The sequence below is a fragment of the Staurois parvus genome, unplaced genomic scaffold, assembly GCF_062004578.1.
Source record: "Staurois parvus isolate SC_StPar_1 unplaced genomic scaffold, SC_StPar_1.0 ptg000946l, whole genome shotgun sequence".
Taxonomy (NCBI): domain Eukaryota; kingdom Metazoa; phylum Chordata; class Amphibia; order Anura; family Ranidae; genus Staurois; species Staurois parvus.
In genome coordinates this window covers 108,156-252,334 of record NW_028318742.1, presented here as the reverse complement: position 1 = coordinate 252,334, position 144,179 = coordinate 108,156, and the positions used below count along the sequence as shown (strand labels likewise).

At 43.6% G+C, this 144,179-nt stretch overlaps 1 protein-coding gene across 1 annotated transcript; it reads right to left on the bottom strand.

Annotated features, from left to right (window-relative positions):
• Positions 1 to 38,993: 38,993 nt before the first annotated feature.
• Positions 38,994 to 126,909, bottom strand: SETBP1 (SET binding protein 1). Its single transcript, XM_089656871.1, has 4 exons — positions 126,904 to 126,909; positions 120,434 to 123,911; positions 54,971 to 55,129; positions 38,994 to 48,454 (listed from the first exon to the last, which is right to left on the bottom strand). Exons 1-4 carry the CDS (start codon positions 126,907 to 126,909, stop codon positions 47,970 to 47,972), a joined length of 4,128 nt encoding a protein of 1,375 aa, XP_089512997.1. The 3' UTR covers positions 38,994 to 47,969.
• Between the last annotated feature and the right edge of the window lie 17,270 nt (positions 126,910 to 144,179).

The window sequence follows — 144,179 nt, the reverse complement described above, 5'->3', positions numbered from 1 at the left end:
AAAATGAATGAAGGTGGAGAGGAAGGGAGAGAAGAAGAAAACTAGGAAGAAAAGAAAGAAGGAAAGATGACAAAAATGAAAGAAGGGAAGGAAGAAGGGAGAGGGAAAGGAAAGGAAAAATGAATGAAGGTGGAAGGGAAGAGAAAGAAGAAGAAAACTAGGAAGAAAAGAAAGAAGGAAAGATTAAAAAAATGAAAGAAGGGAAGGAAGAAGGGAGAGGGAAAGGAAAGGAAAGGAAAGGGGGAAGGAGGAAGGTAAAAAATGAATGAAGGTGGAAAGGAAGGGAGAGAAGAAGAAAACTAAGAAGAAAGGAAAGAAGAAAGGTAAAAAAATGAATGAAGGTGGAGAGGAAGGGAGAGATGAAGAAAACTAGGAAAAAAGGAAAGAAGGAAGGAAGGTAAAAATGAATGAAGGTGGAGAGGAAGGGAGAGAAGAAGAAAACTAGGAAGAAAAGAAAGAAGGAAAGATGACAAAAATGAAAGAAGGGAAGGAAGAAGGGAGAGGGAAAGGAAAGGAAAAATGAATGAAAGTGGAAGGGAAGAGAAAGAAGAAGAAAACTAGGAAGAAAAGAAAGAAGGAAAGATTAAAAAAATGAAAGAAGGGAAGGAAGAAGGGAGATGGAAAGGAAAGGAAAGGGGGAAGGAGGAAGGTAAAACATGAATGAAGGTGGAAAGGAAGGGAGAGAAGAAGAAAACTAAGAAGAAAGGAAAGAAGGAAGGAAGGAAGGTAAAAATTGAATGAAGGTGGAGGGGAAGGGAGAGAAGAAAACTAGCAAGAAAGGAAAGAAAGAAGAAAGGTAAAAAAATTAATGAAGGAGGAGAGGAAGGGAGAGATGAAGAAAACTAGGAAAAAATTAAAGAAGGAAGGAAGGTAAAAATGAATGAAGGTTGAGAGGCAGGGGGAGAAGAAGAAAACTAGGAAGAAAAGAAAGAAGGAAAGATGACAAAAATGAAAGAAGGGAAGGAAGAAGGGAGAGGGAGAGGAAAGGAAAGGAAAAATGAATGAAGGTTGAAGGGAAGAGAAAGAAGAAGAAAACTAGGAAGAAAAGAAAGAAGGAAAGATGAAAAAAATGAAAGAAGAGAAGGAAGAAGGGAGAGGGAAAGGAAAGGAAAAGAAAGGAAAGGGGGAAGGAAGGAAGGTAAAAAGTTAATGAAGGTGGAAAGGAAGGGAGAAAAGAAGAAAACTAGGAAGAAAAGAAAGAAGGAAGGAAGGTAAAAAATGAATGAAGGTGGAGAGGAAAGGAGAGAAGAAGAAAGAAAGAAAAAGGGAGGTGAACTGGTAGATAATAAATAGCCATTTTCCAGCATGCTGGGCAGCAGAACAAAGTATGAAGTACCTACAAATACACAAATAGCAGGAATAGACATAGAGAGCTTTCTGAGGATTTTCTGTGCATTATTTACATGAACACAACAATTATCTCTCTGGTGTCATGGAAAACAAATGCTTAGAGCGCATTTAATGGAGGACGCCTTATAGAACTCATTAAGCGTGCCAGTGACAGCTTGTGGAATGATAAGAATATGAAAGGTGGGAGCGGTTGTAAGTCGATGATGATTCTCTTATACATACAAGAAAATAATGAGCCGTACATAGTCTCTGTAATAGGCAGTGTTTTGCTTTTTTCTTTTTTTTTTTTTTTGTTTCAGTTGCTTTTTTTACAGAAAACATCAGGAGAAGGATCAGTTACTAAAAGACTCCTTTATGCTTTATAAACATTTTCCACTGATGGAGCCCAGCGTGGGTTTCCCTTTGTTGAGTGCAAAAAAGCTATGGAAAAATAGAAAAAAAAGTTTAAATATTTCAGTGGTTTCCTAAACTTTCTATAGCCTGGCAGAGGTCCTTAGGCAGCACACAGAGTTCAAGAAGAGTCAAAGAAGAATGACAGGCTAAAAGCAACAGTAAGTAATAACTATGACATCAGGTAGGGAAGGGGTAAGGGGGTAAGTCTTAGTGGGTTACATAGTGTAGGGAACAAACAGCAGGTCAGCTCTTCCCACTGGTCCTCAGGACTGCAAGCCTTGTGCCAAAAACTACCAATGCCAGGCTGCCGGCACTGGAGGATGTTTCTTTTTTTCTGAGCACTGGGAAATGGGAATTCTGAAAGTCACATTTAAATAAACACCTAGAGGACATAACTTGATATTATATGTTTACTGATTGTTTTTTTAAGCTCAGTGGAAGCCCCATACAAATTTTGTCTGGAAATACTTTAAAACAGGGCTTTTTTTTTTCTGAGAAAAGGTGCAGGAAATTACCCTCCTCCCCTAAGTTATGCTTGTCTCAGCCCACAAACTGCCCCTTGTCTCCATCCCTACACACCTGCAGCAATGCAGTAAAATGTAGAAAACATTAGAAATATGCATTGATTTTAACATTCTTATCATATGTATCTTCTCTGCTTCTCTCCTTGCTTCTCACATCAGAGACATCTCCCAAACTTAGCAAAGAGACAGCCCCCATTTATCCAGCAGCAAAGAGACATCCCTCATTTATCCAGCAAAGAGTCATCCCCCATATATCCAGCAAAGAGAAATCCCCCATATATTTAGCAATGAGACATCTCCCATATATCCAGGAAAGAGAAATCCTCCATATATTTAGCAAAGAGACATCTCCCATATATTCAGCAAAGAGACAACCCCCATATATCCAGCAGCAAAGAGACAACCCCCATATATCCAGCAGCAAAGAGACAACCCCCATATATGCAGAAGCAAAGAGACATCCCCCATATATCCAGCAGCAAAGAGACATCCCCCATATTCAGCAGCAAAATGGCACCCCCTATATATCAAGCAAAGAGACATCCCCCATATATTTAGCAAAGAGAATTTCTCCATATATCTAGCAGAGACATCCCCCATATATCCAGCAAAGAGACATCCCCATATGTCTGGATCACCTTTAGAAGTGGTGAGATGGGTCCCCCCTCCCGCCACTTTCCAGTGGTTCCCAGGCTTACCTGGACAATCATAAGCCAGTGGAACCAAACTGGCAGTTGCGGCAGCTGGTCAAAGAGATGAGCAGAGGAAAGATGGCCTCCGCTCATCTCTATGGTCTAGGACAGGGGTCTGCAACCTTTAAGACATAAAGAGCCACTTGCACCCGTTTCCGAGAGGGAAAAAAAGACTGGGAGCCGCAAAACCATTGCAACATTTAAAACAAATCCGACACTGCATATATTGCAAAAAACGCTCTGGTCATGAAGGGGGTTTAAGGGCCCAGTAAGCAAAGGGTTAATCAGGGCCACAGTGTATCGTCATAATCACAATCATAGCCTTAGGTCAGTGGTGGGCAACCTTTTTTTTCGACTGAGCCAAATCTCGCCAAAACCACGATTGAAATTTATTTTGAGAGAAACATTTTTAAAACTGAAAATACATCCCCCATATAGTAATTCATCCCCCATAGTAATTCATCCCCCATAGTAATTCATCCCCCATATAGTAATTCATCCCCCATAGTAATTCATCCCCCATATAGTAATTCATCCCTCATATAGTAATTCATCCCCCCTATAGTAATTCATCCCCCATATAGTAATTCATCCCCCATAGTAATTCATCCCCCCTATAGTAATTCATCCCCCCTATAGTAATTCATTCCCCATATAGTAATTCATCCCCCATATAGTAATTCATCCCCCATATAGTAATTCATCCCCCCTATAGTAATTCATCCCCCATAGTAATTCATCCCCCATAGTAATTCATCCCCCATATAGTAATTCATCCCTCATATAGTAATTCATCCCCCATAGTAATTCATCCCCCCTATAGTAATTCATCCCCCATATAGTAATTCATCCCCCATAGTAATTCATCCCCCATAGTAATTCATCCCCCATATAGTAATTCATCCCCCATAGTAAATCATCCCCCCTATAGTAATTCATCCCCCATATAGTAATTCATCCCCCATAGTAATTCATCCCCCATAGTAATTCATCCCCCATATAGTAATTCATCCCCCATAGTAATTCATCCCCCATAGTAATTCATCCGCCATATAGTAATTCATCCCCCATAGTAATTCATCCCCCCTATAGTAATTCATCCCCCATATAGTAATTCATCCCCCATATTGTGTGAATTCACTTACCTTTGCTCTGCGCGTTCCTCTCGCTGGGTTCCCGCGCTGTTCTGGTCTTCAGGGCGGACTGTGAGAGGAGAGGAGTTCGTCACGCTGCCCCGCCTACATCCGGGCTGCCCCGCCTACATCCTGACAGCCAATGTTTGCCAGCGGGCGCCCGGCACACAGAAGATCTGCATTAAAAGAGCCGCGGCTTGCCGACCCTATTGCCTGTCACCTGGTGGGCAGTGTGCTCCGGAGCCGCAGGAAAGGTGAAAAAGAGCCGCATGCGGCTCCGGAGCCGCGGTTTGCCGACACCCGGTCTAGGAGGACCGGAGCAACATCACAACGTTACTTGCCGAATGTAAACTGCCGAATGTAAACAAGGCCATTTTTTTTTTAAGTATTGGATCAATGTTTTACTTTATTTTTTTTTCATCTAATGCTTTGCATCGTAGAGAAGAGATGTTTACATTACTTGTGATAGGAATTTGCTATTTGCTGTAACAATGTGATCATTGAATAAAGCTTTGGACCCATTCCGAAAATCCATGGTGTGCTGGTGACATTTTCTCGCTCCCCCATTAAAATCAATGGCACCGCCGCACATCTTATAAAGGGCAATGCGTTTCTGTGTGTCGGGGAAGCGTTCGATTAGGCACGCATTCCAGACATGCAAAGTGTGACCCTAGACTAGCATCATCACTCCAGATTCCCTGCAGTCACTTCCTACGTACATTCACTCCAGTGATGGCTTCATAGTATTTCTCAAGATGGGTTTCCTGATTTATTTATTTATTTCAGGTACTTATATAATGCTCTCAATTTACGCAGCACTTTACATATATATTGTACATTCACATCAGTCCCTAACCCTCAAGGGGTGTACAATCTAAGGTCCCTAACTTACATTCATACATACACATACTAGGGCCAATTTAGACAGGAGCCAATTCACCTACCAGCATGTCTTTGGAGTGTGGGAGGAAAGTGGAGTACCCGGAGGAAACCCATGCGGGCACAAACTTCAGGCAGACCGTGGTTGGGATTTGAACCAACATCCCTAGTACTGCCATTTAGCCACTGTGCTGCCCAATGGTGATGATGACAACAGTTGGCCATGCCATGCCAGCTCAGCCAATTGTCCCCATTGGACGCTCATGTGATGTGATGACAACAGTTGACCATGCCAGGTCAGCCATTGTTTCCATTGGACGCTCATGCGATGTGATGACAACAGTTGACCAGGCCATGTCAGCCATTGTCTCCATTGGACGCTCATGCGATGTGATGACAACAGTTGACCAGGCCATGTCAGCCATTGTCCCCATTGGACGCTCATGCGATGTGATGACAACAGTTGACCAGGCCATGTCAGCCATTGTCCCCATTGGACGCTCATGCGATGTGATGACAACAGTTGACCATGCCATGTCAGCCATTGTCTCCATTGGACGCTCATGTGATGTGATGACAACAGTTGACCATGCCATGTCAGCCATTGTCTCCATTGGACGCTCATGTGATGTGATGACAACAGTTGACCAGGCCATTTCAGCCACTGTCTCCATTGGACGCTCATGTGATGTGATGACAACAGTAGACCATGCCATGTCAGCCACTGTCTCCATTGGACGCTCATGTGATGTGATGACAACAGTTGACCATGCAATGTCAGCCACTGTCTCCATTGGACGCTCATGTGAAGTGATGACAACAGTTGACCAGGCCATGTCAGCCACTGTCTCCATTGGACGCTCATGTGATGTGATGACAACAGTTGACCAGGCCATGTCAGCCACTGTCTCCATTGGACGCTCATGTGATGTGATGACAACAGTTGACTATGCCATGTCAGCCATTGTCTCCATTGGACGCTCATGTGATGTCATGACAACAGTTGACCATGCCATGTCAGCCACTGTCTCCATTGGACGCTCATGTGATATGATGACAACTTAGGAACACAACTGAAAGACGGGGCAGAGCATTGCCAAGAATTCTGTTAACAAAAGATGCAGATTTAAAATGATTTAAAACAACTGTCGAATGACATTAACATGGTAAAGCTCCTAGGAGATTTTATTGATTGGGTCTGGATCTACGTACGACAAGAAAGCTTTGAATGGAGAAGTTGTAAGTGAGTGCCCCATTCAGACGTCCAGCAAACACAACACGCTGCAGATTCATATGTTGCATCTCAATAACCACAGCACAGGCTTATTCTGAATATTTCAAGTATAAGAGGGATAATATTCAAGATAAGTATTTCTAAGACTCGCAACAGAGGCGGCATTGTTCGGCGTGCTTGTTTTAATTGGCCTCCTATCACTTGAACTTAGTCTGCCTGGCCACCAGCCAAAACACAAATAAACCAGCATAGAACTTTTACAGTAATAAAAGGGTCTAACAGATTCAAATGACAGATCACAGTGAGAGCATTGTACATGAAATGCAAAACAGAGCAGCTCCGGGTCCTGGCCCAAGTCATGAACAACAGTCACAATCATATGTAAACTCCGAAAAGTCATTATAAACAGGACAAGCTTGTCAACATTAATAAGGCTGGATTAATAAACACTTACAAGGCTTCTCCATGCATGTGACCACCGAGAATAAGTGCTTAACCCCCCTGGCGGTATTCCCGAGTGTAGCTCAGGGTTAAGTTTCAGTGCCACAAGCGGTAACCCCGAGCTACACTCGGGAACAGGGGCGGACTGACCATCTGGAAACTCAGGCACTGCCCGAGGGCCCGGGGTCAGTAGGGGGCCCCATGAGATGCCCCTGGTACCTTTTTCATAGGTTTTTTTGAGTTCGGGCAAGGACACAGGGGCCCCATGATCCCCTATTGCCCGGGGGCCCCATGAGTTGTCAGTCCGCCCCTGCTCGGGAATACCCTGCAGCGTTGCTCTGGGATCCCTCCAGCACTTACCTTGTCCTGCGCTCCCGCGATGTCCCCCCTGCAGTGTCCCCGGCTATGTCCTCCGGCCAATGGCGGCATCCATCTTCCGGGTTCCGTTCCCTGCAAGCGTCGGCACATACAGGGGAGGGAACCGGCGGGGAAATTTAAAAGTATTAAAAAATGACATTCACTAAATACACTAAAATTTGATAGTATAACATTCCTGTATCAAACCATTTCACATACATTTTGTCCCGAGTGCTTTGTCCGGCGCCCTGCCTGCATTTTTACTGTTCTTTCTGCCTGGAAACTGAGAAACGTCCATGGTGTCCAAAAAGCGTCCCTTTAGGTCAAAAGCGGTGCTAGACCGGCTAGAGAACAGCGATAGTAAATCAGAACCACTTGCAGAATTGAGTGATAATGATTCGTGGGGAAATTCGTCATCAGACACTGAAAACGATTCTGCAACTTTGCACAGTGATGTGCGAACTTGGCGCTATATTTCAAATTTCAGTGTTTTTGGTTTGATTATATTATTGAATTACATTTATTATTATTATATTATTTTTTTTCTGATTATTTATTAATTATAATTTATGATTTCGTGTTTCAAATTTTACCATACCCGGGATGTTTATTAGACTCTTGTTCTAACAGATTTCAGTGAGTTATTCCTAAGAATTACAGGCCTACAATAAAAAAAATGACATATTTCCATGCAAAAAAATGTAGCGCTTTGAGCACAGAAATATAGACATAATCAGACCACTAGGGAGGTGAATGTGTATTACTGGTGTACTCCCCCCAATATGTGCTGTGCATCAAGATGTCCACCCAAATACACCACCCATCCTATCAAAGATCAGCAAAAACAGGTTTCAGGATTTTGGGTGGAGCTGACAGCATTGGATTCCCAGATTGTTTGAAGGGCTCGTTCAAACGGACAGCCGGGGGGTAGTAAAAGCAGGTAATGGAGCCACAGTTTTACTGATCCCTGATCACACACCTGAATACAAAAGTGCCACAAAGTTTTGCTTCACTACTGTAGAAAATATTTGGATGCAATGTTGCATTTGGCAGGAGGTGCCACCACTGAACGCGACCCATTCAAGTCAATTCTGAAGGAACCCCCTGCACACTGGTAAATACCCGTTCCAGCAGACTTTGCCAAAAAAAATATTTGGTTCACACATATTGCAATCCATGTTTAACCCCTTCACACCTAAGGGTAAAACAAATCTAAATGCCTAAGCACAATTTTGCAACGTTGACATGTGATAGTAAAACTGTACATATCATCACAACTAATTTGTACATCCAGGTGAATTACACCGTGGTTTTTTTTTCAGGACAAATTGGGCTTTCATTTGGTGGTAAATGGTAATGGATATCTCCGGATTTTTTTTTATTATGAAAGGTAAACTGGCTCAAAATAGTTTTAAAAAATATTTTTTTAATTTAGCAGTGTGCTTCTTGTTACTACCACAACCTACCACCAAAGAACAACCCAAAATAAATTTTCCAGCTCTTGATGATCGCAGCGATACCATATATGTGTATGTTATTTGTTGTTTGTACCCGCAGTACAGCCCAGAAACAATAGTGCGCATTTAGTTTTTTGGGGTTTTTCTTTTACCTAAAGCACACTGACACTGATACCAATTTAAAAAAAAAAATCCTGACCTTTGACCCTGACCTTTTGACCTTGACATTTGACCCTGACCTTGACCCAAACACTTACCCTGGCACTGAACTAGATCAAATATTGATCTAGGTATTTTTTCTTTTCTTTTTTAATATTTATTTATCTTTATCCCCCTCTATGCCAGGGGTTAGAGAGATACAATGTATCTCTTTCTTCCATTCATAGAGAGAGAGAGAAAAAAACCCAAGGGGGCGGGCTGTACAGTGATGATCACTGTGATATCCAATCAGAGGTCACAGCGATCATGTGACCCAGAATCAGGAGTCCCAGGTTCCGATCATTAGAACGAGACACGAGCTCTCAGTGACACCGCGGTCTTTGTGCGGTGCTCTCCCAGCAGAAAGACAGGAACACAAATATGCGGCCCCATGGGAAAATTTTTTTTTATTAAATAGAAATGTTTTATAACTATAATCATTCCTAATTAACTCCTTCTTCCCCTTCTCCACGTAATTATTTTCCTGCTGATTCCTTTCTTATTTTAGTGGAAAAAAAATGTTTTTTAAAATTAAAATGGATCCTACCCTTAAACAGCCCTAATTAACCCCTTCTTTCCATTCTCTCTTAAACTACTATTTTTCTGCTGATTTTTAATTTTTTTGCTTATTTCTATCCTATGAACTTTTCCTAACGTTTTTTAATTTTGTTAATTTTTTTCAATGTCTCATTTTTAAAAAGTGCAACATTGAAAAAAAGCTTTTATTTCATTTCCAACTACTTCAGCTCTGGAAGCCCGCTTCATGACTAGGACATTTTTTGCTTTTTAGCACTGTGTTACTTTAACTGATAAGTGCATTATATGCTACTAAAATCTCTTTGTTCCTTCTCCCTGCTTTGCAGAAACAAAGATTGTTCCCTCTGTACAAAGCTCTGTGTTGGTTGTCAACACAGAGCTCTGGGCTGTGATTGGGCACAGCCAATCAGCAGGATCCCAGCCATGAATTGTTGGCTGGGATCTGCTGACACAATCCTGTTGTCTAAGCATAGCGGGAGTCGGCAGGTTGGGGCGTGCACACACGCCCTGTACCTGCAAGAGGCCAGCAACGTACAGAATCAGTGCTTTGCTCCAAAATCAGAATTTTACTGTCATTTTAACCACTTCCAGTCCGGACACTTTCACCCCTTTCCTGTCCAGGCCAATTTTCAGCTTTCAGCGCTATCACACTTTGAATGACAATTGCGCAGTCATGCAACACTGTACCCAAATTAATTTTAGCATTTTTTTGAGACAGATAATGCTTTATTTTGGTGGTATTTATTCACCACTGGGATTTTTATTTTTTTTGCTATGTAAATGAAAATGTCCAAAAATTTTGAAAAAAGTGTTTTTCTTATAGATTTTGCAAATAAATAATATTTCATCATAAATCTTGGCCAAAATGTATTCCGTTATCTTTTTAGTAAAAAAAAAATAACCCAGAATAGTTTATAACCAAAAATTATAATTTTTAAACTTTTTTTTTACATTTTTATTTTTTTATATTATTTATGTTTTTTTTTTCTACATACTGTCACCCTAGCAGTACAGTGTTGCCATGGTGACACTGTACTACTTGTGGGGGGTGATGAAGATTTTTTTTTTTACACTGATTGCTTTTACACCCATAAAAGCTGTAAAAGCAATCATTTCTCCTTCTCTCTGGCTGCATTCTTGCAGCCACTGAGAAATACTGTGTGACCTGTGATTGGTCACAGCTTGTCACATGGTACAAGGTTGTTGTGAATATCCTTGTACCATGTGACCTTAGTGATCATTCACAGATTTCACACGTAGTAAGCAATGATGTCAGAAGTGACATCTTGCTTACTACTATTCATGTGATCACTGATTGGCCAATCACTGATCACATGATCGGGACCTCACACAGAGGTCCTCTATGACGATCGGTGTTCCACTGTGTCCGGAGGACACAGCGGGCACTGGATTGCGGTGCGGCACACTCCCAGGGAGCGCGCACAGTCCAAAATGGCGGGCACCATTTATGAACAGCTACCCGGCCCTGGACTGTCACTGTCCAGACATTTATATACAGCGGCCGGACAGGAAGTGTTTAAAAGACAATCTATAGACTAAAATGCATACCACTTGCTGACCACGTGATAGTCAAAAGCTGACTAGAGTGCGGTCATCCAGTTCTGAGAGGGCTTCCATGGACATCTTCCCAGAACCCCACCCCCTGTACTCCCCCACGCATCCGGCATGCTCTATTACCGCTGTGTCCTTTGGACAGCTGATCACAGACTGCGGTAAAGAGCCAATCACAGCAGACCTTTACCATGTGACCAGATGTGTCCAATCACATTTTATCACATGTAAACAGACTTGCCAGTTATCTGCAGTTCTTTCCTCACATGCTGTATCTGAGGATAGGAGAGTCAATAACCGGCAAGGCTGTCGGCACATTGTTTACACTGATAAGCAGAGCACATCAAAGCCATCTATCAGTGCCACCTCATCAGTGCCAAACAGTGCAGACACACCATTGCCCATCAATGCAGTCTCATAAGTGCCCATCAGTGCAGTCTACCAGCACCCATCAGTGCAGCCTACCGGTGCCCATCAGTGCAGCCTACCAGTGCCCATCAGTGCAGCCTATCATCGCCCATCAATGCAGCCTCATCAGTGCCCATCAGTGCAGCCTACCAGTGCCCATCAATGCAACCTCACCAGTGCCCATCAGTGTAACCTCATCAGTGCAGCCTACCAGCACCCATCAGTGCAGCCTACCAGCACCCATCAGTGCAGCCTACCAGCACCCATCAGTGTGAGTGCAGCCTATCAGCGCCCATCAATGCAGTCTCATCGATGCCCATCAGTGCAGACTATCAGCGCCCATCAATGCAGCCTCATCATTGCAGCCTCATCAGTGCAGCCTATAAGCGCCCATCAGTGCAGCCTACCAGCGCCTGTCAGTGCAGTCTCATCAGTGCCCATCAGTGCAGCCTATCAGCACCCATCAGCACAGCCTATCAGCATCCATCAAGCCAGTCTCATCAGTACCCATCAGTGCAGCCTATCAGCGTCCATCAATCCAGTCTCATCAGTGCCCATCAGTACAGCCTATCAGCATTCATCAATCCAGTCTCATCAGTGCCTATCAGTACAGCCTATCAGCGTTCATCAATCCAGTCTCATCAGCACCCATCAGTGCAGCCTATTAGCACCCATCAGTGCAGCCTATCAGCACCCATCAGTGCAGCCTATCAGCACCCATCAGTGCAGCCTATCAGCACCCATCAGTGCAGCCTCATTAGTGCACATCAGCGAGGAAGAAAAATTACTTGTTTGCAAAATTATCAGAAACTAAGAAAAACTTTTTTTTTAAAGTTTGCTGCCTTTTTTCATTTGTTTTGCAAGAAAATAAAAAAGCCCTGTGGTGATTAACCCCTTGGTGCCAGCACCTTCCGGTCCTTTAAGGGGTTTGCAGCGCCGGGAGGATGGGCGGGGTTTTGGGTCATATGACAGCCGTGATTGGCTGTCACATGATTGTAAGATTCCGGTAAACATTCCAGGAACGCGCAGGGCAAGCGCTCTCAGCACATGTTTGTTTAGATTGGGTATGTAAATATGTGGCCTCTCGGGGTCAAGGCCCAGTTGCCGAGAGGCCACATATTTGCGTACCATTTGCGCCAAGGAGTTAAATACCACCAAAAGAAAGCTCTAAAACACTAAAATGTCATACGGGTACAGTGTTGCATGACCGCGCAATTGTCATTCAAAGTTGAGCACTGAAAGCTGAAGATTGTCCTGGGTGGATGTCCCCGTTACTGAGCTGTAGAGGGTGTACAGGAGCCAACCCGGGGAAAGGATGTCTAAAGCCAATTAAAAAGAAATGTTTGGATAGAATGTAACTGGTAAGATCCTCTGTCAGTTCTTTGTCACCTGAGATTTCCTGAGATCAATCCCTCTAGAGGGGAAGCAGATAGAAATAAAAACCTGACAGAGGTGTTAACCCTTCCACACTCTATCCAAAAAATCTGACGCATGCCTTTATCCAAGACTGCTGCCAAATGTCCTTTAAGCAGGACAGCTGGTGGATCTTCAGCTCCCCAGCACTCTTGTTTTTTTATTATTATTATTGTACAGGATTTATATAGCGCCAACAGTTTGCTCAGCACTTACAATGTGAAGGCAAACAGTACAGGTACAATACAATTGAGTACAGGAGGAATTATAGGGCCCTGCTCATTAGAGCTTACAATCTAAAAGGGGAGGGTCAAGTGCAGGGGCGGACTGACAACTCATGGGGCCCCCGGGCAATAGGGGATCATGGGGTCCCTGTGTCCTTGCCCAAACTAAAAAAGCCTATGAAAAAGGTACCAGGGGCATCTCATGGGGCCCCCTACTGACCCCGGGCCCTTGAGAAGTGCCCGAGTTTCCAAATGGTTAGTCCGCCCCTGGTCAAGTGATACAAAAGGTAATAATGGGGGATGAGCTGATTGAGAAAATACATTAGTTAATTGGGGGCAGGATAGACTTCTCTGAAGAGAAAGGTTTTCAGGACACACCTAAAAAGTGGACAGAGTAGGAGTTAGTCGGACAGATTGAAGAAGGGGGTAAAGCTTCCCGAAACACGTTGGATGTTTGTTATGACTGTATTCCTGTTACAAACTAAAACCAATTTTAAAAATTATTGAATTTTTAGTTGCTTGGTCTGGTGCCCTCACTGGACTTTCTGTTCCTGGATTCCAAACCCTGGATCCCCTAGCTAGGGGGTAGCCTGTTTGTGTGGGGAATAGCTTTACTAGAGCCATTGCATTCCATTTGACTGTAACTGACCTCCTTCAACTATGAAATACTGACAATTCGAATCAAGCGACTTAATCATACACTCTAGCAGGGGCGGACTGACCATTTGGAAACTCGGTCACTGCCTGAGGGCCCGGGGTCAGTAGGGGGCCCGATGAGATGCCCCTGGTACCTTTTTCATAGGTTTTTTTGAGTTTGAGCAAGGACACAGGGGCCTTTTTGCCCGGGGACCCCATGAGTTGTCAGTCCACCCCTGCACTCTAGCAATGAAATCCTAGAAGTAGTCCTAACCTTTTTGCTGCCCATGTTACACCTCACATAAAATCCCTGAAGCATTATATATTTTTTTTCTGAAAGCAGAGACCCTGTGGAATAAAATGGTGGTAGTTGCATTTTTTTCTGGCACACCATATTAGCACAACCGTTTATGAAACTCATATTTTCAGTAACAAAAATGCATTCCAATTACCTAAGTAATTTTAGCACAAACACAAAATAATGCCCAATATTTGGGTAAAATATAAAAGATGACACTGTGGTGAGTAACTAGATACCAAACATGCCAAGCCTCAAAACTGGGTGTACATACCTGTATGAAAGACACCTGGTAGCCAGAAATCCTGCTGAATGATAGGGGATCAAATCCTTATTTCCCTCATGAACATGCAAATCAGTGCATACTTTGTTAGATATGAATTTCTTTTGAATTTGTTGTTGCTATTCTGTTTTTCAATGTTACAATACACCGAACATTCGATTTTTAGACCGATCATTTCTTTATGAGTGGGCAAACATTCAAAATCAGCCGGGGATCAAATATGCATTTCCTTCACTGTATGTCTAGTGCACTTTCAGTGCGGTTTTAAAAAGAGTCGTGTTCGATTGCTGAGCAGTGTGGTCCGGATCAGGTGCGGATTACAGGCTATTGACTTCTATGGGAACCATTTCTAAACCGCATATGTGTACAAGATAAGATCCGGAGCTAATTCTGTCCTGAACCTGAGGTAAACCTGACCTGAACCTGTGGACAACCATTGTATCAATTAGCTGTGAAACCTGAACTTCAGTCCACACCGCACATGTGTAAATTAGCTCTAAGCTTGAATGATGGCTCTAAAAATATTGCGCTCACAGTGGTGTGCGTGGCAATACCTAATGCATGTGGCACTATCATCTTTTTTTTTTTTACACAAACAGTATTGGTCCGGCTGTCTATACACGCACATGAACTTTAATGGCATCCCAGTTTAGTCCGTAGGGTTCAATATTGAGTTGGCCCCGCCCTTTGCTGCTATAACAGCTTCAGCTCTTCTGGGAAGGCCGTCCACAAGGTTTAGGAGGGTGTCTATGGGAAGGTTGGACCATTCTTCCAGAAGCACATTTGTCAGGTCAGGCACTGATGTCGGGGGAGGAGGCCTGGCTCACAGTCTCCACTCTAATTCATCCAAAAGGTGTTCTGTCGGGTTGAGGTCAGGACTCTGTGCAGGCCAGTCAAGTTTCTCCACCCCAAACTCGCTCATCCATGTCTGTATGGACCTTGCTTTGTGTACTGGTGGTAGGCATGTTGGAACATGAAGGGGCCATCCCCAAACTCTTCAAAGTTGGGAGCATGAAATTGTCCAAAATGTCTTGGTATGCTGATGCCTTAAGAGTTCCCTTCACTGGAATTAAGGGGCCAAGCCCAACTCCTGAAACACAACCTGTAACATAAATGTAAGGTTTGGGTAGTTGACATGTGATCAGTAGAAATATATCATAGTAGATTTAGTTTCATTCCATGTTATTAAAGATGTGTTCAGAATTCAGTCAGAGACATATGTTCACTGTCACGGTGTGGCAGATGTCCCACTCCCCCCTTGGCTCTCTCCTTGATCACCCCCCCTCCACCTCTCATCCTGCCGCGGCTCTTTGAAGCCGAGCCGCGCAGGACAAGAGGTGTGACTCCTATCACCCTCTGCCATTATCTTCTCCCCATCCGGTGAGGCCGGAGGGGAAAAGATAACCTCCTCGCAGCGAGGTTCACACCTCTCTGTGGAGAGGTGCGAACCTCCTGCGGGGATGTTCCGGACCGCGGCGTCAGGAGTTCCCGCACTTGCGGATGCCACCGGACAAAGGCCGCGCTCACGAGAGCGTGACCCGTGTCCAGGGGGGTGTGCCTCGTTGCCGAGCAATCAGGCACGCCGCCCATGGCCCATCCACCATTGCCAGGATGACCGGGAAGCGTCCTGTATGGGTTTAAGAAACCGATGCCGGGTTTTTCCCGGTCATCTATTCCGCTGCCAAGCCACAGAGGGATCCCAGCTGAGGCGGGACCCTCGTGGTTACTTTGCACAGACCCCCCAAGGACAAGGGGGAGCCTCCACAAACTGCTGCTCTGCACACATCAGAGAAGGGGGAGAACCACGCAAGCTGCCCACCGTAAACCCCTAAGCTAAAGGGGGAGAACCACGCCAGCTGCCCACCGTAAGCCCCAGAGAAGGGGGAGACCACCGCAAGCTGCCACTCTGCAAACCCCAGGAGAAGGTAGAGATACGCCAGCTGCCCTCTGCAGTCACCCAGGACTTAGGGGGAGAATTGCTACCGCTGACACTGCTAATACTCCGGGGCTGGGAGTACCGCTGACACTGCTAATACTCCAGACAGGGAGTACCGCTGACACTCTGCTAATATTTCAGGGCTGGGAGTACCACTGACACTGCTAATACTCCAGGGCTGGGAGTACCGCTGACTCTACTAATACTCCAGGGCTGGGAGTACTGCTGACACTGCTAATACTCCAGGGCTGGGAGTACCGCTGACGCTGCTAATACTCCAAGGCTGGGAGTACCGCTGACGCTGCTAATACTCCAGGGCTGGGAGTACCGCTGACACTCTGCTAATACTCCAGGGCTGGGGGTACCACTGACACTGCTAATACTCTGGGGCTGGGAGTACCGCTGACACTGCTAATACTCCAGACAGGGAGTACCGCTGACACTCTGCTAATATTTCAGGGCTGGGAGTACCGCTGACACTGCTAATACTCCAGGGCTGGGAGTACCGCTGACACTGCCAATACTCCAGGGCTGGGAGTACAGTTGACACTGCTAATACTCCAGAGCTGGGAGTACCGCTGACACTCTGCTAACACTCCAGGGCTGGGTGTACCGCTGACACTCTGCTAATACTCCAGGGCTGGGAGTACCACTGACACTCTGTTAATACCCTGAGTCAGGACTATCTGCTGTGGGCCCCACGATACTCTGCCTAATACTCTGGGGCCCGGATTACCCACTGTTGCTGTGTGCTAGAACTACCCGCTGTTGCTGTGTGCTGAGCAGGGTCGCCCCTGCTGCCGTCCGTTGTGAGCCAGGACATCCCTGCTGGAGCCGTGAGTGTATGCACCCATTTTAATCCCCCTTGACTGTTCTTGAACTCTGTTCCCCCTCTGCTCCCTATTTAGATTACAAATTGCTAGAGACTCTAACTTGCCCCTTGGGGACGGATTACAATTATTTTGAGCCCTCTCCTTGCTATTTCCCATACTGGGTACTACCACACTCACTGCATCCCCCAATTGAGTGACTGTCATTTGTTTTATTAAAGCTTTGTGTTTTTGCCATCTGCTTTGCGTGTTCTGTCCTGCCTACCCTTGGTCACATTCACCAATTAGCATATGAAAGGACAGAGCAGCTTCTAGACTGGAGGTGACACCTAGATGCCAATAAGACTTTGCCACCTATGTAGTCAGACTTTGTCACCTTCTGGAAGTTTAAAAGAGAAGCTCCAGCCATTTCGGCTTCGTGACCCAGCAGGAGATCAGGAGTGGCTCTGCCTTGTCTGCCAAGCCATGAATTAGATACCCAGATCAAAGGAAAATATTTAATCTCTCATGAAAGCTAAAATATTAGCTACACAGAGATGAAAATACTTCCTTCTGATTGGACACACTGTAGGCTACATCTGCATGTAAAACTGTATTTGTAGCCTCTGTGGAATCCCAGAGAAACGCAGAAAATGGTTGTATGGCACCTGATTGCGACAGCTGAACAGTGATTGGTACTGTCGTGATCAGACTGATGCGTGGTGTCGGAAATTCTATTCCTGACTTGGTGATTCAAACCGTTGCTGGTCCAATCGACTTTGGGCACTTCAGTACCCAGAACATCCTGTGGGCTGGTACAGGAACACCCCCCAGGGTTGATTGGCCAAGAGCTAATGTCCAGCCTACCTCTATATTTCAATAAATTGAGGACCCTGAGATATGGACGGGGTGATTCTTACGGAGCCGGTTCTATTTGACTGGCGGATCGCGGACTTTCTCTGACTTGCTCCAGTCGCAGGATAACTCTTGGTAAAAGTTTTATTTATGTTTTTATTCCCTTTTATTTTATAGTCAATAGCCAATTGTGTGTCTTTTTGCATTTTCTGTAACTCTTTAAACTTTGTACATATTTTATGCACTGCCCACTGTCAGGATATTAAATCATAAAATGAATAAGTGACTTCTGGGTACTTAAGCTCGGGCTCATATCTCCGGAGAGATTGTATTGTATTGCAGTGTCTTTATATCCTTGGTCAAGTTCATTGCCTATCTGTATGCAATTGCACTGCGGGTTGGCAAATTGCATGCAGATTGTAAGGTAACAGATCTGCCAGATGGATATCTGTGTGTGTGTGGTGGCCCAGCAGACCAGTCTGAGAATAAACTGTTGGGTGGTGGCAAGCTACCGTTTGTTGTATGTCTGGTGTGGGGGGTGTGTGGACAGTGGAAGAGTAAGTAACAGTGGGTTTCTAGCTTGTAGGATAGCTGGAGGAATCCTAGAAGGGTGTGCCAATTGCTAGACTGCTCCCCAACCCTTAGCGTGCACCAGATTGTATATAAGATTCGTATCTGCCTGTGTGTGGTCAGTCAGCTGGATTGGAGTGGAGTCTCCCTCTAGTGGTGGCCAGAGGTAGTGTGGGCTGTGAAAGTATATCACGGCCGGTCTTATATATTCAGTCTAAGTCCCCCTCATTCCCTCTTTATCCCAAGTCATGGCCAGACGTGCACTCCTCGGTTAGCTAGTCGCTGTGGGCGTGAGCGTGTGGGTGACACAACCCCACACCATAATCCCCCCTCCACCCAACTTTACACTTGGCATAATGCAGTCAGGCAAATACCATTCTCCTGGCAACCACCAAACCCAGACACGTCCATCGGATTGCCAGAGAAGTGTGATTCGTCACTGCAGAGAACACACCTCCACTATTCTAGACTCCAATGGTGGCGTGCTTTACACCACTGCATCAGATGCTTTGCATTGCACTTGGTGATGTAAGGCTTGGATGCAGCTGCGCGGCCATGGGAACCCATTCCAAGAAGTTCTCTACGGAATATTTTTGTGCTAATCTGAAGGCCACACCAAGTTTGGAGGTCGTTAGCTGACCCCACTCTGTCATTTTACATGGCCTACCAGTTGCTGTTGTTCCCAGTTGCTTCCACTTTGTTATAATCTCACTAACAGTTGACTGTGGAATATTTAGTAGCCAGGAAATGTCACGGATTGACTTATTGCACAGGTGACAACCTATCACGGGACGACGCTTGGAGTCACTGAGCTCCTGAGAGCGACCCATTCTTTCACAAATGTTTGTAGAAGCAGTCTGCATGCCTAGGTGATGATTTTATACACCTGTGGCCATGGAGGGGATTGGAACACCTGAATACAATGATTTGGCAACATAGTGTATGCATTCATTTGTGGCACTTTTATGTTTTAAAATTTTTACTAAATTTTAATTTTTAAAAACCTTTTTTCCCCCTTTTTAAACTTAAGAATGTTGCTATTACAAGCCTTTTATGTGATAGCATAGGACAGGTGACAGGTTCTCTTCAAGGGGACAACAGGGATCTATTAGACAGGTAATTACAGCTCTGAACTTAGAGCAGAGTTTGTCACACCCTGTGTCACTCTAGGTAGCGGAGATCAGCAAACAGATGTTCATTGGGCCTCCTCCTGACACCCATCATGGACGTCTTTGACACACAGTAGGGAAAAATTAGCCCAGGATACATAGTGGTGGGTCAGGCAGGGAGGGTGGCACAATACTGCACACGTGTGAGTGACTGGGCAACTTTAAATCTGCCCAACTGCCACAAGAAAAATGACAGTTGGCTGAGAAAACATGTACAACCTATCACTTCTGCCAACATCTGATGGCAGCAAAAGAGTCAAGTCTAACAAAAAATGTTTTAAAATTGTTTTTCCGCTTTGTATACACTCTTCAAAGAAAACAAAGGAGCTCTCCACACACCAAATAATTCACACAAGGTTCCGGTTTATTGAACTTGACAATCGCTACAACAGTCCCCGCCCATGGGACCTCTACTCTAACGGCTTTCACTCAATGTGCTTACTTGTAGCTTTCAAAAGTTTGAAGAGTTAAAGCAGCTGTTTAACCCTCCTTGTTTCAAGAGTTAAGCCTTGTACACACAATCAGAATATCCAACGAATGATCATCCAATTTTTTTTTTTTTGCAAGATAGTCTAATATCAAAAACAAATAGCTTAGTAGTATATGTGATAGAGGAGTGCAGCACTATAAATTCAACCAATATCATGCAAATGATAACATTACGTAAAGTGCCAAGTGCATGTGAATCAAAAAATTATATAAGATAAAGTTATGAATGCGATAGTATGCATAAAATGAACTTATGTGCGATCAAATCAAAAGGATAAATATCAGTAAACAATAAATAAATATATATATATATATAAATATATAAATAAAAAATGTTCAATATGAGTGCAAATTGTCCTTAAGTGTGGAATAAATCCTGTGCTTATAACGAGGAATTCCGTATTCCAATAAAGGTATATCTCATGTGACCAATAATTTGGTGAAGTGTGGAAGATGGTAAAAATGCACACTCACCAGATGCACATTTAAAATACACAGTGTCTAATGTATGATGAAATATTCCAGAGGTCCCCTTTAAGGTGGAATGGATGTACAGCCTGGTAAGGATATCTCTCCTCTGGATACTGGGGCAGCTTTACAGCTTGATGTCACCTCGGATTCTGTGGATTTAATTGCTTGCAGAAGTCTGAGTCAGGGTGGATTTGATTTAAATCAAACTGATTTAAATCACGATTTAAATCACTAGTCAGTAAGGCTTGATTTAAATCCTAGTTTTCTACATAGACTAATTCTTGCTGGTATAACTTTAATATGCAAGTAGATGAAGATTTTTAGAATAACTTTTCATATTAGTTTTTTTATCCCCAGTTTAATAGGTCAATCATTCATATTTGGACAACTTTTCTGTTGTACTTAGGAAGGAGAAAAATAATCATTACCTTAATAATAACAATTTAAATAGATTTATTCATCTGAAACAATAACATTCCAGCAGATGTGATTTGCTTAAACATCCATGTTTGTAACTAATTTGGCTAAACAAAATATATATATTTTAAGAAACGTAGACTGTCAGCCCCTCCCTCCTCACACTGTCAGCCCCTCCCTCCTCACACTGTCAGCCCCTCCTCCTCACACTTAGTTTCACTTTCTTCTTGTGCAGATCTATTCCACTCCAAACAATCAGAAAAATATTGTTTCTATTCTATTCACTGAACTTCTTGAAACTTAGCAGTGAAGGGGTTGATTCTGTATTCATAGGTTTGTAGAAGTTAGGATGAAGGTCTTTTTCTTAACTCTGTTCATGTTATAACATTTTTGCTGTGAAGAAGAGGCATGTGATCTCCGCTGAGTCAAATTCAGTTTTGAGAACTACAAAGTAAACCAATCATCTGTGATAATATCTTGTAGGCAGAGAAACTGCCCAATAATCTTACAAAAACCTCTGGAAGAGCATGACATTGTGAATGGATTCATGGAATTTATTTACCAAAAAAATTAAACATATTATTATTATTATTATTATTATACTGTATTTATAAAGCGCCAATAGTTCGCTCAGCGCTGTACATTACAAAGGGGGACAGAACATGTGACAGAACAATACCAATACAATGCAAAACATGAGGGGATTGAGGGCCCTGCTCTTTCGAGCTTACAATCTAGGAGGGAGGGGGTGGTGGCACAGGAGGAGATAGCTGTGGGGGATGGAGTGGTAGGAAGAGTGGAGGAGGTCGTCAAGTTAGCAGGGGGTGGGGTAGGCTTCCCTGAAGAGATGGGTTTTCAGGGTGCGCCTAAAGGAGAGGAGAGTAGGTGATAATCTGATGGGTTGGGGCAGGGAGTTCCAGAGGATGGGTGACACCCTGGAGAAGTCCTGGAGGCGGGCATGGGAGGAGGAGACCAGGGAACTAGAGAGAAGGAGGTCTTGTGAGGAGCGGAGTGTGCGTGTTGGGTGGTACTTGGATATTAGGTCAGTGATGTAGTTCGGGGCAGTATGGTGGACAGCTTTGTACGTCAGTGTTAGGATTTTGAATTTGATCCGTTGCGCAATTGGGAGCCAGTGGAGGGATTGGCAGAGGGGGGTGGCGGAGATGGAGCGGTTGGAAAGGTGAATGAGTCTGGCAGCCGTATTCAGGATGGACTGAAGTGGGGATACCCAGCGGCGAGGCAGGCCAGTGAGGAGGGAGTTGCAGTAGTCGAGTCGTGATATGATGAGGGAGTGGATGAGCATACAGCCTTATTCTACATAATTAACAAACAAATCTTTATTTCATGATGGAATAACCTTTGGATGGTAATATATTTTTCTTAAAAAGCATTTTATTTAAAAAAAATCCGATTTAAATAAAAATAAATCTGATTTAAATAAAAAAAATCCGATTTTTTAAAACATTTTTTAAAAAAAATCATTGATTTTTATCCACGCTGGTCTGAGTACCATGCTCTCTTCCTCTATTTCCTCCTGTTGCAGGAACTTCAAAGATTCTGTCAGGCAAGGAATCCCTTAGCCAATAGGCTGGAGCCTGGTGCTGGAACAAACATTCTACTACTTAGCTCTCAGACATGGCCTGGATCTGTAGGATCCCAGAACTGTGTTGAATTCATCAGATAGTCCTGTGGAATCTTTTTGTCAAAAGCAGTTGGAGCAGTCTTCTGATTCAGCAGAGCACTGGTCTTTAACCATTTCAATACCAGGCAATTTTCCCCCTTCCTGCCCAGGCCATTTTTCAGGTTTCAGCGCTCTCACACTTTGAATGAAAATTGCGCGGTCATACAACATTGTACCCAAACTAAAATTTTATCATTTTCTTCACACAACTAGAGCTTTCTTTTGGTGGTATTTAATCACCGCCGGGGTTTTTATTTTCTGCTAAATTAACAAAAAAAGACCAAAAAGTTTGAAAAACAAACACGTTTTTCTTTATTTCTGTTATAAAAGTTTACAAATAAATAATTGTTCTTCATAAATTTAGGCCGAGATGTATTCTGCTACATGTCTTTGCTGAAAATAACCCAAATTAGGATGTATTATTTAGTTTGTAGGAAATAGAGAGTTCACAAACTATGGTATAGATCTGAATATTGATCAGTCCTGAAGTACTGACGGCCAATCTAATTTCTTGAGGTCCAATAATGTCAGAATAGTACAGATATCCCCCAAATGTCAGAATAGTACAGATATCCCCCAAATGTCAGAACAGTACAGATATCCCCCAAATGTCAGGACAGTACAGATATCCCCAAATGTCAGAACAGTACAGATATCCCCCAAATGTCAGAACAGTACAGATATCCCCCAAATGACCCCTTTTTGCAGAGTAGACAGTCCGACGTACTTCATAAGAGGAATGGCGAGTTTTTAGAAGTTGTATTTTTTTGTCATAATTTTTCGGAAAATGAAAAAATTAAAAAAATTATTTTCACTATTTTTTTTTTTACATATTGTCACCAGTGCAGTACAGCGTCATCATATAACTGGCATGGCGGTGAACAGGGACACTGACTGGTGACAGTATGAAAAAAAAAAAAAATATATATATTTTTTAATTATATTTCATTTTTTATTACATTTTTTTTTTATTTTTTTTAAGATTTTTTTTCATATTTTACTATGACCAAAGTAGTACAATGTTACCATAGTAACATTGTACTACTTTGGGGAAGTGATCAGTATTTTTTTTTTTTACACAATTTGCTTATAGCAAAGAATTACTTTGCTATAAGTAAGCATTTACCTGAATGAAATCGATTCATTCAGCTTTTTTTTTTGTGCTTAGCTGTGATTTGGTCACAGCTAATCACATGACATGTGCATGTGATTAGCTGTGACCATTCACAGCTAGGCACTAGTATACAATGGATGGCATCTTGAATAAAGCCATCCATTGTATACAACTGTCATGTGACCTGCTGTGATTGGTCACAGCAGGTCACATGGTACCAGCAACGGGAGCCGGTACTCGGATCTGTCATCGGCCGTGTCCGAGGTGCACGGCCCGTGACAGATCGCACTGCTGCGCCACTCTGCATTAGCGCAAACTGCTAAGTGCAGAGACACATTTGAAGCCGCCAAACGGCCATTGGCCGGGCGGCTAATGGTTAAAACTTGTAGGAGTTTTCTTTTTGGTCTAGCAGGATGCAGAACCCCTGACCTCTGTCTGGACAGTGTGATTGGCCTTAGTTTACTAGTCTTACAAAAATTCTTGTAAGAGAGAATGCAACTTCTTGCGATGATGTAATGTATTCTTTTGTTTCTGAGTGTGCACAGTTTTGGTCAATTTTTGTTAGATGAATACTGTACTGATTAAACAAAAATAGTTTGTTCTGCTATCGTATGAGAAAACATTTTGTGCTTGTCCCTTCAGGTAATTTTACATGAACTGTCAGCTCTTGAAAGCTGCGTACTAACAATCAGATTATCTGACTGTCGCTCCAAAAGCCGTATTTTTCATCCAATTTCCTAGTTGTGTGTACTAGGCTTTAAAGTGGGTGTTTATCCCTCCTTCTGTGTTGTGGCCAGGGGTGGACTGACAACTCATGGGGCCCCCGGGCAATAAGGGATCATGGGGCCCCTGTGTCCTCACCCACACCCAAAAAAGCCTGTGAAAGGTGCTAGGGGCATCTCATGGGGCCATCTACTGACCCTGGGCCCTCGGGCAGTGCCCGAGTGCACGAATGGTCAGTCCGCCCCTGGTTGTGGCCCAGTTTGACCAGTTTCACTTTTTTAATAGAACAATACCATTAAACTTCTTCCTTTCTCTTTCAAAGTTCATGAGGTTTCCTCATTTGGGGTCATCTCTGATAACCTTCTGGCTTTGCAGAGTTTGGAAACAAAGATGATGTTGTGGGTCAAATTTACCCACATACTTTATTATTTGTAAAAACCTTCTCAAGGAGAGCATGAGTTATTTGCTTTGGCAGCTACAATAGTAGACAAGGTCAACGTGTGGGATACATATGTAGAGGTGTTGCCTCTATTGTTTTGGATCGCGCATCACAGAGGATGAATGTGACAGGAGTGACTTTTGGGTGTGGGAGGACCACTGTATTATCTTCCCAAATCATTATGTTTAAGTGACTCTGTGCCTGTTAACCACTTGCCCTCCTGAGGATTTACCCCCCTTAATGACCAGGCCTCTTTTTGCTACTCGGCGCTGCACTAATTCAACTGATAATTGCGCGGTCATGCAATGCTGCACCCAAACTAAATTTACGTCCTTTTTTTCACACAAATAGAGCTTTCTTTCGGTGGTATTTGATCACCTGTGCGCTTTTTATTTTTCACGCTATAAACAAAAAAGGCAAAAAATTTTGAAGAAAAACAATATTTTTTACTTTCAGCTATAAAAAATATATAGTAAACTCAAAGTTAGTTATAAATTTAGGCCAAAATGTATTCTGCTCCATGTTTTTGGTAAAAAAAATCCCAATAAATGTATATTGATTGCTTTGTGTGAAAGTTATAGCGTCTACAAACTATGGTATAGATACTGCAATTTATGCCATTTTTTTGCTATACAGCACTGCGCTAGTTTAACAGACAATTGCGCAGTCATGCAAAACGGTACATAAATGAAATTTACATCCTTTTTTTTCCCACAAATTGAGCTTTCTTTTGGTGGTATTTGATCGCCTGTGTGTTTTTTATTTTTTGCGCTATAAAAAAAAAGGCTGACAATTTTGAGGAAAAAAAACAATATTTTGGACTTTTTGCTATAAAACATGTCCAGTAAAAAAAAAAATTTAAAAATCAAATTGTCATAAATTTCTGCCAAAATGCATTCTACGACATGTCTTTGCTAAAAAAAACCCCAATACATGTAAATTAATTGGTTTACGTGAAAGTTATAACATTTACAAATGGCGGGAAAGATACTGGGATTTTTAGTTTTTTTTATACTAATAATGGCGGCAATCAGTGACTTATGGTGGCGATCAGCGACTTATGGTGGGATTGCGGCGGACATTCTGACATTGGGGGGTACTGACTTGGGGTCACTGACATCCCCAGTGACACCAATACAGTGATCAGTGCAAGAAAAAAACCCACTGACACTGTACTAATGGCACTGGGGAGGAAGGGGTTAAGTTTATTATTCAGGGAAAGGTCAACTGTGTGAGGGGAGTGTTTTACTAGGGGGCGGGGGGTGTTTACTGCAGGGAACACCGCTGATCGGGACAGATAAACTCTTCTGTCCCGATCAGCGTGTCAGGAGCTGTCAGGGAACTGATAGATAGCACAGCTACTGCAGCTGTGCTCTCTGTCACTGATTGCCGCTAATCACCGGGACATAGCCGGTAACGACCGGCTGTGACCCAGCGACTGACATCCGCGGCTGTGATCGGCGGAACAGGTAGGGCGGCGACGCGCCTCGCGCGCGCCAACTACCTGTTTTAAAAACACACGTTTTAAAACGTGGTTTTGCCCAGCCATACCGCCCTGCCACCGTATTCTACAGTGGCTGGGCGGCATGTGGTTAAGGGGTACAGGGTGTGTAAATGTGAATGTCTTGATATTGTGTATAGTGTGTGTTCCTTTGTCCCTGCCACATGGCTGTCCATTGTTTGTTCTATGCCATGTGCAATCCTATTGTTCTGTGTCTGGGTTGGATGGGGAGGGGTGATGAGGTGTTTCCTGCCCATACTGTAGCCCTCCACACTGATGGGGCGGGCTGATGATGAGTTTCCTGTCCCTGGTTGTCTTTGCCCGCCCTCTGTATAAAACATGCTGTTTGTGTAAAATAAAGAGTTGTTGGCTTCCTGTTTTAAGAAGAGCTGGGTGCTGTCTATTTTCCTAAGTGATTTCAAGGGTGTGGTCCGTGGATGGTGTTCGGACAGGGGAAGCTGCGGTATAACGGAATATACCCAAGAGCGGTCGGGTTCCGGTTCCGTTACAATGAACAAAAAGTGTGCACACCAATTTGCATGGGTAAAATTTCTCCCAATATCAACGCTATATGGCTGAAAGTTGAAGGACACCTGACAAACAATATTTTTATCAGCTTGTTAGACTTCCCATTCAAAAACCATGGGCGTTAATATGAGATCGCCCCCTCCTTTGTGGATTTACCATCCTCCACTCATCTGGGAAGGATTTCCACAATACTTTGTACCTAGGAGTGTGCCTATTGGAACTTGTGCTCATTTAGCTAAAAGGGCATTTGTGAGGTCAGGCACTGACGTTGAATGGGAAGCAATTGGTATTCAAATTCATCCCAAAGGTTTGTTGAGGTCAGGGCTCTGTTCAGGGCACTCAAGTTCCTCCTCACTAAACTCATCCAATCACGTCTTTATGGAGCTGGCTTTCTACAGAGGGGCACAGCCATGCTAGAACAGAAAATGGCCTTTCCAAAACTATCGCTGCCCAATAGTGGCTAAGATGTCTTTGTATTCTGGAAGCACTTGGACTGTTGGACTTTGGCATCTTTGGAAGAGGTGTCAATACACTTTTGTCCATAAAGTGATTATTATGGATTCCTCCACCACCAACTCAGGTTAATAGAAACAAGAGGCTGTCTGAATGCATGGGAGCAGATTCGGCTGCAAGGTTGGTAGCACACAGTTGTCTACAATGTCTTTGCGTGCTGTAGTATTAATGCTGGAAACACCTGAACACAATCATTTAGAGGGGTTTCCACATACTTTTGGATATATAGATAGGTGTGGTGGTTAGGCGTCGTCAAATGTTTGGTCATGAAGTTTTTTACAAATATATATGTGAAAAGTGTGGCGTGCATTTGTATTCAGCCCCCCACAGTCAATACTTTGTAGAACCACCTTTTGCTACATTTACAGTCTTTTTGTAGATGTCTCTACCAGCCTTGCACATCTAGAAAGTGAAATTTTTGCCCATTCTTCTTAGTAAAATAGCTCAAACTCTGTCAGACTGGATTGAGAGTGTCTGTGAACAGCAATTTTAAAGCCTTGCCACAGATTCTCAATTGGATTTAGGTCTGGACTTTGACTGGGCCATTCTAACACATGAATATGCTTTGATCTAAAGTTCTAAACTAGGAATGCACCGAAGTTTCGGCCAAAAACACCCCTATATGAAAATAAGCACCAATATAAGTGCCAAAAATAACCCCACTCGCTGACGCTCAGTGGTTCTCAGCCTTACTTGAGAAACCACTGAACGATCCTGGCACTGGGCATAGAGATAAGTGCAGAAAAGATAGCATCCACTCATCTCTATGCCCTTGGTGGACCAGAGCGATGTCACTTCTGGTTCCGGCGCCTTGTAAACAAGGCTTTTTTTCTTTTAAAACACTAGATCAGTGGTCGCCAGATGTGGCCCTTTGCTTGCTTCTATCCGGTCCTTGGGGACGGCATTGTTCCCCCCACTGTCAGCAACAGTGGGACATAGTTCCTGCCACGGACACTGAGGCACTATTCTTCCCACTGTCATCAACAATAGGGCACTACTCCTCCCACTGACACCAATGATTGGTCATTATTTCCCCCCAATACTAAAGATGGGGAACTATTCCTCCCATTACACAGATGGGGCACTATTCCTCCCACTGATACCAACCATGGGACACTATTCCTACCCTACTAGCAAAGAGGGGACACAATTTACTCCCACTGACACCAGGATATTTTCCACTCCCACTAGCCACATTACAGCCGTCTAAAGTTTGGGAGGGCAGTAAACTGGCCTTATGTTTATAATGTTTGGAGATCCCTGCACTAGATCAATGCTTTTTTTTGATCTAATGCTTTACATTGTAGAGGAGAGATGTGGAGTCTTATTGACCCCATAGCCCTCCATAAGGAGGACCTGTCACTACTTATTTCTATCCCAAGGGATGCATGCATTCCTTGTGATAGGAATAAAAGCGATTAAAAAACATTTCTTTAAAGGGACATTGTAAAAAAAAGTTTAAAGTGCCCCCGTCACCCTGTGCTCACGCGTAGTGGTGAACGCATATGTAGGCTATGCCCACATATGTAAACGGTGCTCAAACCGCACATGTGAGGTATCGCCACGAACATCAAAGCAAGAGCAATAATTCTAGCACTAGCCCTCCTCTGTAACTTTAAACTGGTAACCTGTATTCATTTTTAAATCATCACCCATGTAGATTTTTATGCACTCTAGTTTGACGCCATTCCACAAGCGTGCACAATTTGGGGTATAAATAGTGTTTTTTTTAATCATTAAAGTGTTTTTTTTCCCAAAAAATTGCATTTGAAAAATATATTAATTTTTTAAAAATGTCAATTTCGGTTTTCAGCCAAGTGCATCCTGAATTTTTGGTTTCAGTACCAGAATTTTCATTTTGATGGACCACTATTATAAACCATTTTTGGTTATAACATCACAAAATTTCAAGGGTTATGATGAATACTTTTTCAAGGCACTGTGTGTGTGTGTGTGTATATATATATATATATATATATATATATATATACACACACACAGACACACACTATATAGACAAAAGTATTGGGACCCCCCTCCAAATCATTGGGTTCAGTGTTCCGATCACCTCCATGGCCACAGGTGTATAAAATCAAGCCCCTAGGCATGCTGAAGCTTCTACAGACATTTGTGAAAGAATGAGTCGCTCTCAGGAGCTCAGTGACTCCAAGTGTGGTCCCGTGAGAGGCTGCCACCTGTGCAATAAGTCCATCCGTGACATTTCCTGGCTACTAAATATTCCACGGTCACCTGTTAGTGGGATTATAATAAAGTGGAAGCAACTGGGAATAACAGCAACTCAGCCACCAAGTGGTAGGCCACGTAAAATGAAAGAGCGGGGTCAGCTCATGGTGTGAAACTGTCTGCAGAGTCAATAGCTAAAAACCTCCAAACTTTGTGTGGCCTTCAGATTAACACAGTGCATAAAGCAAGGTCTATAAAGACATGAATGAATGAATTTGGGGTGGAGGAACGTGACTGTCCTGCACAGAGTCCTGACCTCAACCCCATAGAACACCTTTGGTATGAATTAGAGCGGAGACTGTGAGCCAGGCCTCCTCCCCCGACATCAGTGCCTGACCTCACAAATGTGCTTCTGCAGGGATGGTAAAACCTTCCCATAGACACCCTCCTAAACCTTGTGGACGGCCTTCCCAGAAGAGTTGAAGCTGTTATAGCTGCAAAGGGCGGGGCCAACTCAATATTGAATCCTACGGACTAAGGCTGGGAGGCCATTAAAGTTCATGTGCGTGTAAAGGCAGACCGACCAATACTTTTGGCAATATAGTGTATATACAGTACACACACACACAGGTTGTACACCTTACTTAGGCTGTTCAAATTTCACATGTTGGCAGAGTAATTCTTCCTCTATAGTAACTTTCCTTTTTCACTGCAGGTAAATAATGGATTCCCAGCAGAAGCAATGCGCTGTCATCAAGTTCTTACTGAAGGAGGGGTGCAGGCTGTCCAACATCCACAAAAGCCTACACAATGTTTACAGAGATAACACCATTAACAAGAGCCACCAGTGACAAGACATTGCTCAATGGTGTTATCTTTGTAGACATTCTGTAGCCTTCTGTCAATGTCAGACAGCTTGAACCCTTCCTTCATCAAGAACTCAGTGATGGCACATTGCTTCTGTTTGAAATCCATTATTTACCTGCAATGAAAAAGAAGTGTTACACGATTGACAAGAGACACCAATGACAAGACATTACTCTTGTCGGTGGTGTCATCTCTGTAAACATTGTGTAGCTTTCTGTGGATGTCACACAGCCTGCAACCCTCCTTTGTCAACAATTGCTTCAGTTTGAAATCCATTATTTACCTGCAAGAAGAGTTACTATAGAGCAGTGGTCTTCAAACTGCAGCCCTTTGCTTACCTTTAAACATCCCATGAGGCTTAATTCCTGCCACTGACACCAACAATGGGGCATAATTCGTACCTTTATCCGACCCATGAGGCATAATTCTTGCCACAGATACCAACCATGAGGCACTAATCCTGCCACTGAAAGTAACAATGGGGCATAATTCGTACCTTTATCCGGCCCATGAGGCACTATTCCTGCCACGGACACCAACCATGGGGCACTATTCCTGCCACTGACACTAACAATGGGGCATAATTCCTTCCACTAACAAAAATGGGGTACTATTCCTGCCACTGACGCCAACTATTTCTCGCCCTAATACCAAATAGCGGGCATTATTTACTATCACTGGGCAGTTTCCACCCCTAAAGTTTGAAAAACTGGCCCTTTCTTTAGAAAGTTTGGAGACCCCCTGCTATAGGGGAAGAGTTATGCAGGCCATAAACGGGCCATTTATTGGCAGAATTGTCAGCCGATAAACAAAAAATCGGTCTGTGCCGTTGCTGCCACCATCGTCCGCGAAAAACGGTCATTTTTCATGGATTTTGCAGCATGACCAATAAAAGTAAACGAGACAATCCAGGAAAAACAGCCAACGGCAAGTTCACTAACAGCGTAAATATCGGCTGATTTTTCGTGCGGATGAAAAATCGGCCGATAAATGACCCATCTATGGCCCGCTTTACTCTTCCAAAATGTGAAATTTGAACAACCTACTGTAAGTTAATAAAAAGGTATGCCCACTTTTGCATTGCTCCCCACACAGCCCTCATATATATATATATATATATACAGTTGCAAGAAAAAGTATGTGAACCCCTTGGGATTACGTGGAGTTTTGCATGAATTGGGCATAAAATGTGCTCTGAACGTCATCTAAGTCACAACAATAGAAGAACACAGTCTGCTGAACATAATACTACACAAACATTAGACTTTGCCATGGTGTAATTGCACATAACATGTAAACATTCACAGTGCAGGGAGGAAAAAGTATGTGAAGCCCTAGCTTAATGACTTCTCCCAGAGCTAATTGGAGCCAGGAGTGAGCCAACCTTGACTCCAATCAGTGTGATGATATTGGATGTGTTGCTGACAGCTGTCCTGCCCTTAAAAGACACACACCTGTTTTGGGTTTACTGGTTTCGAGAAGCACTGTCTGATGTGAACCATGCCTCGCAGAAAAGAGCTCTCAGAAGACCTACGATCAAGAATTGTTGACTTGCATGAAGCTGGAAAGGGTTACAAAAGTATCTCCAAAAGCCTTGATGTTCATGTGTCCACAGTAAGACAGACTGTCTACAAATGGAGAAAGTTTAGCATTGTTGCTACTCTCCCTAGGCGTGGTCGTCCTGTAAAAATGACTGCAAGAGCACAGCGCAGAATGCTGCATGAGGTAAAGAAGAATCCCAGAGTGTCAGCTAAAGACCTATAGAAATCTCTGGCACATGCTAACATTTTTGTTGACACATCTACAATAAGGAAAACATTAAACAAGAATGGAGTACATTAGAGGACACCACGGAGGAAGCCATTGCTGTCCAAAAAGAATTTTGCAGCACGTTTGAAGTTTGCAAAAGAGCACCTGGATGTTCCACAGCACTATTGGCAAAATATACTGTGGACAGATGAAACCAAGATTGAGTTGTTTGGGAAGAACACACAACACTATGTGGGGAGAAAAAAGACACAGCACACCAACATCAAAACCTCATCCCCACTGTAAAACATGGCGGAGGGAGCATCATGGTTTGGAGCTGCTTTGCTGCCTCAGGGCCTGGACGGATTGTTGTCATTGATGGGAAAATGAATTCCAGAGTTTATCAAGACATTTTGCAGGAAAACGTACGACCATCTGTCCGCCAACTGAAGCTCCGCAGAGGATGGGTGATGCAACAGGACGATGACCCAAAGCATACAATTAATTCAACAAAACAATGGCTGCAACAGCACAGAATACGCCTTCTGGAGTGGCCCAGTCAGAGTCCTGACCTCAACCCGATTGAAATGCTGTGGCATAACCTTAAGAGAGCGATTCACACCAGACATCCCAAGAATATTGCTACACTGAAACAGTTTTGTGAAGAGGAGTGGTCCAAAATTACTCCAGATCGTTGTGCAGGTCTGATCTGCAACTACAGGAAACGTTTGGTTGAGGTTATTGCTGCCAAAGGAGGGTCAACCAGTTATTAAGTCCAAAGGTTCACATACTTTTTCCTCCCTGCACTGTGAATGTTTACATGTTATGTGCAATTAAACCATGGCAACATCTAATGTTTGTGTGGTATTATGTTCAGCAGACTGTGTTCTTCTATTAACCATATAAATGCTGCGCTACATTCAAAATAAAAGTGAATGTGGAATCCGATAATATAAATCAATATAGTGACAATATTATGTAAATAAATATATAAGTGCTTAATGATAACAAAAATTATCACATCAAACACCCCAAAAATTATAAAAATACAAACTTAAATCTATACGCATGTGCATAAATTACACATACATATAGTTATATCACACGTGCAAATGTGAAGTGAAATAATGGCTTATTAAACGCACAGAAAAACAAATCTATAAATGTTGAAGGTGAAATGAAAAAATGTGAAGTGAAATAATTGCTTATTAAACGCACAGAAAGTCCAATTAAATGTTGAAGGTGAACAAAAATGATAACGGTGTTTCCAATAATACTGCAAAGTGACCACAGGTGAACCAAATCGTGCAGGTATCTGAGTGTAGATAGAGCTTGTGAATCCAACCACCTTCTGGATTAGCCTCTCACCTCATCCCTTCGACCCTTGCGGATCAAAGAGCAATAATGGATCCCTCTCACAGATCCTCCAGGCACCACAGCCTTCCAGAAACGCTTTTCAAATTTCGATAATCCCACTCAAGCTCTTCTCCAGGTATAGGTGAAACAACAATCCCTCAGAACAAAAAGAGGAATCCTCCCATAGTGTAGTATATTTATTTATTTATACCATAGGAACATAGGAACATAAACTTGTAGGTAGAAAATTCCACTTACATAGCAGCCAGTCCACATGAGACCCTCATGCTCTCAGATGAGGATAAATCTGTGTTGTTGGGTGTACAGCTGAATAACAGGTGTACCAAGATGGCCGCCACGCCGGAAATACGTCACCGCGCTTACGCCGACGCGTTACGTCACAATATCACGTGACTTCATCATGAGCCCTGATGAAGTCACGTGATATTGTGACGTAACGCGTCGGCGTAAGCGCGGTGACGTATTTCCGGCGTGGCGGCCATCTTGGTACACCTGTTATTCAGCTGTACACCCAACAACACAGATTTATCCTCATCTGAGAGCATGAGGGTCTCATGTGGACTGGCTGCTATGTAAGTGGAATTTTCTACCTACAAGTTTATGTTCCTATGTTCCTATGGTATAAATAAATAAATATACTACACTATGGGAGGATTCCTCTTTTTGTTCTGAGGGATTGTTGTTTCACCTATACCTGGAGAAGAGCTTGAGTGGGATTATCGAAATTTGAAAAGCGTTTCTGGAAGGCTGTGGTGCCTGGAGGATCTGTGAGAGGGATCCATTATTGCTCTTTGATCCGCAAGGGTCGAAGGGATGAGGTGAGAGGCTAATCCAGAAGGTGGTTGGATTCACAAGCTCTATCTACACTCAGATACCTGCACGATTTGGTTCACCTGTGGTCACTTTGCAGTATTATTGGAAACACCGTTATCATTTTTGTTCACCTTCAACATTTAATTGGACTTTCTGTGCGTTTAATAAGCAATTATTTCACTTCACATTTTTTCATTTCACCTTCAACATTTATAGATTTGTTTTTCTGTGCGTTTAATAAGCCATTATTTCACTTCACATTTGCACGTGTGATATAACTATATGTATGTGTAATTTATGCACATGCGTATAGATTTAAGTTTGTATTTTTATAATTTTTGGGGTGTTTGATGTGATAATTTTTGTTATCATTAAGCACTTATATATTTATTTACATAATATTGTCACTATATTGATTTATATTATCGGATTCCACATTCACTTTTATTTTGAATGTAGCGCAGCATTTATATGGTTTATATTCACTTGATCACTGGTATATGATTTAATGCTAGCAGCTGTTTGGGGTTCATATATTTAATTTGTATTATTTAAAACACTATATTTGGAGCGCAGGAGGGTCACACCACTATTGTGTTCTTCTATTGTTGTGACTTAGATGACATTCAGAGCACATTTTATGCCCAATTCATGCAAAACTCCACGTAATCCCAAGGGGTTCACATACTTTTTCTTGCAACTGTATATATATATATGAATACCCCACTATGCAATGCCGTGGGGTGGAAACCCTAAATACACCCAGTGATCAGGCTCAGACAGCCCGGCTAATTGTGTCATTTTCCATATATTCTGAAGAAAAATCCACTAGAGGATGTCATCGAGTCATCTACCCTCTAGGGGAGGTCTGTCTCCCGTTTCAGAAGTGCCGGCCAACGTTTTGTTACGGCTCGAGCTGCTCATTGCTCCTCAATATAAATCACCCAGGGAGCCAATAAATGATGAGTCGCTGAATTGCTGATGTCAGGCTAAACGCCAGTTCACATCAAGCAATTTTCTTTCAGCCCGCAGGATCCCATGCTGCTAAAAAAAAACCGAGGCATGCTGGAGAGAGGACATTCTAGAGTGAATTATATGCAGGTTGTTGGTAGGCACCGGATGTAGCTTATATGGAAACCCAATCACTAAAGTCTCTCAAATTTCAACCACTTGAATGCCAGGTGCCGTTTTAAAATAATAGCAACTATTTTTCCCCATCGCCATTTTAATAAGGCAGCGGAAGTCAGCAGCTCTGATGGGTCCCAGCAGGGTTTTGTGCTGAAACTGGCAGTAAAGGACGTGGTCCAGCACCAAACCTAGGAGCTACATAGATCGCTCCCTGGGCTTCTCATACAGCTGTAGGCTTCTCCATGTGAGCACTCCAAGGCTCCTTTCACATGGGTGGACCCCACCAATCGGATCCACCTGCTCAGCACGGGATCTGTCTGCTAATCTCCACTGAGCAGGCAGATGACAGATCCGTGTCCACGTGCCGAACAGACACTAACACAGCCCGCTGTTCTCTATGGGTCGGGTTGGTCCGTTTAGACCCGGCAGCCATGCGATCCAATCCCCATCCATCTGTTTTTAGTGGATAGGATTGGATGCCGGGCAGGTGTAAATGGATACGTACGCACTCCATAGAGGGCAATGGAGGGTCTGATCGGGTCCGTCTACAAAAAACTGACAGGCTGACCCGATCGTTCTGCCTGCATGAAAGGGGCCTTAGCCAAAATCAGTGGGTACTGCTCAGCCGTTCCAGATTTTCTACATATCTTCACTTTTTGAAGTATAGGTTTGTTTGAAACACAAACTTTTTTTTTTTAGCTGCCATGCTAACTCTCCAGCCAAAAATAAAAATGAATAACATTAAAAATAAAAAATCTGCTTTTTCCAGCAATATTCACCTTCACTCTTTACTGTAACCCATAGTACTTATTTTCCACCACTAGATGTCCTCAGAGTGACCACCAAATCATTCCACCCACTTCCTCTAAGCCCAAAGCCGTCATGGACCTACCCACTTCCTGTCACTCTGCTCTCTCCTATCTGTGTGTTCCTTCTTAGCAAATAATTGGCTTCTTCTTCCTCTCATACTTCAGCCCTGCTTGGTCTTTTGCTTTATGCTCAAGTTTTTGGCTGTAGCCGGTTATCAAAGAGAAGAAATTGCGCTGCTCACCAACCCAGTACATTAGTATTTAGGTGAATGTGGCCTTAGCCAGCACCGCTCCATGACATGTTTCACCCCACCACCAGGGCTTGATCAAAGAGGGTTGTAATGAGTGTTGCATATTCACTTCAGCCCAAATTTTAACAAAAGTTCAGAGTATGACAATGCATTGCTTTTAAAAACTGTTGGGTTTTTTTTTCAGTCAAAATCTAGATTATAAACATTAGGTCACCGATCACACCGCTGCGATTTGTGTGCAATTTCAGTGTGATTTCAAGTGCAATTTCTGAAGAATTTATTGCTACTTTTTTCAAAGATTTCTTGCAATTTGCAGTGCGATGTCCATTATATTCTAAGTACATGAAATCGCAAGAACACTGCAGAAAAAGTAAAACAAGAACTACTTTCGAAATCGCAGCACAGCAAATCACACGTTAAGACACTGACATTCACTACATGCAATTTCAGGTGCGATTTCAATTCCCAAATCGTACCTGAAATCACACCATTATGACCGGACACTAAAAGCTGATATGCCAGTATTGTGCTATCCCAAATAATAGTGACCCTCTAAAGCAGACCTTCACTCAATCAATGCATTAGGTATCATTGCACACCTCTGCAATTGTTTTACGTTTTTTTGTTTTTTTTTTAAGTCTGCTCCACCCTCTGGCAGCCATTCTCACATAGGTCAGAACTTCTCTTTTCTGAATCTGTTTTTTTTTTTTTTTAAACCTCCTATTTACCTCTTGTGGGTTTTCCTTGATTCACATACCTGCCTAGTGAATCCAGTGTTGTCCTGATGCCATCATCGGGAGCCAGCTGCTGGTTTTCGGGTTTAAGTAGACTGCCCACATTGACTCGTCCGCTCCACTCATTGGCCAATGTGGGCAGTCTACTTAAACCCAAAAACCAGCAGCTGGCTCCCAATGATGGCAGCAGGACAACACTGGATTCACTAGTCAGGTATGTGAATCAAGGAAAACCCACTATAAGAGGTAAATTGTTTTGTTTTTTTTTTTAAAAAAACCTGCTGTTTTACCTCTTGTGGGTTTTCCTTGATTCACATACCTGCCTAGTGAATCCAGTGTTGTCCTGCTGCCATCATCGGGAGCCAGCTGCTGGTTTTCGGGTTTAAGTAGACTGCCCACATTGGCCAATGAGTGGAGCGGACGAGTCAATGTGGGCAGTCTACTTAAACCTGAAAACCAGCAGCTGGCTCCTGATGATGGCAGCAGGACAACACTGGATTCACTAGGCAGGTATGTGAATCAAGGAAAACCCACCAAAAGAGGTAAACAGGAGGTTTAAAAAAAAAAAAAAACCCAATTTACCTCTTATGGTGGGTTTTCCTTGATTCACATACCTGCCTAGTGAATCCAGTGTTGTCCTGATGCCATCATCAGGAGCCAGCTGCTGGTTTTCCGGTTTAAGTAGACTGCCCACATTGACTCGTCCGCTCCACTCATTGGCCAATGTGTGTCCCTGCTTTTGCAGCCTCCTGGGATATGTGACCAGGTTATTCCAGGAGGCTGAAAAAGCAGGGACACATATTGGCCAATGAGTGGAGCGGACGAGTCAATGTGGGCAGTCTACTTAAACCCGAAAACCAGCAGCTGGCTCCCGATGATGGCAGCAGGACAACACTGGATTCACTAGGCAGGTATGTGAATCAAGGAAAACTGACCATAAGAGGTAAAGAGAAGGGAGTTTAAAAAAAAAAACAGGTGGGGGGAGTGAATGACTGTATGTATGACTATCATACAAGGTGTGACAATTTAATTCCCAGTGTAGCCCCATGGTGGCGAGTCACACAGCCCTTCACACTCAAGCGTGTTCTGACATGTTCTAACTTGTCACACTCAAGCGTGTTCTGACATGTTCTAACTTGTCACACTCAAGCGTGATCTGACATGTTCTAAGGGAGCTAAAGTGAAACTTTAGCTCCCTTACAACAGGCCATTACAACATGCCATGAAGAACTCAAGTGTTTTTGAATGGCATAGGCAGTTTAAGGAGAGGTGGGAAGATGTCCACAATGACGCAAGAAGTGGGCAGCCAAAAACATCAAGGATGGATGCAAAAGTGGAAAATGAAAAGGTTACGGGAATCTGTTCGGAGAAAAAGACCAGAAGTTTGGCCTGACAAGTGGATTCTCCACCATGGCAATACTCGTGTACATGATGCGTTAAGTGTTTTCAAGTTCCTGGGCAAGAAACCCATTCCAAAGCTTCACCAACCACCCTCTTCCTGACCTAGCACCCTGCAACTTTTGACTGTTTCCAAAATTTTAAAAAAATGCCTTAAAAGGGCACAAATTGGATGACATTCTGGACAACCAGGGCACTGCGACAAAATACTGTGCAGCATTCCAGAATCAGAATTCCAGGAATGTTTCCAGCAGTGGCACAGTCATCTAGATAAGGGCATCACTTCACAACAGGACTGCTTTGAATGTGACAACAGAACAGAAGGTAAGCAAAAAATGTTTTTTATGTTGTCCATTCCGGGAATTAAATTGTCACACCTTGTACTTGCTAAATAAATTCCTCTACATAAAAGGCTTAAAAGAATACACAACTTAAATCATTCTGAATTGAATTCATTTAATTTCACACAATGAATAACATATGAATAGGATTATTTTTTTGTAATTTTTTTTGTTGTATTTTTTTTTTGTTTTTTTTCTTATTTTTTAGTTAAGTGCTCTATACTGCTAACCTGATTTGGTAGCGGAAAAAAAAAACTGAGCTTTCTCTTAGAAAAAAAAAATGTTTAAAAACCAACATCTAGAATCATGACATAGCATGACATTAAAGCATGCTAGATGTACCTATGCATCATATAACAGCAATTCCATAATTCCATTTTTTTTTCAATGTACAAAAATGCTCCATGAATAAAAACTGTTACAAAAAGAACATTTCAAACAATGTACAATTTTTTTTTTCTTGCCTCTATATTCAATAAAATACAAATACATTTTTTTTTTTTGCTCTAAAATATGTTTACATACAATCAAAGTAGGACATGCAAGTACACTTTTAAAAAAGGCTTTTAAAAACCACTTATGAATACAAACTAAAAATTAGCCAGCACGACTTGAAAAACAATTTTGTGCCCCATTCTTTTTTCTTAAATATATACATATATAACATTTTCATGTGCATTACTTAATAGAAATAGCTTAGAAAATGAAGCAATACGGGAATGGGCTATATCCGCTCCCGTATCGTTGGATTGGCAGCTCATACATGTGTCCTTTGAGCGTCTTCCTTTCCTTGTAGTGTAGATATAAACAGATCTGGGAATTCAATTTTGGGGTGAGGTGTGCTTCTAATCGAACTGGGACTGCGTTTTAGTTCACACTGGGAAAAAAAAAAAAATGACATCGATAGTCCGCTCGTCACCAGCTAGTAAATTACTGGCGTAACCAAGAGGTCATTTTTTTTTTTTAATGTTATATTTAAATTAAAAAAAGATGTTTTTGGGGACATGCAACATAAACTGGACTGTATACATGTGCATACGGTAACAGCAAAACTCAAAAAGCCCGTAAAAAGTGACGTGTATGGAAATTGCTGTTCACTTTTATCTGACAAGGCGGATATACAGTCTTAGTTGATTGTACCTTCAAAATACTTGTATTTGTTCCTACAAAGCAAAACCCTAAAATGCAGTAACACTGTTTGAATCTAATGTTCTTAAACCATCAGCATGCTTATTTACAGACAATGAAAATGTTCTTTTTTTTTTTTTACTCTCCATCATGGGTTAGAGTGTAGCTTGTACTCAGAGAAAGAAATAATAAAAAGGGTTAGATTTCCATGCTTACTCAATCCAAGAAGAAAAATAAATTCAGACATATCATTAAAGAAAGTGGCTTAAGTGAAGACGTTAACGGCAGAGTGACTATAATCACCGTATTGGTCCTGATGAAAATCAATGAGAACTTCGATAGCTTGTAAGAATTTATTGGACGTAAAATGGTCATAGATCATGCACTCTAGATGAATAGGCCATGTGTTTCACTTTGCAAGGCCTTTATATAGAACTATAAATCAAGACATGGATTCTTTTTAAAATATTAGCCGTGACCATGAGGGTGCTTCTGAAAACTCATCTAGGTCTTTCGCGATGGCCCAAGAAATATTACTGCCCATGTGGTACTAAAGAGAGGCTACTCCAACACTGATGCTGCACAAAACAAAATACATATGGGTTGAACCAACCTACGTGCCCATTTTCAACCCATCCAGATAGATTTTCTTTTGAAAAAGTTGCCCGCCTGATTATGGCTTCCAAGGGTAGGTGAAATTGTCCTCGACTTTAATTGGCTGTATCAGCTCTCAGATGAGCCAGCCAATAAAAAAACCACCAGTTTATTTTATCCATGGAAAAGAACTTCCATAAGCAGATGGAAAACTATTTTTCCTCTTTAGCACCATGAAGTGCTAAAGAGAGCCTGCTCCAAGTTAACATTGATGTTGCAACAACAAAATACATATGGGTTGAACAACCCACGTGCCCATTTTCAACCCTTCCAGCTAGATTTTCTTTTGAAAAAGTTGCCCACCTGATTATGGTTTCCAAAGGTAGGTGAGATTGTCCTCGTCTTCAATTGGCTGTATCAGCTCTCAGATGAGCCAGCCAATAAAAAAAACCCACTAGTTTATTTTGTCCATGGAAAAGAACTTCCATAAGCAGCCGGAAAACTATTTTTCCTCTTTAGCACCATGAGGTGCTAAAGACAGCCTACTCCAAGGCTACTCCAAGTTAACATTGATGCTCCAACAACAACAAAATACATTGGGATTGAACAACCAAAGTGCCTATTTTCAACCCTTCCAATTAGGGTCCTTTCACACGGAGTGGATCAGTTTAGCAGATCCGTTAGATCAGCGGGGATCTCACTGCTGATCCCCACTGAGCAAGACAGTAGGCTGTCTTTAGCACCATGAGGTGCTAAAGACAGCCTACTCCGAGGCTACTCCAAGTTAACATTGATGCTCCAACAACAAAATACATTGGGATTCAACAACCAAAGTGCCTATTTTCAACCCTTCCAATTAGGGTCCTTTCACACAGAGTGGATCAGTTTGGCGGATCCGTTTGCTCAGCTCACACTGCTGATCCCCACTGAGCAAGCGGATGACAGCCGTGTCCATTCCACTGCTGCAGAGCAGACACAGAGCCGCTTGCTCTCCTCAATGGGCGGTCGGATGAAATCGGTCCGCCTGTCCGTTTTCAACCGACCCGATCCGATGGACGGAAGGGGAACAGGATCCCCATCCGTCCATTTTTGGCAGATCGGCTCAGATGTTGGCAGGTGTAAAGGCACACATGTCCATTTATATCTGCCGCTTCATAGAGGAGAATGGTGGTTCCGTTTGGTTCCTCCTGAAAAACGGGCAGGCGGACCCTATCGGAACGTCCGTGTGAAAAAGCCTGTAGGTTTTCTTTTGAAAAAAGTTGCCCATCTGAGTCTGGTTTCAAGGGTAGGCGAAATTGTCCATGTCTCTCGGAGGAGCCAGGCAATAAAAAACCAAACATATTTGTTTTATCCATGGAAAAGATCTTCCATAAGCAGCCAGCAAACTATTTTTCATTTCCCCGGTACTTGGGAGTTCTTCCAAATTTGTGCCAATACACAGATATCATAAATGCCTTCAATAAAGATGCCAGTCAGTCATTTGAATTCTGACTGTTAAAAGAAAATATATTCATATTGCCAAAAACCTGGTGACCTGGATGTAAAATAAAAAGACTAAAAGTTTAGATACCGCCATCAGCGACATATTTTAATGCCATATTGCCAAAATTAACTGGTAGTATTTTTGCTTGAAAGAAAAAAAAAAAAAGAAAACAAAAAGCAATTGATGAGGCTGATTTACTCAAGGAGATGAGAAAAATTGTGTGAAGATTCACTTCAAATTATTCAGTCAAGGAAAAAGCGAATCCCTGGTAATTTTTTTTATCCTGCGCATACTCCGATAACTGAAGTGAATATTCACACCATTTATTGAGTGAACATAATCAACTCCATTAGTAAACAAGCCTCATCATCTCCTAGAAAATGGTACACATTTAAAAAAGTGAATTCAATCAGTAGGTCTCTCAGTTCTATAGAATGACAAGAACCCTTGGTTTTAAGAGCTTACAGCTTTATATGTACATATATGTAATATTTAAATGTTCTATCTGGACAAAAATTAAAAGAAAATAAATAAACGAAGTAATAAGTGCGAGTATATACGGTGCTATTTGTACATGAGGCAGGATCATGGCAATTCTTGACCGCATTTTAAATTATATTTGCAAAAATTGAGCCAATTATTTAATAAACTCACCTATAAAACAATGATGTACAGCTACCATTTCACAATATGACCTGTTTTTTTTTTTTTTTTAAGGATCTAGTACTCTATAAATCGATAGCAAGTGAACAGTGTCTTTTCTTGAATTTTAGTGATAATAGGTTGCCAAATTTTCAATTTCCAGCTAATTCAGTTTAATAAATTTATACATTTTAAATTACGGTTTATTTCCTTAGGCCTTAAGGAAACCAAACCATTCTAAACGTAGGGTTCCTCCAGAAGTTGCCAGGGGTTCCTTGAGCTGTGGCTGATTTACCTCCCATCTGATGGTGCCTGCATAATTCTGGGTCCAATGCCACTTGGTAAATAATTTTAGCTATCTATAAGGGCGGCATTCTGACCTTCACTATACAGGGGGCATTCTTTCCACCGTTCACCAATGCAAAAGGCATGCTTCCCAGAACTTTCGATAAAGTCATTTTAGACTTGAACTGCTTGAGGTGATTGTAGCCGTGTTAGTGCATTTGCGACAGAAACAATTGAGTACTGACCGTGATACTTTTTTTATTTGCACTAACATACAATTTTGAGGACAAGCTTTCGGGGTATGTCTTTCGGGGGCTTTCGGGGTATGTCCCCTTCTTCCTTTGGAAGAAGGGGACATACCCCGAAAGCTTGTCCTCAAAATTGTATGTTAGTGCAAATAAAAAAAGTATCACGGACAGTACTCAATTGTTTCTGTAGACTTGAACTGAAAATTTTTTCAAGGGTTCCTCTACGTTGGGAAAGGCTGCCTCAAGGTGAACCTGTAAAATGTAGAAAAGCTGACCCAGGAACTGAAAAGAGAACACCAAGCTGCGGTGGACAGCAGAAACTCTGTCTCGAGCTCTGTATACAAAATATTTCCTAAAAACAGACCTGAATAAATCAGAGGAAGAACGCACCACCCTGCTAGACTTTAATAATCAATTAGTTTACTAAGGTTCTCTGTAAGCATTCAAGCAGTGCTGGGCTTTCTTTTTGAAAAGTAAAGCATGGGAAGCAAACGGTCACTGTTGCAGCCTAAAATAAATTAATACTTAGCATGAAGATGTAGGAAGAGGAGGGGCCAGAGTGCTAACTTTGGAACTGGGAGCTGGCGGCTGCAATTTTAGTGCCCATGAGGATGTAGGAAGAGGAGGGGCCAGACTGCTAACTTTGGAAATGGAAGCTGACGGTTGCAATTTTAGTGCCCATGAAGATGTAGGAAGAGGAGGGACCAGAGTGCTAACTTTGGAACTGGGAGCTGGCGGTTGCAAGTTTAGTGCCCATGAAGATGTAGGAAGAGGAGGGACCAGAGTGCTAATTTTGGAAATGGAAGCTGACGGTTGCAATTTTAGTGCCCATGAAGATGTAGGAAGAGGAGGGGCCAGAGTGCTAACTTTGGAACTGGGAGCTGGCGGTTGCAAGTTTAGTGCCCGTGAAGATGTAGGAAGAGGAGGGGCCAGAGTGCTAACTTTGGAAATGGAAGCTGACGGTTGCAATTTTAGTGCCCATGAAGATGTCGGAAGAGGAGGGGCCAGAGTGCTAACGTTGGAACTGGGAGCTGGCGGTTGCAAGTTTAGTGCCTGTGAAGATGTAGGAAGAGGAGGGGCCAGAGTGCTAACTTTGGAAATGGAAGCTGACGGTTGCAATTTTAGTGCCCATGAAGATGTCGGAAGAGGAGGGGCCAGAGTGCTAACGTTGGAACTGGGAGCTGGCGGTTGCAAGTTTAGTGCCCATGAAGATGTAGGAAGAGGAGGGGCCAGAGTGCTAACTTTGGAACTGGAAGCTGATGGTTGCAAGCTTAGTGCCCATGAAGATGTAGGAAGTGTCTACTATTCAATAGATAGTTCAACATGACCAATTTATGAGCTACAGCACAGGGTCAAACTGGCGGCCCTCCAGCTGTTGCCAAACTACAAGTCCCATGAGGCATTGCAAGATTGACAGTTACAAGCATGACTCCCAAAGGCAGAGAACGAAAGGATCTACAGCTGCCTACTTATTTAGCTATGCTTTAAGTTGTCTGCTGGAGAGGCAGAAATCACCACAGTTGCTGTCTTGGTAACTGCCTGATCTCATGCTGTCCAACAGCTCCTGAGTGTGCATAACGACTTCAAACAACAGAGTTAGCCCTGTAGTTGTAGATATTCCCCTTAACCACAAAGCATCTCTGTTCTCTACTGTTATATACAAATCAGCAGTTTGGAGACGGCATATGCTATACTGCATGAGACTAGGCAGTAGATACTGTCGGAACTGAAGATAACTCTTAGACTTGCAAGGTTGAGAGTCGTACTCATATTAGAATTTGTCTAATACTGGATATTCTTGCATCAGCTTAACTATATCTGATTTTCCATAGAGTTACTGTGTGTCCCACAAAAGGGGTCTTTGGTCTCCTCTATCCACCAGAATGCTGGACCATTCTGATCAGGCAAAGCTTTGCCACTTTGTGTCAAAACTTGCCCATCCTTTCCCTCAGATTCCTATTAATAAGACAGCTCATTAGGTTATAAGCTACTAGTAACATGGGGGGGGGGGGGGCAGGAGGGAAATTTTTGACAGTATCAGGAAGTGTCAGAGCTTTGCCGGATCTGAACAGCCTAGATATCAGGCAAGGCAGGGCACTGAAACTTGCTGCACTTTATGCCTTGTTTTATTAAAGTGAAAGAGTCACTCTAAGGATAACCGGCTGAAGAAGGTAAATCCAATGTACTGTAAAAACACTTAATATACTGTGCTTAACATTATGTAGTTTATCGTTGAACTATTATTTCCAACAACGGAATTATCACTTTGAACAAACTTCCTCAAAATATGTCATTTGATTGAGGCTCTAATTACTTTTTATTCCCAGAACCCTGGCAACTGTGGTGGGCCACTTGGTCTATTATTGGTTTTTGATGGTGGTCGTGGTTGTGGTATTGGTTACGTTTCTGTTGACATCAACCACTGGAAATCTTGTGGCTATTTCCACTTTTTGTATTTCTACTTTTGCAGCCAAATTGAGATAATGCTTAGTTTACATTTGTTAAATATCTCCAGTCACATTGCATAACTTAAAAAAAAAAAAATTGCAGCTTATTTGTTTTTAGATGGCAATTTCTGGAAACTCCAGAGAGGTAAAATTCTACTTAGTTCTCTTTGTTTATGAGGGGGCTGGGGATCTTTGCCATAATTAACCCTGTCTCAAAATGTCAGAAGATAAGGCGTGGCCTCAGCCTACATGCCTCTACTAAGCCATGCCCCTAATACATTTTACCCCGCCTACCCTGTGACTAAGCCTCGTTGGGCTGGGTGAAATGCATCAGAGGGCATGGCTTAGCTGAGACATGTAGGCTGAGGCTGCACCTTATCTTCTGACTTCACGGGCGAGTTGGAGTGGCAATCCGCTTGCACATGCATGGTTTAATTTTTGGATTAGTAAATGGATATGTCACCACTCCCTTTCTTGTGGATCCTTTCCTGTTTTGAGGGGCACCGTAAACATTGTTAATTCTGTCTCATCTGTGCTGGCAGACCTTATCTCATCAGTTTTAAATTAGACTTGAAGCCCATCCTGTTTTAAGGCTATCTACTAGAGCAGATCACACTGAACTTGCCCAGAAATGCTTGAAGTCAGCCATGAAACCTTCTCCTAAGAAACATCTAAACAGGTAATCAGCGGTGGACTGACCATTTGGAACTCGGGCACTGCCCGAGGGCCTCGGGTCAGTATGGGGCCCCATGAGATGCCCCTGGTACCTTCTTTGAGTTTGGGCAAGGACACAGGGGCCCCCTGATCCCCTATTGCCCGGGGGCCCCGTGAGTTGTCAGTCCGCCCCTGCAGGTAATAAACGTTTTTTCTTTAGGTATGCTGTGTGAATAGGAACACAAACATATACTGGGGTTTCCTCAAGATTTGACTCCAATGCACTTAAATTGTGATTTGGTGTAAAAAACAATCTAGCCATTACACAATCGCTCATAAAAGCCAACATGACGTCTAAAAGCCATGTGTAAAGTTGGGCTTGGTGTAAAATAACCCCCAAAAAACAACCTAGCCATCAAACAATTGCTCCTAAAGGTCAACACCAACTCTAAAAGTCACACGTAAAGTTGGGTTTAGTGTCATACGTGAAGGATGTAAAGTTAGTTTTTTTTAAGATTATAGCACTTTGTGGAAATTCACAACAGACACATCTAGAGACTGTTAGAAGCAGACTAAAAATTTCAACCCAGCCAAAATACTTTTTTTGCCTGAAGATAATTTTCTACCGTTATGTACGCTATCCAGATATCAAGAGAAGGCATCGAAGTATGGAAAAAGATAAATGTCTAAGCACGGCAAACAGAAGAAAAACCTTCACGGTTACATACTTGATATAACATTCAGATAAAATTTTTTTCTAATGATATACTTGAATGAAGGCATCTCCTAGATTTTAGCTTATTTAAAATCTTATATTAAAGAAACAAAAAAAAATAAAAAATTAAATAAAGTAAAAGGCCTATGCCAATACTTCATGATGGGACACATGGTCCAGCGCATTAAAGCCGAGACCACTTAGTGTCGATATTCCATGCAAAGTATCATATTAAAAAGATACACATAAGTTATTACCAATAAAATTTCATACGTATCGATGTCTACATGTTGTTTGAGGTACATGTAAATCTGTGTCATTATTCTAAAAAATTAGAAGGGGGAGTTATAAACAGTGTGTGTCCTAATATGGATACCCAGTTTAAAGTGAACCTTATCTATATGACCATCTGACTGAGAAGACATAGGTAAAGGTTATAATATAAATAAGGTCCTCCTTATCTACAGATAGCTTTTTTTTTTTTTTTTCTTTTCTCCATTGTCACTGGCCATTAGAAAACCTTTTTTTTTTTCTATGAGTGAAATGAAGGGCTTGCAACTTTCCAATAGAGATTGATCTTCCACCAGAACTCAGAAGCCTACTTCAGTATCCTGGAATGAAAAGCCACATCCAAAACAAGTTGCCATTTTTTTCTACTGACAACATAACATATGACATAGCAATGAAAATACAGGTTTGAAGTCTAGAGTCCAAAGCCGTACAAAACCCACTGTAAAAAGCTGTCATTTTGTAACGTTAATAAAAAAAAAAAAAAGGAAAAAGAACAAAAAGATTGGGTGTTGCAGCCTCAATTAGAGGTTCTTCTACCCCTTTACAGTCTATGGTCAGCCTGATTATCAACCCAAAGATGACGCTTATTAGTGAGAAATGTCCGATTCGCCTCGTCTCTTTCGATGCCGCTTTGTCTTTACTACCTCCTCTTCGACGAGTCTCCGCTTCCCCTTTCTCTGCCCGCGAGAGTTTTGAGTTTCTCTGGCCATATGTATGACGGCTTCAATAGCGTCCATGACCGAATCCTTACAGTTCCCTTCCAACTCGTGGGTGTTGAATTTTTGACCTCGTTTGTTGGGAAGGTCCACGCATTTTTCCAGGATGGGCATTTGGTCTCTTGAGTCGTCATCGAACAAGACTGGCTGCTTCCTGGGGCGGCCTCGCTTCTTCTTCACAAAGTTATTGCCGGTCTTGGATTGTCTCTGTAACCTCTTGGCCTTTAGGATTTTGTTCACGTGATCCATGTTCTTTTTGGTGGATAGGATTTTATTGTAGTTGCACATTTTCCTCACCTCAGACTGGATGGCTTCAATCTCACAGCGTTTGAAGCGGTTTCGAAGAGAGCCATTGGCTGGTAAAAATAAACAAAAAAAAAATATGTTAACAAGTAGACATATACACAGCGATGGTTTAACCCTTCCAAATGTCAAGCCTTAAAATTGTTCAAGTTTGTGAAAAGGCAATAAACTATGGTACCGAAAATTACCCGAGTACCCGGTACTGGAGATCAGTGCTCGCTGTAAATGCTCTCAGCATTGAGTTTGCATGTGTTCCATACTTTCTGTGGAATTGGAGGTTGGGTTATTTCCCTACAAAAATATTGTAAGTCGGTAATTGCCTTCCATTCCTCTATAGAAGGCTATAGAATGTTATAGAACAGGGGTCTCCAAACTTTCTAAACAAAGGGCTGGTCTACTGTCCTTCAGACATTAGGGGGGCTGGTGGAAGAAGAAAATGTCCCAGCATAAGTGGGGGCACAGTGGCTTAGTGGTTAGCACTTCTGCCTTGCAGTAATTGGGTCATGGGTTCGATTCCAACCCATGGCACCTCCTGCATGGAGCTTGCATGTTCTCCCTGTGTTCGTGTGGGTTTCCTCTGGGTACTCCCGTTTCCTCCCACACTCCAAAGACATGCTGGAAGGTGAATTGGCTCCTGTCTAAATTGTCCCTAGTTTAATCCCTGGCCATGCGGGATCTCCTGCATGGTAGGGGTTGGGAAAAGACCTGGCAACCTACCCTGTAAAATAATTAATATTTAATAAGAGAATTCATGGAAGAAGTCGCTTACAAGTGACGGTCCATACAATCACCAAGGGTCGGATACAACTGAATGGATAGATAGAGTGGGAGGGGAAGCAAGGTTAGAGTTAGGTTGGATTTCCACTTTAAGCTCATGAATTATAAGTAAGGTGTAATATGTACAGACGCTCATTACCGGCCACAGTGACCACACTACTTCCACCCCCCAAACCCGCCACAACCCCCCCCCCCCCATACAATTCAGAAACAGACATTTTTGTTCAGGCATTATCCAAGGTCACATCTACCTTCTGGACTGAGATGTCAACTTCAGGTACAATCACAACACGTGTGGTGGGACTGCATCGGATGACTATTCCAGCACAGTCCCACCACACCCCCATAGCAAGACCAGGCACAATGCCTTGTCTCCAGTGTGGCCGGTTTGTTGTGGTGGTATTCAGGCAGTGTGCGCAAAAAAAAGTACCATCGATCTATGCATCAGCATTGCCTGCACCACAACGCACACCAGCCGCTGTGTCGTAATGTAGTGGCTGGTGCAAATTGACCCTTGGAAATGACACAATCATGTAGTGCTTGATGCCTGGACAGTTCTTGGCTGTGTTTACAAATATCTTACACTTATCACTTTGTGACTCACTACAAAGTTACAATGTACAGTTCGATCATGGGTGGAAAAGGAGACTGAAGAAATGCTTCTTCCTGCCTGCAACAGATTGAGGACATCAGCTCAGCCTAAGCAAAGTCACTGGACTGGCTGTTCAGTGATAAAACTTACAGTTTTTGTTAAAATTTTACTGTCCCTCTACATTGTAACATTTGAAAAAAGTCGACTTTAACCACTTACCGTCCGAACGCTGTATATAAACGTCCAGACGGTGGCAGTCCAGGGGCGGGTTGGTGTTCATAAATGGCGCCCGCCATTTTGGACTGTGCGCCCTCCCTGGGAGCGCGCAGCACTATGATCCGGTGCCCGCTGTGTCCTCCGGACACAGTGGAACACTGATTGTCATACGGGACCTCTGTGTGAGGTCCCGATCATGTGATCACTGATTGGCCAATCAGTGATCACATGAATAGTAGTAAGCAAGATGTCACTTCTGATAATATTGCTTACTACATGTGAAATCTGTGAATGATCACAGAGATCACATGTTACAAGGCTAATCACAACAGCCTTGTACCATGTGACAAGCTGTGACCAATCACAGATCACACAGTATTTCTCAATGGCTGCAAGAATGCAGCCAGGGAGAAGGAGAAATGATTGCTTTTATAACCTTTATGGGTGTAAAAGCAATCAGTGTAAAAAAAAAAAAAATCTTCACCCCTCTACAAGTGGCATGGTGACACTGTACTGATAGGGTGACAGTATGTTAAAAAAAAAAAACAAATAATAATATAAAAAAATAAAATAAAAATGTAAATAAAAAAAAATAAAAAATTATAATTTTTAGTTATAAACTAATTTGGGTTATTTTTTTTTTTTACTAAAAAGATAACTGAATAAATTTTGGCCAAGATTTATGATGAAATATTTATTTGCAAAATTTTATAAGAAAAACACTTTTTTTCAAAATGTTTGGACTTTTTCATTTATATAGCAAAAAAATAAAAATCCCAGTGGTGAATAAATACCACCAAAATAAAGCTTTACCTGTCTCAAAAAAATGCTACAAATTCATATGGGTACAGTGTTGCATGACCGCGCAATTGTCAAAGAGTGATGGCTCTGAAAGCTGAAAATTGGCCTGGACAGGAAAGGGTGAAAGTGTCCGGACTGGAAGTGGTTAAAGCCCGACTTCGGGGAAATGTAAAAATGATCCCTTGCGGTGGGGCTATTCTCGCACTGCAAGGGTTATTTTCTCCATTTGGGTTAGGGGGGCATTGGGAAAGTAGATTCACTTACCCAATCCACCATGCTGCTAGACCGGTCCCTGCAGTGCCTCCTCCCCCAGGCTCCAGTGGTCTAGGGTCCTGATGTCCCCAAGACCGACACAGGATGCATAGTCCTGCATTGGATGTGATGATTTTGAGGGACAGTCCACAGCCAGAGCATGGGGGAGCAAAGGATCTGGTAAGTTAGGTACTTCTTCTCCTCTCTATACTACACAAGCAGTAAACCCCTGCAGTGTAGGCCCCTTCAGTGACACCACTGTAAGGGATCATTTTTAAAATTCCTGGAGTTGGACTTTAAAGCTGATATTAAAAAAAATGAATGCAGCTCTGTAATTGTAACTACGCTACTTTTTGTTTTCAAATGTAAGCAGTGCAAGTACATGAAATCAACCTAGAATCAGCCTTTTTCAACCCCTGTACAGCCCGGACAGTGAGAGGAAGAAGCGGTATAAGGAGGCAATCAGTTCATGTGCTGACAAGTAGCATGCTGACAAGAGGAGAGGGCAGAGTGACAGTGAGATGAGCTATCCTTTCACTGTCACAGGCTGGGAGTAGGTCCAGGATGACCTGGACTCAGAGGAGGTGGATTGAGTGAAACAGGCCATTGAATTGAAGACATCTAGTGGTAGAAAAAAGTAATTTAGGGGAAATTTTTGGATTAAAGGTAAAGTTTTTTTTTAATTTTCTCTTTTAAGAAGTTATGCCAGGGGTCTCCCAACTTACTAAACACAGGGCCTGTTTACTGTCCTTTACACCTTAGGGGGGCAGGATTGTGGCTAGTGAGTCAAAAATGCCTCATCTGTGGTATTATTGGAAGGAATAGTGTCCCATCATTGGTGTCAGAGGGAGTAATAGGGCCCCATTGGTGGTGTCAGTGGAAATAATAACATCCCATCATCTTTATCAGTGGAAGGAATAGTCCTTTATTCTTGGTATCAGTGGGGGGAAATAGTGCCCCATCATTGGTGTCAGAGGGAGGAATAGTGCCCCATCATTGGTGTCAGTGGGAGGAATAGTGCCCCGTCATTGGTATCAGTGGGAGGAATAGTGCCCCGTCATTGGTGTCAGTGGGAGGAATAGTGCCCCATCATTGGTGTTAGTCAGAGGAATAGTGCCCCATCATTGGTGTTAGTCAGAGGAATAGTGCCCCATCATTGGTATCAGTGGGAGGAATAGTGCCCCATCATTGGTATCAGTGGGAGGAATAGTGCCCCATCATTGGTATCAGTGGGAGGAATAGTGCCCCATCATTGGTGTCAGTGGGAGGAATAGTGCCCCATCATTGGTGTCAGTGGGAGGAATAGTGCCCCATCATTGGTGTCAGTGGGAGGAATAGTGCCCCATCATTGGTGTCAGTGGGAGGAATAGTGCCCCATCATTGGTGTTAGTGGGAGGAATAGTCCCCCATCATTGGTGTCAGTGGGAGGAATAGTCCCCTATCATTTGTGTCAGTGGGAGGAATAGTGCCCCATCATTGGTGTCAGTAGGAGGAATAGTCTCCTATCATTGGTGTCAGTGGGAGGAATAGTCCCCCATCATTGGTGTCAGTGGGAGGAATAGTGCCCCATCATTGGTGTCAGTGGGAGGAATAGTGCCCCATCATTGGTGTCAGTGGGAGGAATAGTCCCCTATCATTGGTGTCAGTGGAAGGAATAGTCCCCTATCATTGGTGTCAGTGGGAGGAATAGTGCCCCAACATTGCTGTCAGTGAGAGGAATAGTCCCCTATCATTGGTGTCAGTGGGAGGAATAGTCCCCTATCATTGGTGTCAGTGGAAGGAATAGTCCCCTATCATTGGTGTCAGTGGGAGGAATAGTGTCCTATCATTGGTGTCAGTGGGAAGAATAGTCCCCTATTATTGGTGTCAGTGGGAGGAATAGTCTCCTATCATCGGTGTCAGTGGAATAGTCTCCTATCATTGGTGTCAGTGGGAGGAATAGTGTCCCATCATTCCTATCAGTAGGAGGAAAAGTTACCCCTTCGTTGGTGTCAGTGGGAAGAATACCATTCCATCCACTTACTGTTTTTTGGAGTAAGTGGATGGAATGGTACCCCAGCAAAAGGGCCGTATCCGGCCCCCGGGCCACGGTTTGCACTTTAATCTAATTTCTGCCAGCAGTTTAAAGGGAACCTGTCATTACAGAAATCTGAACACCACCAGATGATACAATCTATTAGGTTCATCCAGGAAATTGTTTGACATTTGACTTTTCCAAGCACCATCTCCTGCCTCTGGGCATGTTTAGCTGCATTCTTTCTTCCTATGCTGAGATTATACAAAGTGCATCATAACAGCGCAGATCTGTCCTGTGTAAACACACAATGCATTCAACAGACCTTTTCATCGCTTAAAATGCGCCTTATATTTTCCATATGTTGGCTCCTCGTGCACTGCCGTTCATACGGCGAGGAGAGCAGATAGACCGGCGTGCGTGTTTAAATATTAAAGCCCGGTCTTAATTACTGAAAACTCATTATGCAGTTTATCGGTTTAGTTTTGCCTCGGGGCGACTGAAAAAAAGATTTGATTTTTTTTCAGACAACATCTGGGCCCCCATCTTAGCCTTCTTCCCAGAGAAGACGTTTTCAAAGAGCTGCTCGTTAATTACAGGAAACGCACGGTGCAGACCAATTTTCCCATTAACAGTTTCTTTTTTTCCCCTCCATATCACTCCAAATGATCTCCACATCTGGACGGCAGATATTCCGTTATTTCGAGGGCGCTTCATAAAGGGACATTTCTGCAGACTGCAGCTAAGGCAGGCTTTCCAAAAAAAAAAAAAAAGTTCAACAATTGCAGGGGCATTCTTTATCTTTTCAGTGATATTTGTTCTTTTAACCACTTCCCGTCCAGGTGTTGTATATAAACGGCCTCCCCGCCCCCTGCTTGTGTGCACTACCTGGGAGTGCGCAGCACCGCGATCTGGTGCCCGCTGTGTCTGGAGGACACAGAACAGTGCAGGGAAAATCACATATCTTTTTGCTCTTCCCAACCGGAGGTCCTTACCAAGTACTTGGAGGACCAGCTTTGGCAGGTCTCTAAGGAGCAGGCTTTGGCCCAGGTAGACCATACAGTGCCTGAGGAAGTCACGTAAGGAGCGTGATGCTACGCGTAGATGCGTGGTGACGTGTTTCCGTTGGTACACCAGATTTCATACAGAGTACACCCATAGCATGTGGTGTGACTGCCTGTTTATGCTGTCTCAAATGTGAGTTTTTACTGGAGGTCACAGTGGAACACCAATCGCTGCACGGGACCTCTGTTTGGACTGTGCGCCCTCCCTGGGAGTGCGCAGCACCATGATCCGGTGCCCGCTGTGTCCTCCGGACACAGTGGAACACCGATCGTCATACGGGACCTCTGTGTGAGGTCCCGATCATGTGATCACTGATTGGCCAATCAGTGATCACATGAAGAGTAGTAAGCAAGATGTCACTTGTGACATCATTGCTTACTACGTGTGAAATCTGTGAATGATCACAGAGGTCACATGGTACAAGGCTATTCACAACAGCCTTGTACCATGTGACAAGCTGTAACCAATCACAGCTCACACAGTAGTTCTCAATGGCTGCAAGAAGGCAGCCAGAGAGAAGGAGAAATTATTGCTTTTACAGCCTTTATGGGTGTAAGTGCAATCAGTGTAAAAAAAAAAATCGTCATCACCCCCACAAGTAGTACAGTGTCACTATGGTGTAAAAATGTAAAAAAACTTCCCCCAACGGTTAGAAATTGGCACACAATTGTCTAAAAATGTACTTGTATGTTGTAGTAATTCCAGCACCCTTTACTGAAAGCACCTGAACTCCATTTGGAGAGGTGTCCACTGAATTTTGGCCACACAGTATTTATTAAGGACTTCCCCACCACCAACCCAGATAAAACAAACAGGAAATGCAAGCGTTGTTCTACTACATGAAGTACTAACCTGATTTGTTGGATGATGAGAAGAAGGAGAGGAGAGGGTTTGGAGGCACGGAGGCAGATTCGGCTGCTGGCTTCCTTTTGGTCAAGTTGTTGGAAGATATAGTTTCATTTTTGTTATGCTGAGACATTTGATCAGCTTTCTGATGAGCACTTGATAAACCTGCACAAGAAGAAAAAGAACATTTAGAGCATATTTATACTCACAAACTTTGAAAAGATCCATCAAAAATTTATTATACTTTCTTGCAAGCAACTAGAATTTTGGTTATGATTCGAACAGATTTATAAACAGCCTCTTAGCTTTGTCAGAACACCATACTTAAAAGAAGACCTTTCACCTTTTTCCCTTCCATCTTATGTAATCACATTTTATTTTTTAGTTTAGTAAATATCACATTTCGCCCTTCTCCTGCCACTTCCTTATTTCTTGCCTAGGCCAAAGCAACATTTCCTCAGCCGTCAGCAGCCTCCAGGGATATCCACATCACACAGCCCAGAAGGCTGCTGGTCAATAATGTCTGAATGATTGGGAGATTGCCAACGTAATGCAAGATTTTGTTAGCATAAACATTGCATAGTGGAACATTACCAGGGGGACAGGTGTCAAAGTCAAGAAGTGACATTCAGAACCCCCAAGGATCTAGGATCCAGGAGCGGTGGGGTGCAGAAGAAGAGATGCATAGGTGAAACTTTAGCTACAGGACGGTTGCAACTGATCACTGGGATCAGTGTATTTTGACAGCAGTAGGTGCACTTGTTTTGTACAGAGCAGCCCCGATCCTCCTCTTCTGGGGTCCCCCGGTGGCTTTCCTGGGTCCTCCTCTTTGGTGAGTGTCCCCATAGCAAGCCGCTTGCTATGGAAGCACTCATGGGTGCTCGCTCCCGAGCTGCCCTATCGGCGTCTATTGACACAGACCAGGCAGCTCAGCCCCACCCTTTTCTCCCTCATCACAGCATTCGATTGACGGCAGTGGGAGCCAATGGCTTCTGCTGCTATCAATCTGCCCAATGAGGAGGGAGGCAGATGTGGGAGTTGCTTCCCTTGTGCACATTGCTGGATCAGAATCAGGCTTGGGTAAGTACAAAGGGGGTCTGGGGGGATCCTGCAGTACAGAAAGTTTTTTTTTTTTTACCGTACTGCATTGAAGAAAAAAAAAATGGATTTTCTCCCTGTTCACCCACTGTTTTGTGAACCTGCCTTGAACAAAACCCAGGTAAGTTCAGTTCATCACTATCCCAGACCACTTAAGAGGCTGAAAATCAATAACTCTCTGTACCTGTCGCTGAAGCCAGCATTCTATTAGGCACATAGAATTTCCTCTACACCAATAGACCTGAAGCAGCATTGCAGCCCAAAACCATACAATCTCCACCACCATGCTTCACAGTTGTGATGAGATTTTTCTCCTGAAATACTATCTTTGGTGTGCAGCAAAAGCAATCTAAATCCCACTCCTTTTGCAGTAAACGTCTTTTAATTATTCAAGTTGCCCTGCACTACCAATATTCTTGGTTAGGTTACCTGAAAGCCTCCTGAGATGCTCACGTCTCGCATCTCAGGAGGATTTGAAGTCAATTCAGAGCACATGCTCCAGCGTGCCATGAGGGGTTGAATGAAAGAACCATGAAGAGCCAGCTGGCTCCAACGACCTAAACAAAGAGGATGGCTGTGCAGGACCCAGTGTAGGAAGGCACAGCGACATACAACTGGGCGTGTATGTGTGTTGAGGCTTATCCAGAGAAAAAGGAAAGAGGGTATTGAAAAAATATAATAATAATGGGGGCTTCGGTTCCACTTTAGAGCGAATTTAAAGGTAAAGGTGTGTAAAATAACAAACATGTCTATGCTTACTTGCTGTGTGCAGTGGTTTTGCACAGAGCAGCCTGGATCCTCCTCTTCTCGGGTCCCCCGCAGGCTCTCCTGGCTCCTCCTGTTGGGTGCACACAGCTTGTTATGGGGGCACCTGCTGCTCCGTGTATCCATTCACACATGGAGCTGCAGCTTGGCCCCACCCCCTCTCTCCTAATTGGCTGTGATTGGCAGCAGCGGGAGCCAATGGCTCTCGCTTGCTATCTCAGCTAATAAGGAGGAAGAGACCCGGGACAGTTGAGGCGGTCTTTCACATCGCTGGATTGTGATAAGGCTCTGGTAAGTATTGAGGGGGCTGGGGGTGCTGCTGCACACAGTTTTTTTACCTTCATGCATAGAATCATATTATATATAGAAATTTATTTTTTTTTTCTTTTTTAAAGGGGAACAGTGCGGTGAAGTGCAGTGCACTTGAAGCGCGTTTGCAGTGCGTTCACCTGTATTTGCTGTGCAGAAAAATGCAACATGCTCTTTTTTTTCTTTCATTTTAACTGCGCTGCACTGCAATGATGTGAATACCTATAGGATCAAATTGATTATAACTGTCTATGCGGTTGGAGTGCAGTCCAAAATGCAGGCAACTTCGTTGGGTGCGAAAGGTCCTTTAATATAAATACACTGCTCAACAAAAATTAAAGGAACACTTTTTAATCCGACTCTAGCATCAAGTCAATGAAACTCCTGGGATATTGATCTGGTCAGGTAAGTAGCAGAGGGGGTTGTTAATCAGTTTCAGCTGCTTTGGTGTTAATGAAATTAACAACAGGTGCACTAGATGGGCAACAATGACATGACCCCCAAAACAGGAATGGTTTTACAGGTGGAGGCCACTGACATTTCTTTCCCTACTCATCTTTTCTACATTTTCCCTAGTTTTGCATTTGGCTAGGGTCAGTGTCACTACTGGTAGCATGAGGCCATACCTGGACCCTACAGAGGTTGCACAGGCAGTCCAACTCCTCCAGGATGACACATCAATACGTGTCATTGCCAGAAGGTTTTCTGTGTCTCCCAGCACAGACTCAAGAGCATGGAGGAGATTCCTGGAGACAGGCAGTTACTCTAGGAGAGCTGGACAGGGCCGTAGAAGGTCCTTAACCCATCAGTAGGACCGGTATCTGCTCCTTTGTGCAAGGAGGAACAGGATGAGCACTGCCAGAGCCCTACAAAATGACCTCCTGCAGGCCACTGGTGTGAATGCCTCTGACCAATCAGAAACAGACTTCATGAGGGTGGCATAAGGGCCCAACATCCTCTAGTGGGTCCTGTGCTCACTGCCTGGCACCATAGACCTCAATTGGCATTTGCCATTGAACACCAGAATTGGCAGGTCCACCACTGGTGCCCTGTACTTTTCACAGATGAGAGCAGGTTCACCCTGAACATGTGACAGATGTGAAAGGGTCTGGAGAAGCCGTGGAGAACGTTCTGCTGCCTGTAACATCATTCCACATGACCGTTTTGGTGGTGGGTCAGTGATTGTCTGGGGAGGCATATCCATGGAGGGACACACAGACCTCTACAGGCTAGAAAATGGCAACCTGACTGCCATTAGGTATCGGGGTGAAATCCTTGGACCCATTGTCACCACGCTGGTGCAGTGAGTCCTGGATTCCTCCTAGTGCACAGCAATGCCCAGCCTCATGTGGCGAGAGTATGCAGGCAGTTCCTGGAGGATGAAGGAATTGATACCATTGAATGGCCCCCACGCTTCCCTGTCCTAAATCCAATAGAACACTTCTGGGATATCATGTTTCGGTCCATCCAACACCTCCGGGTTGCACCTCAGACTGTCCAGGAGCTCAGTGATGCCCTGCTCCAGATCTGGGAGGAATATACCCCAGGAAATACCTCAGGAGTTGCTGCAATTAAATTTCAGTAAAATGGACTCGCCTGCTGCATAATGTTTTCACTTTTTCACATAATTTTTATTTTTTCAAATGATGGGGCATCCTTACGTTTCTAACAAATTACCCCGTCCATATCAGTATAGATCTCCAGCATCATTTTCCCCGTTGAGATCTGATATGTTTTCAAAGTGTTCCTTTAATTTTTTTGAGCAGTGTATATTTATATTAAAAATATAAAATTGTATCTTTTTATTATACATAAATATAATATTTTTAATCTTTTTTTTTGTAGTGCACCAAAGAGAGGGGAGAGGAGGCAGAGGGCATTAAAATTAAATGCGCAAAAGAAAACCCTATAACGACCTTTCAATGATTATTCACAATAAAAACGCACCCGCTTCCTTCTAAAAGTTTTTAATAAACACCATATTATGCATTAAATTGCCGATCAGATAATAACGATCCCCCCGGTGTAATGTCTACAGATACTTATGTCTTATAGAAGGCATCTGAAATGTTTAACCAACCGGCATGCCGCCACGAGTTGTAGTAAAAATCGATGTTTGTGTTTTAACCCATTAAACAAAACCTCTTCTGAGACTCTTCAGCTGGGAAATATCGTCCAGAGACCTGGCGGGTGGATAGGAAGGGGCTGCCTCTTGTTACCACGGAGACCGGGTTCAAGGTTAAACTACTACCAAATCAGATTTGGTGACAGGCCGCAGCGTCTAACAGCTGTGCCTCTTACTAGAAAAGACGCTGCAGGTCAGAGAGCAAACGGATTTTTGGCCCCTTGAGAAAGGGAGGATGTTGTTGTTTCATAAGAAAGCTCATTTCAGATCTCGGAGAAAGCCCTACATGTGGGGGCGAAGGTGCAAAATGGCTCCCTTGTAGTAAAACGCAGGGACGGCAGGGAGAATCACTCATCTTGGAGGTCACCAACCTACCCGTAATCTACCACAGCTGACCGACATGAACATAACCCACTCATTGGGGTTGAGATTTCCTGCACCTCTCCAGGCTGGCTTTGGATATATAAACCTGTTTCTTCTTGTGGGTGCAGGCCAACTACAGGGTCCATCTCATCCACCTTCTCTTTAGGTTATACACGGCACAACACCTCTATGCCAAAAACTGCTCAACACCCCCCATGGCAAAAACAGCGCAACACCCCTATACCAAAAGCAGCGCAACACCCCAATGCCAAAAACGACAACACCCCCATGCCAAAAATGGCGCAACGCCCCCATGCCAAAAACGGCGCAACGCCCCCATGCCAAAAATGGCGCAACGCCCCAATGCCAAAAACGACGCAACGCCCCAATGCCAAAAACGACGCAAAGCCCCAATGCCAAAAACGACGCAACGCCCCAATGCCAAAACTGCTCAATGCCCCCATGCCAAAAGCTGCTCAACACCCCCATGCCAAAAACTGCTCAACGCCTCCATGCCAAAAACGACGCAACGCCCCCATTCCAAAAACGGCGCAACGCCCCCATGCCAAAAACGGCGCAACGCCTCCATGCTAAAAACGGCGCAACGCCTCCATGCTAAAAACGGCGCAACGCCTCCATGCAAAAAATGGCGCAACACCCTCATGCCAAAAATAGTGCAATAGAAGCTAGATAATCGTCCAGTGTCATAAGAAGCAAAATACTCCAGTGACACAAGCTGCCCAATAACCAAACACCATTAGTTGCAATATATTCCATTGCCATAAATGGTATAATAACCTAATGCCACAGTCTGGCACAACCCTCCAGTGCCGCGAGCCGCACGACCCACCAGTTCCGCGAGCAGCAACACCCTCCAGTGCCGCGAGCCGCAGCACCCTCCAGTGCCGCGAGCCGCAGCACCCTCCAGTGCCGCGAGCCGCAGCACCCTCCAGTGCCGCGAGCCGCAGCACCCTCCAGTGCCGCGAGCCGCAGCACCCTCCAGTGCCGCGAGCCGCAACACCCTCCAGTGCCGCGAGCCGCAACACCCTCCAGTGCCGCGAGCCGCAACACCCTCCAGTGCCGCGAGCCGCAACACCCTCCAGTGCCGCGGGCCGCCACACCCTCCAGTGCCGTGGGCCGCCACACCCTCCAGTGCCGCGAGCCGGTACACCCTCCAGTGTACACCCTCCAGTGCCGCGAGCGGCAACACCCTCCAGTGCCGTGAGCCGCAACACCCTCCAGTGCTGCGGGCTGCCACACCCTCCAGTGCCGCGAGCCGGTACACCCTCCAGTGCCACAACACCCTAAAGTGCCGCGAGCCGCAACACCCTCCAGTGCCATGAGCCGCAGAGAACCCCACTATTGAGCTTGCTTTCACTGTTCTGACTTACATCATCCAATGATTAAACAGGCTGCTTGTAAGAGTTCATAGAGAGAAGGCCAGGAGCTCAGTATTCTGTACCTTATGGAGAGGGTCATGTTGAAGGATCTGCAATAAACCCTTGCTGCATATGTACAGCTGGTTAAACTCAAATAGACATATAGAAATGATTTACTGAACTTGACACCTTCTGTAATTTGTGGAGTATATCTGAATAAGAAACCAGTGGATAGGATAATAAAGGTTACTTTACAAGCACAGTTCGACTCCAGACCTCGCGCCCGAGAAAGGCAAACTTATCTTTCAAAATGGCAAGATTATGGAAGAGGCAGAAGGTCTCGATAATTCCTTTAATATTCATTAATCTTTCTGAACTCGGATGACGGATTCCTGTAATAAGGCAATAAAGATGTGCTTTTATTGTCACAGGGCTGCCAGCACAGCGGTGGGAAGCTGATTCCTCCCCAAAATGAAATATGTTCCCCCATATCTTTCATTTCGAATTTCCTAATATTCCCTCCACAGTAAGGATACCTAGTCATTATAAATAATACGGCCTGTGTTTCTTCAGTGTTCAGCAGTGTCTCTGTCTCTCTCTCTCTCTCTATATATATATATTCACATATACTCACTGCTGAAAAAAAATGAAAGGAACACTTTGATAACCCATCATATCTTAATGGGGAAGAATCTCCTGCTGGATGTCTATACTGATATGGACGGGGTAATGTGTTAGGAATGTAAGGATGTCCCATCGTTTGATGGAAATAAAAATTATCCACCTACAGAGGACTGAATTCAAAGACACCCCAAAAATCAAAGTGAAAAATTGATGCAGCAGGCTGACCCACCACCAAAACGGTCATGCTGAACGATGTTACAGGCAGCAGAACGTTCTCCATGGCTTCTCCAGACCCTTTCACGTCTGTCACGTGGGCTGAGGGTGAACCTGCTCTCATCTGTGAAAAGAACAGGGTGCCAGTGGTGGACCTGCCAATTCTGGTGTTCAATGGCAAATGCCAATCAAGCTCTATGGTGCCGGGCAGTGAGCACAGGGCCCACTAGAGGATGTCGGGCCCTCAGGCCGCCCTCATGAAGTCTGTTTCTGATTGTTTGGTCAGAGACATTCACACCTGCTGGAGGTCATTTTGTAGGGCTCTGGCAGGGCTCATCCTGTTCCTCCTTACACAAAGGAGCAGATACCGGTCCTGCTGATGGGTTAAGGACCTTCTACAGCCCTGTCCAGCTCTCCTAGAGTAACTGCCTGTCTCCTGGAATCTCCTCCATGCTCTTGAGACTGTGCTGGGAGACACAGCAAACCTTCTGGCAATGGTACGTATTGATGTGTCATCCTGGAGGAGTTGGACTGCCTGTGCGACCTCTGTAGGGTCCAGGTATGGCCTCATGCTACCAGTATGGACACTGACCCTAGCCAAATGCAAAACTAGTGAAAAACAGAAAAGATGAGTAGGGAAAGAAATGTCATTAAAAGGTGTTCCTGTAATTTTTTTTGAGCAGTGTGTGTGTGTGTATGTATATTATATATATACACACACACACATGCATACATACACACATACAGTACATACTCTCAGTACTGCTCATTCCCCCAATGTTTTCTCCTTTTAAAGCCACTGCATATAGGGAATGTAACCTCTACCAAAGAGCGTGTTGCTTCCTGTAGTCTGATGACAACATAGCCTCTGCTGCACTGAATTCTCAAGAAGTGTAGTCAGTCATGCTGCATTTCTCCTAGTTGAACTACAGAGCACCTCCAATCTCCATTACCTTAGGGGGGTATCCTGTAGTCCAGTCAACAATACTGTTTGGGATTTCACAGCAGCACAGGCAACATTATCTGCTCACTGGATTTCTGCAGCTTTCTTTACAGCGACCAATAATGGGGAAATGTACCTTTATTGAAGAGATGTATTGATTTTTTTTTTCATTTTTCCAGACATATATTTTAACCTCTTGCTGCCCATGGAACACATATGTGTGCTGGTTAAGAGGGTGGACTTTAATGTCTACATGCTGAATATATGTGCGAGGGGCAGCAGAGCTTTCTGTACTCAGAGCGCATTGTGAACCCGGTGTCCGAGCTGTCAAAGATAATGACTGGTAGCCGGAAGGACCAGCTTTGCAATCATGAGACCACTGTGACAGCCAAACATAGTGGTCATGTGATTGGCTGATCCTATCCGACCTCCAGTGTAAAAACCTTTTTAAAAGGGACGCCATAGTTGAGCAGGAAGGGATTAAGGATGAATCAATGTGTGTATCACTATAATTGGTTTAACCACTTGCCGCCCACAGGATGTTTACTTGTAAGTTGCTTCTTGGCTACTTCGTAAAGGTGATCTGGGCAGCTGTAGAGTCACACAATCACCTTCACTGTAACATGAAGCGACTGTGCCATGCATGTGACATATTGCTGCAAGAGAAATAATTCTAAGGACATCATTAACTTGTAAAGCATCACCTATGAGTACTGTAGTTTTTTTTCACCAGTGTGCACAATTTTAAGGTTTGACATGTTTGTTATCTATTTACTCTCTTATATTTTACCAAAAAATTGGGTTTCATAATGTGTTTAAGTGCACTAAAATTCATTTTAGTGCAATTTTTCAACTGTTTGAGAAACAGTTGTGCAACATTAAAAATTGCAACTGCTAACATTTTATTTTACAGAGCCTTTGATTTCAGAGAACATAACATTGGGGGGTCTTATGTAATTTATAGGAAACAAAACTAGATTTTATGTTTGTGCAAAGAGATAAAAAAAAAAGCTCTGGATGCAAAATGAACCTGTGCTTTGCCTGTTAACCTCCCTGGCGGTATTCCCGAGTGTAGTTCGGGGTAAAATGTCAGTACCAAAAGCGGTAACCCCTGAGCTACACTCGGGCTTACCATGCGGCGCTGCATAGGGAGTCCCTGCAGAGCTTACCTTGTCCTTCGCTCCCGCGATGTGTCCCCTGCAGCGTCCCCGGCCATCTCCTCCGGCCGATGCCGGCATCCGGCTTCTGTGTTCCGGTCCCTGTGATGTCGGGACGTACGGGTGCCGGCGGCGGCAGGAAATTTGAAAATTTTTAAAAATTTCATTTTTTTCTAAACAACTTTTACATAGTAAAACATTCCTGTTTCAACCCATTTCACATACATTTTGTCCTGTCCCCTGCCTGCATTTTTATTGTTCTTTCTGCCTGGAAACTGAGAAACGTCCATGGCGTCCAAAAAGCGTCCCTTTAGGTCAAAAGCGGTTTTAGACCGGCTAGAGAACAGCGATAGTAAATCAGAACCACTTGCAGAATTGAGTGATAATGATTCGTGGGGGAAATTCCTCATCAGACACTGAAAACGATTCTGCGACTTTGCTCAGCGATGTGCGAACTTGGCGCTATATTTCAAATTTCAGTGTTTTCGGTTTGATTATATTATTGAATTATATGTATTATTATATTATTATTATTTTTTATGATTATTTATTAAATTATAATTTATGATTTCGTGTTTCAAATTTTATTATACCCGGGATGTTTACTAGACTCTTGTTCGGACAGATTTCAGTGAGTTATTCCTAAAAATTACAGCCTACAATAAAAAACGACATATTTCCATGCAAAATAATGGTACCAATTTCAGCACCAAAAATCTGAAATAATCATACCGCTAGGGAGGTTAAGGTGCTCTTTCACCTTATCGGATGCTGGTATTTACTTTGCTTGCTCTCTCCTGCTGTCCTATTCATGCATTGGAGCCAAGTAAAAAGCCCATGTGACATCACTTTAGCTTCTGATTAGCAGCTTCGAGACCCAAGGCTGTATTGTGGGAGAAAGGAAAGAAAGCCCCATTCGCCATCCATAACCCTAAAGTAAAAGGTAATTTCATTTGGTCTGGTGGGCCAACCAGACAGTGGTGCAGTACTGGCAGTCCTCCTCCCATGCCCGCCTCCAGGACTTCTCCAGGGCATCACCCATCCTCTGGAGCTCCCTACCCCAATCCATCAGACTATCACTCACTCTCCTCTCCTTTAGCGCACCCTAAAAACCCACCTCTTCAGGGAAGCCTACCCCACCCTCTTCTAACTGCCGATCTCCTCCACTCTTCCTACCACTCCATCCCCCACAGCTTTTCCTCCCGTACCACTATCCCCTCCCTCCTAGATTGTAAGCTCCAAGGAGCAGGGCCCTCGAACCCCTCGTGTATCGCATTGCATTGTTATTGTACTGTCTCATGTATTGTCTCCCATTGTAATGTACAGCGCTGAGCGAACTGTTGGCGCTTTATAAATCCTGTATAATAATAATAATAATACTGGCAATCTAGTATCAGCAACAGAAAAAGTGGACTATTGATCCAAAGTGCAGGTTCACTTTAATAGAATTTGGGTCTTTAGCAGACTGAATTGAGAAGGGTCCCTTTGCTGGAGAGCTCTCCACACGACCCATTCTAGTTAAACTACAAACCGGTTCAAGCAGCAATTACATTAATCTTTAAATGTATCAATTTACTGTTGGAAGTGGAATTTTCCTTTAATGGACCCCAACGTGGGCCCCTCCCTTTGGACCAATACTGAAGTGTGAACAGATGGCAGCACTTTTACCACAAGTGTTGGTTGTTTTCGGAAGCACCCAGGCATCGTATGTACTAAGCCATACGCTGGAAAATCTCTAAGACTCATTACTGAGCTGGAATCCCCTTCTCTCCCCCCCACCCCCCACCTCCTTTATCTGGAGTCACTCACTTAGAAGAACTAAAGGGCTGATGATAGCTCTGAAAGCTCCCAGGAATTAGATCAGCTGAGTGATAGTGATAAACTCCCAGTTAATAAACCCACTGAGCTCCTTCCACCAGAATGATCAATTTCAGCATGTCCAGAGGCACACCGCTCTGCACCGCCTAATACCGAGAAAATTCAGCTTCAGCATCCGATCACGCCACAGAGCACTCCCCAATAGACCACTAGACACAATGCACCATTTTCACAGGTGCCCAGCTCCCAATCGTCCCTCCTCTGTAGGGACAGTGCTGCTTCATAACCAAGATCTGGCTCCTCTTTATCCACAGCCGTCCTGCTATTGATTTATTCAAATCAATATATTAAACGGCTCAGTAACAAAAAGATTAAACTGTGCGACTGACAACAGACATAAAATAAGCGCAGTTTCCAATGTGTACGGATGGCCGGTTTAAAGAGGCCATGGCATCACATATAATTTTTCATGTTAAAAAAAAAATTCAATACATTTTTGCAATAGATTCACTTTTTCTACAAGACTGTGAAGGTTCTCCGTTATCTAGGTCATGATATATTTAGTAGTAGTTGGTCACATTCAACTGAACTGGTTCAGTAATGTTCAAGAGGTTTTGTAGCTTCCCCAAGCCATTTCATCAGTTCTAATGAGACAACTTAACATTGAAGATGAAGAAGTGGCTTGGAGAAGCTACGAAACATCTTCAACATTATAAAGCAAGTCCAGTTGAATGTGACCGACTACTAATAGCTATACCCTGATGTCTGGTAGTAGCTGGTCACATTCAACTGGACTGGTTCAGTATTGTTGAAGAGGTTTCGTAGCTTCTCCAAACCATTTCTTCACATCTTCATGCTAAATGTTAGTTGTCTCATTAGAACTGAAGAAGCGGCTTGGAGAAGCTACAAAACATCTTCAACATTATAGAGCAAGTCCAGTTGAATGTGACCGACTACTAATAGCTATACCCTGATGTCTAGTAGTAGCTGGTCACATTCAACTGGACTGGTTCAGTAATGCTGAAAAGGTTTTGTAGCTTCTCCAAACCATTTCTTCAGGTCTTCATCCTAAATGTTAGTTGCCTCATTAGAACTGAAGAAGTGGCTTGGAGAAGCTATGAAACATCTTTAAGATTACTGAAACAGTCCAGTTGAATGTGACCATCTACTACTAGATATCAGGGTATAGTTATTAGTAGTTGGCCAAATTCAACTGGACTCGCTCTATAATGTTAAAGACAACATTGAAGCGGTAGTAAACCGCTAAAAACAAAATTGGCAAAAAATGTCCCCAGCAAAATAATAGAATAATGTGCTAGTATGCATCGCATACTAGCACATTATGAAAGACTTACCTTAGAACAAAGCCCTCCAGCGGCGCGCTGTCACTGCTGATAGGGCTTCTATTTTCACCCGGCCTTTCTTCCGGGTTTGGGGCTTCAGCTATTTGATTGGCCGACGTCACGGGCGCAGCATGGCTCTCTCGATTAGACAGCACACCGTCCATTGAGAGCGCAGTGCGCTGGTGACGTCACCAGCTGCTTCACATGTAAATATCTCCTAAATGGTGCACCTTTAGGAGATATTTACTGTGCCTACAAGCATGGCTTACCTGTAGGTACAAATACACAAGGTAGGTATACTACCACTTTAACCGAAAGAACCGAAGAGGTGGTTTGGAGAGGCTAAGAAACATCTTCAGCATTACAAAGCAACTTTATTTTTTTTTTATTCCTACTTATCAGTCAGGATATTGATAGTAGGAGTTGGTCACATTCAGCTGGACATGCTCTATAATGTTGAAGAGATTTCATAATTATTCCAAGCCACTTCTTTAGCTTCAATGAGAGACAGTAGAGCGGAAAAAGTGGCTTGGAGAGGCTACAAAATGTATCCAACATTACAAAACAAGTCCAGTTGAATGTGACCAATAATCTCTATATATTAGATTTTTAGATTTCCAATGACTTTCTGTCTCATACAAAGATCACCAGGACTAACAGAGAAGCAGAATGTCCCCTGTAGGGACACAGACAACACCCTGACTGAAATTTTATCTATGCAAAAAAAAAAAAAAAACAGGCTGAAGTTCCACTTTAAAGCATCTCCAGGCAAAAATAACAAGATAAAAATGAATACCCCAAACGATAAAATAAAACCAGCTTTCACTGCAATGTTCAGCTTCAATCTAGAGAGTTCCCTCCACAGTAATTTTTTTGTGACACTAGATATACTTAGTCTAACGACGAGCATCATCCAACCCCACTTCCTTTGTGCTCAAGTTGTCTTGTACCCGCCCCAGCCTGGGAATGGACAGGGAAAGGAAAAGCACTGTGAATGTCTATGGAAGCACACAGCTCAGCTCAGGAGTGAGCCCACACATCTACCCCAATAGCAAGTGCTTGCTATGGGGTAGACGCAGAAGAAGAGGAGAGGAGAGTGCCGGAGGGGGGCCCTAGAGGAGGCAGCTCTGGGCACTATCATTTCACAGAACTGTTAAGTATAACATGTTTGTTACTTAAAAAAAAAGATCCTTTACAACATTTTAATTCCAAATAGATAGCAAACCAGAAGTTAATTTTTTATATGATTTTATTGATCAGCAGCCCTAATACGTACAAAAGGAAGAAAACAAGTATTTAAAAAAAGCCAATGGTTAATGACACAAGGTGCTTTAGCAAACTATGGGTTGATTTACTAAAACTGGAGAGTGCAAAATCTGGTAGAGCTGTGCATGGTAGCCAATCAGCCTTTTACTTCAGCTTCTTGTTCAATAAAGCTTTGACAAAAAACCCCCCAAATAACTGGAAGCTGATTGGTTTCTATGCAGAACTGCACCAGATTGTCCACCATGCAGGGCTTACATCTACTTTAATTTTAGGAAAAAAAGAAAAAAATGTAATATGTAGAGTGAGGGCCTACCAGGACAATCCATTCATATTTTAGCCAATCAGCTGTGCCCTCACATTACGCTATTCTCAATACATTTTTTTTCATCTGATAAATCACATCTGAAACAAAACAGGATTCCAGCAAGAGAGTTCAATTATCTCTCTGCCAGAGTTGTCTTGCTGCTACTTAAAGGGACCAGCCTGGCCTTGAGGGAGAGCGTACCGCTAAGCAGCGATCACTTAGAAATAAGCTTTTACTTAACCACTTCATATTGTCAAATGGAAGAAGAGATTACTGCCATGGTAAGACTAATGCAGCAGATAATGTGGGCGAAGATAAATGATGTTTAGGACATCAGCTGATCGGCGCTGGGTAAAATGAACCTAATTCCCAGACACAAAGGAAGGAGGGCCATTTGTGGATTGCAACAAGATTTACCAGTTCAACGTTAGCTGGAAACTCAGGGAATGAAGGCGCAACACAGGCTCACCACAGACCAAACCGGTGGGAGACTTATCATAGTTGGTCAATCAGGTCCCGCCACAACTCCTATGTATGACATTTGTAGGACCCGCCACAACACTTATGTAATACTTCTTTGGTTGGTCTGCCAGGACACACCACAACACCTATGCCTACATCTTTAGTTGGTCTGCAATGACATCTATGTATGACATTTTTACTTTGTCCACCAGGACCTACCACAGTACCTATACGAGCATAGTGAAAGGCAGGCTGTCCATTTGTGTAGACAGGTCCCGCCAACACAACACCTATGTCTGACATTTATAGTAGCTCTGCCAGGACTTGCCACAACACCTATGTATGTCATCTTTGGTTGGTCTGCCAAAACAAGCCACGACACAACACCTACGTCTGACATCTTTAGTTGGTCCACCGCAACATCTATGTATGACATTTTCAGTTGGGTCCACCAGGACCCACCACAATACCTATACGAGCACAGTGACAGGCATGTTGTCCATTTGTGTAGACAGGTCCCGCCACAACACCTATGTCTGACATTTGTAGTTGCTCTGCCAGGACTTGCCACAACACCTATGTATGCCAGCTTTGGTTGGTCTGCCAAAACAAGCCACAACACAACACCTACGTCTAACATCTTTAGTTGGTCCACCACAACATCTCTGTATGACATTTTCAGTTGGTCCACCAGGACCCACCACAATACCTATATGAGCTCAGTGAAAGGCATGTTGTCCATTTGTGTAGATAGGTCCCGCCACAACACCTATGTCTGACATTTATAGTTGCTCTGCCAGGACCCACCACAACACCTATGCATGTCATCTTTGGTTGGTCTGCCAAAACACTCCACAACACAACACCTACGTTTGACATCTTTAGTTGGTCCACCACAACATCTATGTATGACATTTTTACTTTGTCCACCAGGACCTATCACAGTACCTATACGAGCATAGTGAAAGGCAGGCTGTCCATTTGTGTAGACAGGTCCCGCCAACACAACACCTATGTCTGACATTTATAGTAGCTCTGCCAGGACTTGCCACAACACCTATGTATGTCATCTTTGGTTGGTCTGCCAAAACAAGCCACAACACAACACCTACGTCTGACATCTTTAGTTGGTCCACCGCAACATCTATGTATGACATTTTCAGTTGGGTCCACCAGGACCCACCACAATACCTATACGAGCACAGTGACAGGCATGTTGTCCATTTGTGTAGACAGGTCCCGCCACAACACCTATGTCTGACATTTGTAGTTGCTCTGCCAGGACTTGCCACAACACCTATGTATGTCAGCTTTGGTTGGTCTGCCAAAACAAGCCACAACACAACACCTACGTCTAACATCTTTAGTTGGTCCACCACAACATCTCTGTATGACATTTTCAGTTGGTCCACCAGGACCCACCACAATACCTATATGAGCTCAGTGAAAGGCATGTTGTCCATTTGTGTAGATAGGTCCTGCCACAACACCTATGTCTGACATTTATAGTTGCTCTGCCAGGACCCACCACAACACCTATGCATGTCATCTTTGGTTGGTCTGCCAAAACACTCCACAACACAACACCTACGTTTGACATCTTTAGTTGGTCCACCACAACATCTATGTATGACATTTTCAGTTGGTCCACCAGGACCCACCACAATACCTATACGGGCACAGTGAAAGGCATGTTGTCCATTTCTGTAGACAGGTCCCACCACAACACCTATGTCCGACATTTGTAGTTGCTCTGCCAGGACCCACCACAACACCTATGTCTGACATTTATAGTTGCTCTGCCAGGACTTGCCACAACACCTATGTATGTCATCTTTGGTTGGTCTGCCAAAACAAGCCACAACACAACACCTACGTCTGACATCTTTAGTTGGTCCACCGCAACATCTATGTATGACATTTTCAGTTGGGTCAACCAGGACCCACCACAATACCTATACGAGCACAGTGAAAGGCATGTTGTCCATTTCTGTAGATGGGAAAACAACTGCTAATTGATCAGAAATTGAAGAAAAGTTGTAAATTGCAAACATTTTGGTAACTGCTTACAAATTTTGGCTGCATTTACTTGCCTTTCATTACTCTGCTGCCAGGAGCTGAAGGAAATAACCAGGATTTCCAGGGCAGTGCGGGGCCAATCACAGGGTGGGTCCACAGTCATGTTTAAGCTACTACACCAGTGACTTGTAGGTACATACGGAACCTTTCTCCCAACTGTTCACTGAATGTAGCAGCAAAAAGAAGAGTAGCATATGTATCTGTGGGGAGCCACATTAAAGTGACCATTAGCAACTTCTTTTTTCTTTCTTTTTTTTTTTTTGGAGAGTGTTGGGTGAAGTGCCAGAAATCCCATCCTGATGCTGTTTAGGGCCCTGACAGTTTCCTCCACCCTCAACATACAGCCAAACGACCACCACCACCGGCTAGAGCACCTTATATATTCCTATAAAGAAGCCACTAGAGGGAGTGTGATATGGTATTCCCTTGGCCTGTGTATGCTAAAGAGACCCTGTCAACTTTGAAAATTGCAATTACAGGCACAGATAAATCAAGAATCTTACATGCTTACTTGCAGCATTTTTTCTGTTCTAAAAAGTATTTTTTATTAACTTGCAATGGATAGCAAATTTGACTACTCCAGGAAGAGTCAATTCCCTAGTACAGCCCTCTCTCCCCTTGCATGTCATAACCTCTCTCCTTCTGGGTGTCCAACTACGGTCTGTGCTGGTCAAGCTCCCCCTCCCAAACTACAAAACCATTATGTAGCTGCTGGGCGATGGATGAAGGGGGATACTATAAAGCAGGGGTGTCAAACTGGCAGCCCTCAAACTGTTGCAAAACTACAAGTCCCATCATGCCTCTACCTTTGGGAGTCATGCTTGTAACTGTCAATCTTGCAATGCCTCACGGGAGCTGTTTGGCAACAGCTGGAGGGCCGCCAGTTTGACACTCGTGCTATAGAGTGTCAGCTCTGAGACTTGACATCCAAAAAAGGTGGCACCAAGCAATTTCTGGATTTGAGGACTTGTCTACACAAGGTAGGCTTTTAAAGGTTGATGAGCTGCTTAAAAAAAACATTAAATGCATATCATGTTATGGGAAAATTGATGTTATAATGAGTTGTCTGGAGACAGATACTCTTTAAAAAAAAAAAAAAAAGAAAAAAAAAGAAAAAGGTAACTGGGCTAAAAAGTCAACCTTAGTCGAAACGAAGAAATAAGGACTGCTTGCTGGATTCCTAGGCAGCAAGAAGATCCAGTGCAACTTGGCTCAACTCAGCCTAGGGCACATAATTAAAGTGATAGTAAACCGTCTACCTTGATTTTTACCCACAGGTAAGCTTGCCTGTAGGTAAAATGAGTATCTCCTAAACATACGCCGTTTAGGAGATATTCCAGCTAGCAGCAACTGGTGGCGTCACCTGCCTATGCATTCTGAAGGAACGGCATACCCATACCATTCCTTCAGAGCTCTGTACCATGCTCGGTGCTTCCTGCGCGGGAATGATGTCATTGTGGCTCGGTCAGTAAAATGGTAGGAGCCCGCAAACCCAGAAGGAAGACTGGATGAAAGTAAAAGCCCTGTGAGCTGTAACAGCGCGCAGCTGGAGAGCTTCGTTTTAAGGTATTCCATATTGTGCTTGTAACGGAAACGGACCCAGACTGCACTTGGGTATTTCCGTTATACTCCCGCTTCCCTGTCCGAACACGGACACCACCGCTGACCAAACAGGAAATAGACAGCACCAGGCTTGTATGAAGACAGGAAGGGAACTGCTTTATTTTAACACAAACACAAAATATATACACAGGGTGGGGAAATACAACCAGTAACAGGAAACACATCAGCAGGCCGTCCCATCAGGGGGAAGGGCTTCCGGAAACACCCCCCACCAAACCAAGACACACAAAAGAACAATGGGATACACCATGTAGCAGTAGACAATACAGGAACACATACATCCCATAATTGTTTGCTGGCAAGCAAGACACATTAGAACAATGGAACAACCACATGGCAGTAAACAATGAACAACCCCCACACCCAACCTATACATGTCTACACAATATCAGGACAGATCACCCTGTACCCCTAACAGGCACAGGGTGACTTACACATAATAGGGATATGGGGAGCTGAGACAGGGGTCTCCCCACCTCTCCAAAGGGAGCTATGTTCCATGTTCCCTCCACCTAAAGTCAATCCCGTCACAGTGCTAGTATGTGATACATACTAGAACATGATATTACCTTGCAGGGTAGAAGGTTTACTACCGCTTTAAAAATAACACCTGGTGATCCTGCCAAAGAGGTCCTTGCTCGAGCACTTCCTGTTGTAGGGTGACAACGCTCTGTTCCTGTCTTCCTGCTGTTTTCCTGAGTTGTCATCCTGACACACAGCCTTGCAATGAAAACTATATAAGGCTGTTCAACACAGAATAGGCATGCATAGTCTACTGCTGTCAACATCAAGAAGCCATTGATAGAAATTCCACATAGCTGGTGCATATAGACATGAAGTTGATGCAAACAGGCTGCAGTAGATCAGCAGCACTGAGATTCAACAATGAATTGAAAAAAGTGATAATAAATTAGAAGACTAAAGTCATTCAGCTAGGGTCTATACCAGGGGTGGGCAAACCTTTTGACTTGAGGGCCGCAACGGGTTCATATATTGGACCCGGGGGCCGGACCAAGAGTAGATGAATGATGTGTATGTGTCATCCATAGTAAGTATAGTAATATTCCCCCATAGTAAGCATAGTAATTAATCCCCCATATAGTAATTCATCCCCCATAGTAATTCATCCCCCATATAGTAATTCATCCCCCATATAGTAATTCATCCCCATATAGTAATTCATCCCCCATATAGTAATTCATCCCCCATAGTAATTCATCCCCCATAGTAATTCATCCCCATATAGTAATTCATCCCCCATATAGTAATTCATCCCCCATAGTAATTCATCCCCCATATAGTAATTCATCCCCCATAGTAATTCATCCCCCATATAGTAATTCATCCCCCATATAGTAATTCATCCCCCATAGTAATTCATCCCCCATATAGTAATTCATCCCCCCTACAGTAATTCATTCCCCATATTAATTCATCCCCCATAGTACTATTCCCCCCCAAGTAGTAAGCCAAGTCCCCCCTGTGTCAATTCACTTACCTTTGCTCCGCGCGTTCCTCTCGCCGTGTTCCCACGCCGTTCCAGTCTTCAGGGCGGACTGTGAGAGGAGCCTAGCTCCCCTCACGTTCGTCACGCTGCCCCGCCTACACACATCCTGACAGCCAATGTATCACGCTCCGCGGGCCGGATTAAAAGGTCCGCCGGGCCGTAGTTTGCCCATTGCTGGTCTATACCTTCTCTAACGCTACAAAAGCATTGCTGCCCAAATCAGACCAATGCACAAATTTTAGTGGCCAGCCATCCGAAGATTGCTTGCAAGATGTTTACCTGCATACCAAGAAATTTGCTAGTCTTGCTATACGTGATGTATTAATTAGATGGGTGTCTGTAGGTTGTGCTATTCTGACAGTTTCCAGGGTGTACGCAATTATCTTGACTGCCTGGAGAACATCTTGTCCTATATGCCAAGTGTTAAACAACCTGCCACACCGGAACAAGCAGCAATAGCGTACTATTAATATTGCAGATTACATAATACACAGCTGTATACAGCACATTACTGGGAATGTACTGCGCACCTCGCACACTGCAGAGCAGAGAGTACAGTCTGTGCAGAAAAACAAAGCAAGACAACCGCAGGTAGCCTAGAAACAGGGAGCGATGGAAAAACAAAGAACTTGAAGAAAAACGGCAGGCGATATCCATAATCCCAGGATTTCATTTACCGGTATATTCCTCACATAAAAAGGATTTCAGTTATATGCTCCACATATATGCCTAGGACCAGATGTCCAACTTCAGAGCATGTAGGCCAACCATTCTCAATCAGGGTTCCATTGACCGCTAGGGGTCCTCAAGAGGTTGCTCGGGGGTTCCTTGAGATATGGCTGAGTGACCTCCCATCTGATGATGCCTGCATAGTTCCAGGCCAAACGCCACATGGCAGAGCCCGCGGCATGACATCCAAGTTGTCTATAAGGGTGGCATTCTGATCACTACTGTATCAGACGTCTGATGAATTGATTTAAGTAGGCATTCCTTGAGACCTAAAAATAATTTCAAGGGTTCTTCTGGGGTAAAAAGGTTGAGAGGCTGCAGTAGGTATCTCAACTGGGGGGTCCAAAGAAACAACCCTCTGTGCAGATCACCAGAACTAAAATAGACTGGCCTTGACTTGGTCCGGAGCACAAGTGTCAAACAAAAGGCCTATGGGCCAAATCTTGTCCTATGAGGCCATTTCATTTTACCCTCGCACCTCTCCTGCAGCTTCGGCAACCCCTGCCCCTAAATTGTCACAGCAGTCAGCAGCAGAGAGGAGGACAGAACTCCTCTGCCAGATCCCACACTTCTCTGTGCAGCCATGGAGAGGCTTGTCTCAACCCTTCTCCCACCTCTGCATTCGGCAGCAGAGAGGAGGACAGAACTCCCCTTACAGATCCTGCGCCTCTCTGTGCAGCAGCAGTACCCCCTCATCTCCACTTCCCCTGGCTTCAACATTCAGCAGACTCCGGCAGCTGACTCCAGCCCTCCTACAGACCCTACACTTTCAGCTTCCCAGCTCTGCCTCTTCTTCTTGGCAGCAATATGATATAAGGAAGGATGGGGAACTCTTGACATCTGATGGAGGGGGGGGGGTGCTCTTGACATCTTATGTAAGGGAGGGTGGGGAACTCTTGACGTTTGATGGTGGGGGGGCTCTTGACATCTTATGTAAGGGAGGGTGGGGAACTCTTGATGTCTGATGATGGGGGGGGGGTCTCAACATCTAATGTAAGGGAGGGTGGGAAACTCTTGATGTCTGATGGTGGGGGGACTCGACATCTAATGTAAGGAAGGGTGGGGAACTCTTGACATCTGATGGAGGGGGGGGGGTGCCCTTGACATCTTATGTAAGGGAGGGTGGGGAACTCTTGACGTTTGATGGTGGGGGTCTCTTGACATCTTATGTAAGGGAGGGTGGGGAACTCTTGACGTCTGATGATGGGGGGGTCTCAACATCTAATGTAAGGGAGGGTGGGAAACTCTTGATGTCTGATGGTGGGGGGACTCGACATCTAATTTAAGGAAGGGTGGGGAACTCTTGACGTTTGATGGTGGGGGTGCTCTTGACATCTTATGTAAGGAAGGGTGGGGAACTCTTGACGTTTGATGGTGGGGGTGCTCTTGACATCTTATGTAAGGGAGGGTGGGGAACTCCCTTTCAGCACTGTCTAGCGGGGTGCAGGAGAAATCAAGCTTCCTAGATACATTCACCAATACAAAGAGGTCAACTGCATTTCATTCCTGCTAGAAATTCTGTTTATAGCCCTACAGAGCAGACAGTGCACAGTCCACATTTACTTTTCTGCTCCACTGCAACAAGGAAAAGTTATTCAGAAAAAACAGTGTACCATCGATTCAGATACAAACCTATAAGCCCAGCCATCTACTGGTTGAAAAATAAATCTCTACTGAACGCGGATGTGGTTGTTGCACAAAATACAGCCGCATCCATGATTCTGGTATGTTTTTTTTTTTTTTCCAGAGTCAGTGATGGTCTTTAATGTAAAAGTGAACCAAGTGGCTATACAGCAGCCCTGTCACTTCTACAGGTGATGAAAGGCGGTCCCGCCCCCCTCACACTGCCACCTTCTCAGACTCTCCCGTTCCACCGGGGAGCCCAAGACTGAAGTGGGTGGTCAGGTTGGCACACCATAGAGAAGTAGGAGGAACTTCCGTCCCTCAATCATCTTTATGGGGTATGAAACCGGCAGCGAGGAGGATTTTACTTCTGGTTTAGGTTTGTTGTTTACAATCCGTTACCCGCTTGTAAAACATCTGTTCAAGCTGATCTTTGTTTGATCAGACACTAATGGGGCAGAGGAGAGATCTAGGGTTGAACAGACCCCAGATCTTTCATTAGAGTACCTGTCACTGCCCATGCTATCACAATGGATGTTTTTAATCTCTTGTGAAAACATACAAATTGATGCAACGAAAGAAAAAAAAAATTAAAGATGGTGTAATAAAAAAATGCAAACAGAATAAATAACAAAATAGAAAAAATTAAAGTGCCGTCCCTCCCGTGCTCTTGTGCAATTGCATACGTAGGTCCTGTATATATATATATATATATATATATATATATATATATATATATAGATATAGATATATAGATATATATATACTGTGAGGTATCGCTGCGAAAGTCAGAGCAAGAGCAATAACTCAAGCACCAGGGCTCCTGGTTACCTCTAAACTAGTAATCTGTGAAAGCTCATAAAGTGTCACCTATGAATTTTTTTTTTTTTAGGTCCCACAGTTTGTCGCTATGGGTATGCGCAACTTTAAAGTGTGACATGTTAGGTATCTTTTTATTTGGCATAACATCTTTTATATTTTATCAATCAGGTATTTTTTTTTGTGCAATAAAATTAATTAAAAAGTGTACTGAGAAAAGGATCCTGTTCCATGTTGCGAAATTTTGGTTGGTGGACCACACCAAGAAAAGTGGACCTTGCTTGGAGTGCAAGGTCCTCTGTAAGGCTCCATGCACACTAGCATTTGTTTTTAAACTAAAAAAAAAAAACAAAAACGCTGGTAATAGCAGTTTTAGTAGTATTTTTACAGTACATGGGGGGGGGGGGGGAACAAAAAAAACTAGAAAAAAAGCTGTTAGGAGTGTTTTAGTAGCAGTTTTTTGTTTCTCTTGAAAAAACGCTCCAAAAAAGCTCTACAAAGCAATTTTTTTTCTGTTATTAGATGCTGAAGCTCAAAAAATGCTAAAAGCATAAAGTAGTGTGTATGACACATAGGAGAACACTGTTTAGTATCTAGGAGCAGAAAAAAAATATGCTGACAATAGCTTCAAGGAGCTTACAAATATTCTAGCCTTAGGCTCCATGTACACTGCAGCTGAAACTCACATTTTGGAGCTTTTCTGCATTTTTTCAGCAGCCCCTGAACGCCACCTAATGTTCTCCTATGTGTCCATGTACACATCGTCGTTTACAGGCAGTTGAGTTTACAGTCGTTTTTTTTGAACGCACCAAACGGTGCGGTCAGGAGTAGATTTTATCAACCTCTCGAACGCTTGTAAAGGCGGCTAACCGCGTTTATAAGCGTTGGGAATTTTTTTTTAACTCTTCCATTTCCAGATGCTGTCTAGAGCCTTTTTTCATCATGAATGCAAACGTCTTCCTGGTACTCAAATGTACCCGGTACACCATACTTTGAGGTTTATGTTAGACACTGCTGCAATCATTTCTGCACAGAAATGAGCTGGAACACATCCAAACGCCACAAAAAAAAAAAAAAAAAGCTAATCTTCTGCTTCTGCTCTCTCTATTTCACTCAAAATGTCTGAAATAGTAAATTTTTTACTATTTTTCAGTGCATTCGAGAAGAAAACGCTCCTGACAGGTCATCACTTCTGGTTTACTGTATTACAGAGCCAAACAAAGCCGATACAGTAAACGCGTGAAAGCGCGGTTAACCACGTTTAGAAGCGTTTTTTTTAACTGTTCCAGGTCCAGATGCTGTCCAGAGCCTCTTTTCATAATCAGAAATGCATGCGAAACGTCTTCCTGGTACTCAAATGGACCCGGTACACCAGCGCAGTCAGTTCCAGGTTTCGCGTGAAGGTGCAAATGGTAGAACGTGCCGCATTATGCTCATGATGGGATCCATAGTGACTACAACCAGAAAAGACAGGTCATCTCAACACATACTGCTCTCTCTGCTTCTGCTCTCTCTATTTCACTCAAAATGTCTGAAATAGTTAATGTTTTACTAGTTTTCCGTGCATTCTGGGCATTTGGGAAGAAAATGCTTCTGACAGGTCATCGCTTCTGGTTTACTGTATTACAGAGCCGAACAAAGCCGATACAGTAAATGCAGTTAACCGCATTTAGAAGCGTTTTTTAACTGTTCCATGTCCAGATGCTGTCCAGAGCCTTTTTCCATCACCAGAAATGCATGCACAGCATTCTCCATGTGTTCAAATGGACCCGGTACACCAGCGCAGTCAGTTCCAGGTTTCGCGTGAAGGAAAAAATGGTAGAACGTGCCGCATTATGCTCATGATGGGATCCATAGTGAATACAACCAGAAAAGACAGGTCATCTCAACACATACTGCTCTCTCTGCTTCTGCTCGATTTCTCTCAAAATGTCTGAAATAGTAAATTTTTTTACTGTTTTTCAGTGCATTCTGGGCATTTTGGAAGGTCTCCTGAGGTTATCTTTAAAAAAACGTTTCTAAACGCAAACGCTCATAAACGCGGTATGCAAACGTGGATAAAAAGATGTTTTTTAACCTACGTTTTCCAGCAGTCAGTTTCCATCATTCAGAAATGGGCAGCACAGTGGCTAAATGGTTAGCACTTCCGCCTGGCAGTACTCGGGTCATTGGTTCGAATCCCAACCACGGCACCACCTGCCTGGAGTTTGCATGTTCTCCCGGTGCCTGCGTGGGTTTTCTCCGGTTTCCTCCCACTCTCCAAAGACATGCTGGTAGGTTAATTGGATCCTGTCTAATTTGGCCCTTGTATATGAATGTAAGTTAGGGACCTTAGATTGTACACCCCTTGAGGGTTAGGGACTGATGTGAATGTACAATATATATATAAAGTGCTGCGTAAATTGACGGCGATATATAAGTACCTTAAATAAATAAATAAATAAGTGTCCCGTGTACATGCCGGCCAAAGACGGTTTGAAAACCGGCAGATTTTTTGGCCGAAAAAAAATCGTCCGATTTTCGCACTGTTAGTGGGTTAATTGATCGGCCGTTTTTCGGGTTTTTTGCACTTTGAGATTATCGGTCATGTGGAAAATTTGCGGCCGATTTGGACGATCGGCCGATTTTCCTGGCAATGCTGGCCAAATCGGCCAATCGTTGAGCCGTGACCTGCAAGGGACAGAAGTTATGGGGTGAACTTTATGATTTAGTCGGCCGATTTTTTTTTATCGTTGGTGGTAACGTTGGCCAAACAACCGATTTTTTCATTTATCGTTTGAACAACAGGCCGATGTTCGACCCGTCTAGGGCCTGCTTTATGGCTGTTTGGTTGCTAAAAGAGAATTTACATCCATTACGCCTTACAAAGCCAGGGTGCTGCTCGCTGCAATTTTATCGGCACTGTTCTAGATGTGGAGAATAAAATCTCAACTGTTTACAGGTCAGGGTTATTGGTGGTTGAAAAAGAAAAAAACCCAAAAAACATGACTGTTGGACTTGCAGAATACTGAGGCTAAAACTTGCCCCTAATCCATAAAAACCACCATCACCCTTCAAACCTTCCCCACCAAAATGACCACACGGCTCACTTTCTGGTGTAAAACCAGCCATAGCAGCCATTTATTTAACATAACTCTAACATAACACTTCTTAAATGATAACTGACAGTAATGATCCCAACCGGGTCCAAGGTCTTCGAAGGCACCCGTTACTCCCATTACAAACTCGGCTGTATCTGACACCCAATGAAAGGCCCCCAGCCGCTACTACACCGCCTCAGGGACAATACTACAGTTACGTAGTCCCAGATACAGCCAATGAACTCCCACATTACCAACATGACCTTATAATTGGGAAGGGACACCCATACCTACGATGGGCCCAACCCATAATCCACCAAATGGTCGCTCCAACACTGCCTTCAAAGACCCATCGACCCCTGCCGGCTGCCATGACAAAACAAACACCTGGGGATACAAACAGCTGTCCTGAACAACGAACAAACACAATGAACCCACACAAAACAAACACCACGAACAAACCAAACCAAACCAAACAGCAAAACCAACACCAGGACAAACCATAACCAACACAGCAAAACAAAAATACGAAAACAGCTCCAGGGAGGGAGGGCGGGAAAAACCACCCCCGAGCTGGCACAAGCTCCGACTGAAGACCGACAAGACCCAACCCACCTTCAAATCCTGGCAAGACCACCCCTCAATGTTGCGTACTCCAATCAAGTGAGTAACCCCCCCCCCCTTACCTCCTGCATAAACTCCCACCCAAAATACACGCTCCGCCTTGTCTGCACGCCCCAGTCATGCTGGCCCTCCCTTTTAGCGTCCCTCAGTCCAGGCCTTGAGTAAAAAACATGGGTCAGCTAATTACGGGCCTAGCCGCCAACTGCCTGCATGGATGAAGCTGAGGCCTACTCGGATGAGACAGAAAAAGAGGCCTTCTCCTGCTTTAGATATAACAAGGTTCTTCCTAATTCCAACCAGAGCCAAGTCTGAAAAATAAACCGCGCTGGTGTGTGACTCATACAGTCCATGGGGAGCGAAGAGCGAGCGAGCCAAGGAAGGCGGGTGGAGGGGGAAGAGAGAGCGAGAGTATGTGTATAATCTAACAGAGCCTAGAGCTTTGGAGATCCTAGACCACTTCAATAGCACAGGCCGGATTCATTAAAAATCCTGGCAGCGCTCCAGCGGGGAAAATTGAAGCTGTATATTTATTGCGTTTTGCTCAAATAAATCTGCAAACGTGTGAATCATATTCCTCGGAGAGATGGGGGGAACAGCAATAAACAATGTCTGACTAATACGTACAAGTGGAACGAGATAGAGAATAAATACGTGCCGGGGTCAGCACTAAGGATTGTATTTTATAGCCGCAAAGACTAATTAAAGGGAAACTCGACAGATAAGGTTTTTATGGAGTGGATGGAATTAAACGTAATGGAAGAGCGGGGGATGGAGTTCACAATTTCAGTTTAATATTCATCGTTCTATTACGGCCACAGTTGACAACATTTTAAAATAATTTCCAGGGACATGTTACCGTCAAGGCCATAAATTCCAGCCGCATGCTGCGAAATGGTCTTATAACCCCCCCCCCCCCCAAAAAAAAATGCTATATTTCCCATTGCCAAGCCTTTCAAAGAGTTTCTAAAGCACACTTCAATTATTCAAAGTAGGCAGATATAAACGACGCGAATAAATGTAGCAATGTATTTATTAACCTCTTCACGCTGGCGCCTCCCGGCCCTTTAACCACTTCCATTCCGGTCACTTATACCCCCTTCCTGCCCAGGCCAATGTTCATGTCATGCAACACTGTACCCATTTTTTTGAGACAGATAAAACTTTATTTTGGTGGTGTTTATTCACCGCTGGGATTTGTATTTTTTTTGCTATATAAATGAAAGTCCAAAAATTTTGAAAAAAAGTGTTTTACTTATAAAATGTAATCTTTCTTCATAAGTCTTGGCCAAAATGTATTCAGTTATCTTTTTAGTAAAAAAAAAAATAACCCAAATTAGTTTATAACCAAAAATTATAAATTAAAATTTTTTTTTTTTCACATTTTTATTTTTTTTATATTATTATTTATGTTTTTATTTCTACATACCATCACCCCAGCAGTACAGTGTCACCATGGCAGAGGCGGACTGACCATTTGGGTACTCGGCCACTGCCCGAGGGCCCAGGGTCAGTAGGGGGCCCCATGAGATGCCCCTGGTACCATTCATAGGCTTTTTTGGGTGTGGTTTGAGTGTGGGTGAGGACACAGGGGCCACATGATCCCCTATTGCCCGGGGGCCCCATAACTTGTCAGTCCACCCCTGCACCATGGTGACACTGTACTACTTGTGAGGGGTGATGAAGATTTTTTTTTGTATTACACTGATTGCTTTTACACCCATAAAGTCTGAATGAACAGCCTTGTACCATGTGACCTCTGTGATCATTCACAGATTTCACACGTAGTAAGGAATGATGTCAGAAGTGACATCTTGCTTACTATTCTGCATGTGATCACTGATTGGCCAATCAGTGATCACATGATCGGGAACTCGCACAGAGGTCCCATACGATGATCAGTGTTCCACTGTGTCCAGAAGACACAGTCCATAATGGCGGGTGCCGTTTATGAACGGCAACCCGCCCCTTGACTGCCACCGTCCGGTCGTTTATATATAGCGGGCGGACGGCAAGTGGTTAAGGGGTTCCAGGCGCCGGGGTTTTAGGGTCATGTGACCGCCGTGATTCGCTATCACATGATCGGAAAAGGTCCCGATCGCAAGGAGAGATCGGGACCTTTCCGTGAGACACCAACATATGTGCTGGGAGCGCACAGCTCATATGTGGTTTCAAATGGTACGCAAATATGCGGCCGCTTGCCAGGGAGGCGTACAGTATTTGCGTACGGTCGGCATTAAGGGGTTAAAATCACTTCCAGACCAGGCCTTTTCTGGCACTTTGTTTACATGTAACAATCAGTATTTTTTGCTAGAAAATTATTTAGAAACCCCAAACATTATGTTTTCTAATGCAGAGGCCCTAGTAATTACATTGGTGGGTTTTGCATTTCTTTTTTATACGTCGCATATTTTTTTTTATGTCATATGCGCAGCAGGTTCTCAAATGCAATTTGTTTGGGGGGAAAAACTCACTTTTTTAATGCAAAAAAAAAAAAAACACAATACATAACCAAATTTTTGGTAAAATATAAAAAAAGTATGTTATGCTGAGTAAATAGATACCAAACATGTCATGCTTTAAAATTGCTCCCGCCTGTGCAACCACGATAAAGTAAATTTAACTATCCACGCTTTAAAAGCTTTTACAGGTTGCTACTTTTGATTTACAGAGGAGATCAAGTGCTAGAATGATTGCCCATGATCTGACGATTGCAACGACCCCTCATATGTGTGGGACGATTGTTGTTTGCCTGCGTGCGGGACTGACGTGTGCGTGCACCTTTGCACGAAAGCATGAGGGTACAGGGGGACTTTATTTTTTTTTAATGATTTGTTTTTACACTCTCGCTTTAATTTTTTATCACTTTTATTGCTGTCACAAAGAATGAAAACATCCCCTGTGACAGCAATAGACATGTGACAGGTACTCTTTATGGAGAGTCAATGAGACCCCAAATCCCATTTCTGCCCTTAAAAGCATTCAGTAAATCCAAGATCAGTGTGACTGAATGCTTTTGTCCCCCTTTCCCTTCCCGCCGGCGCCTCCCGGCCCTTTAAGAGTTTCCGAAGCCGGGAGGCGGGACAGGGTTTAGGGATCATGTGACCGCCGTGACGCGTCGTCACGGCGGTCACATGATCGGGAAAGGTCACGATCGAAAGAGCAGACCGGGACCTTTCCGTGAGTACCGGACAGGTTGCTGGGAGCGCGCAGGGTGCGCGGTCTCAGCACATATGTTTTTTGTTAATTGCACGCAAATGTGCGGCTGCTCGGCGTCTAGGCCCAGACACCAGGAGGCCGCACATTGGCGTGAAGAGGTTAAAAATGGCGCTGTTTACTTCCGAGTAAACCAGAAGGGATGACAGGTCATCGCTTCTGCTTTACAATATTACAGAGCCGAACAAAGCCGATACAGTCTTCGTTGGGCTCTATGATGAGCCGGCAGCATTGCTAGCTGGTCAATCGGCACTCCCGTTCAGATGGAAGCTGCGGAAGGTGGTGGGAGGGGGGACGTCCCCTACTGCTGCTTGTAATAATAATCGAGAGGCTAGTTGGCCGTTCGGATTGCTGTTACAAGAGAGACGATCATCGGCTGTAAAGGAAAAAACGGTGCCGGGATGATGCTTACAGCTGCAGGCACCATAGTTTACAGTCATTTTTTGGAAAGCACCAAACTTGCGTTCAGGAGTAGATTTTACCAGCGTTTCAAACGCCAAACGCAGTTAACAGCGGTTTTTTTTAACTGTTCCATATCCAGATTATGTCCAGAGCCTTTTCATCATCAGAAATGCATGCAAAGTGTTTTCCATGTATTCAAATGAGCCCGGTACACCAGCGCAGTCAGTTCCAGGTTTGGCGTGAAGGAAAAAATGGTAGAACGTGCCGCATTATGCTCATGATGGGATCCAAAGTGACTACAACCAGAAAAGACAGGTCATCTCAACACATACTGCTCTCTCTGCTTCTGCTCTCTCTATTTCTCTCACAATGTCTGAAATAGTTATTTTTTTTACTATTTTTCATGTGGTACTCAAATAGACCTGTTACACTATACTTTGAGGAAAATATACTGGACACTGCTGCAATAATTTCTGCACAGAAATGAGCCGCAACACATCTAAACACCACAAAAAAAAAAAAAAAAAAAAGAAAAGGCTAATCTCTACAAATACTGCTCTCTCTGCTTCTGCTCTCTCTATTCCTCTCAAAATGTCTGAAATTGTAAATTTCTTTACTATTTTTCAGTGCATTCTGGGCATTTGGGAAGGTCTTCTGAGGTTATCTTTTAAAAAACGCTTCTAAAAGGTAAACGTTCATAAACGCGGCTAAACTGACATTTTTTAACCTACGTTTTCCAGCAGTCAGTTTCCATCGTTCAGAAGAGTTTTCCAAACGCCCCGTGTACATGAGCCCTTAGCTTACAATCTTTGTACAGCAGAGCTCAGGCTGGAAAAGGGTGAAGCAGCAAAAAGAGCCAATCAGTTATGCTGCATGCTGACAAGGAGCATGCTGATAGAAGGAGAGAGCAGAGTGACCAAGCAATGAGCTCATCAGTCTGCTGCTGGGGCTGAAGGGAGGAAACCCATTAAATCCACTAACTGGTGTCTGGCTGTGTTGTATAAATCTCAGCATTAGAAGAACAAATATACAGATTCTCTGGAAAGTAACACAGCGCACTCATATGTATTTCATTTGATTTCACCGTTTGCCTTCAGCTCTGCTTTAAAAATCTAGTAAAAGGACAATCTAGTAAAAGACTGCTGCTAAACCTTCCATAAAACGGCATCAATAAAAATGTTAAATACTCTCAAAAGTGAGTAGGAAAAACAGCATAAAATACAGAATCCGCCCAGGTACGGATGGCCATAAGCCTCCACATAGAGATGACCAATCATAGGACCTTTCACTGTCCCGATTGTGTAAAGTATGACAAGTTTCGAGGACTATCCTTCTTCCTCAGAGCTCAGATTTTAATTGTATATAAAAAAGGACATTTTTATGGGCTAATAAAGTGTATGTAGAGTAGAAGGCTACAACCCTTGCTTTCTATGCGGTCTGTGTATTGTTGGGGAAATATACCTTCACTTGTATATTCCAGAGACGCGACAGGAAGTTAGAGGTAATTTATGTATTTCAGGTAAATAAATTAGCGCCATCCATTTACACAGCGCTTTACATAGATATTATACATTCACATCAGTCCCTAACCCTCAAGGGGTGTACAATCTAAGGTCCCTAACTCACATTCATATTCAAGGGCCAATTTAGACAGGAGCCAATTAACCTGCCAGCATGTCTTTGGAGAGTGGGAGGAAACCGGAGAACCCGGAGGAAACCCATGCAGGCACAGGGAGAACATGCAAACTCCAAGCATGAGGTGCAGTGGCTGGGATTTGAACCAACGACCCTAGTACTGCCAGGTGGAAGTGCTAACCATTTAGCCACTGTGCTACCCACAGGTAATAACCCAAAGTGAGGGCAATTCTACTCCTGAAGTGGCTGTAAACCCTCACATATACCCAGTGAAGTGACTGGCCTCAGGTGATACACAGAGATGAAATAAATCCTACATAAGTTGTACCTATTTATCTACAGTCTTCTCTATATCAATTCAATGTTCTGAATTTAGAAAGCTTGTAGAGCTGTAAAAAAAAAAAAAAAAACAAAAAAAAAAAAAGCGGAGACCTGAAAAAAAAAATAATAAATAAATAAAAGTCAGCAGCTACACACACTGTAGCTGCTGACTTTTAAAATACAGATACTTACCTGTCCCTCGGTCCAGCTGCCACCGCTGGTTTCACCGGCCGTCTTCTCTCCCTGACACTGACATCTTCACCCGGCTGAGATAGTTTGCGGCTTCACAGCTGGGTGCCCACTGCGCATGCCTGAGAAGCGCTGCGCTTTGTGAATGGCCCCGTAGTCTTCTGGGACCTGTCACCTGTCCTAGAAGACTACGGGGGGAAAGGACAATTTTCGCTTCCGATCGCCCATGTGATCGCAGCGGAAGTGGGAGCGGCTACCTGTCAAATTCGGGTACCCGCTCCCCCCCAAAGTTGCCAATCCTTAATGGGGAGCGGCGGACAAAGGCTTAAAGCGGAACTTCCACTTTTGGGTGGAGCTCCGCTTTAAAGTACACTCTGCAGAGCTTGGTGAGGAGAGCTCTGAGAGCCGATTGGAGGGAAGAGACAAACAGCTCACAGGAACAGATCTGAGGCTGTCAATCTGTTAGAGGTCCCTCCCCCATCACAATTTTTCTCTTGGTGCTAAGAAAACTTGTCAGAAGCGATTCATGCTAATAGAGGAACAAAGCAGTAGAGAGAAAGTCATAAATGACACCTAGTGCTCTTAACTGAGACAAGTACACACTATAGAGTGATATGCTTTGTTCATATTTCATGTCTGAGGTTTACAACCACTTTAATCTGGCCATAGATGGGCCAAAATTCACCCGGTTCAATAGGAAGCTTCTGGATTTCAATCCATGTGTGGCCATCCCTGTTCAACAGAAGCCGATCATTAGATTGACTTCTTTCAAGTGGGAATGTTGGAAAACACTTGTTGATCAGCGTCAGCGGCTGCTGATCAGTGTATTCTGATCAGTGTATTCTGACAGCACAGAGTCCGAAGAGGCTTGGTGACTATTCCAATGATGCTTACCCCCATTTAGATTTTTCTAAAATGTAGAAATCATTCTTGGGTAAAAGGCAAAAAACAAAACAAAAAGAAAACTGAAAATGGTGAGCATGAACCCCTCATATACTGGGAAACCAACTGGCGACTGGGGGAACAAAATCTAATATTTAACTCCCCCTTTCCCCCCACCCTAATACACAGGGGGGTTTACGGATGTCTGTCCAGGACAGCATTCTAAAGAATAAAGGTTCCTCCTTAGCAAAAGCACAAGACAACCATTCTATAAGAGTAGAAAGGAAAAACTGAAGATAGGAAAGAGAATGAATACACGCTGTACTAGAAGGTTCCATGTCAAGGATTTACTGGCAATGCTCACTCTGAATCTCGTTGGTCATTTTCCAGGAAGACTAGCAATGCAATTTATGGTTGGATCACTTCCTGCAACTCTATCCTGGTAAAGGACAACTGCCCTTTAATGTCTGATGAGTACTCTGCAGATTTGTTCTAGAGAGGTATTGGCCTACTCTGCTTTATGAGCATAAATACATCAGAACAAGCTCTGATAACAGAAGGCACCCAAATGTTGAGTCTTGAAGGTGTGGCCTAAGGGATCCCCGCTGAAATAAAGAGTCTAGGTGGCTTATTAAGATCTTGAGAAGATCTAAGGAACAGATTCTCTTTGTCCACCCAAGCACAACATGGATCAACTTTCTTCTTTCCTCATATACTGTATCTATTCAATTCCATGCCTGTTTGACAGGATCATTTCCTCCTGAGGTAGCCCAATGCAGAGTTAAAAGAGCCCTTCCAGCAGACAGCTGAATATCAACTCTTGTCTTGGCCTGCCATCATGTTTCATCTTCTGCTGAAAGCATTGGAGGGTCAAGGCCAGATCATTATCTAGGGTTGCCAAAGATTTCCATGATCACCTTTGGTTATCATCTAAAATATTAGCAGGTACCAGGACTAACAATGAGAGAATATCAAAAACTTTACAGTAGAGTTGTGACTTGACAAGAGGTGAGAGCAAATCTACCATTGGAGACAAAGGTTCCAGTGACAACTGTCCAAGATGAGAATTCCCCTCACCTTTGGAAAATTTCCTTCTGTTTTCTGTTGTCTTCAGGACAGGAAGTAAAGGAAAATTTCTCCAGTGGCACACTGACAGCAAGACTCTGCATTCGCCCTACACTATACTTACTGACGTCCTGAGAAAGACAAGTTTGGGCCGTCAAAGTAAACTTTAGGCCTTGTCAGCCCACGTTTATTAAACAAATAAACTCATCCACCTTACTAACCGCTCCGTATCCGCCACCCCCCTCTGCCAATCCCTCCACTGGCTTCCGATTGCCCAACGCATATAATTCAAAATGCTAACATTGACGTACAAAGCTGTTTATAATACTGCCCCAAACTACTTCACCGATCTGGTATCCAAATACCACCCAAAACGTACTCTCCGCTCCTCACAAGACCTCCTACTCTCTAGTTCCCTGGTCTCCTCCTCCCATGCCTGTCTCCAGGACTTCTCCAGGGCTTCCCCCATCCTCTGGAACTGCCTACCCCAATCCATCAGACTATCACCCACTCTCCTCTCCTTTAGGCGCTCCCTGAAAACCTATCTCTTCAGGGAAGCCTACCCCGCCCTCAGCTAACAGCCGATCTCCTCCACTCCTCCTACCACTCCATCCCCCACAGCTATTTCCTCCTGTACCACTATCCCCTCCCTCCTAGATTGTAAGCTCCAAAGAGCAGGGCCCTCGAACCCCTCGTGTATTGAATTGTATTGTTACTGTACTGTCTCGTGTACTGTCTCCCATTGTAAGGTACAGCGCTGAGCGAACTGTTGGCGCTATATAAATCCTGTATAATAATAAAAAATAAATAAATAAAAGTAAAGTCCACAAAACAATTCCCCATGCAGGGGATTTTCACCAGCAACAACAGATAACAGAAAAACGCAGAGCCACATCGCTCTCTCTTCAGCAGCACCACTGCTCTTTGCCTGGTCCTTCAGACCATCTCACCCAGCTCTCCTGGCTTACTGGGACAAAGAACTGAAGGCTTTGTCCCACCCAAGATTCTCCGAAGCCTTCGGACTCCAAAGCCTCATACTTTGCATTATTGTGAACGCTGTGTTGCTTTTTCCTATAGTCACATTGGGGTTTATTTACTAAAGCTGGAGAGTCCAAAATCAGACTCCCTTCTGCATAGAAACCAATCAGCTTCTAACCTCAGCTTGTTCAATAAAGCTTTGGCAATGAAACCTGGAAGCTGATTGGTTTCTATGCAGAAGGGAGTCTGATTTTGGACTCTCCAGCTTTAGTAAATAAACCCCATAGTGTCTGAGCCTAGTGAAAAAAAATAATATACACACATATATTTTAGAGCTCTCAGGCCAGAAAGAAAAATACAGGGAGAGAAACAAAGATCAACTGCCATTTTGTTGAATAAAAACATATGATAGACAGCTCTGGTTCAAGGCCGTGCAAAAATATTAAACTGTAGAAGATTTATTTTGCCTCTGGGAAGCTACTGGCCAAGAAGGGGAAGAATGGCATTCTGTGTGACAGAGAAAACATTGTGCGGCGCTCTGTAACCCGATGTCACACAAGGCCACTTCTATCTGGCATCAACTGTGAAGAGGCTTCAGACGTTCCAGTATTTACTGAAGAGGTTAAAGATGTCTGAATCTGGTATGTGAGAGACCCGAGAAGATTCATTGGTCATTGTGATCAATATGTTGGAAAGAATAATGAGTCTAAGGCTCTTCTTTCACATACTGTGCAGTTCTTGGCTGTGTTCACACGTCGGACACAGATTAGCCCCTGCTGCAAGATCACACCTTGTTATTTGTTACACTGTCACTATCTCAAGTTAGGAGCAATAAAAAAGCAAAAAATGTTGAAGATATGATCCTAGGAGTGGGGAGATCAGCATGTCTTTGGAGTGTGGGAGGAAACCGGAGTACCCAGAGGAAACCCGAGTACCCGGAGGAAACCCATGCAGGCACAGGGAGAACATGCAATCTCCAGGCAGGTGGTGCCGTGGCTGGGATTCGAACCCATGACCCCAGTGCTACCAGGTGGAAGTGCTAACCATTTAGCCACTGTGCTGCCCAAGGCTGCACTGATTTTTTTTTTTTTCTCAAATACTCAAATCTAATACAAGTTTTGGGTATACACTGTCACTATCTCAAGTTAGGAGCAATAAAAAAGCAAAAAATGTTGAAGATATGATCCTAGGATTGGGGAGATCTGCATGTCTTTGGAGTGTGGGAGGAAACCGGAGTACCCAGAGGAAACCCGAGTACCCGGAGGAAACCCATGCAGGCACAGGGAGAACATGCAAACTCCAGGCAGGTGGTGCCGTGGCTGGGATTCGAACCCATGACCCCAGTGCTACCAGGTGGAAGTGCTAACCATTTAGCCATTGTGCTGCCCAAGGCTGCACTGATTTTTTTTTTTTCTCAAATACTCAAATCTAATACAAGTTTTGGGTATACACTGTCACTATCTCAAGTTAGGAGCAATAAAAAATCAAAAAATGTTGAAGATATGATCCTAGGAGTGGGGAGATCCTTTGATTGCCATGGGTTGTGTGCCTGCAAGCTCTGGTGGTGGAAATCTGGCTCTGTTGTCAGCCAGCTGCGATTAAAGTAGATTTTTCAGAAACTTTTCAAGTTCACATAGATAAATAGGAGATCTGTTGCAATGTTCATTCATGAAGCGCAGCGCTACTCGCACATGTGCAGTGGGTACCCGGCTGTGTTCACACGTCAGACACAGATTAGCCCCTGCTGCAAAATCACACCTTGTTACTTGCTACAAAGTTACAATACTGCAATGTTATCAGTCAGAGGAGACTGAGGAAATGCTTCCTCCTCCTGTCTGCAGCAGAGTAAGGACATCATCTCATCTTAGAAAAAGTCACAGGACCATTGCCCATATATTAGTGATAACAGGTAGAATTTTTACATTTTGAGCAAGTATTCTGTTGCTGTACATTGCAACCGGTCTCCTATTTATCTATGTGAACTTGTAAAGTTTCTGAAAAATCTACTTTAATCGCAGCTGGCTGACAACAGCGCCAGATTTCCACCACCAGAGCTTACAGGCACACAACCCATGGCAATCAAAGGATCTCCCCACTCCTAGGATCATATCTTCAACATTTTTTGCTTTTTTATTGCTCCTAACTTGCGATAGTGACAGTGTATACGCAAAACTTGTATTAGATTTGAGTATTTGAGAAAAAAAAAATCCCAACCACGGCACCACCTGCCTGGAGTTTGCATGTTCTCCCTGTGCCTGCATGGGTTTCCTCCGAGTACTCCGGTTCCCATCCCACACTCCAAAGACATGCTGATAGGTGAATTGGCTCCTGTCTAAATTGTCCCTAGTATGTGTATGTATGAATGTGAGTTAGGGACCTTAAATTGTACGCCCCTTGAGGGTTAGGGACTGATGTGAATGTACAATATATTTGTAAAGCGCTGCGTAAATTGACGGCGATATATAAGTATCTGTAATAAATAAATAATAAATAAATATAACAGGAAAAAACTGCCTCTGTCTCTCAAGTGGGCCTTACAGTTCATTCAGCCCTGGCCAGTGGCATCTGCCTGCGCCACAGATTCAAGATTATACTCCAATCCAACCATTGCGTTGAAGGTCATCACATGTCCATGGGTCAAACTTTAGAGCCTTGGGTTGCCCATGAACAAGCCATCCTATTCCTATATAATGCCTTGGCTGTTGAGGACTGAGAAAAGCTCTGCCTTGTACTGTATGTTACTGATCCACCTCAATAACCCAAGAATGCCTGCTTATTGCACATGGCTGAAGAACAAAAAGCCATCTCGTTACCATGACCAAGCTTGCCCAATAAAAAAAAATCTCATCTCCATATGATGCCTTGGCTGTTTAGCACCATGTAGAATTATGCATCGTAGGTTACCGATCCACCACAATGACCCACAGATGTTTGCTTACTTCAGGAAGGATGCAAAACATGCCATTGCATTGAAGATTATCTTGTGCCCATAGCAAAGCTTTGGAGCCTTGGTTTGCCTTCTCTTCTCCATCTACACCTCTTCCCTTGGCCAACTCATACACTCTCACGGCTTCAACTACCACCTCTATGCCGACGACACACAAATCTATCTCTCAACCCCCCACCTCACCCCCTCGGTCTCCGCCCGAATCACACACCTACTGAGCGACATATCAGATTGGATGTCGCTGCACTTCCTTAAACTGAACCTCTCCAAAACCGAGTTTCTTGTCTTACCCCCAGTCCGGACACCACCCCCCACTGACTTCTCCATCACATCCAACAACGCCTATATCAAACCCACCCTGCAGGCCAGAGTACTTGGTGTCATTCTGGACTCCAACCTATCCTTCCAGCCCCAAGTCCAATTTTTAACAAACTCGTGCAGACTCCACCTCCGCAACATCGCCAAAATCCGCACGTTCCTAACCCCAGAAACCACTAAACAGCTCATCCACTCCCTCATCATATCACGACTCGACTACTGCAACTCCCTCCTCACTGGCCTGCCTCACCGCTGGCTATCCCCGCTTCAATCGATCCTGAATACGGCTGCCAGACTCATTCACCTTTCCAACCGCTCCATCTCCGCCACCCCCCTCTGCCAATCCCTCCACTGGCTTCCGATTGCGCAACGGATCAAATTCAAAATCCTAACACTGAAGTACAAAGCTGTCCATCATACTGCCCCGAACTACATCACTGACCTAATATCCAAGTACCACCCAACACGCACACACCGCTCCTCACAAGACCTCCTTCTCTCTAGTTCCCTGGTCTCCTCCTCCCATGCCCGCCTCCAGGACTTCTCCAGGGTGTCACCCATCCTCTGGAACTCCCTGCCCCAACCCATCAGATTATCATCCACTCTCCTCTCCTTTAGGCGCACCCTGAAAACCCATCTCTTCAAGGAAGCCTACCCCACCCCCTGCTAACTTGACCGACCTCCTCCACTCTTCCCACCACTCCATCCCCCACAGTTATCTCCTCCTGTGCCACCATCCCCTCCCTCCTAGATTGTAAGCTCCAAGGAGCAGGGCCCTCGATCCCCTCATGTTTTGCATTGTATTGGTATTGTTCTGTCACATGTTCTGTACAGCGCTGAGCGAACTATTGGCGCTTTATAAATACTGTATAATAATAATAATAATTGCATCTCCATATGATGCCTTGGCTGTTTAGCACCAAGTAGAATTATACATCGTAGGTTACCGATCCACCACAATGACCCACAGATGTTTGCTTACTTCATGAAGGTTGCAAAACATGCCATTGCATTGAAGATTATCTTGTGCCCATAGCAAAGCTTTGGAGCCTTGGTTTGCCCAATAACAATGCCATCCCAACCCCTATATGATGACTTGGCTGTTTATTATTATTATACAGTATTTATAAAGCGCCAATAGTTCGCTCAGCGCTGTACATTACAAAGGGGGACAGAACATGTGACAGAACAATACCAATACAATGCAAAACATGAGGGGATCGAGGGCCCTGCTCTTTCGAGCTTACAATTTTAGCACCAAGTACCACATGAATGCTTGCGTATTGCACAGGACTGCAGAACTTGCTGGTACTTTACAAAGATCAACCATAATGAATCTCTAGGGATCGTCTAAACTCCTTCCCAGACAATTCCCAAACAAAGAAGTGACGTTAAACAAACATTCTACAATTGGTATGGTTTTGGCACCGATGATTCTCCGGCATGCTGGGAGATGGCAGGGTGCCCGTGAAACTGACATTCGGACCCTGCATGGAAAATTACCAGGAGCAAAATACCTTTCTACCACAAAAAGTACTTTCTAGCTGAAATCCGGAAAACATTATTATCGCGTTCTAGGAATTCAACCAAAATAAACACAAGGAAAAATCACAGAGATTGCAAAACACAACTCTTTGACAGTCCCAACAACGGACCAGACACTGGAGTAATAGGAAAAGGTCTTCAATGTTGCCAGACGACTCAAGAGAGGAATAAGAGCCGTGGCCCCTAATGACTCTGACCTCTTTTTCACCTGCAATGAGGACTTGGCACAACTTACCTTGCGCTGAGAAAAGTAACCTGTCCTGGCAACAAATGAAAGTCCTCTTTGAGTTGACGTTCATGCCAAGAGCCGGAAGGGAAAACTTCTGCAACTCACTAAAAGCCTCTTGGAGGGCAGATATGACATACCACTTAAACAAGCGTATCCGTTCACTAATAGAGAGATGGAACAAGACTTCAAACTCCAGCCACTCGCTGCATTTGACAGTCTGTAACCAGTTTGTAAATTTCATTTGTAAATAACTTCAAAAGATGATCTAAACCAACTCACTAAAATCTCATAGAAGCTTTATCAAGTTATTCTTCTTTTCAAATACTTCAGCCTACAGGATAAAATAATAATTTGTGATCTGCCATGAAAGTCCTACCTCATGTACTAACACACACACTAGGACCAATTTAGACCTGAGCCAATTAACCTTTCGGCAAGTTTAAAAAAAAAAAAAAAAAAAGATCTAAAAAGGTAAATAAATGTAAACAATGTCAAAACAATTCAAACATGCAACTTAGCTGTAAATACATAAAGTTGTCATTAAAGTGGAGTTGCACTCAACCTATCAAAAAATAAAAGCTACAGTTTTTGTAGCTGCTGACTTTTAAAAAAAACAGCCACTTACCTGTCCCTTGGTCCCGTGGTGTGTCCCCCTGCAGCCCGTTTCACTGGATGTCCTGTATTCCAGGAGGCCGGCATCTTCAGCGTGGGCACCCAGCTTTGATAGCTTGCGGCGTCACAGCCGGGTACCCACTGCACATGTGCGAGTAGCGCTGCGCTTCATGAATGGTCCTGTAGTCTTCTGGGACCTGTCATGTGTCCCAAAAGACTACAGGGAGGGAGGGAGGGAGGACACCTTCCGTTTCTGATCGCCTAGGTGATCGGACCAGAAGTGGGAGTGGGTACCTGTCAAATTCGGGTACCTGCTCCTCTCCCGCTCCCCAAAGGTGCCAATCCTTACTGGGAAGAGGGGGAGCAGTCCTTAAAGCGGAACTTCCCCTTTTGGGTGGAGCTCCGCTTTAAGCAGATGAGTGCTGGAGATAATGTAAGCGATTTTATTACCATACCTGACACTTTTGCAGCCCAAGCCGCACAGTCTCATCACAAGCAGGCGCGGACTGACCATTTGGAAACTCGGGCACTGCCCGAGGACCCGGGGACAGTAGGGGGCCCCATGAGATGCCCCTGGCACCTTTTCATAGGCTTTTTTGAGTTTGGGCAAGGACACAGGGGCCCCATGATCCCCTATTGCCCGGGGGCCCCATGAGTTGTCAGTCCGCCCCGATCACAAGTTATGGTGTAGGTGGCCGTCTGCACCTTGGTTCCAATGACCCTGTGCAGCCTGGCTGCCAGCTTCCTAGCAACCAATGAGGCGCTGTGTTACCTGGCTGCCTACAACCTAGCAACCAATGACACTGTGAGGCCAAGCTACCTACATCCTAGCAAGCCTGGCTGCCAGCTTCCTAGCAGCCAATGATGCTGTGCAGCTTGGCCGCCAGTGTCTTGTCAACCAACGACAGGGGTCTAGGGAAGAGCAGCAAAAATGGGCGCCTCTGGGGGCAGCCACCTCTTCCCCGACACGGCCCTGTGTATATTTCTAATGGCTGAGCTCTCAAGTGCAAGAATTTTTGGAGGTGGATTGCAGAATTTTGGGAGAGCTGTAGGAGGCCAGACCGGCCCTTTTTTTTTCTGGACGCACTGACACAAAAAGGTAAAGTTTTTTTTAATTTCAAAATTGCACCAAAATCAAGTTGTTTTGTGCCTGGATTAGGTGTGAGTAGCGTTTGCTTTAGCCTATCTTTACATTAAGTCCTTTATGAATCATGGCAAGTGAAGGTTTGTTGATATTTTCTTGGTTGCCCCCTCATAATCCTTTCCTGAAAATGCTGAAGAAAACAATGATACCAGCATAAACCTTAGATAAAAATGTGAATGAGAGGCGAAAAGGGTGACATTTATACCTTTCCAGGAAGAAAATAAGAACAGCCTGTACGAGAGAAACTGGTCATTACTTCACTGGAAGCGGCGGCACATTCCACAGGACAGACATCACCAAATCCTTTCCACTGACACACAGTAAAGGCCGACGTTTCTGGAGCAGAATGTTTCCATTGTTATGGGACAGATTTGTTTTAAAAGATAAGCTGACATTGCTGCAGAATGGTTGTAAAAAAACTGAAAAGGGTCAGTCCTCTTAAAACTGTTATTTTTGTCTTTTGTAAACTCTGGAGTCGGGGCCCCGTCACACTGGAGTCGGGGCCCCGTCACACTGGAGTCGGGGCCCCGTCACACTGGAGTCGGGGCCCCGTCACACTAATACTCAATGAAGCATCACTTGAGTATTAAATAGTTTTTAACAGTATTACGCTATTTTGGTATTTTTTCTTTTGCATTTTTCTCATCCATCCATCCATGAGAATGCATTCGGGGTAAATTAAGGAGGAACCATGAGCGAAGGCTTGAGAATAACTAGCTGGTCATAAAGTACCCCTATCCATCCATCCATCCATCCATCCAGGAGTGAGAGCTTGGAGGAAGATAAGGGTGGATTACCATCTGTGATGTGATCTGAAAATTGGGGCTTAATTACTTTATGTGAGTGTAAGGAAGGTGTTTTTTTTTATTATTATACAGGATTTATGGCGCCAACAGTTTGCTCAGCGCTTTACAATATAAGGGAGACAATACAGCAACAATACAGTTCAATACAAGAGGGTTAGGAGGGCCCTGATCCTGGGAACTTACAATCTAAGAGGGAGGGGCTAGTGGTACAAAAGGTAGTAACTGTGGGGGATGGACTGGTAGGAAGAGTAGAAGATTCCAGTATTAGCTGAGGGCAGGATAGGCTTCCCTGAAGAGATAGGTTTTCAGAGATCGCCTAAAAGTGAGCAGAGTAGGCGATAGTCTGATAAATTGGGGTAGAGAGTTCCAGAAAATGGGGGAAGCTCTGGAGAAGTCCTGGAGATGAGCATGGGAGGTGGAGACAAGGGAGCAGGAGGTTGTGCGTGGAGCGGAGAGTACGGTTTGGGTGATACTTGGAGACAAGATCGGTGATGTAATTTGGGGCAGAGTTATAAATGGCTTTATATGTTATTGTTTTGAATTTTATCCGTTGGGCAATGGGAAGCCAGTGGAGGCATTGTGTATATATATATACACACACACATATATATATACACACACACACACACACACACACACATATATACACACATACACACACACATATATATACACATACACACACACATATATATACACATACACACACACATATATATACACACACACACACACACACACATATGTTTTTTACATACATCTTGCCCTTAATCTATCATCTTATGAAGTTTAGACAAAGGAGTGTTTGGCATTTTAGAGCATTTTCAACGAATCTCTGCAAGTGATAACAAGACTTTCAACACACGAATGAGAGAGATACTGATGTGAATGCCCGAAGGCCCAATATAGAGTAGTGAAAAGTAATGCCGTTGCATTGCTTGGACCATGCATGGTCTACAGATGAACATATACGCTATATTGCCAAGTGCTTATGGACACCAGACCATCACACCTATACACCCCTTTCCGAAACCATGGTCATGAATACACAGTTGCCCCACTTTATAGCTAAAATGGCCTCCATTCTTCTAGGAAGGGTCTCTGCAAGATTTTGGAGTGTATCTGCCGGTAAATTTGTGGCTATTCAGCCATAAGAGCAAACGTGAGGTTGGATGAGAAGACCTAGATGGCACCCAGTGTTTTGGTTCATCCCGAAGGTTTTCAACGATGTTGAAGGTCAATTGGCTGGGTGCAGGCCACTTGAGTTCCTCCACACCAACCCATCAAACCATGCTTGCTGCATGGTAATTTATTTGACACTAGGGTTCCTAGAACTGGCACTGCCTAGCTGCTGTCTGCACAGATGTATATATTCCCTCTGGGTTTGAGTGGTTTCCTTCCAAGTGCCTTGGTTTCCTCCCAAAATTCAAAAACCACAATGATAGGTTAGGCATAAAAAAAAATCAGTACATCTCTGCAATACTTGCCCATTTCCCAATGATTTGTCTCTTATATCTGTCCCTTTAGCTGCATGTATAACATGGCATGGGCGCGATGTTTCGCAGCCATGGTGGGAATTATACCCCCTGTCAACACCCGCTAAGGATAAACCATCCAAATGAATGGAGCTGCTATCCAAGTGCCCCGCAGCCGTGTGCAATGCACGTGGTTGCAGTACACTAGTACTGGGTTCAGGGGGTTAACCTCCCTAGCGGTATGATTCTTTCGATTTTTTGTGCTGAAAGCGGTACCATTTTTTTGCATGGAAATATGTAGTTTTTTATTGTAGGCTGTAATTTTTAGGAATAACTCACTGAAATCTGTCCGAACAAGAGTCTAGTAAACATCCCGGGGATGATAAAACTTGAAACACGAAATCATAAATTATAATTTAATAAATAATCATAAAAAATAATAATATAATAATAATACATTTAATTCAATAATATAATCAAACCAAAAACACTGAAATTTGAAATATAGCGCCAAGTTCGCACATCGCTGAGCAAAGTCGCAGAATCGTTTTCAGTGTCTGATGAGGAATTTCCCCCACAAATCATTATCACTCAATTCTGCAAGTGGTTCTGATTTACTATCGCTGTTCTCTAGCCGGTCTAAAACCGCTTTTGACGTAAAGGGACGCTTTTTGGATGCCATGGACGTTTCTCAGTTTCCAGGCAGAAAGAACAGTAAAAATGCAGGCAGGGCGCCGGACAAAGCACTCGGGACAAAATGTATGTGAAATGCATTGAAACAGCAATGACAGCAAAAATGACATTTTTTTAAAATTTCAAATTTGCCGCCGGTTCCGGCGTCCCGACGTCACAGGGACCAGAACACAGAAGCCGGATGCCGGCATCGGCCGGAGGAGATGGCCGGGGATGCTGCAGGGGACACATCGCGGGAGCGAATGACAAGGTAAGTGCTGCAGGGACTCCCTGAGCAACGCCGCATGGTAAGTCCGAGTGTAGCTCGGGGTTACCGCTCTTGGTACTCAAATTTACCCCGAGCTACACTCGGGAATACCGCCAGGGGGGTTAAAGCAGGAGGTGAGGAGGCAATACAACGGCTCCTTGACGCCTGTCAAATGCTCTCTGAAGAGCAATCTGAACGTGGATCGCTCTGAAGAGACCAAAGCAAAGTGAATGAGCCCCTAAAAACACTACAAGTGCAGACAAAAATACTTGTTTATCTGTCTATAGTGACAATGTTGGCAGCCCTGCCCAGTTTTCCTACATGGACAACAGAACACATGCTTATGTAATGCAGGAAAGGAGAAGGGAAGGTGTTCTGCGGTCCAAATTGGGAGGTGCTGTTACTGGGAGTATCCCTAGGTAAAAACGAAGGGAAAAAAGCCTGAGAAAGAGACAAATGCAGTCACCACTTCTAATAACTGGTAAGCTGCAGTATATTATATTTTTGTAATTTAAAAACTCGCAGGGACATCAGCAAAGACCCAGTTGGATGTAAATGTATTATTATTATATTATTGACAAGGCAAGTCTTGCCAGTCCTTAACCACTTCCAGTCCTTAGACACTTCAAGTCACTTTCACCCCCTTCCTGTCCAGGCCAATTTTCAGCTTTCAGTGCTATCACACTTTGAATGACAATTGCGCGGTCATGCAACGCTGTACCCATATGAATTTTTTAGCATTTTTTTGAGACAGATAAAACTTTATTTTGGTGGTATTTATTCACCACTGGGATTAATTTTTTTTGCTATATAAATGAAAAAGTCCAAATATTTTGAAAAGAAAAAAAAAAGTGTTTTTCTTATAAAATATGCAAATAAATCTTTCTTCATAAATCTTGGCCAAAATTTATAAATCTATCTTTTTAGTAAAAAAATAAAATAACCCAAAATAGTTCATAACCAAAAATTATAATTGACATTTTTATTTTATTTTTATATATTATTTATGGGTTCTTCTTGTTGATTTTTTTTTTTTTAGCATACTGTCACCCTAGCAGTACAGTGTCACCATGGGGAGTGATGAAGATTTTTTTTACACTGATTGTTTTTACACCCATAAAGGCTGTAAAAGCAATCATGTCCTGCATGGAGCTTGCATGTTCTCCCTGTGCTTGCGTGGGTTTCCTCCGAGTGCTCCGGTTTCCTCCCAAACAGACATCCCCAGTGACACCAATACAGTGATCAGTGCTAATAAAAAGCACTGACACTGTACTAATGGCACTGGGCAGGAATGGGGTTAACATGTCGATCAAAGGGTTAACTGTGTGCAGGGAGTGTTTTACTAGGGGGCGATATGTTGGTGCTTCACACTAAGTGTGTTAGTAAACAAAACCTGTGCCTGCGTGGGTTTCCTCCGGGTACTCCAGTTTCCTCCCACACTCCAAAGACATGCTGGTAGGTGAATTGGATCCTGTCTAAATTGGCCCTAGTATGTGTATGTATGAATGTAAGTTAGGGACCTTAGATTGTACACCCCTTGAGGGTTAGGGACTGAATGTACAATATACATATTTGTGTAAAGCACTGCGTAAATTGACAGCGCTATATAAGTACCTGAAATAAATAAATAATACATTTCTCCTTCTCTCTGGCTGCATTCTTGCAGCCATTGAGAACTACTGTGTGAGCTGTGATTGGTCACAGCTTGTCACATGGTACAAGGCTGTTGTGAATAGCCCTGTACCATGTGACCTCTGTGATCATTCACAGATTTCACTAGTAGTAAGCAATGATGTCACAAGTGACATCTTGCTTACTACTATTCATGTGATCACTGATTGGCCAATCAGTGATCACATGATCGGGACTTCACACAGAGGTCCCATACAGCGATCGGTGTTCCGCTGTGTCCGGACCAGATCGGGGTGCCGCGAGTTCCCAGGGAGTGCACAGGCTGGGAAGCAGGGAGGATGTTTATAAACGGCCACCCGCTCCTGCAATGCTCCCGTCCGGCCCGTGTATAAATGTGCTGTTCTTGAACCTTTTATTTTATAAGGAGAATATATTCCTGACAGTTAGCAATATAATGCACCGGTGGCTGTATACCACCCCTGGAGGCCCTGCTGCCCTAGGCCACCCTCCTATGATGGTTATGCAGAAATCAGGCTCTATTTGCAACCTGTTCTGGGGTAAGAATGGGGATAAATACTAATGCTTGCTCTGAAAATAATGCAGAATAGGTGGGCACTTATAAAAATAAACCAAACACAATGAATCCCTGTCTTTTGAAATCACATAGAATGGAAAGGCAACGATACCTGACATGCTAAATTTAGAGTTGACTTAACAAAAACCCCCCATTACCACATGAGCTTTCCGGGAAAACTGCCATGGAGTCGCACCTGCCTGCTGTCAGAAAAGAAATACATTTATATGATATAAAAATGTGTTAATCGCATCAGCTGGAATTTGTAGCTGTCATGGTGTTCTATTTATACACAGCAATAATTGGGGGGGGGGGGCTGCCACTGGAGAAAGCATGGCAATAATATTTTAGTAGCAAATTTTGGATCAGTAAAACTAGGTAGCAGCAGATGGTGTTTGATGTTGGAAGACGTCGAGTGATAATGGATGCTGAAAGATGATGGATGGTTATCATAATAACCTATAGAAGGTAGTATAAGCGCCTTAGTCAGGATCAACAAGCTGCTATGCACAGAAAAGGTACCAATGACCTATGGAAAAGACAATATATATGGAGAGTGCAGCGCTTATAAACAATTGGTGAACAAAAGAGAATAACGAGTCCTTAGTAAACCAAATAATAGGTGTAGACAATTTTAAAATTAAACAACTTTAAAATTGAAGGATATGGGATAGTCCAGCAAATATATTGGTGAATAAGAGGAAATAAGGCGACTTCAATATCCGTGTGGTAGTGGTAATGAAATGCGAACTCACCGGATGCGCATGTCAAATGCGCCTTATATATAATAATCCTGATGTAAGGTAATGGGTGGTCCTCCCTCTGTGAGGTCCGAGGTAAGTGGTCCTCTTCCTTTAAGGCAGTGGTTCTCAACCTGTGGGTCGTGACCCCTTTGGGGGTCGAAGGACCCTTTCACAGGGGTCCCCTAAGACCATCAGAAAACACATATTTCCGATGTGTAAAGAGCAGCTACTGTGTAGAAAGCAGCTGCTGTGTTGAAAGCAGCTACTGTGCTGAAAGCAGCTACTGTGCTGAAAGCAGCAGTATTGGAGGTAAAACGACACTCATGAATTATAATTACTGGGTAAATAATTTTATGGTTGGGGGTCACCACAACATGAGGAACTGTATTACAGGGTCACGGCATTAGGAAGGTTGAGAACCACTGCTTTAAGGGGTCCCCCTGTATAATCCTGGTGGGTGTTATCCCTCCTGATGGCCTGGGTAGTATTCCGTCCTTGGAGCAGGTCTGCGGGTTAGAGCACTCCCCCAGGGGGCAACAAGAACACTCCCATAGTGTAGTATTGTTATAGAGATTTTATTAAGGTGCAGCCAGTAATAAAAAATTATATAATTATATAATATACAAATAGAGGGCGAAAAAATATCATATCCCAAATTGATATTTATTTTTTCCCGTAGGATTAAGATCAATGCGCATGAATCGTCTATTTAGTTGAACGGCGGACGTCGCGGCGTGATTGGCAACCCCCCTGTGAAGACGTGTTGGAAACGATACGCGTTAGGAGGAGCCACACCACGCCGTGACGTCATGCCGCCGGAGCAACGTGGAGCTCCGGCGGCCATCTTAACATTCCAGCTGGTCAGTTCCTTTTTTCAGACTACTGTCTGCAACGTTTTATGCTTGTCTTTTACCCTGATGCGCCTTAATAAAAACCCATTACCATACATCAGGATTATTATATATAAGGCGCATTTGACATGCGCGTCCGGTGAGTGCGCATTTCATTACCACTACCACACGGATATTCAAGTCACCTTATTTTCTCTTATTCACCAATATATTTGCTGGACTATCCCATATCCTTCGATTTTAAAGTTGTTTAATTTTAAAATTGTCTACACCTATTATTTGGTTTACTAAGGACTCGTTATTCTCTTTTGTTCACCAATTGTTTATAAGCGCTGCACTCTCCATATATATTATCATAATAACCTGCTTCTTTAAAAAAAAAATACACGTCAGTGACACCTTAACTATTCTTTTGAGCAAGTTGGCCACTGCCAAGAAACTATGCCCTTGGCTCAACACTGTACATTCTAGCTGGAGTTGATCCCAAATTTTGGATGGCTTCAGTTTAGGACAGAATTTTACAGATGTGGATGGAGGAAGGGACCAAAGGCTGCTCCATATATCCGCACCCTCAGCTTGACTGGCAGGTTTCACTCATCCATCCTAATATCCCTGGTAGAACTTGGCCTCCATCATCGGTAGATTGGGCTGTCTAGAGCTGTTCACACAATTTTGCTGCTCTGTAATACAAACTTTTTTGAAGCCTGGTTTGGATTTGACTGCCATTTCAGAGGTTCACAAATTTCTAAAAAAAGGCTTGGCCCAACCACAACTGATAAAACTTTTCAGTAGTTTGCCCATCCCAAGTTATAGTATTTCTTCTAGTTCAAAGGACTCCTGCTATGGCTGCAACAGGCTTAAGCCTGGTACACGCACTAAGTTTTTTTTTATTGAATATGAAGAGGATGGGAGATGGAGAGAAAATAGAACTCTACCTAACCTTGTATATTGGTTTTACTGGTACCTCACCCCTAAGGAAAAGAGTTGAAAAAACCCAAACCAGAGAAGCTAATGGGGCTTTAAAGGTACCACACCATAACAAAAGAAGTTTAGAAGAAACGTATAGACAAAATTGAACACCTTTTATTAGGTTAAAAAAACACCTATAGGTGGAAAAAGTTGATAAGGCATAAACATGGAAAAACATAAAATCACAATCAACAAAAAAGAAACGGTCGCAGTAAGCTGTGGCTGACGTCCTAGACACAATGGTGTCACGGGTGTCAGCTGCAACGAACAGCAGCCACTACATGAGAGAGAAAAAACAAAACTATAGAAACACACTGGTCAGTGCATTGGATGAGAACGCTGATCGGATGCTGGTTTGGTCGGCGCTCGCAGCCGTTGGCTGAGAACGCTGATCGGATGCTGGTTTGGTCGGCGCTCGCAGCCGTTGGCTGAGAACGCTGATCGGATGCTGGTTTGGTCGGCGCTCGCAGACGTTGGCTGAGAACGCTGATCGGATGCTGGTTTGGTCAGCGCTCGCAGCCGTTGGCTGAGAACGCTGATCGGACGCTGGTTTGGTCGGCGCCCGCAGCCGTTGGCTGAGAACTCTGATCGGATGCTGGTTTGGTCAGCCCTCTCAGCCATTGGCTGAGAACGCTGATCGAATGCTGGTTTGGTCAGCGCTCGCAGCCGTTGGCGGAAAACGCTGATCGGATCCTGGTTTGGTCAGCGTTCACAGCCGTTGGCGGAGAACGCTGATCGGATCCTGGTTTGGTCAACGCTCGCAGCCGTTGGCTGAGAACGCTGATCGGATGCTGGTTTGGTCAGCGCTCGCAGCCATTGGCTGAGAACGCTGATCGGATGCTGGTTTAGTCAGCGCTCGCAGCCATTGGCTTAGAACGCTGATCGGATGCTGGTTTGGTCAGCGCTCGCAGCCATTGCTTTTCCAGCATGCTCATTTGACAGAAGCAAGTCGTGAAATCACGATGATAGGCAGCACAGTGGCTAAATGGTTAGCACTTCTGCCTGGCAGTACTAGGGTCGTTGGTTCGAATCCCAGCCACGGCACCACCTGCTTGAGGTTTGCATGTTCTCCCTGTGCCTGCGTGGGTTTCCTCCAGGTACTCCAGTTTCCTCCCACACTCCAAAGACATGCTGGTAGGTTAATTGGCTCCTGTCTAAATTGGCCCTAGTATGTGTATGTATGAATGTGAGTTAGGGACCTTAGATTGTACATCCCTTGAGGGTTAGGAACTGATGTGAATGTATAACATATATGTAAAGTGCGGCGTAAATTGACGGCGCTATATAAGTGCCTGAAATAAATAAATAGGCGGATAGAGACTTGTTGGAGCAGTGAGCATTGCAAGAGCTCAGTCTGAGCCCTCATGCACATGGGACGTTTTTACAGCGGCTGTTTTTGGCTTTTGACATTTTTTTTCTACAGCCAGTAAACCCCCCCGGCATGTTATCCTATGTGTCCATCCCCAGCATGTTATCCTATGTGTCCATCCCCAGCGTGTTATCCTATGTGTCCATCCCCGGCGTGTTATCCTATGTGTCCATCCCCGGCGTGTTATCCTATGTGTCCATCCCCGGCGTGTTATCCTATGCGTCCATCCCCGGCGTGTTATCCTATGCGTCCATCCCCGGCATGTTATCCTATGCGTCCATCCCCGGCATGTTATCCTATGTGTCCATCCCCGGCATCTTCTCCTATGTGTCCATCCCCGGCATGTTCTCCTATGTGTCCATCCCCGGCATGTTCTCCTGTGTGTCCATCCCCGGCATGTTCTCCTGTGTGTCCATCCCCGGCATGTTCTCCTATGTGTCCATCCCCGGCATGTTCTCCTATGTGTCCATCCCCGGCATGTTATCCTATGTGTCCATCCCCGGCATGTTATCCTATGTGTCCATCCCCGGCATGTTATCCTATGTGTCCATCCCCGGCATGTTCTCCTATGTGTCCATCCCCGGCATGTTCTCCTATGTGTCCATCCCCGGCATGTTCTCCTATGTGTCCATCCCCGGCATGTTATCCTATGTGTCCATCCCCGGCATGTTATCCTATGTGTCCATCCCCGGCATGTTATCCTATGTGTCCATCCCCAGCATGTTATCCTATGTGTCCATGCACACAGAGACTGGAATCAACGTTTTTGGGCTGGAAAAAATCCCAGGACTAGTGGGTTTCTAGACGAGTTTTTTAGCTGTAAAAATGCTCTAATGATGAAAAACACGGCAAAACGCAGTAAATGGCAGCAAACCAGCGTTTTTGGACTTGGTAATAAAAACCTCTAAAAAACGCAACTAAATGCTAATAAAAAAATGCTAAAAGACACTGAAAAACTCAAAATTTTAACGTGACTTTACACAGCTAACGTTACCAAGGTTCTTAAACCACCCCGTGTGCATGGAGCCTCACGCTGCCAGAACATGTACATTTTTAGAGAGTCATTAGAATGTAAACTTCACTATGTGAGAGATAATGAAGGTGGGTGCTTCAGAGTCCCAACAACACTGTTGCAGAAGTCATTGTACTGGGGCTGTACAGCGTTGTCGGAATGGAAGTGAAAATACAGCGGGTCACTTGGACCTCATAACTAAGGAACAACAGAAAACGCATACTTTATTTGAAAATTGCTCGGGTTAACCTTGCAAATCTGAATTTTTTATTTTTGCCTGGAGGAGCACTGTAATTTCCCCAGGGAATTAAAAAAAAAAGAAATAAAAAAATAGAAGGCAAATATTTTTAATATCCAGCACCAAATGCTGAAGAAGTTCCATTGAATTTGTCATTTTAGAAATCATCCCTTGTATACAGTATGTCATTAAGAACAGCTATACATAATGCAAAAGACTGCAGTCATTCCAGACCCAAATCTGTGCCATTATCACTTCAGATATGGAGGTGTCTGAAGCTAATTTCTTTTTAAATTTGGATAATGTGGGGATGGGCTGGAACCCCTATATATATATATATATATATAAAATAAAATGTAGCTGCCAACCCTGGCTAGGTGGTGGACTTGAAGGTAGAGGATCATTGAACCCAATATTGATAATTTAGTGCTAGGTTTTTGCCAGGTGAGGCATCATTTCCCTGGATATATATATATATATATGTATATATATATACACACACACACACATAGCCAGGGAAATGCCTCACCTGACAAAAACCTAGCACTAAATTATCAATATTGGGTTCAATGATCCTCTACCTTCAAGTCCACCACCTAGCCAGGGTTGGCAGCTAAATTATCAACACTGGGAGGACCAGCCCATTTAAAAAGAAGCTACAAATTCTCTCCTGATGATCCCAAGTAGATTAACCAACTTTTTAACCCCGTGTGTTATTGGGCCCTCAAGGCTGTGCCAAAATCAGCAGCACAATGACACTCAGTTCAATGATTCTCTACCGTTCATCACCTAGCCAGGGTAAGGAACTAAATTATCAATGTTGGGTGGACCAGCCCATTAAAAAGGCTACAAAGTCCCTTCTGGTGATCCTAAGTAGATTAACAAACATTTTAGCCCATGTATAAGTAGGTAATAGAGCGCTGGGAGTACATAAGTGAAGCAGCTAGCATAAAAGGTAACCTTGGGACCCAGATAGAAACATGAAAAAATAAATATGCAGCGCTTTTGAAATTAAATATGAACAAGCATAAAAAACAGAACATGAACAGCATAACTGCATGACAAATTCAGTCCATATTGCATGGTGCGATAAAGTGATAGGTGCAATTGTCCCAATAATTCATGTTCAGAGAAATTCGTGACTCTTGTGATCTCGTGATTTGTACAAATAATGCACTAACCAGATAGCGCAACCAATGCGCATGGAGCAATTAAGACCCGCTCCTGGTGCTCTGGACTTGTAGTATTAGGAGGATGTCATCTGCAGGTTTGGCCACCAGATGTCATCAATCCAGGTATATGGGTAAGTCATCCACCAGAGAGATCATCAGCGGGGGAGGGGGTGATCATGCATCATTCCCAAATGGACGTAACCTTCAAAAGCGGGCTCCCATAACATAGATGAGACCCAGAGAAGCCTCTGATAGTGTAGTATGTTTATTAAGTAAAAACTTACACCAGATACAATTGGAGAAAAAACTTACATCAAAGCAAGGTCAGGCCACCAGGGTGTCAATCAGGATGGCTTAGTGGTATGCATACACAGGTCAAGGGCACCTCCCTAACGCGTTTCGTGTGCAAAACACTTCCTCAGAGGGGCCCTCTGAGGAAGTGTTTTGCACACGAAACGCGTTAGGGAGGTGCCCTTGACCTGTGTATGCATACCACTAAGCCATCCTGATTGACACCCTGGTGGCCTGACCTTGCTTTGATGTAAGTTTTTTCTCCAATTGTATCTGGTGTAAGTTTTTACTTAATAAACATACTACACTATCAGAGGCTTCTCTGGGTCTCATCTATGTTATGGGAGCCCGCTTTTGAAGGTTACGTCCATTTGGGAATGATGCATGATCACCCCCTCCCCCGCTGATGATCTCTCTGGTGGATGACTTACCCATATACCTGGATTGATGACATCTGGTGGCCAAACCTGCAGATGACATCCTCCTAATACTACAAGTCCAGAGCACCAGGAGCGGGTCTTAATTGCTCCATGCGCATTGGTTGCGCTATCTGGTTAGTGCATTATTTGTACAAATCACGAGATCACAAGAGTCACGAATTTCTCTGAACATGAATTATTGGGACAATTGCACCTATCACTTTATCGCACCATGCAATATGGACTGAATTTGTCATGCAGTTATGCTGTTCATGTTCTGTTTTTTATGCTTGTTCATATTTAATTTCAAAAGCGCTGCATATTTATTTTTTCATGTTTCTATCTGGGTCCCAAGGTTACCTTTTATGCTAGCTGCTTCACTTATGTACTCCCAGCGCTCTATTACCTACTTATACATGGGCTAAAATGTTTGTTAATCTACTTAGGATCACCAGAAGGGACTTTGTAGCCTTTTTAATGGGCTGGTCCACCCAACATTGATAATTTAGTTCCTTATCCTGGCTAGGTGATGAACGGTAGAGAATCATTGAACTGAGTGTCATTGTGCTGCTGATTTTGGCACAACCTTCAGTTCAATGATTCTCTACCGTTCATCACCTAGCCAGGATATGGAACTAAATTATCAATGTTGGGTGGACCAGCCCACTAAAAAGGCTACAAAGTCCCTTCTGGTGATCCTAAGTAGATTAACAAACATTTTAGCCCCCTGGTGTCATTGGACCCCCAAGGATGTGCCAAAATCAACAGCATAACAACTCTCAGTTCAATGATTCTCCACCTTCAAGTCCACCACCTAACCAGGGTAAGTAAATGAACAATGTACACTAGAAGTAAAGCTGAACTCTGGACACAAATACTTCCATTGAAATATATTCCTCAATGGCCACAATTCACCAAATGCCGTTGCCAATCTAGATATTACAGAAATTGTCTACGCAGCGGTGAAGCTGCACACAAATCTGGAAGAAATACACAAAGCACACCAAGATTCAGGTAGGAACACATCTATTTTATTTAGAAAATATTTGCTAATGTTGAGTTTCAGTCACTCTTGTTAATCCAACCCACACAAACATTCTGAGAAGTCACTTTGACAGAAGCAGAATGACAGTGGCTGCTCCTCTTATTGGTGGCCATGGCCACTGACGAGGTCCATTGCTGCAACCTTTACACAAAAAAGCCCCGTTTGGCTAAAGAAGCCCAAAATGCTGCTGAATTTGACTGCAATGGGGCATAACCCGAAGCAGTCAGGATTATCAATGGTGATGAAAAAAGAGAGTTTGTCCATAAAGTTAAACAGGACATCTTCACCTGTGTGTTAATGCTTGCTTGTGGTCAGAGAATGAGAACACTGAGGTTTCCGAGGTTGTTGTCAAAGTGAAAAACAGGAAGTGTGAACACACTGAACAAGGAGAAGTAATGTTCTGTACCAGGGCTTCTTTTAGCATCTTGTACAAACAAACATGAAAATCTCTTCAATTAATGATTCAAAAATGACCACAAAAGGAGGAAGAACCAAAAAGCTTGAACTTCTTGTTGAGGTTCTCTTGTATATTATGGGGCAAACTCAATGTGTAAAATGTCTCTGGCGTTCATTGTCCCAGCATAGCAGTCTATTAAGGCACCCAAAAAGGCCGTGGCCTGATCCAACCAAATTTGGCTAGATTGGACGATTGTTATGGCTATAGGTACATTCAGATCTGACCTCACGTGTCCGGAAGCTGTCCTTCACGGCAAAATCTGACCAAAATTTCCAGTGTGGAATACTATTTAAAGATAAGGAAAATGGGAAGGGTGTCTGCTACAAGCACATACATGACATTTTTGGGTTTACGAACAAAAACGGTCCGGAAGTTAGAATTTATGCAAAATTCATCCAACAATGTATGGTCTATAGCAGGGCTTGAAATTTCCACTCGCCTGCTCGCCAATAGCGAGTGGAATTATGGTGGGGGCGAGTGTCCCCCAGGGCCGTCTTGCTTAGCAGGCTCGGGAGCTCAGGCCGGATCTGTCATTGGTACTGGGAGCCGTCAGACTGCTCAATAGCTGAGCGCTGTGAAAGCAAAGCAAGGAGTGTGTGCTGTGCTCTTTGCCCCCCCCTAGAGTGCAGTACCCGGCTCTGTGAGTGAACAATGAAGTACTGCAACTTTTTATGGGGGGGGGGTGTGAGTGTACGTGTACATGTGTGTGGCTTTGTGTGTGTCTGTGTATGTATGTGCAATTGTACATGTGTCTGTGTGTATGTACATGTGTGTGTATGTACGTACATGTGTCTGTGTGTACATGTGTCGGTGTATGTATGTACATGTGTCTGTGCGTATGTACATGTCTGTGCGTATGTACATATGTCTGTGCGTGTGTATTCCTCTGTATGTACATGTATCTGTGTGTATGCGTGTCTGTATGTGCCTGTGTGTGTGTACATGTGTCTCTGTGCGTGCGTGCGTGTGCATGTTTCTGTGTATGTGTGTATGTACATGTCTGTGCGTGTGTGTGTGTGTGTGTATGTACATGTCTGTGTGTGTACATGTCTGTGTGTGTACATGTCTGTGTGTGTACATGTCTGTGTGTGTACATGTTTCTGTGTGTGTGTGTATGTACATGTCTGTGTGTGTGTACATGTTTCTGTGTGTGTGTGTGTACATGTTTCTGTGTGTGTGTGTGTGTACATGTCTGTGCGTGTGTGTATGTACATGTTTCTGTGTGTGTGTATGTACATGTCTGTGTGTGTGTGTATGTACATGTCTGTGTGTGTGTGTATGTACATGTCTGTGTGTGTACATGTTTCTGTGTGTGTATGTACATGTCTGTGTGTGTACATGTTTCTGTGTGTGTATGTACATGTCTGTGTGTGTGTATAGGAGTCTCTGTTTGTGTGTTTGTTGGTGGCGAGTAACTCTAAGGCTTGGCTAGTAGCTCAGGACTTGAAATTTTAAGCTCTCTTTAGCTAACTTTACAAATGAAAACTTTAAAATGAACCTGCACTTTGCCCACAAGACAAAACAACAGATTCTCATAATTGCCCTCCTCCGATGTTGAATAGACTCCATTTTCTTGGACACCCCTTACTTTCTGATAAAGAGGCTATTAAGTCTTTTTGGGGGAAAAAAAATTAATAAAAGTCAGCAGCAGCATACATCCTGTAGCTGTTGACTTTTAATAAAAGGACACATACCTGTCCAGGGATCCAGCGCAAACCTCATCCGGGCCGGTTGTTAGCTGGTCTGTGGGTCTCTGGTGCCTCCATGTTTAGTGTGGGAGGCCGGCTGTGACTCCTTGCGGCTTCGCGGCCATCTCTTCACTGTGCATGCACGAGCCGTGCTGCCTGCTGGGACCTGTAACGTGTCCAGTGGAATTGCCTAGGCAATGCGAACGATTACCCGCTACTCCCCCAAAAAATATAAAGTCCAAAAGTGTTAGAGGAGGGTAGGAGGAAAACAAAGTGGAACTTCCCTTTTAGGGCGAACTTCCGCTTTAAGCTGCCCAGAATGAAGAAGAAAGCTAGTCAACACGGCTTACACAGGGTGAGAGAGTGAACGGAAAATAAGTGCTGCCATGGTGGGGGCATTAAAGTGAAACCCTGAAAAAGCAAACCACAAACTTCATATCAGCAAATGTTTAGCCACCATTTCCATAGATTTTAATATTTGAAATATCTTGCAAGTTTTTCCTATTGACAGGCAATGTGTTCAGAATCCCCCACGTGTATAAGTGTGGTCAACGGAACACCCCAACCTCGTGTCAACAGCAACATGTAGTATGAGTTACTGAGTAGGTGGAGCAATTTTCCTAAATCCCCTAGACTTGTGCCTGTATCACCATTCTTAAAGCAGAGCTCCACCCAAAAGGGGAAGTTCTGCTTTAAGGACTTGTTTTTGTAGCTGCTAACTTTTATTTTTTGACATCGTGAGTGGAACTCCGCTTTAAAATGAAACTGAAACCAGTCAACCAGGTAAAGAACTAAGTAGGCCTCAGAAGCAGCGATTTTCTTTCCTACAACCCCAACCACAGTTTGCATGAAAGAAAATCACTCGACTCCGTCATCAACACACTCAGTGCTGATGGGGGTATCCCTCCTGCAGAGGTATTGTGTTCTCCCGTCTGGGGGAGCCGTCCTGCTGGGAGAACACAGTGATTCTCTTATGAGGGCCATAGATGGGATGAAAAACGTCCAAAAAAAATTGGCCGATTTTCTGATCGTTAGTGTGGTAATCGGTCGGCCGTTTTTAGTGATTTTTGCCCTTTTCGATTATCGGTCCTGCTGGAAAATAATCGGTCAAATTTGTCATTCTGCCGATTTTCGCAGCAACGATTGACAAATCTGCCGAACTTTTTCCGATTTTAAAAAATGCGCATGAGCAGTGACATGAAAGAAGAAGGAAAAGAAGAAAAGGAAAAAAATAGAATATGAATGAGAAGAAGAAATAGAATATAAAGAAGAAGAAAAATTGAATATGAAGAAGAGGAAAAAGCAGAAATAGAATATAAAGAAGAAGAAATAGAATATGAAGAAGAAAAGAAGAAATAGAATATGAATAAGAAAAGAAAAAAAAAAAGAATGTCAGTCCGATATTATATTTGACATTTAAAAGTATAGCAACATTGTATCTATTTGTATCCAAATAGAAACATCTGTATCCGAAATGGATACAAATAGATACAATGTTGCAACTTTTTCTTCTTCTTATACATATTCTATTTCTTCTTCTTCTGCATATTCTATATAATTGCTGGCCGTAGACGGGACGAAAATTAGCCGACTTTTTTTTTTACCAATGGTGGTAACGTCGACTGATTGAACGACTGATTTTTTGTTTTTCTAAAAAAAAACGGACGGTTTTCTCCCCATCTATGGCCTGCATAAGACTGTAAGCTCTAACGAGCAGGGCCCTCTGAATCCTCCTGTATAATTTTGTGATGCGCAAACTGTTGGCACTATATAAATCCTGCATAATAATAATTACTGGAATACATATAATAGCCGCTTAGCAATAATCGCATGTAAAATCTGACAGGCTGGTTGTACCCAAGTTGATCAATCTATCAACTTGGGTACATCCAGCCTGTCCATACATGGTTCGAATCTCAACCAGTCCTTGATGAACCAGCTGAAATTCAAACCATCCATGGCTGGCTTTAACCACCTCAAGTCCAGACACTTTCACCCCCTTCCTGTCCAGGACAATTTTCAGCTTTTCAGCGCTGTCACACTTTGAATGACAATTGCGCGGTCATGCAACACTGTGCCCATATGCATTTTTTAGCATTTTTTTTAGACAGATAAAACTTTATTTGGTGGTATTTATTCACCACTTGGATTTTTTTTTTTTTTTTGCTAAACGAAAAAGTCCAAAAATGTTGAAAAAAAGTGTTTTTCTTGCAAAATTTTGCAAATAGATAATCTTTCTTCATAAATCTTGGCCAAAATTTATGCAGTTATCTTTTTAGTAAAAAAAATAACCCAAATTAGTTTATAACCAAAAATTATAATTTTTCAAAAAAAAGTTTTACCTTTTAATTTTTTTTTGTATTATTATTTTTTTTTTTTTTTAAATTTTTTTAACATACTGACACCCTAGCAATACAGCATCACCATGGTGACACTATACTACTTGTGGGGGGTGATGAAGATTTTTTTTTTTACACGGATTGCTTTTACACCCATAAAGGTCGTAAAAACAATTTCTCCTCTCTGTGTGAGCTGTGATTGGTCACAGCTTGTCACATGGTACAAGGCTGTTGTGAATAGCCCTGTACCATGTGACCTCTGTGATCATTCACAGATTTCACACGTAGTAAGCAATGATGTCAGAAGTGACATCTTGCTTACACCTATTCATGTGATCACTGATTGGCCAATCAGTGATCACATGATTAGGACCTCACACAGAGGTCCTGTACAGCGATCAGGGCACCGGATCGCGGTGCTGCGCGCTCCCAGGGAGAGCGCACAGTCCAAAATGGCGGACAAGGTTTATGAACGGCAACCCGCCCCTGCACTGCCACCGTCTTCAATATTACAAAACAAGTCTAGTTGAATGTGACTAACAACGTCCGCTTATTAACCACCTCCTGTCCGGCCGCTGTATATAAACGGATGGGAGATGGTTAATAACCGGGAGTAGTTAGTCACGTTCAACTAGACTTGTTTTATAATATTGAAGACGTTTCCTAGCTTCTCCAAGCCACGGCTTTAGTTCTAATGGGTGTCAGGAGAATACCCCATCATTTAAATCCACACCGGTAGTACCGACACCTTAATCCAATCTCCATGGAAAGGCGGATGTCATTGACCAATGCCAGAATGGGAGGTCTTTTCCCCAAAGTGGCTTGGGGGCAACAAAAAGTCTTCAACATTACAGAACAAGTCCAGTTAAATGTGACTAACTACTATTAGATATACCATGTCCTGGATAAATCAGAACCTACTTCGACATAAAGCATGAATATGGTGACAACATTTTCAGAAAAGCGGAAGTTTTGCTACCATACCTAGCGGTTTGTAAATGGCTAGAGCATTAGGCAGATTTTCGCAAGCAGCAATGGAATAAATACACTTCCAAGATTTTTTTTTCTTTCTTTTGCTAAAAGATATGAAGCGTATGGAGCAAACACTGGCATCACCCAACTCTGGCTATGCACAGCGTAAGGACGTCATTCTATAGACTCCAAGCCACTGGCCTTCCTCCTGTCTGTTCTGTGAACTACTGGAGATTATCACCACTCCGGTGATCTGAACCCCGAGCTTCCGCGTTCTGGCAGGTAATTACACCATCTGAACCCGACACTTATTTCAGGATGTTTGAAGGAATACATAAGAGAACCGAAAGCCTTTTACGCTTGCTTCAAGCTGTTTTTTTTAAACCCGGATTCCGGGCAGATGAAAGAAACATCATTTAACGCAATTCTGAGTTCAATAAAATCATTATGGGCCCATTCACACTACTGTCTCTCTCTACGTTGTGTTGAGCATGCCCATTTACTTTCAAGGAGTCCTCAACAGCGAACCGCAGGGTCATGTATAGTGACAACGCACCACGTCGTGTTCTGTTGTACTACGCTTTAACCCCTTGACGTTGACGTCGCACAAATATGCGGCCTCACAGAACTGGGCTTTTTTCTGTGGGGCCGTATACTGCGTATCAGTCTTTTTGCTGGGAGAGCGTCGCACGGCGTGCTCCCAGCACAAAGACCGCGGTGTCACTGAGAGCACCGGGTCCCGTTCTAACGATCGGGACCCGGGACCCCCGTTCTAACGATCGGGACCCGGGACCCCCGTTCTAACGATCGGGACCCGGGACCCCCGTTCTAACGATCGGGACCCGGGACCCCCGTTCTAACGATCGGGACCCGGGACCCCCGTTCTAACGATCGGGACCCGGGACCCCCGTTCTAACGATCGGGACCCGGGACCCCCGTTCTAACGATCGGGACCCGGGACCCCCGTTCTAACGATCGGGACCCGAGACTCCCGTTCTAACGATCGGGACCCGAGACTCCCGATTCCAGGTCACGTGATTGCTGTGATAGCCTCTGATTGGCTATCACAGTGTTCAGTCACTGTACAGCCTGGCCCCCTTGTTTTATTTCTCTCTATGAATGGAGGAGAGAGATACATTGTAAATTTCGTGCACTACTACATGAAACAATTCCTCCTACATCGGTTGTACTTCTTTATCTACAGCCGCCTGTCCCCCACATCCATTCAAAGTGTAGAATTTTTCTAGGATATCTCAGCTCTGAAAAGCAGGGGGTGGGGAGCTGAAGTTACATCAGTGAAGAGAGCTCTGAAAGCTGATTGGACAGAAGGGACACACCCAGGGGCGGACTGACAACTCATGGGGCCCCGGGCAATAGGGGATCATGGGACCCTCCGTGTCCTCACCCACACTCATATCACACCCAAAAAAGCCTATGAAAGGTAGCAGGGGCATCTCATGGGGCGCCATACTGACCCCGGGCACTGCCCGAGTTCCCAAATGGTCAGTCCGCCCCTGGACACACCCTCTTCACACAGCACCTAGGAACAGAACTGAATCTGTCAACCACAGACTGTGCCCTCCCATGCCACCATTTTTCTCTTGGTGTCAGGAAATCTTGCTAAAAGAGATTCATTCTGATAGCAGAGGAACTAAACAGCGGACAGAAATGACACTTAGTGGACTGAGACAAGTACACACTATAGAGGGATGTGCTTTGTTCATATTTCATGAGCTTTAAAACCACTTTAAATGTGTATCTAGCCATTTGTAGCCTGCGAACCTTGAGCTGCACTGCAAAGGAACATGCAACTCGCCAACATGATGCCCACCATAAAAAATACAGCCAACTCTTAATCGAGTTAAGAGGCATAAATTTTATGGGCAGTCAGAAAAGCCTGAAGAAATAACATGGCCTCCAGCGTCCAATATTTCTACAAGCAAAAATGCTTTTTCCAACAATCAATACAGACGCTTTTCAAGAAATATTTTCAACTCATCTTAATATATTTCAAGAACAAAGCAGAAACGCTAAAAATGCCTTTGGAAATACCTTTGAAATAGATTAACTCTTTTATCTTCGGGAATGAGAAGTGGAGAATGCGGGCGAGGAGAGGAGGATTCAAATCCCCAGCTCGCTGTTGAATACTGAAGTCCATTTAATTACTGTTTCATTTTCACTGTAGTTTTTAATTAAGAGAACAATTTTTTTTTCTCCTATGGAAGCCGGGTAATAACTTCTGCAAGCAGCAATCACGCAACTCGCAATCAGAAAGCCAATGAACATTTTAATTGAGCTGACTTTTTTTTTTTTTTTTTTTTCCCTGAAAACATTGAAACGACTTAAATGTAACATGCCCCCTATTCTAATTACACTGAAAATATAATTATGCCCCAGCAGAAAATGTAAATATTCTTTAAAGTAACCCTTACCAGGAAACTACTCGTAAAGCGTATGATTCCTAATGAACGTTAAATAATACATGATCTCTTAAAGCTTAATGCTCTCTGAGATTTTCCATGAAATTTTAAATTTTAAAGGGTTACAATTGGGTTTATCTAATATGAATCCATTTTCGTAAAAGGTGTAAAAAAAAACAAAAAAAAACAAAAAAAACAAAAGTAGATCACTGCTATACATGAAGTACACAAATTTACCTGTCAGTCGGCCAGAAATCCAGTGAACTCCTAACTTCCTGTAGTGAGCCGACAACACAGTGCCTCTGCTGCACTGAAACCCCAAGCAGTGTTGTCAGCCCCGCCTGCTGAACTACAGAACTCCACCTATTCCTGCCCTTCTATACATGCATATATTGGTAATATTTTCTCTTTGGGATTAATAGAGTATTCTGATTTCTCCCCCAGCAAAACAATGCTGCTGATTTGACTCCTAGGAACCTGTGCACGTACTCTGCATAAGGAAAGGGCTCTTAGGAGATATAGTTTTGGGGGAATGTTTAGGTCAATAGGAACTGAGCTCATAGAAGTTGCCTCTGCAAGCCTGGTGATGACTTCACAGAAATTTCCAAAAATGTGTTTCTTGTTTTAGGAACAAGGTAAAAGAAAACAAAAATGGGGGGATATGCACTAAGGTTTGGGGTAAATTTGGGTCATTTCTGCTCTTTTACTTTAACCTCTTGCCCTCCTGAGGCTTTCCCCCCCTTCCTGACCAGGCCATTTTTTGCGTTACGGCGCTGTGTTACTTTAACTGACAATTGCGTGATCATACAACGCTGCACCCAAATTAAATTTACGTCTTTTTTCCCCACAAATAGAGCTTTCTTTTTGTGGTATTTGATCGCTTGTGCGGTTTTTATTTTTTGTGCTATTAAAAAAACAAAAAAAAAAAAACGACAATATTATATATTTAAATATTTTTTTACTTTTTGCTATTAAACATGTGCAGTAAAAAAAAAATGTAAAAAAAATCTAATTTCGGCATCAATTTAGGCCAAAATGTATTCTGCTACGTCTTCTAATTAATTGGTTTCTGTGAAATTTATAGCGTTTCCAAATGGCGGTATGTATACTGGAATTCTTTATTTTATGTTCACTAGTAATAGCGTCGATCAGCGACTTATAGCGGGACTGCGACGGGCATTCTGACACTAGGTGGGAACTGACTTGGTGTCAATGACAACCCCAGTGGCACCAATACAGTGATCAGTGCTAAAAAAAAGCATGGACACTGTACTAATGGCACTGGGCAGGAAGGGGTTAACAATGTGGGATGATCAAAGGGTTAACTGTGCTGTGTGGGTTTTACTGTGGGGCTGTGTGTTTGTGCTTCACTGCTTTGTACGGCTGTGCACAGTCATGCAAAGCAGTGTGCAGGGGATGACAGGGGAGAGATCTGTGTTGCTTACATACAGTTCTCACCTCCTGATGGACAGTCCCGCTCTCTGCTCAAAGCGACTGTGAGGTCTCAGCGATCCGTGGTCAGGGGACCGCTGAGTTCTCACACTTTGAGCCGGCGGGGGACAGATGCAGCATCCACTTGGGTAAGTACTGGGCAAAAGAACCCAAACCCTTACTTTTTTAAATAGGGGTCTCCAAACTTTCTAAACAAAATGGCCAGTTTACTGTCCTTCAGGTTTTGGGGGGGGGGGGGGGCGGGGAATAGCGGGCAGACATTTAACAACCAAGTATACCTTCATGATAAAAATGAATAGTTATGTTGCTTCTCATACTTTGACAAATGCCCAAGCAGCCTGTGACCCTAAAATTGTAATTTGCAAAAAAATCTGTGAAATATGTAGGCTGCCATTTAAAATCATTTTCTCAAAATGCTATCTGCCTGGCTATGACTCAGACCCTCTGGTTACAATGCTTTATGAGTCAATGGCCTGGAAAAGTGTACAAGTTTTACATCCATTATTGTATACTTGTTTTCGGTCACTAGTTCAACGTGTCAAAAATGGAAAGCCAGGCAACTAGAATTTTCTGAAGAACAGTGGAAGCAGTAATTTTGTGGAAACAAATATTGAGAAAAAACCCCATAAATAGACACAGCTAGTAAAACTTGGTCACATTTAATCTATACTTGTTCTGTAACACTTTTCGATGCTCACCAAGTAGCTTCCTCAGCTATAACAACATTCCAGTCTGAATGTGACTACCTACTACTTGATATGTCATGACCTGGATTAAGGAGAACTTTTATAATGATGAGATGGGGTTTCCAAAATATCATTGTCATAAAAAACAAAAAAAATCAACTAAAGTTATAACAAAACAGGTCTTACTTGATCCAGAAGAATCAAACACATTCCTGTCCTTCTTGTTCATTCGAAATGACTGAAGGTCCTTTTCTCTGTAGGAACCAAAGCCTTCAAAGGTCCGTCTTTTATTCCCACTTAGGTCACCGTCTCTCCTATCATTGGATGAATTAATCTCCCCAAACAGGTCAGAAGAGTCCATTCGGCCACTGCAGTCATTTCCAGAATACCTTTTTAAACAGCTATCAACAGCTTCACTGCTCAAGTCATTTTTGTCCTTTGACTGAGTCCAGTGCTGACCATCTGAAAGTGACAAGGAGGAAAGTGTGTCCACCTCAAAAGTAGACTTGGGACCCCTCTGTCCAGTTTCACAATGCTGGTGCTTCTGTCGTTCTTTGTATTTGCTTTTCTCGTTTATGGAGGAAAGATCCTTATTGGAAGGACTGAGCTTGTCATTTGTGGTATGACCTGAAAAGCTTGTGGATTTGGCAGAAAAAAACCCACCAAAATCACCATGTCCTCCAAGGATGCGATCATCCTTATGCTTGTGCTTATGTTTGTGTTTCCTTTTGTGGAGCCGGCTGCTTGAAAGTCCAACTGTTCCTGTTTTAGGAGTCATGTCACCTAAGCCCATACCTACTGATGACTGGAGGTGTACTCCATGTTTTGCCTTATGCTTGGCGACTGTAGACATCTTCATGTGGGAAGATGTATGAAACTGGGGTGGTGGAACAGAGGGCCTCATGAACGGAGAAGTTGCTCCAAGTGTATGAGACAGATACAAAGGAGCTGGATACTGACCATAATAACCAAGGTTCATCATAGGCATTGACGTGTAAGGCATTCCATATGGTGCATAGTAACTTCCACTGGGAATAGGGTATCCAAACCCTTGCAAAAAAGGCACCTTTGTCATGGTGTCATTGGTTTTGGCAGGTCTACCACGCTTTTTCTTTGATTTCATGTCAGAGGTTCGTCGAAGGTAGAGCAAGGGGTCGTACTGAATATATGGCACAGGGTAATAGTGATCAAAATTAATCCTGAAGATACTGGGATAAGGATTTTCATGGTAAAATGTGTAACTTCGGTGGGAAATTCTAAAGACTTGAAACTTGTTTATCAGGTCTTCAAGGTCTGCAAGAAACTGCAAATTGTCCCTGTTTTGCAAACCCTTCCTCTTTCTCTTGTGCTTTGGCTTTTTAACATTTTCATGGACAAGAAAGTTGTCAACAATGAGATGTTTCTGCCTGTGGCCATGTTTGCTCTTTGTGCTGGTTTCAGATGGTGTAACCTCTGGGTTATCCAGGGTACAAAAATCAAAGGAGTACCTTCTACGGGATTCTGAACTCTTCTCGGCTTGGTCAGAAGTGCTATTGTTGTCTGTACCAATGCCGCTGTCACTTGGGATGGTTTCCTCACTGTGTGACTCACTCACGGGGGACAGTGTGACTTCCTTTAAGGATCCTAACTCACATAGGTGAGAAGGAGAGTGAGCCATTAACCTGGGTGGAGACAACTTCCAAGAGCTGCCATGGATTCCTTTCTGGGTTTTTGTTGGAAGAGCACTGATTGGCTGAAGATTTGGCATGGTTTTTAAATCCGAAAACATTGTATCAGTGCTGGCAGGGCTAAGATTGCCATTAGAACCTACTAGCTGGGTTGTAAAATTGTGAATAGCTGCTGGTGAAGATGCCACAAATGACTGCAAGTTAGAAGGCACTGCTGGGATTTCTGGCTGGCTAGAAACAGGCCTGGTTGGTTTACTGGCTGTTTTTTGTTCATTTTGTTGGGGAACCTGCTCTGCTCTTGGCTTTCTCCCCCTTTTCTTTCCTATGTAGATTGTTCCCCTCTTACTGACATTAATCTGCTTGCCTAACCTAGCGTCAAGAGTTGTGGTAACGGTTGCTACTGCGTTGGACTGCGGCTGAGATTTAGATTTCAAGGCGATGCTGCTTGAGCAAGACAGAATTTGGTTTAGAATATTTTTTCTTTTGAGTGTTTTCATCTTGTTGATTGTTCTTATGGTTTTCTTATCTAACATTTCAAGCTTTCCAACCTTTTTGTGAAAATCTAACTCCCCAATGTTCTTTTCCGATGCAGATGGCATTTGGACCAGCTCAGCGAGGGAATGCCTCCCCTTTCTTTTCTTGATCCCAGGGAACTCTCTATTAATGGGGCTTACTGGACTTGTAGACGTTCCTTCGTGGATCGTCTCAACAGTAAGCAAAGGCTGTTTCTTTGGTCTACCCCTTTTTTTCTTCACTGGTGTAATTACTGTAAGGCTATCTGTATTTGTATAGAGCGGACTAGAGGGAGTTATTGGGTAAGCAGAGGGTGGATCCACCACAATTTTTTCAGAGTGCGAAACAGAATTTTCATGAGTAGCATTTATCTTAGGCTTTCCACATGCCCATCTTTTCTTGGCAGCAAATTTGGGATGCTGCAAAACAGGCAATTTCGATCTGAAGCTCTCAGAAATGGCTTTTGAGACAGGAGGAGGCGGCGGAGGAGGAGCAGCAGCAGCAGCGGCGGCGGCGGCGGCGGCAGCAGCAGCAGACCTCTGCAGACGGGTCATGCCGTTTACAAACGTTTTCCCTACACTTCCAGTCATCTCAGGCAACTTTGATGGCAACTCATTACTCATAACTTTACCCTGTTTAACCACTCTGTTATCCTTCTTGGCTGGTTGTGGCTGAGAAACTGTTTGACTGCTCACTTCATTAACTAATGGTCTACCGGAATGCTGGTCTTCATCAGGCAACTTTTTATCCAAAGCTGGTTTTAAAGACTGTTTTTTCCTCCTCCTATTAGAGGGTGGATCCACTGGGGTAGAATTTATAGGAAGTGTGATCCTCACATGGCTTGAATCACCATTCTTACCACAGGTTGCAGGAGTTGTATCTTGCTGCCGCTGTTGCACAGCTGCTGAACAATCAGCATCCTTCTTACCGTCTACAGCTTCATAACTTTTATGGTCACTTACTTTTGGATTGTTTTTCCCTCGTTCCTGTTCTACTGCCTGTGCAGTATGACTCAGCTCCTTTTTGCCACCTTTCTTTTTTGCAGTACACAAAGGCTGCTCCTTCGAGTCCCCAGCTTTTTGGTCTTCTAATTTTGAAAGACCATTACTAGGCTCGGAAATATTAGCTACCGATAAAATGCTGTTGCTGCTTGGTGATGGAGCGGCACTGGAAGCTGAATTATCCTTTGCATTTGAAATCTGGCTCCAAGGAGTTCCCACATTTGTTTTCTTTGACTGAGACTTGAGAAATGGAGAAGCCATTTCTGGCCTTGGACTCTTGGTAGCATTAGGCGTTTCCTTGCCAGTTTCAGCATCCAGGAAACTGCTCTGTGCTGAGGCTCCAGGTTCTGAGCTCGGTAACCAGTCAAGATGATGCTGGTTACTTTTCTGCTGGTGCTTTGGTTTTAAGGTGTCACTGGTGATGTCTGGAGGAACTCCAGAGTCGTAATGCAGTCCAGAATGCTTCTGTAGCTTTTCATGCACCTAAAATGAAAAGAAAAAAAATGTAAATTAATTATCTGAAAACCAAAATGCATAATATTTCAAATATGTAAATGATGGGAAAACATATCATCACATCTAATGATATATCATCATAAACATGCAACATTGTATTTTTACATCTAGGTAATTCACATTTAAAAAAACCAAGATACCAACACACAACTTATTCACGTGGCCATAAAAGGCTCAAGCTCTCCGTCAAGTCTAGTGGCAATAACATGGTCTTCCAGTTATTAAAAGCACTCTATCATTCACAGTGACTTGTTATAAGATCTCTGGAAGACCTGGACACTCTTCTCCATGTGAAAAGGGAAGAAGGACATTAGCCACACCTGTGTAGATTGTTTTTCGAATCATGAAGATATGGTGGTGGGTACCCAGAAGTTGTCTATGGTTGGCTTAACATTGCTGTTTGTGCCAACCGTGAAATCCACTTAATGAACAGATAAATGCCCACTTTATTGTTCTTGTGCATTTCTTAAGCAAAGCTGTAGAAGGTCTAGCTTGGCTAACATGTTTGATATCTCATGCCCAAAATGTCATTTTTAGATTTCAAAAATTGTAGCCTACCCCTCGACACAAGAACAAAGACACTTTCCAGTGCCAGAAGCTGGCACAACATCTTGTCCAGTACTCCAAGCTCTCTGTACAATACTGGGCGTGCACCAAGCCGAGGAGAGGTTTGGCCTTATGTTATAAAGGGCAATCTGCCCATTCCTGGTTTTCAGCCACTAGCTACAGGCTAGAGAATGTAAATTCTACACTGCCCTCTAGCAGGGGAAAAAGTAATTTCAACAAAGCAATGGTAGTTTTCACTTTTAAGCAGCAAGGTTTTGTGATGACATTCTGGATAAGAAGCCAAGCTACAGTCAAAAGTTCCAGAACCAGTTATACTCCTCTCCAGTCATGGTTTAACAACAATTGTAGGGGAAATCTCATCAATGAGGTCACAGACCACACCATCAACCTGAAAGATGATCTAACTATATCTAAAACAAACAAACAAAAACACAAAAAGATAGAGTGGTAGTTCAACTCTTGATTTGAGAGGAAAGGGAAATAGAAGTATTTTAAATTTTCCATGGTGAAGGGTGTTTTGGAATTGTATGACTTCCCCTTTAAATCCTAGAAACATGAGTAAGCAATGTCCATAAGAGTCCATTGCATGACTCAAGCAAAATATCAAGGTGATGGCAAAAGGTGAGGAACTGGGTGGGGAATGGAGGTAGTTGGAAAATATTGGCTAGTTTCTACTTTTCAGTTCAGCCAGAAGAAGGTACTACACTGTGCTGGAGATGGAAGTTAATGAACACAACACCCAACATGCACCTCACCAATCAAGAAATGGAAGCATTGAATTGTGGATGACCAGTGACCCCCCACCTTGCCCCTTGTACCATTAGCCTACAGCCAGCCATAAATTAAGCTTTCTGTTTTGCAACCCATAGTTGCAGGAAAGAAATTCGCTTGATTCTCCCATCAACACTGACTGTGAAACAATTGTGCTCTCCCGGAGAGGGGAGCCGTCCCCACCAGGAGAACACAGTGATTACTGCTAGTGGCTATAATAGCTGTTCGCACTAAACGCACGTAAAATCCAACAGGCTAATTGACCGATCAACTTGGGTTCAATCACCCTGCCCATAGATGGCTAAAATCTCGGCCGCTCCCAGCTGAACCGGCTGAGGTTCGAACCATCTATGGCCAGCCTAAAAGTGAGAATGAAGTCTACAGAAGAAAATAATATATAGGCTAAGAAATTTGGGTGCCAAATAGATATATTGCTCATTACAAGTTCTAGTCCTGCAGTTGAAGATGTATGAGGATGTTTTCTTCTACCCCACATTTAATTGTGCCTTTAATTTTACTGTCGACTTCCATTAAAAAAAAAAAAAAAAAGCCCTCCTTAGGAGAAATAAATTCCTTGCAGAACATGGGTTGCCTGCACACGTTACATGTCACTCGAGACATCCAGGTTCTTCCAGTTCTAACGCTATTTAGAGATTTATTGGCGCTCTTGAAAAAGTAATTATGGCTGTCTAATTAAGGAGGACGAGTATTAATCACACTGATTTAACCTATTATATGCTGCTACCATTAATCTCCAAAGGAGCCTCTTACACAGATTTTTAATACCTTCTCATATTTTGCGCTCATAAAACGTACAAGGCTTTTGAGGATCAGTTAATTTGCTCCAGTTATGAAGCCTGGAAGCACATCAGGGTTAAAGATTTATGAACGCAGCAGAGAGTTGACTTGAAAAGAGGAAGTATAGCCTTTTAACGTGTTTCCTATTTGTCACCTCATCTACATGCGAAGGTGACTAGCTTAAAATGATTTGGCGCAGCCTCATTTTTTTTCTAAGGTAACCTGCAAGCATCAGTTAGTGTATATAAAACCTTTTTCTTAGTCACCAGGTGGGAAAATCCAAAATTCGAAGATGTTACCAGAACAGGAATGGAGGGAAATTGTCCGATGCGGACATTTTTTTGGAGGACAGTCTAAGAGGGGATCTCCTCTAAAGTTGGGTTTACACACACTGATGAATATTGTTTAACCAGCGGGCTAGGTGTAAATCAAAAAGATTTACCCGTCCATGTCATGGTAGAATCTCTCGCCTTGGTCATTATATCCTGATTGGACGCAGCTGCTGTTTGGCCGACAAAGTTCCACCTGTCTCCTTTGATTTCATAATTAAAGGCTGTCAGGCGGAAGGTGGCCAACAGGACTACCCACATAGCAAGTTTTGAATTAATTCGAATAGTGCGTACCTAGCTTTTTTTTTTTTTTCCAGTTGAATCAAAAAGAGAAGTTCAGGGAAATGTCCACAATGGGACACAGATAGCAAATTAATATGTGCCAGGGTTTTAACCATTTCCTACTCCATCTAAAATACAAAAAATAAAGTTTTGGTGTTACATATGTTTTAAAAGGAGAAGTTTAGGGTTGTTAAAGAAACATACATACTCACCTCCATGCTGCAGCATTGGACTGATGCTGCAGCTGTCCCCTCTAAGACCGAGAACTGAGTGGTCACATGAACGCTGATCACTCAGTTCTCGGTTAACTGTAAGCAGTGATTATACTTTCAGCTATAGCGAGGTCGGCAAGTGGTTAAAATGGATCTCTGGGTTACCTCACTGTCTGTGTGACCTAGACACTTCTTATTGGTTGTCTAATGGCTGGGTCCTCGAAGGATTCAAAAGAGTCTGAAACAGAATGAAGGGACTGTCCAGCAGAGGTTAGCGGTCCCCTGCTGCTGGAAGATGGAAAACTTCAAAGAGTAAAACTTTCTTCAAAAGGTAAGAAAAAAAAAAAGTATTGGGCTAAAAATGGATGGGAGAGGGGTTTATATTTGCTTAAAACAAACCAACTATTGTCTAAATCAGCCTCTCTCAACCACCCCCTGGGGTGCCTTGAGGTCTAAATCAGCCTCTCTCAACCACACCCTGGGGTGCCTTGAGGTCTAAATCAGCCTCTCTCAACCACACCCTGGGGTGTCTTGAGGTCTAAATCAGCCTCTCTCAACCACACCCTGGGGTGTCTTGTGGTCTAAATGAGCCTCTCTCAACCACACCCTGGGGTGCCTTGAGGTCTAAATCAGCCTCTCTCAACCACCCCCTGGGGTGCCTTGAGATTCCTTCAGGGCTGCCTTGTAAAAATGTCTAAAAAGTGCCCAAAACTTGTATACAAGCCAGCGGGTGGAACAAGCCTGCCTTTTAGTTACACAAAGCCACAGGTTTTCATTGTGCGCCATTACGTCCTTCTACCTGCCAGCATCCTGACAACCAATGACATCATCAGTTGATAAGGAGGTGGTCAGCTGCCTGCACAACATCCTAGTTTGACCCTCTCCCACCCCTCTCCATCAGTGCTGGGGTCATATTAGCTCAGTGATGGAGAAAAACTGAGGGAGAAGAGAAACATTGGAATACTAGTCAGTACCAGTGTGCAAAAGTGTATTTGCTTTGGAAGAATAAATCACCTCTAATGTTGGGTGTCCTACATGTGTGGATGCTGCTGTATTATGTACAACTATTAGGATAGTTTATCACATTTTAGACTGGGGTGTCTCAAGACTGTCTATAATTTTAAAGGGTGCCTGGACTGAAAAAAGGTTGAGAAACACTGGTCTAAATACAAGAGTCATGTGTATTTTTACTTGAATCTTGGCGTGATTTGTGCATTTCTTCCAGATGTGTAGTAATCCAGTGTGAAATTTTACCTGTTCAGGAGCTTCCTGTAATAAAGACCGCTCACTGCTGCTCTTTCTCCTTGTGCAGGGTGACTGGTCAGGTCTCCGCCCCTTCCTGTAGTTCTTTGCAGGCAGCCTGTAGTGGGTAGGGCCTGCTGGGTCCCACCCACAGCTCTGCTCTTTGTATAGGCTATGTGCAGTACAGTGATGATGTCACTGTCATGTTTATATGAGAAACACTGGGTTTGGGAACTGGTGCACTCAAAGTGGATTTACAACCTTTTTTGGTATTGAAGAATTTATTTAATTTTTTTTTTTGCCTGGAGTTTAGCTTCAAAAGATCCATGAACACTAGTGCTGGCCATAGACGGTTCAAAAAATCGGCCAATTTTTCATCCAAAAGATTAATCGCCTTGATTTTCGCACTGTTAGTGGCTTAATTCGTCGCCTGGTTTTCGCGTTTTTTCCACTTTTGGATTATCGGTCATGTTGGAAAATTTGTGGAAAACGACCGATTTTCGCGTCAATGATGGCCAAATTGTACGATCGTTTTTACAGAAAAAAAAAAAATACACGCATGAGCCGTGACCTGGAAGGAACAGAAGTTTTGCCTGTTATATGGGGTGAACTTTATGACTTTCGTAATCGTTGGTGGTAACGTCGGTTTAACAAACGACCGATTTTTCAATTATCGTTCGAAAAAACGCACAGTATAGCCTGCCTTAGACTTCAAAAAACGCATGCTAACAATCTAAGAAAAACATGCATATGCAAATAGCCCAAAGAGTTTTTTGTAAAGGGGGAAAAAAAAAAAAAAGCTAAGAGGGAAAAAAAAAATATACAGGAAAAAAAAAGTCACAAACGAAAGCTGCACCTCCCCTCTTTAAATCATTTGCAGATCCATCTGTGTAATGGCTCAGCAAGAGTAATTCCCTATTAAGAGGCTTTATCTAGAGAGATAAGCAGCTGCTTCTCATGTCACTAATTGCTGTCTGCTGTGATTTTAAAACATCTGCACCATTGAGGCCCTTCATTTTCATATTCCAATCATGGTAAAAGTTGAAAAATGGTGCATCATTGATGGCTTCTGGGTGTTAATTACTGCACGCGTCTCTGCGTAGAGGCAATTTAAAAAGACGGGCAGAAACTCAATCAGCAAGTTGGTTAAAAAAAATAAAAATAAATAGAAATAATGATGCTGGTGGTAGCTGTAGAGAAGCATTTGTCACCGCAACGGGGATGTCAGTGCACCTTGTCCTTGATGAGTAAGACTTGTCTTCAGAATAATTAGGCTTATTGAAGGAGGCAAAACGGAAAAGTCCTGGATCCTAAAACATATCACAGTGCATCGTCTTTCCACCCGACATCTGTACACTGAACTTTTATTGGTTGCCATTTCCAGTACTAATTGATTTCAGGTACTTATATAGCGCCATCAATTTACGCAGCGCTTTACATATATCGCTGACAAATTCATGTAGACTCCACCTCCATAACATCTCCAAAATACACCCGTTCCTAACCCCGGAAATCACTAAACAACTCGTTCACTCCCTTATTATATCACGACTTGACTACTGCAACTCCCTCCTCGCCGGCCTACCCCAACACAGGCTATCCCCGCTTCAGTCTATCCTGAATTCTGTGGCCAGACTCATCCAGCTCACCAACCGCTCCATATCCGCCTCCTCCCTCTGCCAATCCACTGGCCTCCACTCAGTGTCCTCCACCCCTCTCTGCCAATCCCTCCATTGGTCTCCACTCAGTGTCCTCCATCCCTCTCTGCCAATCCCTCCACTGGCCTCCACTGAGTGTCCTCCACCCCTCTCTGCCAATCCCTTCACTGGCCTCCACTCAGTGTCCTCCACCCCTCTCTGCCAATCCCTCCACTGACCTCCACTCAGTGTCCTCCACCCCTTTCTGCCAATCCCTCCACTGGCTTCCGATTGCCCAACGCATAAAATTCAAAATGCTAACATTGACGTACAAAACCGTTTATAATACTACCCCAAACTACTTCACCGATCTGGTATCCATCTACCACCCAAAACGTACTCGCCGCTCCTCACAAGACCTCCTACTCTCTAGTTCCCTGGTCTCCTCCTCCCATGCCTGTCTCCAGGACTTCCCCCATCCCCTGGAACTCCCTACCCCAATCCATCAGACTATCACCCACTCTCCTCTCCTTTCCTTTAGGCGCACTCTGAAAACCCATCTCTTCAGTGAAGCCTACCCCGCCCTCAGCTAATTGCCGATCTCCTCTACTCTGCCTACCACTCCATCCCCCACAGCTATTTCCTCCTGTACCACTACACCCCTGCCTCCTAGATTGTAAGCTCCAAGGAACAGGGCCCTCAAACCCCTCGTGTATTGAATTGTATTGTTACTGTACTGTCTCGTGTACTGTCTCCCATTGTAATGTACAGCGCTGAGCAAACTCAGTGTCCTCCACCCCTCCCTGCCAATCCCTCCACTGGCTTCCAAATGCCCAAAGCATAAAATTCAAAATATTAACATTGACGTACAAAGCTGTTCATAACACTGCCCCAAACTACATCACCGACCTGATATCCATCTACCATCCAACACGCACTCTCCGCTCCTCACAAGACCTCCTACTCTCCAGTTCCCTGGTCTCCTCCTCCCATGCCTGTCTCCAGGACTTCTCCAGGGCTTCCCCCATTCTCTGGAACTCATTACCGCAATCCATCAGACTGTCACCTACCCTCCTCACCTTTAGGCGCACCCTGAAAACCCATCTCTTCAGAGAAGCCCACCCAGCCCTCACCTAATTGATGATCTCCTCCGCTCTTCCTACCACTCCATCCCCCACAGCTTTTCCTCCTGTACCACCATCCCCTCCCTCCTAGATTGTAAGCTCCAAGGAGCAGGGCCCTCAAACCCCTCGTGTACTGTATTGTTACTGTGCTGTCTCCCACTATAATGTACAGCGCTGAGCAAACTATTGGCGCTATATAAATACTGTATAATAATAATATATATTGTACATTCACATCAGTCCCTAACCCTCAAGGGGTGTACAATCTAAGGTCCCAAACTCACATTCATACATACACATACTAGGGCCAATTTAGAAAGGAGCCAATTCACCTACCAGCATGTCTTTGGAGTGTGGGAGGAAACCGGAGTACCCGGAGGAAACCCACACAGGCACAGGGAGAACATGCAAACTCCAGGCAGGTGGTGCAGTGGTTGGGATTCAAATCAATTACCCTAGTACTACCGGGCAGAACTGCTAACCACTTAGCCACTGAGCTGGCCAATTGCAAATATCCTAAGGAAGACTTGTAGTGTGGAGGAAGATAGGAGGGGTGTCTATTGGGCCTATTGGCTTACAGAGGATATTAGGCATGGTGGTCGGCCTCATGTGCTTATTGTAATACAAAGACATATTTAGACACACTGCACAGCCAATAAGAGGAGGAAAAAAGAAGCTAGTATTCCAATGTTTGAATTAATTTCTATAAATGAGACTCTAGTTGGGATTTACAGGAATTTATCAATTTCAAATGAGTTTTTTTCAATGCCAACCCTGACAAACAGCCTAGATAATTTAACATTTATGCTGTTTATACACTTTCTTTGGGATATCAGTTTTGATTGGATGTACATTAGGTCCATTAGTACTTTTTCTATCATCTTTGTGCATTTGATCTAATCCCGGAAGTGTAAGGCAGACAATGAAAATGCATAATAGATGGATAAAGTTATCCTTGTTCAGCAACAACATAGTTTGTTCCTTCTGTCCCCAGGGGACACAGTACATGTAGCACATTGTCCCATTCCACTACGTGCTGTGGATGCTGAGCTAGCGTGGTCAGCATTGCGCCTCCCCTCCACCCACCGCTGTTCAACCACGAAATCAAATTTCGTCATAAAGTTAGGCCAAAATGTATTCTGCTCCATGTCCCTATTAAAAAAACCCCAATATGTGTAAATTAATTGGTTTATGTTAAAGTTATAGCGTTTACAAATGGTGGTATAGATACTGGGATTGTTAAATTTTCTTTTTACTAGTAATGGCGGCAATCAGCAACTTCTAGCGGGACTGCAGAGAGCATTCTGACACTGGGGGGAACAGACTTGGTGTCACCGACATCCCCAGTGACACCAATACAGTGATCAGTGCTAATAAAAAGCACTGACACTATCCTAATGGCACTGGGCAGGAAGGGGTTAACATCCTAGATTGTAAGCTCCCAGGATCAGGGCCCTCCTATCCCTCTTGTATTGAACTGTATTGTCTCCTGTTATTATTATTATACAGTATTTATAAAGCGCCAATAGTTCGCTCAGCGCTGTACATTAAAAAGGGGGACAGAACATGTGACAGAACAATACCAATACAATGCAAAACATGAGGGGATCGAGGGCCCTGCTCTTTGGAGCTTACAATCTAGGAGATATTGTAAAGCGCTGAGCAAACTGTTGGCGCTATATAAATCCTGTATAATAATAATAAAAAGAACTGACACTATACTAATGCCATTGGGCAGGAAGGGGTTAACATCTGGGGCCATCAAAGGGTTAACTGTGTGCTGCGTGATGTTTTACTGTAAGCTGTGTGTGCTTTACTGTAAGCACACTGCTTTGCATGCCTCTGCTATACAGAGCCATGCAAAGCAAAGTGCAGGAGCTGACAGTGGAGAGAACTGTATTGTTTACTTACAGTTCCCTCCCTCTGTCGGTATTGCTCCATGATCACCGGGTGCCAGCGAGTAATCACCGTCTGGGACACGGTGATTGACAGCTGAGGCTGTGAATAGCGGCACGGGTAGGCTGCGCACTCCCTACCCGGAAATGCAAAATCACAAATATGTATCTGATTTTGCGCACCCCTGCCGCCCTGTAGCAGATATACGTGTGAAAGCGGTTAATTGTGTAGGGGGAAAAAAAAAATCAGACATGCCTCAAAACCATTTTCATTTAACATTCCAACCTTCTGGCTTTCAGAAACAATTAAAAAATAAAAAGAAAGAAAACTAGTCCACTGCAACTGTTTTTGCAAATCAAGAAGAGGAAAAAAAATGATGGAATTACTCAGTTCTGAGGAAAATATCATGGAATCCCCATGTACTTTGCAGTTCTAAAACAAACATCTGCATCAGATTCCATCCAGTCTGCAGGTAAAAAAAAAGGTGCTTGCACACATTGGTGAGCTATTGCACCAAGCTGATGGACATGAATCATGGATCCAACACAAGAGATGTCAGTTGAAGCAAAGGAGAGGAATATAAAACATCTTCAAGAAGGTAAATCATCACGGAATGCTGCAAAAGATGTTGGTTGTTCCCAGTCAGCTGTGTCTAAAATCTGGACCAAGTACAAATCAAATGGGAAGGTTGTAAAAGGGGAAGCGTACTGGTAGACCAAGGAAGACATCAAAGCGTCAAGATAGGAAACTTAAAGCAATATGCCTTGAAAACAGAAAATGCTCAACAAAACAAATGAGGAACAAATGGGCAGAAACTGGAGTCAATGTCTGTGACCGAACTGTAAGACATCGCTTAAAGGAAATGGAAAAGAAATTTACATACAGAGAAGCCAAACGAAAACCATCATTAAACATCTAAAACCGAACAAAACAAGGTTACAGTGGGCTAGAGAAAAGCAATCATGGACTGTGGATGACTGGATGGAAGTGATATTCAGGGATGAAATCACGAATCTGCATTGGGCAGGGTGATGATGCTGGAACTTTTGTTTGGTGTCGTTCCAATGAAATGTATAAAGGCGAAAACATGCCAATTTCCACAATCAATATGGGGTTAAATGTCAGATAAATATACGGGGGAGATGAAAGTCATTAAATCTTCAATAAATGCACAAGTAAATGTTGAGATTTTGGACACTTTTGTTGTTCCATCAATAGGTGATGCTGACATTTTTCAGGATTTATTTATTTATTTCAGGTACTTATATAGCGCCATCAATTTCCGCAGCACTTTACATATATATTGTACATTCACATCAGTCCCTAACCCTCAAGGGGTGTACAATCTAAGGTCCCTAACTTACATTCATACACATATTAGGGCCAATTTAGACAGGATCCAATTAACCGACCAGCATGTCTTTGGAGTGTGGGAGGAAACCGGAGTACCCGGAGGAAACCCACACAGGCACAGGGAGAACATGCAAACTCCAGGCAGGTGGTGCCGTGGTTGGGATGCGAACCAACGACCCTAGTACTGCCAGGCGGGAGTGCTAACCATTTAGCCACTGTGCTGCCCCTATATATAGGATGATAATGCTTCTTGCCATAGGGCAAAAGCCATGAAAACTTTTCTTCGAGAAAGACATAAAATGTCAATGGCATGGCCTGCAAATATTCCGGACTCAATCCAATTGAAAATCTATGGTGGAAATCAAACAAAACGGTCCATGACAAGGCTCCAACCTGTAAAGCTGATCTGGCAACGGCAAGAAGAGAAAGTTGGAGCCGGATTGATGATAGTTAAATCCATGCCTCTGGGAATTCAAGTGGTTATAAAAACCAGAGAAGAGAAGCCAACGAAGTACTAGTGGTGTACTGTAGTGGGGTTTTTTTTTTCATGATTCCATAATATTTTCCTCAGAATTGAGTGATTCCATATTTTTTTCCTCTGCTTGATCAGGAAAAACAGTTGCAACTGACTAGAGTTTTCTTTTTTTCTTTTCTTCTTTTTTTTTTTAAATGTTTCTTAAAGCCAGAAGGTTGGAATGTTAAAAGAAAAAGGTCTGAGGCATGTCTGTGTTTCGTTTTTTTTCTACACAAACAATTGAATGAACATTTTCCAAGAGTGGTGATTCCATACTTTTTGCCCGGGGTTGTAATAGAGGGAACAGTACACAGACAGTAGCTTGACTTGAGCTCCGCACAAGGAACAGCAAATAGGAAGGTTTAAGCAATTTAGCAAAAGAAAACCTGGCAGGGCTGACACCATTCAACTCCCCCAAAAAATGCCGTGTGCTGTCAGCCCACAGCAGAAGCACATCTAACAGATCAATGTGCATTTTTCTGTACTTGCAAGGCCTTTAAAGAGATCAAACATGGGTAAATCTGCATGTATCGCAGAGAAGTACTCTATATCGGCCTTTTTTAACGTGGAGGAGCCCTTGAAATTACTTTCCGGTCTCAAGGAACCCCTGCTAATAATTACTATATCTACAGTTCACTGAATATTAGCATGGTGTCAGTAGGAAGAATGCTTCTTACAGGAGGTCAGTGGGAAGAATCTCTCCTTACAGATAGCTAAAAATAAATTCACTGGTGTCAGTGGTTGCTTATCTGAGAAGTAGAAGCTGCTCACTGCTCAAGGAACTGTTAAAACCTTAGGGATCCACAGAAGTCTGGATGAGAATGGCTGACATATAAAGTGTGGCTTGGAGTCCAGAGCTGGCATTTGATGGTTTATGAGTCATTAACCAGGGACTAGAATGCAGCAAGTGAATGGAGAACTCCTACTTGGTATATTTGTTCTACGTTGCAACAGATGCCACTGGACAAGGAATAACAGTCAACTAGCGCTTTCAGATTATCCAACTATCATACATCCAGCAGAAGAAGCACCTATAGTTCTTTTAGTAGTATAAGCGCTCACGAGCAGGGTCCTTCTAACTTTCCAATGGTGGTCACCAAACTCAAACGAGAGCAAAGCCTGATCCGGGTGCACCAAGGGGATCCAAGGAAACCTGGATGAGAATGGCTGATATATACAGAGATGTCAGGAGGCTGGAGTGGGGCTTTGATAGGTTATGAGTCATTGACCAGACATAAGGATGCAGTAAATGAATTCAAAACTCCTAATTGGGATGTTTGTTCTAGGTTGGTACAGAAGCCATTGGATCAGGAGAAAAGGACAAGGAATAATGGTCAACTAGCATTTTCAGATTATCCAACTGTCATACATCCAGCAGAAGAAGCCCCTATAGTAGTGTAAGCACTCACGAGCAGGGCCCTTCTAACTTTCCAATGGTGGTCACCAAACTCAAACAAGAGCAAAGAACAAAGGTGTCAGGAGGCTGGAGTTGGGCTTTGATAGGTTATGAGTCATTGACCAGAGACAAGGATGCAGTAAATGAATTCAAAACTCCTAATTGGCATGTTTGTTCTAGGTTGGTACAAAAGCCATTGGATCAGGAGAACAGGACAAGGAATAATGGTCAACTAGCGCTTTCAGATTATCCAACTGTCATACATCCAGCAGAAGAAGCCCCTATAGTAGTGTAAGCACTCACGAGCAGGGCCCTTCTAACTTTCCAATGGTGGTCACCAAACTCAAACGAGAGCAAAGACTGATCCAGGTGCACCAAGGGGATCCAAGGAAACTTGGATGAGAATGGCTGATATATACAGAGATGTCAGGAGGCTGGAGTGGGGCTTTGATAGGTTATGAGTCATTGACCAGAGACAAGGATGCAGTAAATGAATTCAAAACTCCTAATTGGGATGTTTGTTCTAGGTTGGTACAGAAGCCACTGGATCAGGAGAACAGGACAAAGAATAATGGTCAACTAGCGTTTTCAGATTATCCAACTATCATACATCCAGCAGAAGAAGCACCTATAGTTCTTTTAGTAGTATAAGCGCTCACGAGCAGGGTCCTTCTAACTTTCCAATAGTGGTCACCAAACTCAAACAAGAGCAAAGACTGATCCAGGTGCACCAAGGGGATCCAAGGAAACCTGGATGAGAATGGCTGATATATACAGAGATGTCAGGAGGCTGGAGTGGGGCTTTGATAGGTTATGAGTCATTGACCAGAGACAAGGATGCAGTAAATGAATTCAAAACTCCTTGGCATGTTTGTTCTGGGTTGGTACAGAAGCCATTGGATTAGGAGAACAGTCAACTAGTCATTTCAGATTATACAACCATCATATGTCCAGCAAAAAGGCAAAAAAACAAACAAAACAAAAATACACCTGTAGTTCGAAAGTGTAAGCTCTCACGAGCTGGTCCTCCTATCTCTACAATGGACAATGGTGCAAAGACTGTGCGTGTGCATATATATATACATACACACATACTGTATATATGTCATGTATATGTGAGAGACTTAACAGAGGAGTTTCCACATGCCTGGAGCTCTATAATTCAACCAAACATTTACATATTTCATTTCAGGAGCCAGTGGAGCTCAGCATAGGAGTGAATGGAGGAAGAGAGATAACTGAGCCTGAATAAGGATTTCATGACACCAGGCAAGGGATCCTTAACTCCAAGTAATCATCTATCTTGGCCATGCACGCGGCTGAAGCCACACAGATTCGCAGCTGAGAACGTCTGTTTGTTTTGTGGTTTGTAAGTGTTGATATCGCATCAAAGCTGCTGGCCCCTTATCTCCACTGCTCACAGTTCATAACAGTTAATAGATAAACCAATCTGGTTGTATTTGTCGACATCCCGATGACAGGGTTGCAAGGTGAATCAATGTGAAAATATTTAGCGGCCTTCTCAATGTTGAAAGGGAAAAGTGAGTATGTTTTAAGCACATGTACATTTTATTCCGCTATCGTTGCTTTGGCCCAACCACCAGAAGTGGCTTCCAATGCTCACCACTGCATTATCCTAAACATCAGCTAATTTAAATACTCGAATCTTCTCAGGTAAGGTAACGGAATATAACCTGCCACCAAGGTCAAAAAACAAATAGCTGCTCTTTCCAGTTTAGGGGCTCATTCACACAGACACAAACTATGCTGCTTTTTTATGGATCTGATGAACTGGAGCCACCTGCAACCTAGGGCATTGGATTGTAGGCCACTTCTGTCCTAGCAACAGAGGATGCTAGGCTGCAGGAGTCACCTGTGACCTAGGAACCAAGGTCACTAGGTGGCAGGAGTCGGATGCATTCTAACAAATGATGATGCTAGGGTCAGGAGATGCCTGGGTCCTAGCAACTGAGGATGCCTGGTGGTAGACCACCTGTGTCCTGTCAGCTGAGAATTCTCAGTGGCAGGAGCCACCTGTAACCTAGAAACTGAGGTAACTAGGCAGTAAGAGTTACATGCATCCTAGCAACCAAGGATACTAGGGTCAGTGGCTTCCTACGTCCTAGCAATTGAGGAAACTAGGACACTAAGCATCAGCTGCCACTTCGAAACCAAGGTTGCTAGCCCACATGTCTCATGTACATCCTAGCAACTGAGGAAGCTAGGTGGTAAGCCCCCTGTACCCTATCTACCGAGGACACTAAGCATCAGCTGCCACTTCGGAACCAAGGTTGCTAGCCCACATGTGTCATGTGCATCCTAGCAACTGAGGAAACTAGGTGGTAAGCCCCCTGTACCCTATCTACCGAGGACACTAAGCATCAGCTGCCACTTCGGTACCAAGGTTGCAAGTTCACGTCTCATGTGCATCCTAGCAACTGAGGAAGCTAGGTGGTAAGCCCCCTGTATCCTATCTACCGAGGACACTAAGCATCAGCTGCCACTTAGGAACCAAGGTTGCTAGCCCACGTGTCATGTGCATCCTAGCAACTAAGGAGGCTATGTGCAAAGTCTGTCTGCGTCCTAGCAACCGAAAATGCTAATAGGATAGGAACGCCTTTGGTCCTTGCAAATAGGGTACATTTGCACTCTAGCAAGATAACAATAGTAATACATAAAATATGACAGACAAGATTTTACACAGAATCTTGCTACCAGCAAGATCCTATATAAAGTTGTACACCTGTGTGCATGAGCCCTTTAAGAGAAGCTGAGTAGAGGTACTGGTCTCTCAACGAGGTGGAGTCAGAGCTAGGGCTCTCAAACCAGTATGAGTTGACTCTTCACGGGACATGTTGGACTTCTGCAAAGCAACCCCTGCTTCTGCACAGAGAGCAAGGGTCCTTCTCTACAGCATGCTGGCAAATGGCAGGCTTTTCTACTCTGGATGTGGCTGTTTTCTAAAAAAAAAGAAAAAAAAAAGCAAACTGACTTAGAACAGCTTTATTTTTTTGATGAATGTAGAATGCATTTAGACCATTTAAACTGAAAGTTCAACAAAGCTTTTAAAAATAGATTTTCTAATGAAAACTAAAACTGACTTTTTTTATATATAGATTATAAATAGACACATGTGAAAATCCCTTTTGTGTCATTCAGTAAGGTCATATTTACTGTTCAAAGCCCAGCACCTTCTGAGGCACCTCCTTATCTACGAGATAACACACCACAATATAAAGATCATTTCCTGGCACATCTAAAAACTGCTCTGTACTGGCTAGAAATGCTCTTTACTGGTGCGGCTTGGAAAATCCCCTCTTACACAATTTACTGTACTTGAATAATAGCTTTGTTAAGCCAGCTTTGCCGGAACACGTTTACAGTATTTATCTGTCTTTACAACATTAGTGCTTTGTTTTGACAACTCAACGAAACTTTCAATTACAGGTTATGGGGGAGTGGGGTCTGTTCTTTATTAGACTTTGATATGGGAATCACAGCGCACACCCAACAAGCCCTTATTTACATTTGGAGGGGACAAAAAGGTTCACTGCCAAGTGACTTCCATTCCTGATTACAATGTTTCCTATTAATGAATGATCTGCACAGTTCTGGGGGTTTTGGGCTTGGATTTTTTACTTTATTTTGAAGAACCCTGACCCAAGAGAAATACATAGCCAGGTGGAAAGCCTTTTCAGAAGGTCAGTCGTAGTCTACCACCTTTGGCTTCAATACTCTGCAATGAGATTAATAACACTGTACAGAACTACTAGACAGAAAGCAGAGAATGCATACGTAATGAGCGTAAATGGATACCACCGCATGTCTAGATTACGTTACCAAGGGGAGCAAGAATGAGTAGGCAAATGCCAACACTACCAAGTGAGCAAGAGGGAGTAGGCAAAAGTGGACACTGCAAGGGGAACAAAAGGAAGTAGCAAAATGTCGATACTACCAGGGGAACAAGAGGGAGTAGGCAAATATTGACACTACAGGGGGTACAAGAGAGGGTAGGTCGATGCTGACTCTCCCAGTGGAATGGGAGAGAGTAGGCAAATGCCAACACTACCAGGGGAGGGGATAAAGGGTAGACAAATGCCAACGCTACACGGAGAGGGATAGAGGGTAGACAATGCCAACACTACCAGGAGAGGGATAGAGGGTAGACAAATGCCAACACTACCAGGAGAGGGATAGAGGGTAGACAAATGCCAACACTACCAGGGGAGGGGATAAAGGGTAGACAAATGCCAACACTACCAGGAGAGGGATAGAGGGTAGACAAATGCCAACACTACCAGGAGAGGGATAGAGGGTAGACAAATGCCAACGCTACCAGGAGAGGGATAGAGGGTAGACAAATGCCAACGCTACCAGGAGAGGGATAGAGGGTAGACAAATGCCAACTCTACCAGGGAAGCAAGGGGAAAATAGGCAAATGTTGATACTACAAGGGGAGCAAGAGGGAGTAGGCAAATGTTGACACTACAGGGGGAACAAGAGAGGGTAGGTCGATGCTGACACCACCAGTGGAATGAGAGAGAAAAGGCAAATGCCAACACTACCAGGGGAGGGATAGAGGGTAGACAAATGCCAACGCTACCAGGGAAGCAAGGGGAAAATAGGCAAATGTCGATACTACCAGGGGAGCAAGAGGGAGTACGCAAATGTTGACACTACAGGGAGAACAAAGAGAGGGTAGGTCGATGCTGACACTACCAGTGGAATGAGAGAGAGTAGGCAAATGCCAACACTACCACGGGAGGGATAGAGGGTAGACAACTTTGCCTATTCAGAACAGTCTGGTATTTGGGTGTAGAACAGTGGTCACCGAATTCCTCCCACTGTCACCAATGATGGGGCACTATTCTTCTCATCAACATCAACAAATGACAACACCGATGGGTCATTATTCCTCCCACTGACACTAATGATGGGGAACTATTTTTTCCACAGACGCCAACAGTGGGGATATATTCCTCCCACTGAACAACATTCGTCAAGTCATCAAAGAATTTTCATAGGAATGTTCATACAGATATCCATTTGAAAACCTACTAGTGCAGTGGTCTCTTCAATATTGCGCCATGCAGGCCGGATGTGGGATATTGATTGCCTTTATCCAGCCCTTGGCACAGTATTCCTCCCACTAATACCAACGATGGGGCACTATTCCTTGCACTGACACCAACGATGGGGCACTATTCCTCCCACTGTCACCAACGATGGGGCATTATTCCTCCCACTGTCACCAACGATGGGGCACTATTCCTCCCACTGACACCAACGATGGGGCACTATTTCGCCCTGCCTGCATTTTTACTGTTCTTTCTGCCTGGAAACTGAGAAACGTCCATGACGTCCAAAAAGCATCCCTTTAGGTCAAAAGCGGTTTTAGACCGGCTAGAGAACAGCGATAGTAAATCAGAACCACTTGCAAAATTGAGTGATAATGATTCGTGGGGAAATTCCTCATCAGACACTGAAAACGATTTTGTGACTTTGCTCAGTGATGTGCGAACTTGGCGCTCTATTTCAAATTTCAGTGTTTTTGGTTTGATTATATTATTGAATTAAATGTATTATTATATTATTTTTTATGATTATTTATTAAATTATAATTTATGATTTCGTGTTTCAAGTTTTATCATACCCGGGATGTTTACTAGACTCTTGTTCGGACAGATTTCAGTGAGTTATTCCTAAGAATTACAGGCCTACAATATAAAACGCCAAATGTCCATGCAAAATAATGGTACCTCTTTCAGCACCAAAAATCTGAAATAATCAGACCGCCGAGGCGGTTAAAAATATAGGAATCCTCAAAATCGACTGACCAACATACGTCGCTTTACCAAACAAGTATTGTATGCAATGCCGCACTAAAGTCAGCAGCAGAGAAAATGTTTTGACACCTTCCAGAGCTAAGCTGGCAATACTGATTATGCCATTAGAAAGTCCTTTTTATCCCGTAAAACCTGCTTTAATAAGTAACAAAGCCACACAAGTCACAGGGCTCACGATCCTTCTTAGCGGGAAAAGTTGCTGCAATCCGTTGTTTGTATTGGGCTATCACAGTTATTTTCATTGCTACCGGGGAACTGTCGATAAGGGAAGTGTAAATCAATAGGCCCGGCTTGTTTCACGAAAGTAATCTACTTTGTAGAGGGGCCGGCCTGCATACAAGTCACGTCTCTGGCTAAACACTAAATGATTAATGCAGAGTGCGGATACACTGCCAGGGAAAGTGATGCGTATAGAATGAGATACACAATACGCACGTCTCCGCTTACTATATAAGGCAGGGACACTTTTGCTAAGCATCCCTCTGATTTCTCTTTAAATGACAAGTTTCGGCAGGCAGACGTGCCTTTCTATTTTTAGTAACCAAATGGTGATTTGCAAGGCTCTACATGCTCCAAAAAAGAGTCGAACAATCATTATACAGCAGCAAAAACATGGAGCGCACTGTCACGGGTGGTCAATGCGATTCTAAAGGCGAGCAGGCAAGATCCTTGCAGCACAGTGGCTAGCACTTCTGCCTTGCAGCACCGGGGTCAGTTTGAGTCCCAGTCAATGCAATCTGCCTGATGTTTCCATGTTGTTCCTGTGCTTGAGTGAGTTTCCTCCAGGCATTCTAGATTTTCTTCCGCACTCTAAAGACATACGGGTAGGTTTAACTGGCTTCTCTCTAAAAGTTGACCATATTATGATATTCAACTGGACGTACCCAAGATGGTTGCCTCACCAACAGTCCGGCCCCTTAAAATTGACCATATTATGATATTCAACTGGATGTGCCCAAGATGGCTGCCTCACCATCAGTCCGGACCCTAAAAATTGACCATATTATGATATTCAACTGGACGTGCCCAAGATGGCTGCCTCAACATCAGTCCGGCCCCTAAAAAGTGACCATATTATGATATTCAACTGGACGTGCCCAAGATGGTTGCCTCACCATCAGTCCGGCCCCTTAAAATTGACCATATTATGATATTCAACTGGACGTGCCCAAGATGGCTGCCTCACCATAAGTCCAGCCCCTAAAAATTGACCATATTATGATATTCAACTGGACGTACCCAAGATGGCTGCCTCACCATAAGTCCAGCCCCTAAAAATTGACCATATTATGATATTCAACTGGACGTGCCCAAGATGGCTGCCGCACCATCAGTCCGGACCCTAAAAATTGACCATATTATGATATTCAACTGGACGTGCCCAAGATGGCTGCCTCAACATCAGTCCGGCCCCTAAAAAGTGACCATATTATGATATTCAACTGGACGTGCCCAAGATGGTTGCCTCACCATCAGTCCGGCCCCTTAAAATTGATCATATTATGATATTCAACTGGACGTGCCCAAGATGGCTGCCTCACCATCAGTCAGGCCCCTAAAAATTGATCATATTATGATATTCAACTGGATGTGCCCAAGATGGCTGCCTCACCATCAGTCCAGCCCCTAAAAATTGACCATATTATGATATTCAACTGGACGTACCCAAGATGGCTGCCTCACCATCAGTCCAGCCCCTAAAAATTGACCATATTATGATATTCAACTGGACGTACCCAAGATGGCTGCCTCACCATCAGTCCAGCCCCTAAAAATTTACCATATTATGATATTCAACTGGACGTACCCAAGATGGCTGCTGCACCATCAGTCCAGCCCCTAAAAAGTGACCATATTATGACATTCAACTGGACGTGCCCAAGATGGCTGCCTCACCATCAGTCCAGGCCCTAAAAATTGACCATATTATGACATTCAACTGGACGTGCCCAAGATGGCTGCCTCACCATCAGTCCAGCCCCTAAAAATTGACCATATTATGATATTCAACTTGACGTGCCCAAGATGGCTGCTGCACCATCAGTCCAGCCCCAACAGCAGGTAAAGCACGTTCAGTCCCCAGGGAGAAAAACGCTAAAAAACGCAAAAAAGTTGAAAAGTCCACTAAACAGACCTGCTACTTGGGGAAAACACTGCACCCATGCAAAGCATTATGCAGTATTCGTGGGTGAGATGCTTTGCAAGCTTCAATGCTAAAAATTAGTAAATAGGTCATTAGATCAACGTTGCTGCATTAAAGAGGAGAGT

Coding starts and splice junctions, on each gene's coding strand:
- SETBP1 (XM_089656871.1), bottom strand. Junction 55,130..120,433: donor GTTTGATTCTTCTGGATCAA/GTAAGACCTGTT, acceptor CTTCTTGTGCAG/GTTTATCAAGTGCTCATCAG. Junction 48,455..54,970: donor CTCATCATCCAACAAATCAG/GTTAGTACTTCA, acceptor TATTTTTACCAG/CCAATGGCTCTCTTCGAAAC.